The sequence below is a fragment of the Pezoporus flaviventris genome, unplaced genomic scaffold (genome assembly GCF_033815535.1).
Source record: "Pezoporus flaviventris isolate CSIRO_AGI_PZ_B2104156 unplaced genomic scaffold, CSIRO_AGI_Pfla_v1 ptg000002l, whole genome shotgun sequence".
NCBI classification, from domain to species: Eukaryota; Metazoa; Chordata; class Aves; order Psittaciformes; family Psittacidae; genus Pezoporus; species Pezoporus flaviventris.
The window spans coordinates 74,549,449-74,692,540 of NW_026892550.1; the positions used below are offsets into that span (position 1 = coordinate 74,549,449).

General features: G+C 44.9%; 2 protein-coding genes and 2 long non-coding RNA genes across 10 annotated transcripts; 2 read left to right on the forward strand and 2 right to left on the reverse strand.

Annotated features, from left to right (window-relative positions):
- Positions 1-1,452: 1,452 nt before the first annotated feature.
- LOC133264041 (uncharacterized) lies at positions 1,453-28,009 on the reverse strand. The gene is made up of 3 exons (XR_009741599.1): positions 27,707-28,009; positions 3,812-3,926; positions 1,453-1,560 (listed from the first exon to the last, which is right to left on the reverse strand). It is a non-coding gene; the product is annotated as an uncharacterized LOC133264041 (long non-coding RNA).
- A 10,519-nt stretch (positions 28,010-38,528) lies between these two features.
- On the reverse strand, positions 38,529-64,703 carry G3BP2 (G3BP stress granule assembly factor 2). 2 transcript variants are annotated; one of them, XM_061463494.1, is made up of 12 exons: positions 64,502-64,703; positions 58,196-58,314; positions 54,410-54,491; positions 53,065-53,238; positions 52,103-52,193; positions 51,018-51,120; positions 49,614-49,794; positions 48,573-48,671; positions 44,536-44,638; positions 42,395-42,523; positions 42,086-42,204; positions 38,529-41,369 (listed from the first exon to the last, which is right to left on the reverse strand). In XM_061463494.1, exons 2-12 carry the CDS (start codon positions 58,288-58,290, stop codon positions 41,100-41,102), a joined length of 1,446 nt encoding a protein of 481 aa, XP_061319478.1. In that variant the 5' UTR covers positions 58,291-58,314; positions 64,502-64,703; the 3' UTR covers positions 38,529-41,099. The 2 variants fall into 2 exon arrangements, with proteins under 2 accessions (XP_061319478.1, XP_061319486.1); XM_061463502.1 differs by lacking the exon at positions 48,573-48,671.
- Positions 64,704-67,267: 2,564 nt separating this feature from the next.
- On the forward strand, positions 67,268-97,605 carry USO1 (USO1 vesicle transport factor). Of its 6 annotated transcripts, XM_061463314.1 has the most exons (26): positions 67,268-67,421; positions 67,666-67,752; positions 67,872-67,936; positions 73,410-73,489; positions 74,366-74,377; positions 76,849-76,946; positions 77,604-77,706; positions 77,809-77,864; positions 78,406-78,526; positions 80,018-80,196; positions 80,949-81,089; positions 83,122-83,210; positions 83,924-84,078; positions 84,628-84,839; positions 85,742-85,762; positions 88,115-88,225; positions 88,684-88,802; positions 89,175-89,356; positions 90,250-90,371; positions 91,370-91,508; positions 92,311-92,474; positions 93,045-93,134; positions 93,872-93,958; positions 95,493-95,591; positions 96,056-96,271; positions 96,700-97,605. In XM_061463314.1, exons 1-26 carry the CDS (start codon positions 67,356-67,358, stop codon positions 96,775-96,777), a joined length of 2,892 nt encoding a protein of 963 aa, XP_061319298.1. In that variant the 5' UTR covers positions 67,268-67,355; the 3' UTR covers positions 96,778-97,605. The 6 variants fall into 6 exon arrangements, with proteins under 6 accessions (XP_061319298.1, XP_061319338.1, XP_061319320.1 ...); XM_061463354.1 differs by lacking the exon at positions 93,872-93,958; XM_061463336.1 differs by lacking the exon at positions 85,742-85,762.
- Positions 97,606-112,216: 14,611 nt separating this feature from the next.
- LOC133275792 (uncharacterized) lies at positions 112,217-124,040 on the forward strand. Its single transcript, XR_009745688.1, has 3 exons — positions 112,217-112,408; positions 120,259-120,444; positions 123,605-124,040. It is a non-coding gene; the product is annotated as an uncharacterized LOC133275792 (long non-coding RNA).
- Positions 124,041-143,092: the final 19,052 nt, after the last annotated feature.

The following is a 143,092-nucleotide window of genomic DNA, read 5'->3' on the forward strand; positions in this document are numbered from 1 at the left end:
TTCTTACTACACAAGTTATAACAAGCATACTCCTTCTTACTGCTCCATGGGCATGGGTAGAGGGTAAAAAGCCTAACTCCTTCCCCACACAGCCACCCTAAATAGACAGGCTCTTGCCTTAGTTATACTGCTCTCTGTGATAAATGATCTGTACAAAGCAGTGGGTTTCTTATGGCAGCAACATGTTCCCTTTTCTTACCCAGAGCCACTCCAGTGACAAAGCAGACTGGTGCAGGGCTCCACTTTGCCAGGCACATAAGGTCTTCTCCTCACTAACAGACTCCTGGGAGAGAGAAACTGGCTTCCAGAGGAGCCTGAGACACTGGCTCAGAAAAGCTCCAAGGATTCTGTGAAATGCTGAACCCATTACTCAGCAACCACAAAAAACCGGTCTCAGAACCAACTGCAAAGTAACGTCTTCTCATTTACTTTGGGCAGTCACACAGTGGTTTTGTTTTAAGCTTAGGAGAAATAATAATACCAGTATCACAGTACAGCAAAAAGTGCCAGAACATGTATTAACTCACATCTCTAGGGAAGGAAGAGCAGGCTGGCCTGGTACACTGCATAATAGCATATCCATCTTTAAAGAACACCTCTCACTTTGATCGCACAACAGCATTTCCGATTAGTTGTTAGGGTATGTGTCCTGTGGCCCAAGAAGTGCTTTTCCGTAGCCTCCCAAAAATTGCCATCAGGTTTAGCTGGGCTATGAAGAGTTGAGGCAGCCACAGCTCCCCAAACAACTGTTTTCCTGTTCTTGCACCTCAGGAAAATCCTGACAGGTTAAAGTCCTGAGGGTCAGTCAGCACAGCCCTGCCTGGAGAGCAGCAGCTGCCATGAATCATATCCTGGGAACTCCATAAAGAGGTTACAGATATGTGAGGACAGGGCAGCATTTCCCTTCCAACCCGGGCTCTGGCTGTCTCATGTTCTAAACGAGCAAATGAAACAGTACATGGGAAAACATTTTAGTGGGAATGCAAAAACTGCTGCTAGAAAACTAGTTATTGATAATCTACTGTCCAGCTAGAAAAATGTTTTTGTTTTTGTTTTGGTTTGTTTTTTTCCAGAGGGGTGTTTTCCTACCCAGTGCTGTTAAATATTTCCACAGAAAATCTGGGTGATACTTTTAGTGAAAAAAGACATCAAGCCTTTAAAACCTGACACTGAGCCAGGAAGAATAGAATGAGGTTTAAGTGTGACTTGAAGCAGAAGAGTGCAGCTAGGTACAGACAAGAGTGAAGTATTCACTGCCCTGGAGCAAGGTAAGGGACCAGTCACTCCATCAGTCTGCAGAAAAGACTTAAGTGGTTATGGCAGATCACAGACAGGACCTGAGTCAGCTGTATCTGTGGTTCTGACAAGGGGCAGGCGCTAAGGGCTGTGTTAAACAAGACTAGAGGATGCCAGAAGTATGAAGTAACCCTTCCTGTCTATTCCACAGGAGCTCTATGTCCAAGTAGCAGCTGTGCTTTAAAACAATGGGTGGACAGACAGGATCAACTCCAGAGGATGTCAGTCAGAGCCATCAGAAGTCTGGAGACCACATGCCTATAACTAAATATTAAGTGTAAGGACTGGCTTAGCACAGAAAAGTACATAGCCCAGGAAAGAGTCAATACATAGCCTATTAGTTACAAAAACAGCAAATGGAAGAGAACAGTCTGTGCAGCCATGATCCCTTCAATCAGGGCAGACAAAGATATACCTAAATTATACCAAATGAAATATAGGTTAAACAGCATGGACAAATTTTATAGCTGCAGGGGTAATTAGTATTGAATGAATTGCCTGGGGAGATAGTGATGTTTCCATCGAAGGGAGGTTTTCATAAAAGGTGAGACAAACAGGTGTAGTTAATCCTCCTCTAGGGTGGGTGAAGAAACAAGATGAGCTTGTGAGATCCCTTTGAGACTTAGCTTGTAGTCCAGAGGAAGCACTGAGAATGGTGAGCAGCTTCAATTCCTCCTTTTTTCTGCAAGTGAAAATAAGAGCGCAAGTGTGTTTTTAGAATACAGTCCTTGACCAGCCCCACCGTCCTCATTTACCCAACCTTTCCCTTCCTCATCCTTTCCCCTAGCTCAAGAGAAAGCCTATTAGTTTTAGGTAATTCCACATTCTCAGGCAGTCCTTTTTCCCAGTGATTCCTCCTGGAGGATTTAACTATCTCATCACCACCACCACCCCCCCCCTTGCCCAACGACAGCTTCCTCTTTGCTAAGTGATTATCATTGAGGCTCAGTCGGTGGTTTTCAGTGTTTCTGCTCCTGCTCTGGTAGTTGCCCCTCTCCAGCATTCTGCAGTGGGGCTGTGGGGCTGGCTCACAGCCTTAGGGACAGCTGCTACAAAGACAGTGGGAAGCACATGGGAACAAAATAGGTGCATATTTTCACCAGCTGTTTTCCAAAAGAGCCTTCTGGAGCTTAACGTATAGGAAGCACTTTGCACCCAGCTAGAGACAGTCCTTCCTCAGGCTAACAAAACAAAAATCATCCAATCTCCACGTAGATCAATTATTGCATAACAGATGATGCTGCATCAAGAAAAACCTCTTTCCCATGGGGAATGGACCACCTCAGAGTGACGCAAGGCATAGGCCTGCTGCTGACTCCCGGGGCCTGTTTGATAGAAGCCTTCCCGCCCATTTCAAGATGGGTGGCAAACCAGTTGCAGTCATCTCCTCCGTCCACCAAGACAGTAGCTGACATCTACGTTAGCCATGATTCCTTTTCAACATGGCATTTCTGTTCACACCTTGATTTACACGCCAAGGATGATAACTTCTTCTAGCTAAAGCATGTGCCAGTTCTGTCTGGTTCTGCCCCCACAAGATTTGGGAGTTTATCTTGAAGCTAGCTTTAGTGATGGATTACCAATGACAAATCATTCAAAAGGTACACTCCCACAGGAGAGTTCTGCCTCCTGCAGCTTCTTGTCCATCACTCTGTTTCTCCAGAAGGTCCCATGTCTAGGAGTCCTAATCCTGCAGGAAAATTTATCTAAGTTGTCCCTATAATCAGGTGTATAAAAGTGTATAACTTTAAGGCAGACACCACATTCCGCAGGCAAAGAGAGCACTTCATTTACAGTGTGAAGCCTGCAAGACAAATTTTCCTTTAACCTACCACCTGATAAGTAAAGAACTTTAGCACTGCTGTCAGAGTTCCCTGAAACAAAGGCTATAAAGAAGTAGGATTTGGCAAGAGCTGCTGTCATCTGCTAGACTGCCTCTTTGATCCTCCTTACACTTCTGTAATCATGCCAACATCTCTGCAAAACAGAACAGAGCTGCTGCATAAAGGCAATCTCCTTCTCACTTCCTTTTTAACTCTGATGGAATTTTTGCTTGGTGACATTTCTTTTTACTCACTAAGAAAACTCCCGCACCTCCCTCTCCACAGTCTCTACCTCTTTATTGCAGCCCTGCTGTTTAAAGCACATGGAAACCATGACTCAGAGAAGTAGTGATGACTAGGAGATGTGACACTGGTCTGCAAGTGAGGAGATCCACACACTGAAACTGATTGAACATTTCCGTTGTGCTGCTTTGGACTGGGAGCTCTCCAGAGTCACAATTGGTTAATATGTATTTCCCTAGCACATTCCCTGTAAATGGTCCCCTGAAGCAAAGGGTATTGAGGCACTTGAGAGGGTGGTGAGGCACTGGAGCAGGTTGTGTCCTGTGAGGTGTCCCTGACCATGGCAGGGGGTTGGAACTGAATGATCTTAAAGTCCTTTCCAACCGTAACCATTCTGATTCTATGAAACCAGGGTTCAGTAATCCAGACTGTTCTCTGTCTTTAGGGACTGCTCAGACCATATCCTGGGCACCATAAAAATGAAGAAGAGTGCAGATAAACTGATCTCCAGTGTATGCACACCAGTCCAGACCATGGTTACTCCATGCTGTGTTACAGGTATTTCTTCTGATTTCTCATTGTATTTTCAGCACCATATTATGTTGCACAACAGCTGAAGAGTAATTAACAAAGTCAAGTAGGCAACCTTGTCCTGAAGAGTCAGGCCTTGCCAAGACCTGACTCTTCTATGCCAAAAGCTGTGACAAAATTCCAAGCAGCCTCTTCCAGGGGCTCACATTCATGTACTGCCAGTATCAACCTTTCAGAATGTAGTTATTGAAGACATCTATCAAACAATATTAATAAAAATTCAGGGAGTTTTCCCCTCTAGTACTCATCTGATTTCTCAGCCCTGAAGGTAAGCATCACCTTTTCAGTTCTGTCATTTCCAGAGCAGGTTCTTCATTTTGAGCATTTCAGCATTACTAACTGTGTGCCTCTTTGTCAACCCGTTATGGAAGGAAAATGAACATGAACTGTGCATTCAACATATTTAACATTTTAATGATCTAATAGACATCATTTCCAATGTAGTGTTTCTTGTTTCAAGACCTTTAATCTTGACAATCTGAAGCATGTCTTTAGTAGCCCAGAAATAGTCTTAATTGTGAGGGGATCTATGCAGTAGCTTAATACTAAGCAGGCATTAATGAGGGAAGTGAACCTGGGAAATGGAAGCCTTTCCTAGCTCACCACCACCCGAGCAGGCTTTGAGCTGCCTGACAGAGAGGGCTTAATTTCAGACAGGTGGCAAAGCTGGGAAGCCAGGAATCTCCTAGGCATAACTCCCATTAACTTTTGTACCTGTTTCCAAAGGGAACTGTCATTTCATCTGCATTGTTGCTGACATCAAAGTGTCCAGCCAATCCAGCTCACACAGCCAGTTATACGGTCAGCGGGGAGAGAACAGGAACTAGATCTTTGAAGGCTTTGGGCCTCCTGCTGTGCTTAGATTATGATTTAATGCTGAAAAGTTGGCATGGCAACCAAATGTCACAGCCAAGAAATGGGTCCAGAAGAGGGCCAAGCAAAAGCGCTGCCCAACTCCTCTGCAGGCAGATCTGTGCCCTACATACACTTGTTGTCCACACTGCCGTAGCAGCAAGGATTGCATCACAAGGAAGTGTTAATAATAAACTAGGCAGGTCTGCAATAAGAGAATAGCAAATTTCTCCAGACCTCTTGAAATGGACCCTGGCATCTCATTCAGGCTCCTTTTGCTCCATCCACCGATTGCCACACGTTGCCAGGAGACAGTCTTGCTCCTCATTAGGACTCACCAGTAACTGCCATTGTGCTCTCTCTCCATGTCCCCCTCCTACCCTGTCCTGCTCTTGATCCCCTCAATGACAGGAGCCTGGCAATGCCCCATCTCAGTTCTGACACAATGGCCTCTTTTGATTTGGAGGTTTTCAAAAGCTTTTTACTTTTTTACAGTGATCAGCCGAACAAAATCCCCAAGCTGCACAACTCCAGACCTGCAACACACAGGCTGGAAAAGGGATGTGAGTGCCTTAAAGAATGGGGCTGACCTATGGGGGAATTAGTGAAGTACAGTGTGAAGGACCTATGTCAGATGGATCACAGACTAATCACTTGCTGCGTGAGCACTGTGGCTGCATCACCCAAGGTCTAAGATACTAAGCTTGGGCTTGAGGCTGGTGCACACAAGGTATGTCAGCCTTATTTGTGCTGGGATCACTTTACAGCATTAAAGTGTACTTGTGGCTATTTAAATGCTCTCAGGCTTTTCTTTCATCATATAGGGCTTCAGAAACTTCACTTGCCTTTGGATATTGGCAAGCTTAGTCCCATGCACATCAGAAAATAAGCCATTCATTCTTCAGCTTCTTCAAGTGCTTTCATTATACCCCTAAAGGAAACCTTTTGGATATAGACTCAGTATAAGCCAATACAGTGTCACCTTCCCGAGCCTGCTGGTACTAGTGCCAATCTCTTACTTCAGAGAGCTGGGCTGTTAAGCAGATAAGTGAAGTTAAAGCCTAATCAGTTCCAGGGTTTGTTTGCCAAGTACTGTTAGCCAGGGATCAGTTTATGCTGCCATTTGGCATCATCTTCCATGGTCACAGCAAACTGAAAAGTGGCAATTGAGGAGCAGACTGCCGTTGTAGCAGAGACCTCAGCACCAAAAGGCTCTAAGAGAACAGAGTAGCTAAGGTATAACTGGAGAATGCAGTGCTTCAGCTTCCTCGGGAATCTTGGAAAGCAAACAGAAAATGAGCAAGGATTTGAATGCTCTGTTTGCAGGGACTTAATCACACAGCCTGTCCCTGCACCCCTGGAGAGGGCAGTTCCTTTACATGTCATTCTCAGTGCTGCATCCAGAAGGAAACCTCAAGTCATCTTTCCCTGGATTAGAAATCCTTCACTGTCTGCAACTAAAATAAACTGAGTATCCAAACTCCATCATTCCCAATGCTTCTTTTTTTCACTCCAGCATTCCTGTTCCCTGTCCTTAACTCCCTGACCACTGCTTTTCCCTCAATAATGTCACAGTTTTCCAGATGCTCCTAGACACATATCAGCTCTTTCACCTCTCATGTCATGTAACCAGGACAAAATAACTAAAATAACTTTAATTAAGTGGACAGGCTAATTAGACTAATTTATTTAATTTCACCAAAACTTCACTCTTCTGTTTCCAATTCACTGTGGCACCATGGGACACATTCCTCTCATTCTTCCCTCCCATCCCTAGGAGCAGTGATAAACAACTTGCATGTTGTTACAGTTTCCAGGCTTCACAATTGAGAATGACATTGGAAAATAAGGCATCAACCTCAATTTACCACTTTCACAATCAGAACAGAGTAACTGTGTTGTGAGCCAAGACCAATGAAGCAGAGGAGCAGATACTCTATCAGTAACCCCAGCTCTGTGCCTTACTAGCTGTAAGGCTAGTACAAAATCAAAGGGGAATTTCAGACTACTCAGACAGCAAAGTAACTCCCCAGCCTGGTAGGTGGTATAGTAGGTACCTGAACAGTGCTGCAGTGCTCACAGAATAAAGGTGCACTGGCAGCACCAAGCTGCTAATCGCACCCTCTCTCACCTTGCAGTCCTAATGACCATGTTAGGAACCAAATTAGCCACATTTATAAGCCACACTGGAAGAGCTGCTTTATTTACATTGCTCCATGAGATAATTGTTCTACTTCATCTGAACTTACTTGCCAACTCTGCTTTTACTAACCTGTGGAACTACATACAGGAATCTTTTGGGCACACCAAAGGCTTACCATAGGCCTAGCACAGACAAACTGCAGGTCTCCATGCACAGGAAGGGTTATGTTTGTCTGTTGCTGCCTGCCCATCCCCCTTCTTTTGACTCTGATTAAAGATACTAACCACACACTGACCAGCACGTGGACAGCCAGTAAAGTAAGTGCAAGGACGTTCACAAGCACACACACACACACACATACAGGCCAGGCTTTGTTCCAGTCATGTTTACTCACAAGGCAAACAGTTACACATTGTTTCTGCTTGATAAATTGTAGCTGTCCAGCTAGGAAAGATCCAGTTCCTGCTGGTTAGAGCCATTTTTATTTCTTACCTCCTCACCCTCCTTCTGCAGTAACTTACTTACAAATCCAGCTTTCCCAGGCACAAAAAGAGCAAGTACAAGCTGCCCCTTGGCTTTCTTCCCACTTTGAATTGACACTGACTTAACCAAAGTCCCCACCTCGAGTGCCAGAGAGGTAAAATCCTTAGGAAGTATGGCTTCAAAAGTGAACTCACGCTTGACAGCTGTCTCAAAGACGTTAAGGTCCTGGACCTTTGTTGTTACTATTAGGAGCAAGAGAAGAGAGAGATCCTTTCATAGTCCCCACTCAAGTGCTCTCAGCTTGTCAGACACTAGAGAGCAATGGTGATTTGATAGTGTGGGAGCATAGTCATAGGAACCTCTCAGCTATTTCCTACCTAATTACTCATTTGCCTTGCATAGCACCTAGTGTAGCAGGTACTGAGCATCCACTGTACAACACCAAATGTCATGTATAACTCTTTAACACCAAGCTCAGAAAATGAGTATGAGGGTGCTCTACCATCAGAACAAAGCCACTCCTTTTCTGTTAGACAGACATAGGAAAGCAATACCAAAATGCCACTGTTTGATTTATACTATCTTTCCATCAAGTAAATTCATTACCTTTTGTAAGACAATTTACTGCTTTAGAAGGATGTTAAGGCTCTACCACAGCAGAAGAAACACAAGTCTTAAGGAGCTGATAGTGTTCACATAGAAGAAATGGCAGAATCAGACTGGTGTTAAGTGAGATAAGTTCTGTTACAGATCTGCAAAGAGAACACAATAGTCCCGGGAATACAAAACCAAACTGAAATTCCTGAGTCACTGGCACCTACAGTCTTGTTCCTAAAGACACAGTGGATGGATGATGGCAGAGCGGTGGATGTGGTCTACCTTGACCTCAGCAAAGCATTTGACACAGTCTCCCACAGCATCCTCACGGCTAAAATGAGGAAGTGTGGACTGGATGATCAGGTAGTGAGGTGGACTGCGAACTGGCTGAAGGAGAGAAGCCAGAGAGTTGTAGTCTATGGGGCTGAGTCTAGTTGGAGGCCTGTGACTAGTGGAGTGCCTCAAGGGTCAGTACTGGGACCGGTATTATTTAATATATTCATCAATGATTTAGATGAGGGAATTGAGTGTACCATCAGCAAGTTTGCTGATGACACTAAGCTGGGAGGAGTGGCTGACACGCCAGAAGGCTGTGCTGCCATCCAGCGAGACCTGGATAGGCTGGAGAGTTGGGCAGGGAGTAACTTGATGAAATATAACAAGGGAAAGTGTAGAGTCCTGCATCTGGGCAGGAACAACCCCAGGTTCCAGTATAGGTTGGGGAACGACCTGTTAGAAAGCAGTGTAGGGGAGAGGGACCTGGGGGTCCTAGTGGACAACAGGATGACCATGAGCCAACACTGTGCCCTTGTGGCTAAGAAGGCCAATGGCATCCTGGGGTGTATTAGAAGGGGGGTGGTTAGTAGGTCGAGAGAGGTCCTCCTTCCCCTCTACTCTGCCCTGGTGAGACCACATCTGGAGTATTGTGTCCAGTTCTGGGCCCCTCAGTTCAAGAAGGACAGGGAGCTGCTGGAGAGAGTCCAGCGCAGGGCAACAAAGATGATTAAGGGAGTGGAACATCTCCCTTATGAGGAAAGACTGAGGGAGCTGGGTCTCTATAGTTTGGAGAAGAGGAGACTGAGGGGTGACCTTATCAGTGTCTATAAATATATAAAGGGGGAGTGTCACGAGGACGGAGCCAGGCTCTACTCAGTGGCAAACAATGATAGGACAAGGGGTAATGGGTACAAACTGGAACACAAGAGGTTCCACTTAAACTTGAGAAGAAACTTCTTCTCAGTGAGGGTGACGGAACACTGGAACAGGCTGCCCAGGGAGGTTGTGGAGTCTCCTTCCCTGGAGACATTCAAAACCCGCCTGGACGCATTCCTGTGTAAGATTATCTAGGTGTTCCTGCTCTGGCAGGGGGATTGGACTAGATGATCTTTCGAGGTCCCTTCCAATCTCTAACATACTGTGATACTGTGATACTGTGACACCATATCAGATAAGGTCCATCCTAACATGCTTGTTTGTTAGCTTCACTGTTCTGTCAGGAAGGCAGTTTCAGAACCTCTTCCCCATCTTGGGCACCTTTCCGATGAACCATAATGTGTTCTCCTTTGAGTACTGTGAATTCAACCATCAGTTCCATTAGCATTTGTAGAGAATATGACTGCAGCAAGGACAGAGTTAATCCAGGTAAACCACAACCGTGACCCAAAGTGCACTAAGCCGCATTATCTCTTCCCATTGCCCACCATGGGGCTTGGGCCCTGTAATTGCAGTGAAAAAAAATTATTGGGAAAAAACTGAGAACACAGAACATCCCTAGAGACAATAATTTCTTTCGGTGGGGGAGGGTTGGGAAAGGGTGGGGGGTGGAGGGGTGAAGACCTAAGAGCACAGGATTGGCAACTGGTTCCACCCCTCTGGGTCACCAAAGGCAGATCCAGAGTTCTGAGGATTTAGGCAGTCCATGCCACTACTAGAAAATCAACTCCAAATTTCCATTTTTTCCCCTTCTGTAATTAAAAGCTAATGTTCTTAACCTCCAAATAGCCACAAATGTACAGGGGAGTCCTTCGGATCATAATTTAGAGCTGAACTTGTACCGTCCTCCAGAACCCTGACCTTGGGACTCCTGACCAAACAGTAAGTGTTTAAAGCAGTGCAATTTAAGGACTATAAAGCACATCACAAAATGCAAATGTAATAAGCAGAACATGATCCCAAAGTTCTTCCATTATTAACCCCACCATCAGTATACAAACCAAACCTGAGACAACAGTGTTAACACTTCCACTGCATTGTAATTAACATGTTTTTTAAAACTTCTTTTGCATGACAAACTTGTGTGCAAGAACTCAGAGCTGGGTGACCCAGATGTCAATCTCCCCTTTAGAAGAGGAAATTGTGCTTGTGGGCACTGGTGAGGGAAGGCATGCTCGGCTTCAGTTGCGTGCAGCTAGCTCATGCTAGCAGATCTCATGACTGCCCCTCTTGCTTGTGCTTCCAGTTACTAAGAATTCTATAGATAAACTTCATTTTATCTGAAAGGAGGAAGTTACTGCCGGATGCAGAGTCAGGAAAGACAGCAGCCTATTGCACAGAGCAATAATGTTAGAGGAACACTCCTTTTCCCATGCAGATTGGAAAACAAGGCAATTAACTGCTCGAGTGCCATGCCATGCCACTACATCCTGGGCTCACTGCTTCAGGAAACTAGAAGGGAAAAACCTTTTCTCTTAGAACTAAACAGGAGAAAAGTAAACTATTGAAGCTCTTTGATAGCCTGCACTGACAGAAATTAGAAACCTTAAAATTAGAAGCTCTGAGGAAGTGATTCTGCACCTTGCACTGCAGCAAGTGTCAAGCCTTTCCCTCTGCTCTTGACTCTTGGACTTAGTGATTAGTCAAGAGCACAATGCCTAGAGAACTGATAGCTGCTGAGCCAGCTCAGCTGTCAAAGGTCAAGGCAGCTAGAGAAAGCCCTGTACACTAAAGAGTTGATCACACAATTGTTTCAAGAGTCACTTGGGCTGTCTTTGGAGGGCACTTGAAAAACTGAGCTGATTTGAAAGAATATAGATAACCAGGACGTTCTCTTCTCACAAGTGCCGTACTCAGTCATTCTTTTTCGCTCAAGTAGGAGGTTTGAGGGCAAGTGATATCCCGTATCAGGCTGCCAAAAATTATACTTCTGACAGATGGCTATGTTTCTGTGGCAATAAAACACACAATGTCCATCCCTGTGCTCAGAGTCACCTGCTCAGAAAGTAGCTTCAGATGGATGCATGTCGTCACTCTTCCCGGGAAATGTCTTAAGCTAGACGAGGTATTTCCAGACTCTTTGGTTGGAGCATTAATGCTGGGCAGGCTGTTTGAACTCTGCAAGCTGCTTTAGGATGAAAGTCCTCCGGGACTTGCTCACTTTAAGGAACCAAGGCCCATCGACTCAGTCTTTACACAATCAACGACTTGCCACTTAGCCAGCCTCTACAGGGGCCTTATATCTGCATATCCTGATAAGATAAGGGCACATCAAAGGTGTGACTAACTCCATGGTTGTCTCTCTGAGCTCCTTTAGCTTTGTCCCTACAGCGTTGTTACTTTGAAGTACAAGTAGTTTGCATAAGTCCTTCAGGGCAATCTCTACCTTCTGTTAAGCACAGTCTAGCTGTCCCTCTGCCAGAGATAAATTACAGCACAAGCCCTATGTGGAGCTTGGAGGAAGAATCCTGCCATAATGACTTATCGGCACTAACAGGCATCCTGCTCTAAGGCACTAGTCATCCCCGGGTTTAGGTGCCACCTCACTAATCTCTTGCAGTGCTTCACCGAGTGACTGTCTAATTCAGAGCCATAGTAAAGCCTGAGCCAACATCCCTGTTAGTACACATGTTCTCTACGGTTCATTATTTTCTGCTGAAGGCCACCTTCCTCATTCCTTCAGGAAAACAGGACACTATACACAAACATCTTGTAGCTGATTCAGTACCAAGTCCAGCAGTTCCCAAGCACTTAGTGCAGGTTAAAAATCTCTCCAGTTCAGGAATAAACTGATGCCTCCTGCAGGCTCTGCTTGAAAGGGTAGCAGGCACTAGCTACCAGCAGTAATGAAACCAGTAGCCCTTATTGGATTTGCCCCTAAAATGAATTTAGGATTATGACACTGATGTGCTTTTGCTTACACAATTTAAGGTTTCAATGGAGCATTTTTCAGTTACAAATATAACCAAAAGAAATACATGCCAGCAAAGTCACTGGTTCAGAACGAGCTGCAGTAAGCATCAGTGCTATGATGCACAGGCTGAAGGCATTGCACAAGCTTACATCCATATCCAACAAGAATTTACACAAATAGCTTACAGGAGAAGAGAATTAAGTCACAAATAGACTTTATTTCCCTTGAGCAGACTCCCCACAAACAAAATAAAGAGCAAGAAAGCAGCTCACTTTCCTTTGTCCCTTTCTATTGTTCATGGGTCAGACCCAGGCACCTGGCTGATCCTTGCTCTGGAGGAAGCCAGGCCTTTAAAAAGGCACTCACACAATCATGCTGGGAGTTACAGGGATAGCTGCTGCTTGTTTGGCATGCCGGGTGACGAGGAACAGAAACCCTAACACATCCCATTTGGACACTGAAAACAAATAGTTCCACTTCCATAACCTGTTCCTCACAAGTTCCCTCTCTGGTGGAAAGCATGTTTTTAATAATGTAAACCAGAACTGAATTGAATCACATCTCTGGGGCCTCCTAGTGCAGTACACCTATAAGTGGTATTCGCAGCTTCTCTCTTTCTTTGAAGCTCTTGGCTCTTAACACAAAATCTCTTTCTTCCATCCCTTCATACCAGCTTGTTGGACACCCACGTGCTATTTTATGCAGGTAACAAAGTCTTTGGCAGGGTGCTTGGGCTAAAGCACAGGTAGCTGTAGCCAGAAAGTGAAGTGATTCCTCCCCAGATTTGGGGTTCCATCCCAAAGGTAGCTTCTGTTCTTGAGCCACAGAGTCAATCAGACCAGCAGAGTCACTCTGTAAGTGTAACCTAATCTTCCATTCTAAGGTCTTGATACAATTTCTGGACAGGACATGGCTAAACAAAGTGATCTGCACAACCTCAGAGCTGGTGGCAGTCTGCTGGTCACATCGGTTAGCATGTTGTGTGTCATCCAGTGGTGTGTAAACTTTATTATTCTAAAATAATAAATTATTTTCATTTATTTTAAATAAATTATTATTCTATTTATTCTATTCTAGAATAAATTATAGCATTCTATTCTTAAATAAATTATTATTCTAAAATAATACATTATTATTCTAAAAGAAAAGTCATCCACTTAAGAACAAGGGTGAAGCGTGTTTCATGCTTTCTGACCTCAGAGTCTTTCTGTACACCTGAACCTAAGAGATGCCATCAGCTTGTCCCAGTGAGTCCTGTTTATAACAATACATTTCTCTTATCAAATCAAATACCTGGAAAAAATGGTTGGCAATGAAATGATAAAATCTACTGGAAGCTACAGAGAAGTTTATTTTCATCATTTGAAACCACCTTGGTCTTCTGCTGTGCAGAGAATTCAGTGTTCTGAGAGGGCTATTTTTGTGGGTGACAGAGGGGGAGTTGCATTTCTCTTCACACACTGAGCACATTGACACTAGATGCGCAGAAAGCAAGAACCATTCCAGACAGGGAAAAAGGGAAAGTAAGAGGAGGGCAGGGAAGAGGAGAAGGAAGGGGAAGGAAGAGGAGGGGAAGGAAGAGGAAGGGAGGGAGCTGGAGAGAGGAGAAAAAATCCAGCTTTCTGCTGATTCAGGGACCCAAAGCTCATGTTCTGCAGCATACAGACTGGTGCACCTTTCCCTGAAGAGAAGGCTGTAGCTTACAGCAGTTCATGTACGAGCAGCAGGATCAAGGAGCCAGCCTCCTAACACAAGCCCAAAGAACATGCATTTTAATTTCACATGCACAGCCTGCATGTGTCATTTCAGGTGGTTTCTAGAAGTAGATGGGGCATGGTCATAATCATTTGGTAGCATATGCTCTTCCTGTGTTTGGAAGCAGGTTGTCCAGTGATGCTGTTGGCATCATTTCCAGTCTGGCCGTCAGGATACTATACAGGGGATGCTGTTACAGCAACAGCCTCGAAAGCCTCAGCTGACACTTCACTAGCAGATTGATTTTCCCGGGATGCTCACAGTCTTTTGATGTAAAGGTACCAAGATAAAATGGAGTAACTGGATCACACAGAGCCATTGTGGACATTCCCATTCAGAAATGAAGTTCATTTATCTTCCCTTACTTTAGTGCACATGTAAGAAGAGAGAAAGCAGGGGACTTTTTAAGGGTTAGGAGACTGAAACTGAGAGCAATAAGGAAAAGCTTGAAGTGGCAAGTGTCTAGAGATAAGAGCAATCCTTGTATAATAGGCTTGCAAGTCAGATAAGTCACAGGTATCACAAATGCATTGGCATGGTTACAGCCACACAGCTCCTTCCTTCTGTGAATTAAGATCACTGCAGAAGTTTAGCCTTTCAGTCATAGCCTTTCTCCAAACATTTATGGGTACTTCCCATGGATGAATGACAGGGTGAGAATCAATAAGCACTGTTCTTCCTAACTCAGACATCTCAAGAAAGAACTGAAACTTCATGGACTTCAGTTGCAACTGTCCATTTAGTTTGTTAAATGCCAGATCTCTTGTGCAAAAGCAAGTCAGCTTCTTAAAGCCAATTTAGATAATCCCATGATCCCTGGAACAAACAGGCAGGATTTCCAAGTACAAAGATGGCCTGTAGTCAGCATCTCTGAAGTTGAAAGGCTCTTTATTTCAGGCAATCAGCATAATTTCCAAGTTTTCTCAGAAGCTGATGTAAAGAGAACCTCACTTCAACCTCCTTTTTGTAGAGGGTATACCTTTTTCACCTAACGTGCAGAGCTCCTCCAACACAGGGTAGTTGTTCTAAGACACACACACAAACACATCATCTACCCAACCTGCCTTTGAAGCTGTTATCCAAAGTCCATTATCCATTTTGCTGAGGAGTCTTTTTCTTTTTCTACCTATAGTGAAAGGCAGTTTGCAGTTCATCCCTGGTGATCTCAAACTGACAGGCCAGCAAAACATTACATAAAGCACAAAAGAGTTTGCTTTCCTTGGCAGCACACCCAATTCTGTCATATTAATGCTCTGCCAACAGCTATTGTCCTTGACAAGTGACTCTGCACTAGCAGAACAGGATCCACTGAAAAAAAAAAAGAATAAAAAGCTTTTCATATGCTACATTGCATCTTCTGAGCCTTTAGGAAGGTTACACTGGAAAGTTCACATCCCCTGGAAAACAGAACTATTTTACAAAGCTCAGGCTCAGCACTTTGGCATTGGAAGAAAGAAACACTGTCCAGGAGAAATCAGCCACAAGATGGCACAAAATGGAACCGAAGAGACCTAGGCAGACTCCACAGAGCCAAGCACGACACAGTAAGTTGGTGGAAGAGGCTGTATTGTATTTGTGCTCCTTGAGGTTCTGGTTTGCTTCTTTCCACAACAAAATCAATTGTGGAGAAGGGAAAGCAGCACATTCACATGTGGGGAATTGTCTCCTCCTTTATAGCAGTTAAGCATGCAGCCAAGTGACTGCACGCATCTTTACTTTTGTTTATCTTTGCTTGGAAGAGAGCACAGAGATAATGAGGAAAGCATATTTACACCATACAGGGATGGGCAGTCAGGTTAGCAGAGCAGTCAGTCTACAACTGGGTTCTTGAGAGGGGAGGAGGTAAAAAGCACTTTGGGGAGCACTAAAAAAACATTGAAATATCCTGTCCAGGCTCCACTTTGTTAATGTCCTCTCATTTGTGATAAAATAAAGTGCAGAAGTGTTCCCAAACCATAGAATCATAGAATAGTTCGGTTTGGAAAGGACCTTAAGATCATCTAGTTTTTTAAAAAAAGAAAATGAAAGAACATTATATGAGTCATAGAAAACTTCCCCCATGCATAAACAAAGCTGAAGGGGTATTTCTGAAAGCCAGTGAGACCAGAAAGTACAGAACTGGTATGTTTGGCACCAGTACAGGGCACTTAACCATAGGATAGCTATTAACTTCTGTAGAGGGACTGCATCTCAACAAGGCCTTGAGGAAGTCTGTAAGCACTAATTTTCACCAAGGAATAGAACTACCTGAGTGAGCCAAAGCTGTGCTTCAAAGAGATGTCATTCCACAGCACCATTTGCTCGTCAACATGCTATGAGCTGCTGTCTCCACAGGAGACATTTGTGTTCCCTACTAAGAAGTTAGAATGCGTTAAGCTGGAGGTCAGGATGTGTGTTAAAGGCAGATAAACCTAGAAGTTAAAAGGATACGCAGCCATGCTATGCCAGCTGCTTCTGAGAGGAGAGATCTTGGAGCATGAAAAATCAAATTGTTCAAATCTCCATTTGCTTTCAGCTAGACAAATGTCATATAATCACAGAATAGTTTGAGTTGGAAAGGAGCATTTACCACTTCTTTAGACAACCTGAGTCAGTGCCTTACCACCCTCAGTAAAGAACTTCCTTATACCTAACCTGAACTTCCCCTGTTTCAGTTTGAGCTCACCACCCATTGTTCTATCACTGCAGTTCCCAGTGAAGAGTCTCTCTGCAGCATCCCTGTAGGCCCCCTTCAGATATTGGAAGGCTGCTCTGAGATTTCCATGCAGCTTCTCTTCTTCAGGCTGAGCAGCCCCAATTTTCTCACCCTGTCTCATATGGGAGGTGTCCTGGCACTTTGTGTCATCTACAGAAGAATCTCTCCCCTCCATCACTTTCATTCTGCTTTTAAGACAGCAGAGAAAAGGACATGTTCCTTTCAAAGCACCTGTAAATCATGACATAGAATATCATGTGTCTGTCTTACTTTATTGCTGCTGTTCTTATCCCTTTCTTGCTTTGGTGTATTAGTCAAACCTTCCTTTTTCTGATGAAATAGCAAAAACATCCTCTGCATATTTAAAGAAAGTAGATGAAAGATAACCTCCATAAAATGGTTTTGCTCTGCTTTTGTGGGAGAATGTGTGTGCCCAAAGATGGACATTTGTGAACAAGATCTGACTTTTATGGAAACTCATTGTCCTTGTAGACTTTAAACAGAAATCCATAGTAACTGCGCTCTGACTTTTGTAGCTTCTACTAGTCTTTCCACCGCCCTTTTCTCTTTTCATACTTACACAAGACTGTGCTTCCTCTCCCACCCCAGGAGATTGACTATGAGTTTTGAATAAAGTCACTTCTTTTCATAAACTGAGAAAGTGTTCCCAGTTTTGCAGCTGAGAGTCACCTATGCATGTGCAGAGCTTTAAAGACATAATTCTTAAAGGTGTCTGGGGATTTGACTACTCAATTAAATCAAGAGAAATGAAGTGTTCCAATGCTCTGAAGTGCTTTGGAAAAATCTTCTGCTAAATACAGCGGCTTAATAAAGATCTAAAATTACACAAAGACATTTTCATTTTTATTTCTGAACAAAAAAAAAAAAAAGAAAAAATTAAGGGTTATTTTCACACAGTGGAAACTTGACAGCCATTAAAGAATGTCACTAATTTGCACAGAGGCAAAGCTTATTCCATGCTTCTGGACTACAATCCAGTTAGTAGCCCTGTTGTTGCTTTCCTGAATTATGGTCTTGTAAAGTTTAGGTTGGGGCTTGCTGTGGTTGCTTTTCTGAGACCTGTTGTGCTTCTGGTGTTTGAAGTAGTGTGGGACTGTGCCCTGTGTTGCTGAGGGAAAAGCCCTGCCTGCTGACAGCCAGAACTCCTGGCTTGCCTTCTTTTAAGTGCCCTGTACATCCTGCTTCTTCATACAGGCCTGCTGAGCTTCAATATATCACCCAACAAAACAACAAAAGGGCTTTAATAAAATGGCTGAGAAGCAGATTCCTGCTTTCTATGACGTGTAAGGTAGCTCTGTATTTCTAAATGTATTTAAAGTTTAAGTGTGGCTGTAAGTAAGGATTTGATTGCTCTGTAAATTGTCACCACAATTCTTAGCTGGTGTATCCAACAGGTGACTATAGTCCCTTTAGAGAGCTTTGCTACCCCATTACTGTTTATATGTTGAAAGCTTTTTAATTTACATGGGTTTTAGCTAGTCCCTTGGTTTCTTTCCTTTTAGAGCTGCACACATGAGCTTGATGAATCATGTGGTTGAGAAACGTGAGAATCAAGAGAAATGAGAGATGTGAGATGTGCTGGTGGGTCGTTCTGTTATTAATAAGCTATCTTTTTACTATGCAGAAGCTATAAACAACAGATTATTTACTGAAAGACAGCTACAGAAATATGTATCTATGTCAAGTTGACCATGATATTTAGATAAAAATTACTTGCATAAATTTGGAAGCTCAGAAAATAGCTGAGGATTGCAAAACACATCAGTCTTGTAACATCTTCATGTTTTTCTAGACACAACCTGTAAAGTGGTTTGGCTTAAGTAATAACTCAATCCAGATGTTGGCCTACAATGAGCGAAAGTACTTACTAGGCAGAGTAATCACCCGGTTTCCTCAGTGATAATTCATTAGATGCCCATCTTGTGAGAAGGGAATGCACTACTCCAAACATTAGCAACTTTGCAGGAAGCTCTACATCTTATCAAATGGCTTGCTTGAACAAGTTGCTGACACTCACCCAGTAATGACATCAAGCTTTTCCTTTGCCGAGTATTCATGGTGTGGGAAGGGGGCAATTAGGACTCATTTTACTTTGCAGACCAAAGTTTCCTGCAATCTGAAGTATTAACTAAGCAAGATGGAAGTCGGGGTGATTTACTACGAGAGGTTGTACATTCTGTCAGCAGGCAAGTACTAGGGAGAGGGGGGAGATTTGGGATTTCTTTACTTGGAGAGTATGGAATTGAATTATTAAGGAAACCTCCTCTCTCCCAGAAGCCGGCTAGCTGGCATGATTTTTCACCTGAGAGCTCCCTGCAGACATTTGCTTTTGCTCTAGGTCTAGGGACTCTTCATCAGGGACTGTGGTAATAGGATAAGGGGTAACAGGTTTAAACTGAAACAAGGGAAGTTCAGGTTAGATCTAAGGAAGAAGTTCTTTACTGTAAGGGTGGTGAGGCTCTGGAATGGGTTGCCCAAAAAAGTGGTGAATGCTCCATCCCTGGCAATGCTCAAGGCCAGGTTGGACAGACCCTTGGGTGACATGGTCTAGTGTGAGGCATCCCTGCCCATGGCAGGGGGTTGGAACTGGATGATCCTTTCAAGGATCCTTGGGTCCTTTCCAACCCAAACTATTCTGTGATTCTATGATTTCCTGGGTGCACTCTAATGATCTTTACACAGTCATTAAATTCTGCAATACTAAGTCAGGAATTAAACTGGGACCTGTGTCATGTAGCCCTGTGTCATGGTAATTCTGTGTCATGTCATATTACCCTGTGTCATCGTAATTCTGGTAACTGCTTCCTTGCCATTGCTTTCCAACTGGTGGAAAGTGGAGTATGCTGGAGAAAATATGCCAATAAAGCTACCTGTGTTGCTGGAAGAACACTTCTAAACCTGTTAATGGACATACAGAAGGACAGGACATGAAGAAGCTTGTGTGGAAGATTTTCAAAGCAGTCTGAAACATGCTGTTAGAGACTTGAAGTGACCTCTTGTTTTCTGTGCAGCTTAGTGCAAAGCTCCCCTTCTTGGCTCTCTTCTGAGCATCATTATCTTGTCTTCAGTTCTGTAAGCTGAAGTTAATTGACAATACTGATAGCCAAAGCTGTTTCCCCAAAAGGGAGTGCATGCAGGAAGACATACAAATCACACTTTGGATGGGGAGGATATTTCTACTGAGGGCCAACCCTTAAGTTGCAGCAGGAAAATGCTGGCAAAGAGTGTTAACTTCCCTTCCCACGTGCTGTCTGGAGACTCAGCTGTCTCTTTTAATCTGTTCCCTGCACAGAAGGATATTTGTTGTCAAGGTGGAAGCCAGACCCACAAAGAGAAACTTGTCACTGATTTTTCAAGGGTTTATTTTGTTCTATTGAATTTTGTGCTGAGTTAAATACAGCAGCCCCTGGTGCAAGCAAAGTTAATTGTTTTATAAGGCCAGTCTATAGGGAACATGGTGGAGATGGCTTTTATTAAAAAGAACCTGCAATGATTCCATTATTTAATTCACACTGAGCAAGGCACATGCTAAAACAGGAGGGTATGGATTAAGTCCTGGACCTTCAAGTATGGCCATGAACATGCCTTCCCTCTAATGCAGTTTCCTGGCAGCAAAGAAGTTTAGTGTTTCAACATGAGTACCTGCATCAGCAAGTCTTCCCATGTTCCTGCAGGGAATATTTTCTGGAATGCTCTGAGGGGCTTCCAGGCTGTGTGCCTGCTCACCTGAGCACTGCCTGATGCTTGCATGTGTCCCATACTAGGTCAGACACATGGCTGAGAAGTGCCTTGCTGTACTTCTCTACTAGGTTCAAGAGGTGCTTTTGGCAGTACCCCGTGGACATGTGAGGGGTGTGCAGCGGTGGGCTGAGTAACCTGGCTCTGCAGCCAAGCCATGGGAACCAGGGAGAGCTGTACTGCCTGTGTGAAACTGGGGAGAAGATGGAAGTCCTTAAGCAGTTTTTTCTCAAGACAGTTGCAGAAGCAGCACCTCCTGCCCTGGTCTCTAAGTAATTCCTTTGTTTTTATAACAGTTCAGGAACCACAGCAGTGCTCATGACTTTATTTCTCTGGTGTGACATGCGCGAGCTCTGTGATAAAGGAATGCTGTGATCAAGGATTTTGAGACCCCACTTGGAGCACTGTGTGCAGTTCTGGTGTCCCCAGCAGAAGAAGGACGTGGAACTATTGGAGCAAGTTGAGAGGAGGCCGTGAGGATGATCAGAGGCTGGAGGACCTTCCATATGAAGACAGGATGAGAAAATTGGGGCTCTGATTCTGTAATTCTATAGATGATTCTATATTCTATGATACTAAAAGGATGGGCACACGTTCTTGAGAGCAGCTCTCTTAGAAGAGAAGCTGGATCCTAGATCTAGTATTGCGGAACTAACTAGATCACTGTTTCTCCCAGTCTGATGCATTGACTTATGTTCCATTTCCAGCGTGCTTCTTCTAGTGAGGTGACACCACCTGCTGGCAGCCTGCAAAGCTGTCTCTTTCTCTGCCTGCTTGCAGCAGCCACCTGCCCAGAGTCGGTGCTCATAGTGCACTAAGGCTCAGGCAGGGAAATTCAGACAAGGCATCAATTAAGTTTTGTCCTAAATGTATTCCCCACATCTTGGTGGCAAGGTTACACACAGGGTATAGAACCGTAGGATCATAGAATATTTTAGGTTGGAAAGGACCGTAAGATAATCCAGTTCCAACCCCCTGCCATGAGCAGGAACCCTTTGCACTAGACCATGTCACCCAAGGCTCTGTACAGCCTGGCCTTGAGCACTGCCAGGGATGGAGCATTTACCAGTTCTTTGGGCAACCTGTGTCAGTGCCTCACCACCCTCACAGTCAAGAACTTCCATATATCTAACCTGAACTTCCCCTGTTTCAGTTTAAACCCATCACCCATTCATATGGGAGGTGCTCCAGCCCCCTTATTATCCTCATGACCCTCCTCTGGGTTTGCTTCAACAGCTCCATGTCCTTCTTACTCTGAGGACACCATAACTGCACAGAGTGCTCCAAGTGGGGTCTCTCCAAGTGCAGCAGAGCAGAGGGGCAGGATCACCTCCTTCAACTTTCTGGTCATGGCCAGGACACAGTTGCTTTTCTGGGCTATGAGCACACACTGACAGCTCGTATATGGATTTGAATAGATGTGATGAAGGTCTCCATGAAATCCTGACTGGATTTGGCAGTTGGGAGGTGAAAAGCAAGTACTCTCTTTGTCTGCTCCTACTCTAGGATTTTGTAGAAGGTCATAAGATCACCAGCAAATGGAAGATGACTCTTGTCTTCAAACCCTACTGCAGAGATAAAATAATGACAACCCAGGGAGAAAGTGCAAAGGTGTGAAAGCCTTCATGACTTTTTATTACAGCTGTGATAGCATGAAAAAATACCACAAACAAAGACCAGTATCACTTCTCCTGCCACAGTAACAGGCATTTCCCTTCTCTGGTAGCCTGTTAGATTTAGGGTTTTTTTAGAACGGCCTATTGAAAACAGCTCCTTTACAGACTACGTCCTTAATTGTGCAAGATGATGATTAGATTAGCAGCAACTAAAATGAGAGGCGTAAGATCAAAACCAGACACTCATGCAAAAGAGGGTTATTATTTCTGTGAACAGAAACACCCATGTGGAAGTAAATGTGCCCATGGAGAAACTGCAGCCATGAGGAGGCTGGTCTTGCAACTTGGTCCGCACGGGAGAAACAGAAAAGCGCCTCCACCATGAGCTGAGAAGCTGCTCTGTGTTGCAGTTACTTACTCTCCATATTCTTTGATTTATGCTGGCCAGAGTAATACATTGTTGCCACGTCCTTGAGAGTTTGTTGTCGCTTCCACCTTCGGTTTCAAAATTGCAGGCAAAGCCTCTGTATAAGCATCCCAATTTCTTTCTGCTGTGGTAAAAGATACTGGGACAATCCTGAACCTTGTCTATAAATCTTCTAACTGTGTCCTCCGGGGCTGGTGAAATCTGTGGCAGGCACTGCCCAGCTTGAAGGTGGTATCAAACACAGTGGATTTATTAAAAAAGAATGTGGGGTTTATGCAGTTAGCTGACAAGAACAGCTAGGAAATGGGGATTGGAGGAAGTTTGACTGTTCCCATTGCTCTGAAGTTACATCACGTTTCCTTAATGCTGCATAGTTGCTGAAGATGCTTTGAAAGTTAGTACTTTCAAAGATGCTTTTCCCTTGCAGACAGCCACAGTCTTTGTATTTGGCAGTATCAGCCTCTGATTTAAGCACAATTTACCCAGACCACAGCATGTGGCAAGATAGCTATCAGTGTGGAAAGAAGCATCTGTTTATCCTGGTGCTTAATGAGAAAGCAGTGAGTGTGTTGCAATTTAACACTTAAATATTTAAGAGCTTTGCCAAGTAAAGGTCACTGAACAGGTGAAATGTAACAGTATGTGTGAAAAGTGCTGTTTTTCTAAAGATCAGGCTCTGCTGTTGTTAGCGCATGTTCACCCCATCTTAGATATCATCCTAAATGCTGATGTGTGGAGGTATAGATATCTCATTCTCCTTTAAAAACCAGCTCCTATGCTCTCATTTGGGGGGGGGGGGGGGGGGGGGGGCAGGGATTGGGTAGAAGGTTGTGATTATTTCAATGGAATTCACAATTCAACAGTGAAAATTGGTGCTAGAAAGAAATAAAATGAGTCAGACTCACCTATTGGAAGTTTTCTTTTTGTTTTCCTTTTTTTTTCCTCTCTAATTTACCAAAGGAGTACGTTTTTTAGGAAGCCGGCTAGAATTAATGGCTTGTTAGAAAGGGAAGGTTGGTAGGTTGGTGGCCCCTGTTATGATTTTACTGGCAGTGGTTTAAACAGCTCCTGGGAAAATGAAGAAGTGCTTTCATTGTAGGTGATGCTTTTAAGTTTAGATGAAGATTTCACTTCCTAAATTCATTAAGATGCCCAAGTGCAATTTCTTCTCTAAGGAATTCAGGTCCAGGGATGTTTTAGATAAGCTTGAAAAGATTATTATTTCAACTACAGAAATGAAAACAAGTGTGTGCAGAAGGATTTGCCCCAGGTCACCTATATTTAGCTTCATTATTTTAGCAGAGCCAACTTCCTTAAGAAAATCTGAGGTTATGATGGAGGCTTCCATTGGAAAATACATATAGGTACATGTATAAGCTGTAAATAGATATAGATACATATATATATGTGGTATTTCCAAGTAAATCCTGTGCTGTGTGACAGCACAGCAGATGGATTAAATGCAATGATGGCCAACTCTTGAGGGGCAAAGTGGGCTTGGAATATCCCAAAGGGTACCTCATCAGTCTCTGAAGTGGGTCTGCAGCATCTGTGCATACTTGTTGTTCCTCAGGACCTGAGTCACTCTCAGTGCTTACACCAGTCAATGAGCCTAGACTAGGAACATGCACAGCTAGGCAAACGGTTCAGTTGTTTCAGTTTGCAGTCAAATTAAAGGTTTTCTTAAATTGATGTAGTGTGGTCCATGAATTTTAAAGGCTTAATGCTGAGGGGTTTGAAATCTTCAGAAGCTAAGTCAGTGATGACAGAACAGTGTTACTGCCTTTATCAGCTCATCTCTACTTTCAGCATGCCGCAAGGTGGTCAGCAGAAATCATCATCTCAATAAAGCCTCAAAAAGCAGTCTTAATCAAGTGGCAAGCTTCCTTTCAGTTGAGGTTTGCTCCTAAAGTGCAGCACTGTAACTGGCTTCTCATCAGTGTTGTGGGGAGTCTTTCAAAGCAAAAAGAAGGAACAAGTACGCTGTCACTGCATCATACCCTCTGTTCCCCCACTCCAAAGTCAGAGCTGGTCTACCACAAAGCAGCCTCCAGTTTCTCTCTCTTCTGAAAGCTAGCAGAAAGATCCCCTATAGGAGATTTCTCTAGCTGTGTGTTGTTACTGCATCGTAAATTTCAAGCTTTACTTTTTTTTCATCCTGATATGAGTCATTATAAAATAGAGAATTCATCTTCATTTGGGGGTTCAGTGACATCAAGACTATTGCAAAAAACAAGAGTAGCTGATTTATCAGGAGGAGAATTTTCCCATTACACAACTATGAACATAGTGTAAATACTGGTTTTATAAAAGATACAATTTTACATGTAAGGCAACTATTTGAATGAATCCCAATAGAACAGGTAGAAACTGTGGTTTTGGCACTAATACATCACTTGTTCAGGAAGGGCAATGGCTCTCAATGCTCCAGCCCATTCATTTCAGTGAGAAAGCCTTCAGGGTCCCTCTGCATCTTTGGATATGGAGTCCTCCTTCCAAAAGAGCCACACTGAAAGCTGATTGCAGCATCTTTAGGGGACTGCCAGTGCTACTGAAGAAGCAGCCTCAAATTTTGATGTTGAGAAGGCCTTAAGATGTATCACATTGATGATCTGTGTTAACTCAAAGGTCGCAAATCCAAACTTGAGTTTTCCTATGTGAATAGCATCACTGCGTTGTCTTGTTAAGGGAAGGGGCAGTGCAAGGACAACTTTCTTCTCCGCTTTTAGATTTGCAAAAGCACACAAGTCTTAATAGGTGGTGGAATGCATATAGTAAATTTATTCTGAGAAAGCAATAAATGAGCTTATAGTTTGGTGTGGTGTTTTGTTTTGGTTTTTTTTAGCATTTATTTGACTATCTTTTAGCAATAAAAAGACGGTTGGAACTAGATGATCTTAAGGTCCTTTCCAGCCCAAACCCTTCTAAGAGTCTATGATTCTAATAAGAAAGAAAATCCCCTGGTTCTATACTCTTGCTACATTTTAAAGCTGCGCAAATGTCACATTTTGTCCCATAAGGCCTGTTTCCAAAGATAAGTCTTTGTATCTCCCAGCAGAAGTTGTTCCTGCTCAGGGACTGTTTCATTTAACAGTAATTGTGCATCTTCCTATGGAGAAATGCACATGCTTTCAGACTTCCTTTTATTCTGCCATGCCACGTGGAGAAGAGGTGCTTAAGATTAGTAAAGCAGCAACTTAAAAAAAACAGGTGGGTTTTTTACAGGTACAAGCAGTACCTTTAGCCAGCATTTCACAGAGGCGCACACAAACACAGAGAAGATTAGTGAGCATGAAAGGCTGGGTACAAGCATATAAGACTGGATGTCCCCAGTTCCCCTGGCTTCAAATTTCTGTCTGGTTTCTGTGGAAACCTCAGCAAAAATGAATTCCCAAACCAACCTTAATTAACACAGTGAAGTTTATAATTTCCCACACCACTTTACACATGCTTGAGCTTTTCTGATTGAAGTATGATTACACAGGGGTTCTTATAATGCATTTTTGTAAGAAAATACTTGTATTATCACATGCATCAACAGGGGTGGTACAAAACTATCTCCTGGGTTGGGGGCAGGAGGTATTTACAGGCTTTGTAATTTTTTTCAATGCCCATCCAGTTCTAAATACAGGAAAATGGCCTTCACTTCCTTTTTATTAAGGTTTGTCTCAGTCTGTTATTTTCTGGTTAAGACTGAAGGAAAACTAGTTTGGCTGGTCCTGACATGGAGGGAAAGTATCACTGTAGAAGGCTGGTGATGTGGAAACTGAAATAAACCATGTTGAGTCTCATTTAGCTTTAATGAAAACTCTGTGTGTAGCTGGCAGAAAATGTCAAAGAACTGAAAGAGATCAGTTGAGGGTAATGGAGAATGGTTTCATCCTTGCTGTAACTGAACTGCTCTCCCCATAGGTCCGTGATCTGCAGGGGTTATCTGAAAGGAAGCACAGTTGGGTGCAGGGGGTAAAAAGGAAAAGCAAAGTGATATAAGTGGTTAGTGGCCACAGTCTGAGGCCATCTGAGGCTAATGCTGAATATCAAGGTTATAAGAAAAACATTTTTTCACCACTGAGTCAAGCTCAAACACTTCTTATAGAGTGAGGGAAGTAGAGTGAGTCACCTCACTAGACAAAGATCATGTGGGATATTATCAATAGGAAGATTTGTGGTACCAAGCATTAGCTCTTTCTGAAGGGTCTGTCCTTCTGGAGGCTCAAATGCTGCTGTTCCTGATGGGTATAGGTACAGATCTGAAGCCAAGAAAAGCCTTCATTAAATGGGAGTCAGATCCGAAGGTGCTTGAAAGCTAAAACTGCACATTTCTGTGCCTTTGTTGGGCACATCACAGGCATGGCTTGGTAGAGTCATGCTGTGGTATTACTTCATAAACACTGCTTCTGCTCACCCTCTGTGGTGTGTTTAACAGGAGCTAACATATTCCTTTTAGGAACATGCTGAGATGTGCTCACGAGGAAGCTGATATATGTAAGTTGCTGCCTGCAGCCAAAAATACCACCTAGCATAATTACGTCAACAAAAGCTATCAGTAAGAAATACACACTTAGAGATAATAATTGCAATGCCAAGTTTTCATTATTTTAAATACTCTCTCTCTTTCCCTCTGGAGCTCTTCTAGGCATGTCTTGCCAACCAAGACACGGAGATAATTACGTTTAATAGTAGCATAAGGATAACTGAAAGTCACTGTGCCCTCCTACATGATTCAGTACAGCAACACACTGAAATTGAGCTTGTAACATATATATTCACAGGGTAACTTTTATATTGCATTAATAAGCTTTGACACTAATGTTAATTCATCATTGGAAGAGACATGACAAGTAGGCTGATTTAATATTCATTCAGCACTGCAAGGTTTCTAGCATACGCAAGTGAGATTTTTGTTACTGTTTGACAGCTTGGGATATCTGAATGCTCCGCTTAGTCACACAGGAGGTGCAGGCACAGCACCACTCTTCCCTCCTTTGTCCTGGTCCTGATACAGAGAGTGTTTCTTTGAGCAAAGACACACATGTTCAACCTTCCTGCATGTTTTAGTTGAGGTCTCTTTGCAGGCATTGCAGAGAAGTGAAGCAGGCAGAAGCACAGAAGCGAGAGAACATGGATTTGTTGGGTTGAGAAATGGAGCAACTAAGTCACTGTTCCTGACAGACACAGAAAGGGTTGCAAAGAACTTGGAGGTTGTTGCTATCTAATAAGTGACAACCTAGCCTTAATCTACAAAACTGAACATCACAAAGTTGAAATGGCAACCAGACTTGTTTTAATAACGGGAAAACCCAACCAAGGAAGGGTGGATTTGCACAGGTCGGGAGAAAAGGAGATAACAGCTCTCAGAACCTATTAACTGCATCACAGAGGGCTGGTTTTCTCAGTCTGATACTTCACCGAAGCCGAGCCTTGAGCAGGAGCGGGGCAGTTTTCCGGGCGAGATGTTTGCTTGGGAGATTGCCTCAGCATTTGGGGAAGTTCCGGTCTCTGGCGTGGTTGTTCGGTCATGTGGACGCTAGATGGGGCACCGAGTCTGTCCATCCGGGAGCTGAAACCTGAGCAGAAGCTCATAGAAATAGTAGATATTTACCTGGCAAATCTCTCATATGAAGACGAGAAGTAGGAGGTGTGGGCGGCACCAGCGTTACTTTTCATTCACTCGCAATCTTCTTTCCTCCTTCTCTTACTCCTCCTCTTCCTCTTCTTCCTCCCAGCTCTCTGTCCCATACACTGGGGAAAGACTGCAGTTTTCCCACCGGAGCTCTGCTGTAAAGCCATGTTAGTGACAAGCAGGAGGAAAACCAGACATTTATTGAAAGCTGTACTTCTGGGGGTGGGAATAAATCCGTATGTATCATCTTACCTCATTTTCTCCTGCTAGCATTCAAACATTTCAAACAGAAAACCAGAGAGATGCCCACGGGTGGGGAAGCAAATCCCAGACTGCATGAGCTCAGTCTGTCGGGAGTGTTATGGAATCATAGAATGGTTTGGGTTGGAAAGGACCTTAAGATCATCCAGTTCCAACCTCCTGCCATGGGCATGGACACCTCACACTAGACCATGTCACCCAAGGCTCTGTCCAACCTGGCCTTGAACACTGCCAGGGATGAAGCATTCACCACTTCTTTGGGCAACCCATTCCAGTGCCTCACCACCCTCACAGTAAAGAACTTCTTCCTTATATCTAACCTGAACTTTTCCTGTGTAAGTTTAAAACCATCAGCCCTTATCCTATTGCTACAGTCCCTGATGAAGAGTCCCTCTCCAGCATCCCTATAGCCCCCCTTTAGGTACTGGAAGGCTGCTATGAGGTCTCCACGCAGCCTTCTCTTCTCCAGGCTGAACAGCCCCAACTTCCTCAGCCTGTCTTCATATGGGAGGTGCTCCAGTCCCCTGATCATCCTCGTGGCCCTCCTCTGGACTTGCTCCAACAGCTCCATGTCCTTTTTATGGACACCAGAACTGCACACAGTGCTCCAAGTGGAGTCCAGATATCCAGATGCTGATCATGCAGCACAATGCCCTCTGACACTTCCCTGTTGAGATGGTCTCTGTGCTCATCTTTGCTCACCATCAATAGCCTCCCACAGGGGTCGCTGCCCTGGACAGGTAGGTGTCCTGCCCCAGCCCCGGGGGGACTCATGTCCCCCCAAGGGACACATGAGTAACGGGCATCCCTGCAGGTGGAGCAAACAGCATGGGCACCTCCTTGCCCAGGACCAGGTGACATTTGCTTGCGGCACTGAGGCAGCTCTTCAGCCTCCTCATCTCCTGGAGGGACAGAATGCTCTGTTTCTATTTTTTTAAAAAACTTCTATTTTTTTTCATGGAAAACCTTTGCTTGTCTGGGAGGATGGAGTTGTCCAGCTCACAGCTTTGCCTGCTGGAGTCTTACCTCCCATGTCTCCTCTCTGCCAGGTGCTCTGCCTGCCCCTCTCTCCTGGTGACTGCTGCAGAAGTCCCTTGTTGGTGGCCCTGCCACTGTGCCCTTAACATGGAGGCAGCTGTGGGCTGCCCAGGAGGCTGGGGTAACCTAACTAGGAAAACTGACTTGTTTGTTTGGTCTGTGCCTGCCTGCGGAGACATGGGTTGTTTTTGTTTTTTTTTTTTCCTTTAACCTTTGTTTATTGTGGTTTGGGTCTGTCTGTTTGCTTGTATTTCTTCTTTTGTTAGTGTTAGCTTGATGATTGCTTTGATTTCTGTTGCAGTTTCTGCAGTCCCTGAAGAGTTATTCTCTGGCATCCTTGTAGGACCCCTTCAGATAATGGAAGGCTGCTATGAGGTCTCCACACAGCTTCTCTTCTCCAGGCTGAACAGTCCCAACTTTCTCAGCATGTTTTTTTTTGTACTGGAGGTGCTCCAGCCCCCGATCACCCTTGTGTCCTCCTCTGGACTTGCTGTTGGACAGCTCCATGTCCATTCCAGAAACGCACACAAGAGTTCCAAGTGGGGTCCCACAGAGAAGAGGGGAGGGGCAGGATCACCTCCTAAATGGGTCCGGGACCCATTTGGGGTCACCGCGGCGGGACCGGCCGCGGCACCCACACAATGCCCCAGTGGGGGTAACCTCGGCGGGGGTCGGTACCGGGCCGGGGCGCCTGCGTGGGGCGGTTAGAGCGGCGGCAGCCACTGTAGATCTGTGTGTGTTTAGCTCTAGGCCGGGCAGGAGAGAGGGACCGCAAGAACCGTAGTCCCGCTGGGGGTCCGAGCTCCGCTGTCTCCAGCCCCATGGGACAGAGGCGCTCCCGGGGCAGCTGGGCAGCTCCGGGGTCGCAGAAGCAGGGGCAGCCCCGTCCCGACCACGGTTGCTCGCCGCGGCAACGTGGGTCAGGCAGCGGCAGGCCGGGGCGGGGGGGGTGGGGGTGGGCTCCTGCGGTGCCGCTGCCGCTGGGGCTCCCCGGAAGAGGGTGGGGAGGAAGGTTCCCCCTGCGGGACGTTGGGGAGTCCCCTCGGAGGAGGCTGTGGTGGGGGTTTGGGGGAGCCCCTGTAGAAGGCTAGTACGTTCCCATGGAAGGGGCTGTACGCTTCCTTGCCCGGCCGGGCTGTGCTCCCGGGGTGCCCAGGCAAGGCTGCGGTGCCCCGTTGGGGCAGACGGGGGTTGTGAGGTGTGGGGCCGGTGGTGCTGGTGAAATAAAGCACAGTAAAGTGAACCCCTGCACCTGCTGATGCTGTCCCACAGAGACGCAGGATGGGACCCTCCCTGCAAGGAGGGTGCCTTCACCCCAGCTCCCGAGCACTCCCCAGAACTGCAGCTGGGGCCGGGCTACACTCCCTCCAACCTCCCATCACATCACACATGGGGTCAGAAAACAGCGTTTCAAACTCCTTCCAAAACAGAGACTGAATGCTGTGTTTTGGAGGCTTAGAAACATAGAGAGGGTTTTCGAGCTCAGAAAGGGGCTGATGTGTTTTCTGTAGTTGAGAATAGTGACCAAATCGTGAGTTTTCATCTTCTGAAACAAACTGCTGCATTTTTGGCCTTGAAAACAAGCTCTGGGGGCTGGTGTTGGGTCTCCACAGCAGAACTCCATGTTTCTGAAGTTCAGAAAAAAAGAGTCAGTCAGTCACGTGTTTTCAATACTTGAAAATGCTAGTGAGCTCCTGTTTCCACAGCCGAGGGAAAACCAAGCCCCACACTGCAGGCCTCTGCTTTTCAGGTTGGAAAGGGGAGACGAAGTGCTATATTCAGAAGTGCCTTTCTGAAACTCAGAAAAAGACTAGGTCATGTGTTTTCAGTGCCGAAAATTCAGGCCCACCCCTGTGCTTCAGGGACTTGGAAACCAAGACCAACCGAATGCTGTGTTTTGGGGATTTGGAAACAGAGCTGGTCAGCCTATTTCAGCCCCCAAAACAGAGGCTGGTGGGGAAGCTTTAGGTGGGTGGGAGACAGAGGGGCGTGGGGGTTGATGGGAGGCGGGGAGGCAGCTGCATGGATCCCTTTCATAGCAGGGTGTCTGGTCACATTGGTCCCTGAATGCCAGGAAGCCAACCTGCACCAGCTCGAATTCAACATTTGAGATAGCCTCTGGGGGAAAAGGGGCTTTTCACACTGTGTTTGGGCTCCAACTCTTTATTCAAGGCATGTATTCAAGGCATGTGTTGAGGTTTAAAACCAGTCAGGCAGCTCGTTCACTCACTCTCCCCCTTCTTTCCCTCCCCCTACTCCCAGAGGGACGAAGAGGAGAATCAAAAGAATGCAACTCCTACCGGCTGAGATAAGAACAGTTTAGTAACTAAGGTATAACACAAATCACCGCTGCTACCACCAATAATAATAATGATAAGGGAAATAACAAGGGAAGGGAATACAACACCTCAGCACCTGCTGACCGATAACTCGCCCCACCCCAGCCTGACCAAGCACTGACCCATACCTCCTCCAACCCCCCTGAGACCTAGCCCTTCCGGGTCACTCTTAGTTACCTCCTGAGCATGATGTGCTGTGGTATGGAATACCTCTTTGGTCAGTTTGGGTCAGGTGTCCTGTCTCTGCTTCCTCCTGGCCTCCCCTCCTCCCTGGCAGAGCATGAGGCTCAGAAAGTCCTTGGCCAGACTAAAACATTTGAGTGGTAACTAAAAACACCAGTGTTATCTGCTCTGTTCCTAGGCCAAAAGCCAAAACACAGCACTGCACCAGCTACTAAGAAGGAGAAAAATGACTGCTACTGCTGAACCCAGGACAGCATGTACAACCACTGGAATAGTTATTCAATATTACACAATGTACACATATGACAGTTCATAGTCATATACGAGTTATGACAGTGATTGATTTACAACCTGGCCAAGAGCCCAGATTGCAGCAATTAACTGGAGCTTTAATTGGCTTGTAACAAGAAGGAGTATTTATTAAGTCAAGGCTGTTAACAAGAAGCAGCTTAACTTCCTCAGCCAGAGCTGCATGAAGCAGAAGCCTCTTGTAGCCAAAATCAAAACCAACTGGAGTGTCCCGCAGCCAGAGCATCATGTGGCTGGAGCTGAAACCAAAGCTGGAGCTTCCACAAGCTGGACCTGAAATTACCTGAAACTGAAACAAGCATCAGGAATGGAAATTACCCAGGGCTTCAAATACCCTGAGCAGTAACACGCTGGAGAGCCCATCAGCAGGAACATCTCTTATCCAGAGGGCCAGTGGCTGGACCTGCCCTACAGCTAGAGTGTCCATTAGCTGGAGTTGTGACATCCGTCAGCAGGGCTGTGCAAACAGCATGGTTGAGCAGAACATCTGCTCTCCATGAGGGTCAACGGAGCTGACCTGCAGCTGTAACAGGAAGGAGTGACTATTAGTATCCTAGTATTAGTAGACTAGTATCCTGTAGCTAGAGCCAAAATTACCCTGAACTGTAGCAAGTCTGTCCACAGGACATGTACTCTGAGGCACGTGTACAGGTACATGGCTGTCCACAGCAAGCTGCTCCGAACAGCAGCAAACCCAGCCTCTTCTGTCAGGGACTAAATCCACGCTAAGTGCCTCTCTCTGCACAGAGGGTCTCTCCCAATTCTGATTCCAAGGGTAGAACTGAGAGACAAGGGGGAGCACAAAATTACAAAATGGAATATATAAACCTTCAGAATCAGTTTTAAGTAATGTTAAGTTTGATGCCTTTGTAACCATAGCAATGAAAAATTACTGGGGTGCATGATACATAGAAAAAAAAGTACAGTACAGCTAGAGAACATACTGAGAATTCTCACACGATAAATCGTTATAGTTGACATAGTTTTAAGAAAAACAGTCTAGAAGAACAGGACACAGGATAAGGAGTAGGGGGAATGGCGGGTGTCCAGGATGGGCTACAGTTAAACCAACTGATAATAATCCTCCTGTCCTCCTACTTACGTCTCTGGTGCTAACGAACCAATTAAACTGGCATGAGCATCTACTGTGCATGCTTCAAAGGCTGCCAGAAGTGATGAAGATTGTTGGAAGAAGTAAACGACCCTCAGAGACCACCACCACAATTCTGTACGCATGTGGGGAACTTTCTGGAAAATGAGGTAATCCATACGTAGCCTCATGAATATGTATGTCTGCCCAGTAGGCTATATAAGGACGGCTTGTGTAGCAATACAGGGACACACGTTAGGAGGAGCTATCCCGTGGCGCCGCAATAAAGAATACCTGCTTGTCAGCCTGAAAACTTTGTTGGCAAGTTTGTTCCTGGAGTTTCCTCCGAATCCACTGAGCGGGGTGCCCACAAGATCTTTTGCAGTGGGCAGGCACAGGCAAGGCAGTGTCAGTGTCTCCTCTGTACCTGAAAAAGGGGAGCAAAAGCAGTTGATCAGAGCTCCCAGGGTGCACAGCACGGCCCCACATAAACCATGGGAGATGCCTGCCCCCCTCCTGGGCTAAGGCAACCCTTCCCTTCCCTCTTGCCCACTGCTTTCAGCAGAGGCTGCCCAGCACAACACAGGTGATAGGGAGGGAGAAACAACAGCAGAGCTCAGGGCTCAGCCAGGAAAAACTCATTCATCTCCCAATGAGCAGTTAAGAAGTGCACCCCATTCAAAACACCCTCTGCTCAGTGAGAAGCATTTCAGGCACCCAGACACCCTGGCTGTCACAGCACTCGCTGGGAGCAGGATCGGGGCAGGTACAGGCTGCAATTCTCATCCTGCTTCACATCAACTAACACTGAATCAACCCAAGTGCTAGATGTCATGTACAGTTGAGCCAAGCCCGGTGCTACACATCAAATAAAGCTGAGCCCAGCCAAGCCGGTTTCAGGAGGGACCCAAAACAACCAGGAGGCCCACAGGGAAGCAACCATGGTAATGATTGCTGGGTGCAGGCTGATGGCATGGCGAGAAGCTACCCTGGGGCAGCTCTGTCATGGTAGCTTCCCTCAGCTGGTCCCACATGACAACCAGAAGCCACAAGCATCAACATTTTCCTCCCAAGCAACAATCAGGCACAACAGAGACACGAGGTTCAGCCACAGCCCTGACCTTTCTGCAGCCCAGGACCGGTACCAGCCCCAAACTGCCTGCAACAGAACGGCACATTTTCCTCCTTGGCCACAGCCAGGCACAGCTTCTTCAGCTCACGTGTGTCTGGGGTGACCCTGCCAGACACTCCAGGGCACGCCACAACCACCCACCCGCTGCAGAGCGCTCACCAGGCATCTTCTCCCGTGTCGGTGTCGCCCAGTGCTGCCATGTCAGGGCTGCGCTCCCTGCCTGGGCTCGTCCTCCTGTATCGGTGTTCCCCGGCGCTGCCCATTTCAAGCCGGGCAGCCCTTCTGCCGCTCAGCTGCTCCCCTGCACTGCAAAACCCACCGTGAGGAAGCGGCCGGAGTCACAGCCGGAAGCACGAAGCGCAGCTGGGAAGACGAACCCTTGCTCTCATGTGAGACCCCAGCCCACAGCCAGCCAAGGGGCTAGAGGCCTTATGCTGGGGGAGCTCAGTGCAAAATACCCCTCTCCAGCTCACCGCAGGGGCCGGACGGGCGAGGAGCCCTGCAGGGACATCTGTCCTCTGTCTCCCGCTGCACAGAGACTGCTGAAGGCAGCCGGGATTACTGCGCCCCTCCCTCGTTGCCCTCCCGCAGGCCGCAAAACCGTCAATGAATACAAACCCCGCTCCCAAGGGGCTGAACCTGAACCCTGCCTGCAGCTACCTGCCTCCTGCTCCCCCCCTTTTCTCCGCACCCAGAGGTACCAGGGACCAACTGCAGCCTCCCGCGTGAAACGAGAGCCTCGGGGACACCACGGGCGGGCTGAACCCAGCGCTAGGGCAGAGCCTTTGCCTCCTCCTCTCCCCTTTCTCACCTACCCGACTGCCCGCCCCCGCCAGCCTCCCCTGACCCGTCCCAGCTCGACTCAGCGTCCGCCCGCCCCCCTGGTCGTTCCGCAGCGGCTCTGCCCGCGCCCGTGAGCCTGGGACCAGGAACCAAGCGGGGCGAAGCGAAGCCCCAGTAATCAGGACGCCTTTCCCCAGGTTTGCCCGACGCTGCTGCTGCAGCTGCGGGGCTGCGGTGGGGGGGGGGGGGGGGCAGCCCCAGCGTAGCGCCAGACCGCGGCTTGTCCCCCAGACATCCCCCTCTCCCTGCTGGGGGCACATTCACCGCCTGCGGAAGCACCACCCCTGTTGCCCTGCTCCGGGAGCCGCAGGCTGAGACGCCCCGTGCAGGGAGCGCTCGCACGCGCCGGAGGGCTCGACTCCCGACAGGCCCTGTCCCTCCCCGGCCAGTGCCCGAAAGCCCGTCCGCACGCTGAGCACAGAGCGCAGCTGCCCGCGCCGCAAGGAGCGGCCCACGCTGGCATCGGACTCGCTGGAGAGCGTTCCCACCCCCTCGGCCTCCCAATTCCGGCCCTCGAGAAGCCGCAGCCGAGCCCCGCAGCGCGCGTTCCTGGTCCGGGGACACCGACAACCCCATCGCTCCCGCGGCGGACGCCTCGCCACGCGCACGGCTGCCCCTGGAGCCCCCTCTGGCGGTCATTGCGCAGCACTTCAGCGCCTTCCGGCGCGGCGCCCCCTGGCGGTTGTTCTCGGAGTTGACAGCAGAGAGCCGACCACACACCCGTCGCGATAGCGCCGTCTGTCGGCGGCGCTGCAGCACATCGCGCCCCCTGGCGGCCATTGCACAGGACTCCTCACCGCAGCGCTCCCCTTGCGGTTGTTCTAGGGATTGGCAGCAGTAGCACTGTACTGATGGCGCCTCCTGGCGGAGGCACAGCCGCATAACGCAGGAGCCCCCTCGCGGTCTTCATGCGGTACTGCAGGTGGCTGCTCCGCGAGCGCTTTCTCCGCCGTGCCCTCTTTGCGGCGCCCTGTGGCTGTCACAGCTCGGTAACTCAATTGCTTATCGAGCTCCTGCTGGCTCCTGCGCTACACTGTTCCGAGCACACCCTTCGGCCCTGCCCCGTTCCCTCCCGCAGCCCCGGCGTGCCCAGCATCCCCAGCAGCACCTCGGTTTGGTATTGACCACGCCGGGTGAGGAAAGACCCCACCATCCGTCGGGCACGGTAATGGCCCGGCTTGGAGCAGAAAAAGCGAGGTTCATTTCGTCGGAGCCCAGCGCTGATGTTCAGCTACCCCACATGTGCAGACAAGCTGTGATACACGGTTACAGTGTCCCCATACAGCAGCACCTCAACCTTCCCCCCACGCTAGGGGTGCCACTTTCTGCATCACATTTTATCACAGACGAACATTAAGCGGAGCCTTCACGTTTTACAGTCACAGGTTTATTTATTCCTTTTTTTTCACACGGGCCGGTGGCTGGGCTCGTGGTGCTGTTGCAGGCTTGAGTGGTAGAGGCTGCTGCCCGCACCACATCCTTCCTCCGACACACTCCCCACTCTGCTGTTTCTCTTCCCACAATATGGAAAGCTCTGTTTATACTCCATCCTACGGGCCATGTGCACATAGGTGCAGGGAGTAGGTTGGCAGAGGGGATGCGTCAGGGAAAACCCAATCGGTCTCTCCTCACTTCCCAGGGAACCCTCAGCCACACATTACCGGCCGTGGCCCCATGGTGCTGCAGGAGAGATCCAACACTCCCTGGTGTCTCCTCTTGGCTAGGAGAAGCTGAGCCAGAGGGGACAGGATCCCTCCCACCCAAAGAGTCCCCTACTTTGTATCCCAAAGCGATGCCCCAATACCCCTCCTGCCCTCACCTGCACTCCCAGCAGAGCACACCAGCTCCATGCCTGCTGCTGGCAGGTCACATCAACCAAGGGCTGACACAACACCTCCTGCTGTGGTGCCAACATGCTGCCCTCAGGGCCCAGCCATACTGTGAAGGTCATGAAACCCATCAGCACCTGATGTCTTGTTCTGCTGACCCTGGGTCTAACTCCCGCACCTTACCTCTGACGGGGACACTCATGAGTTTCATGGATATGGGAAACTGCCTTTCAAACAGCACAGAAATAAGACTGCCTGGAGGAGCCTTGTGTTGACACCTGCAAAAGCTGTTCTCAATTCGTACCCATGCATGGTGCACACACACAGAGACACATGCACTCGTCAGAGGGAGCAGCACGTGCTGCAGAGACAGCGCCAGAAGCTGATCATTATGCACCGTCACTCACAAAGCCCAAACACAGCTCACGTGCTGATAAAATATGCTCTTGAACAATTCTGCTCACCAAGACTTGATGGCACAAGTTGAGCCAGGTCCCAGAAGACCCTGGCTTGTTCCAGACACCATTACCTGCCTCCTCAGCCCCAGGGAAGTCTGAGCCTGTGGCCTTCACAATTCACCTCCTCAAGCAATACGATGGCCTGTATGTCGCAGGCCCTTGGGAGACACCACGGAGGGAATTGCGCTTCTTTGGGGCTCTGGCATCAGAAGATCCACAGCTGCTGATGCTGCTCCTCAGGGGAATTCTGGGTACTTGGGTTTATGGCTCTTCTACAGAATCTTGTTTTTCCTTTCAGTGTTTCAACATGCAACTATGCAACCTCTCAGACACCTCCCCACAGTCATTCAGCAGAGAGTTACAGCCAAGACAGGCACTCAGCAGAGGACTTCAGCTACCAGAACTTTACCCAGAGCAGTACAGCCCCACACAGATCCCATGACTCAGACACAATTTATCTACAAGCCGTGCAAGAGCAGGCCTTTTAACAGCCTTTCTGGGTAAACAATGGCACTGGCAATGCCCCCAGACACAAGGAGCTAAACCCAGGGATTACACTGGAGTAAACTGAACCAAGAGTAAGCAACACTCAAGTAGAGAGCAGGCAACTCCAGGAGTAGATTTCCTAAGGCAGCTTGGCTCATGCTCCTCCCAGCACCACTACAGCATCTGTTCAAGCTGTGTCCCTGCTGACAGGCAGGAATACTACCAGGGGGAGTACTACCCAGGACATGTCCGAGAGGAGCTCATGTTCCTCCCTGGAGCGGGCACCCTGCTGTGAGCCAAACCACTGGCAGGGTTCTGACCTCTGTGTTTCCCTCAGCCAGCACCCCAGGCAAGGAGTTCCTGCAGCCACAGCAAAGCAGAGCTTATCAGCTTGACCAAGCTAACACTTCAAATGCAGGATGTGACACAACCACCATCTGACAAGTCAGCAATCAGGTTCTTAAAAAAAGCAGTCTAGCAAGAGAGGCACTGTGCTCTAAAGCCACTTCAAGAGAATTAGGAACATGGATAAATGCTGCAGACATCAGTAGTTTATTGGTATGTTTAGTCAAAACACATTCAGAATGTAAACTTAAAGTAAAAATACTTTCCACCTGCAACAATTAAACTAGAATCTACTAGCATATACTGCTTGACACGCTACAGCAATGAAGATGGTAATCCACTGTCTTGTATGCCTAGTAAAGCCAAGATGGTCAGCCGGGTTGGTTGAAATAGAACCGTAAAGACAAAATACTCCCACCATCCACGAATCAGCAACTAACAGTAAAGGTCAGTGAGTCCCTTCCTTTGCTCTAAGAGGTACACTGACTACCAAGAGGGTCGAGAACACCAAGAGTCCACAGTACAGCAGGTGAGCTATCACCATGTAAACTTCACTTGACGACGTTCCAACACTTGCCCATGTCATTTACTCACAAGGAGTAAGCCAGAAAGTAGGATGGCTCAGTAGCTCTTTTTAATACTCCAGTTTTTGTTGTCAAGATTATTCCCAATTGCCATCCAAATGAATGAGGTGGCAGCAAAACACCACAGCACTACAAAAGGGGAAAAAGCAAAAGCTACATGAAAGACACCGGTAGCAAACCGGTGCAGCAGTTTGTCCAAAGGCTTCAAACCTATAGGGTGGCGGGTGGTGCGTGGTGAGTGGTTCAAGTACCACAGACCTCCAGGTAACAACTAAAAATGTGAGACCTTCAACAGAAAACTGTAATACGGACATGGAAACTGTTAGAAATGTGCCCAGGGGAAAAAAGTGTATGAAAACAGTGCAAGACTTACCACTGAACACAGAAGACCTTGTGTCTGGGAGAAAACACAGATGCTGCTTCACTTGGTCTAATGCCTCAGAGAAGTATGTGCAACATCTTCCAACTTAAGTGAAACCAGCAGCTGATTGCATAATAACAAAACCAGGCTGCTGTGCTGCCCTACATTCCTGCTTAACATGGCAGTTGGCTGATGGGAGGGAGGTCTTCCATGCCCAGCAGCAGCAGCTTTACACTTTTGCACCCCCCCTCGAAACGCGCTCCAGAATGTCATCTGGAAGCAGACCTCTGCACTGGAAACCCACCAGTAAGCTGCACGAGAGGGTGTCCCCTTCCAAGCCTTCTGTCCAGAGTCACGAGTGCCAACTTCATCTGAGAGTTATGTGCAAAATGAGTTAAGAGTTTTTAAGAAAGTGCAACTGGAAAATGCAAAAGCTTAAGAGCTGCTGTTTGGTTCTTGGGAAATTGCAGTATCCTCATTTGATAAGCTCACCCTCAACAAAGATGCTCAGTTCTACCCATTCTGAGCTGGCCAAAAGCATCCGCCATTCCTGACTGACTTTTGAAATGTATGTCCAAGGGAGATGTCAACTCCATTTTCTGTAACTGTTTAAGAGGCAACCTGGACACTGCTTGATGCCTTCTTCCTCCCTTCCCCCCTCTGCAAAAAAACAGGCGAACTTGTGAAGTGACAAGCAAGGTGGATGATCATTTCATCAACGTTTACTGATTGAAAGATACTGCAATTGGTTTTTTTTTAATACAATTTTTCCACAACTTCCTTTAAATGCTTTGAAGCCGATTGGCTTTGTAGCACAGTAATTCATACACTATACTGTACAAAATCACCAGCAAGACTGGAATGATGTATTCAGAGAAGGCACCATCATGCTTATTACATTACCAGAGAACTCAAATACAGTCAAGACAAATTTCACTGTACAATGCGTATCGAAGGGGCGAGGGGAAGGAGTGTGTTGAGCAGCCATCCCGGTACTGAAGAGGGGCAGGTAGAAAAATCGGACATGAGCTATCAAACCTGCTGTGTACTCAGGGCTATGACTTTGAAACTCAGGGTTCTGCTTAGTTTACAGCTAAATGGATTCCTTCTGGAATAAACTCATAGTCTTATTAAGGTTTGTGTGTGTACATATGTTGGTCACAGCAAACAGATCAGATGCCCACATTGTTTCCCAAGCTATTCTGTCTGAGAAAGAGGATGAAGGTCTTTCCCTCCGATGCCTCCTGCAGCTGTCAGTATAAATGAGTCCAGAGTACCCATTAGTGCATTTGGATGAGTGTGTAAACACAAGTTTGTTTGGAGCCAAGTGTTCTAAGAAAGACAAAAAAAAAAAAAAAAGAAAAAAAGGCAAGCTTCTCCAATTGCACAGATTGTACTACTTGTGTTTCCAACAGTAATAGGCAGAAACAGGAACACTTACACAAAATGTGCAGTAGAGGGTTTTGGACTGAAAGGACCTGGATTCTAGTGGGCATGTCCTTTAGTTCACTTTTGTTGCAGATAGTTAACCAGTCTTTTTTTTTTTCTTTTTTTTTTTTTCTTTCTTTTTTCCAGTCCTCAATTCTCCAAGTCTACATTTATAAATTAACAGCATGACTCCTGTTGTGAAACTGGGGAAAGAACGTCCACCTCAATTTAAACTGGAAACCAAAGGATGCTTTCACATCAAAGAAATGACCAGACGGGCTGTGTCACATTCCAAAGCCAAAAAAAAAAAAAAAAAAATTAACAAGAATGCAAACACGATGGATAATGTACCACTTCCAAGACAGACTGCCCACAGTGGAGGGCTCAGCGACGCTGTCCAGTGAAGCGGCCTTCCATTTGCCCGGTGCCTCGTCCAGAGCCGAGCTTCTGCGCCATGCCGCCTCTCGGAGGGGGTCCTCTTCCATCACGGTCTCGCATCATGCCACCACCCACTATTCCACGGGGGCCCCCAGGACCTCTATCATTGCGCCGAATATCCCTACGGTCATCGCCTCCTCGGGTCTCTCGCTCACGAGCAGCTCTTGTTTTTTTCTCTTCTACGTTCAAGCGCACCTCACCCCGGAACATAATAGGCTTATAGGGAAAAGTGGTCAAGGCACACCATTAGTTAGCCTCCATTCCACAGAGGCTGCTTACACAAGGCATATGAAAACACTGTGTTCTCAGCCTACCTTCATTTACATGCAAAAGAAACCAATTTGTTCCCTGCACCACACAACCTTAGCCCCAGTGGTCTACAGTAAAGGGGACGGCATTTCTAAATTCATTTGACATGCAAAGAATTAACTGTCTTCCTCCAGTAAGGGCAGGGACATCTTTAGCCTCTTCACTGCCCACTTCAGCCTATTCACCTCAGGGCTAAAGCTCCTGAAGAATTATTCAGCCAAGCCTTGGTTCCACATTCTAGAAATGCACACCGCTGCTTTCTCCTCTCCAGTTCCTCAAGTCACAACCACAAATCACTCTGCTCCTCTTCCTCAGCCCCAGGATGCAGAATTCAGAGCTCCATGGGCTGCCCTTCAAAAGGTTACATACTCAGCTTTCAGCTTAAAAAGATCTCTGAGAGTGCGGAGCTCCACGTGGTGTCTCTGTGCGAGGTCTGATGTGGTTTGAAGAACGCTATTGTAAGCTCCAGACTGCTCCTGACAGAATGACTATGCCAGAACTATGTTTGTCTTACAACTGTCTGAATGCCACAAACAACAGCAAGGCAAACTGGACAGCCCACACCATTTGGGGTTCAGGACACTCAGTCCATCCTTTGGAGGTTACTCAATGCCAATACTTACTTTTGCAACTAAAATTCGCTGGACCGGCTCAGAATCATCAAATACCACAAAACCAAAATTGGGCAGTTTTCCTCCCACTCCTTTAGTATTGATGCGAAGTTCTACCACATTTCCAAAGCCTGGGAAGACACAAGGAAAAGTCACAATATCAAAACCCACAGTGCCAGCTCTACCACCCCTGCATTTGTTCTAAACAACACTTGCAGTGTCACAGCATGTAGAAGTTCTCCATCTGGCCCTAAGTGAACATTACGTGGCTTCTCAACACAGTTTTTCTGCTTAGTCTCTGCAGCTGAAATTGCTACTTACTCATGAAGAACTCCTTCAGTTCACTCTCATCGATATCATGTGGCAAGTTCCCAACAAAGAGCTGGTGACTGTCTGGATAGCGAATGATCCGACGATTATCCGACTCGCTCTGTTCCATGTCCCCTCTCCCTAAAGTCAACAGGAAGAAGAAGGTAGAGCCACCAGGGTTGTAAGTTGTGCATAGATTCAGACAAGCACATCTATGAACAGCACCAAGCACGTTTGCTCAAACAGTTCTGTACCTTCAGCTCTTGAGCTTATCCTCCTCTTTACAGAGTTTGTAATAATACCACAAGGTATTTGTTTCCTTTCATCTGGTTTCCCTGGTTAGGTTCAATAAAATTCACGTTAACTAAAACACTGGGCACACTGGGCAAGTTTGTGTAAGAGGTTCTTGTTACATCTTAAATTGTTATACTGTAGAGGAGCTCACTACCTATTGGAATGTACTTTGTAAAAGATCTGGATTTAAGTCACCTCTTCATCAATTCCTCAGCACAGTAAGTTTCCTTACTTTGTCACTCATGTTAAAAACAGTGTTTGCCAGTCACCTCTTCTGCTTTCATCTTCCACCATGTGTGTTGTCCCACACACAAGTGAGAGTCCCTCATGTTCTCTCAAGTTCAACCGAAGTACGAGTCTTTTTTCCAACATGCAAGATAAAACCTTTCCCAGTATCTCCCTACTAAATTATGACCTGCCTTGCAGTGTGAGAGCAGAACACTGTTACTCCTTTTGCACCTGTAGCGGTACAACATAGGTATATACCCCTTTCTCTCCTCATTTTCCCCTACAGGCCCATTTACAGCATTCCTTTCAGCAGATAAAACAGCTCCCTGACTGTGTTTGAAAACAAGGTTGTAGGACCGAAGTTCTACCACTTGGTGTCCTGAGATTTCAGCTTTATCTCCCCTGCTTCTGCTATTCCCCAGACCAGAATTAAAAGACTCAGGCTCTGCGACACATTTTCTGTATGACTTGTATCACATCCAAGAGTAGTAGAAATCCAGACTTGTAACTTGATTTAGTCCGAAGTTGCAGCTTTTGCTCCCTGCTGCAGATGACATGTCAAAAAACCATGAAACATTGATCTGTAACAGATGCCATGGTTCTTTCTTGGTGCCTTTAATCTTTTCAGTTTCAGTGCGGTCCCCGAGTGAAGATACACTTGGCACTGACTCAAGCGAAAAGCACTCGTAACCCCAATCTGTACCACAGTCTGGTATGCACTTACTGAACACCTTCACTAGAATCAGTTTTAGCAAGACCTGGAAGAGACACTTACAGTCACTGAGACTTAAGCACTTCAAGCTGGCAGAGCCACATCAGGATAACTGCAGATGCTATCCCTTCCCTTAGAACTTGGGATGGATTTTCATACTTAGAGAAAACTATGAACTCATCAACGTCCTGCAACTCTGGGCCTTTGGCTGGACAGCTTTTGCCCAGTTTGTCAAGTGACCGGGCTGCACTGACAAACACAACCCAGAAGGCTTCCAGAACTCTCAACACCACTGCTGATGACTGTCAAGGAACCTGCATGTTTTCTAGCCAGAACCTCCTACAAATATGGATACTCCATATGAGTAAGAAAACACAGAGAGCTGGCTGCTCACAAACAAGGACAAACACAAGGCAGCCAAGCTGAGAATGGCATTTTAGACAACTAAAAAAAGATGGAAAAATACGTATAAAATTACTAACTGACTGAGGCTGACACAGTGGGAAGATTTGCTTCCAAAACAAAGAACAACAGGAGATGTTTAAGAGCTCTCACTTGCAAGGTTCAGCAAAACTAGAAGACATGGAAAAAAAATCGTATTTCCATTCCAGCTTTTCAGAACTACACCAAGCTGCACAAAAAAATGCTTAAGCAGAGAAGCAAATGGCCTGACTAACAAAAAAAAAAGCAGAAGATTGGAAATTATGTCTGATCTTTGCAACAGGTCATCACCAGCCAGGACTCCAAATCATACTGCCCCATTTCTAGTTGAAGGCAGAAGGAACAGACAGTTATCAGCCAAATATGACACAGGTATATACAAGACCCATCAAGGAGGCACCTCTCCTTGTAAGTAACTAGTCCACCTCTCCTTGTAAGTAACTAGTCCCAAGCAGACACAGAAGCTGGTCTACATTACCTGGTCGAGGTCCTCGGGGTGGAAAACCAGGTCTTTCCCTGGGACGCTGTTCACGGGCACGAGGAGGCTGAGACTGAGCTTCAGGTTTAGTTTCAACTCTTGGCTAAAACAGGACAAAACCAGGCACTATTAAACACCAGCCCAATAAAAACCTTCAAAACTCACCAAAACAAGCTCCCTCTTCCCCCCCCCAAGATACATAAGTGGCATGCACAAAATTAACTCCAGAAGATATACACGCATGTCAATGTGTTTGGGAATACATTTTTTTCCACCTCTATAAATTCCTCTGTACCAATCCAGGACTGCAGTGTTGAGTTATCGCTGCTAAAAGGTGCAAAACAAACATCTCTTCATCAGAGTGGCTGCCCAGAACATGGCTAAGGTGAACTGTCCATGTTTGACCAGGCACTGAGACTGCAACACTTTGTTATTCAGACTAAAAATCCCACATAGATGAAATAAAATTCCTCATGCCAAGCTCAAACTTCATAGATTAGAAGGTAGTCTGAGATGAACACAAAGAGATGGGCAAATGACATTTTGAGTGAGTCTGAGTCCCTGGGGGATTCTTTTCCTCGAGTGCAGAACAACTGTAAGGAAAACACCAAAAAAAGAGAACAAACCAAAAGCCCTCAGAGCGTAGTAAGTATTTCTGATACAATAAAGCCATCTGAAACAGCAATTTCTTCAGGCTACCTGCTGAGGATATTCCTCAACTTCCCTGATGTCAAGGACATGATGCTCAAAGTACACCCTTCATGTTCTTAGGAACTAGAACACCTATTCCATTTTCTGCAAGCAAAAGAATGCTTTTAAAGATAATTTGAGAAAAAGGGACAGAACAGTGTAGCCTGTTGGTTACCAAAGCAACTTCCAACATTTTTTGAATTCCATTTTCAGTACAGCGGTCCAGCAGCTGCTGCTGTGCTGGGTTCTTATTTTAGAAAAATAAAATGATCCTTAGGAACACAAAGAAGAATACTAGCCTCCAAGGAAGATTAAACACAAGGATAATGGCTATAGGCCCAGACTGCTGTGGAGAAGCAGCTGATGTTAAACATCTCCCTTATTTTCGTTTAAGAGCTCAAGACAACTGATGGTTCCTGCCAGAGTACCTCACAGGGGTAAAAGACTGTATTTTACATGAAAAATGAAGGTATTATGCACACAACAAATGTTTCAGCCCTTCTATCACTTATACTCTACTCTGCTTGTCCTTCGACCCTTTCTAGGATCATTTCTTCAACTCCAAGAATAAGGCTGAAAATATCAGCCTTGCTGTTAAATCCCTTTTACTGTGCCTCATCACAGGTCACTGGAGCTCCCCTGCCATCTTCTACTCACCGATCTTTTCTCTAGTTGCAACTCTCATTTCACAGGGAGCACACAAAGTGGACTGAGAGGCACAGAATAAGGATTTCAACAGACACTAAAGGAGCCAAGTATGTCACAAACATCAGCATAACAGGGCTTTGGGAACAATTAAACAAAAGGTGACATTGTCTCTCCTCTTCAGGAGCTCACATGGGGTAGGAAAAGGACCTTTTTCTGCTATTGCAATGCTACTGGCAATGGCAGCAAAACTAGCCACAAGTCAGCCTTTACTCCACCAACTTTGGAACTGAATGCCCCCCCACAAAACAGAGGATGGGACAGAAAAAGAAAGAGAAGAGGTGCCTTCAAGGGCTGGTACAATTCCACTTTTGAAATCTCACAAGGCTTAAAATCTTCTCTAGAGATGCCTGCCACAATCAAAACACATGCCAAGAAACAACTAGCCAAGCAAACAGCAAGAAACCCCACTTCAAATGAAAACACAAGAGAAAACCCCACATCATCTTGCCATAATTCCAGTAGCTAGGTCAGATGCATAACTCAGATAGCCCCCACACTGTTTCTGAGGTAAATGTAGATCACACAACTTACTAAAGACACTCGTCAATCACTTCCACAAAAGCACTACATGGTATGGAAGAGTGTATCCAGAGTCCAAGCAGATCTAAGGTGGTAAGAGAATGCTATAAATAGCTCTTTTTTTTTTCCTGAATGCACCACTTCTGAGAGAGCAGACCAGAGTCGGGGCTGCCTACCTCTGTCCCTACGGCACCCCTAGACAGCTGAAGTGTTCATGCAGATGGCAGGTCAGAAGATCTGAAGATGCTATAAAGAGAGGGCCTGACTTATCAGTGTAGGCAGGGTGACTTCTCATCACCCACAAGAAGAAAAATGGCAAGAAATGCTAACCTGTTTAACTCCACAGCTGTCCATCAACAGGAACTGACCTGGTTTATATCCAAAACAGTATGTGTGCAGCCCTTGGAGGGGTTCTGAGTTAACACTACAGAAGCTATATTTTTAACTTGCTAAAAGATGGGGGAAAAGCTGGAGTGATGCAGAGAAGGACAGTTAACTGCTGCATCACTAGTTACAGCTGCAACATCGCTAGATGATGCTAGAACAACATTCCAAAGGAGCCACCCACCCACCAATGCAATCTAGTCCTCATTTACCTGCAGAGTATCTGGCATTAAGGGATTCAAGACAACAGAAAAAAGCTGCTACTGATCTCTAACTCCTGGCAGAAATTGTTCCGGTGCCTTTTTTACCTGCTTTCTATGTACTATGTCTGAAAAGCATGCAAGAAAAAGAACCAAGAACTAACTGGTTCTGTATCCAGAAGAGCTGCGAGTTGAAATTCGTGCCATTTCAGTATTGTTCAGAAACTTTCCCACACAATTATTTAATTCATAAAGTCACAACACAAGTAATCTAAAAGGCAGAAAGCATCACTAGCTGCAGAGGCAATGCAAAAGAGGTTAAAGGGAAATTTAAAAGCTATATTCTGCTCTCTTGTACAGACAATATGAAACGACTTTTGCAAAAAATCCACCATCCCTACAGCAAATAAGTCAAAACTAATCTGGGGTTTGCATAAGGAAAATCTATTCTGTTCTAGAAAAAACACATTTTTTTTTTTATGGCTCAAATACTACCTAAAATGCTCAAAGCCCTGGTGAAGCTGCTGAAGACAGACAGGCTTCCCAACTCGTTACGCAGCCATTATCTCATTCCCATGACAGCCCCTCAGACCAGAAGCAACACCATACAAGGTGTTGTTTTTCTGTGTTTTCTTTTTCAACATGCATTTGGCTGAAGGACAATCCTAGACAGGTTCCTCTCTGTCAGTAAGTCAGTTGAGAAGAAACCAATGCAATATCAACAGCTGCAATAATCCAGCTGCTCTACTGAAAACTGCAGTCCTTTAAGAAGGCTGAACATGAGCTACTACATCATAGAGTACTTTGGTACACAGCACCAATAGAAGAGCTTAAAGCACATATTTTCAGGGGGGTTATATAGAGGGAGAAAGCTGAATTGAGAGTCTCAGACTGTCTCACACTGGCTTGGCATGTGCAGGACATGAGCTATAACCCAGTCTAACTTTCCTTCCTCTTTCCCCTTCTCACCCAGTCAACCCAGGAATGGGAAGATGGCATTGTCCTGGCAAGGAAATGTGAATCCTTCCATTCCTCACACAGTCATAAGTTGGTACAGGGTTCTGTGACAAGTTAATTACGGATGGATAATGAAATCCAGTATATTTCCATAGACGTCAGCCTTACAAGGCAATCTTGCGCCTTACCAGAAACAGTGCTATCCCTTTTAATGCAGGGGCACCTCAGCCAATGAAATACCCCTTTCAAGCACGTATTAGAAAACAGCCATTTTGTGGCGAGTTTTTTGTTTAGTTTTGTTTTCCCCTGTAAACAAAACCATATCCCATTAAGATAGGTCACAAAAATGTCAGTAGCGATTTCCTGGCTCCATATGAACAGATTTTAAGGTCACCATCACCCAAAGTTACACCTGTTATATGTATGTGCCTTTGCTTGTGACAAGAAGGTGAGTGCATTAACATTAAAGACACAATTAATTTGTGCAATTTAAGTCAAACAAATTGGTCTGTTAATTTACACAACTGAAGCAGTCTGCAGAAGTAATGAGACAATCCAAGGTGTTCACAGATGGATTACCTGCGAGACTGGTGCTTTAACATGGGGTGGAATTCCAGAGGAAGAAACAGTACCACTAGGAGGCAGGTTTTTACTGGTCACTGAAGCCCAAGAGAAAGCCTGCAGGAAATGCAACAAACCTAGGCTACTAATCATGGCAAACCACTGACATTCCTACAGGGAAACTCGTCTGCTGAAAACACACTTTCGGTTCATATCTGACTGTTAAATAATTTTTGTGCAAGCAGTACAACAAAGAACAGAGAAGGATTTGCAGTTCTAGTTGTCTGTGGACTCCAGTGGCGTGGAGCAAGTGTGTACCATGCCCACTATTGATATGTGGGCGAGCCCAGTTCCCTCAGCATCCCCAGATCACTGCTTTCAATGATATAACCAAACCTAGGACTGAAAACCCTGCAGTGTTCAGTGTCTTCTGCACAGAGAAAGAAAGTGGATACCAGAACTTTAAAAACAGAAAAGAGAAAAAGGATTGGGAAAAAAATAAACATGGGAGCTACAAAGGGACCTCTGTCCAGCTTTCACTGGTTCCTCCCATCTCTTTCAAACAACCGTAGGTGTCACCATATCAGGTGACGCACACAGTGGTTTTTAAGATTAGGCATCGTATCTGAAGGAGACAGTCGATGCCCCCATCCTGATTGTGGACCATACTGCCAGCAGTTTGGCAAGTGTCAATGCATTACTTTTTTTTTTCAAGGAAGAGCAGTGGTTCCCATTGTAAGCGACTTTTCTTGATGGCAGCTTGAGGTGTTTTCGTAGCATATATTAACTCCACATTTAAAAAGGTTTACATGTGCATAAACCACAACACATACACTTTACAAGCAGAGCATTAAATTTAAAATAGCTGACTTAAGCAGAACTCAAAACCATTTTTAGTGAAACCTGGCATCTTTACAAGTTCAAGGTTCAAGTCTAGCTGTTCATACAGCATAACACTGAACAAGGCAGTGGTTTGGCCACTCAAAAAGGCTAAGGTCAAACCCAAATCTTTTGGTTTACCATCTGCACCTAGAAGCACAGCTACAACTTTGAACTAACCTTTGGTGGCTCTTGTGGGAGTGAAACAGGTTCTACGGGAGGTGGAGATGGAGACTTCTCTTCTAGCTCCTCAAGGGTCTTTTCTTCTGCTTCACCTTTCAGCTCCTCAGTTTTCGTTTCAGACTCCAATTCTGGCTCAGGCTCATGAGAGGATTCTTCTAGCGCCTCCTCTATCCCATTGCTACAATAATCAAGTGCATGTTATGCAGCTTATCACTTGCTTTGTACTTTATGACCTCTTATAAGCTATGCTATGGGTAATGATTGGTATCAGAAAGATCACTCCATTTCCAGTTGCTATCATATGTACCTACATGTACGATACTACGATAAGTTAAGCTGTACTCATGCAGTTGCATACAAAGCCAGTTTTTACTCCTGATGAAGCAAAGACATGGTTTACAATTCTCTGCAGAGAATCTGAAAAATCACACAGACATGTAAAACACATAAGCAACAGGAAAGGAACAGGAATAAAGGAATGCTCCTAAAGGAACAGGAGCACAGTAAGAGACCAATGGAAAATTAAGCTACATGCATAAATGAAGTCAATTTTTGAACGAAACACACAAGTTATTTACAAAACTGCTATACAAGTTCCTTGCCAAAGAAGTTGTGAGTCTTGTTTACCAAAACTCACACAGAACTTCTCTACTCTGAGTGAAATGTAAGGGAACTGATGTTCTTCAGTCCTCTCTTCAGACACCCCAAAAGCTTACAAAATTTCAGACACTTCTGCCTATGTAGCTCCTGCCACAGGTGACTATCTAATCAATGTTGCCTTTACGACTTCATTCTGATTGGCACAGTAACCCAAAACCAAGACTTGACTTTATGTTTTTATCTAAAACTTCCTTCATTATCTTGAACAAGTCACTGACAGAATTCCTGCAGACACCCCTCATCCATAAGATTTCTCATCAGAAGCATTGTGTGAACAGCATTTAGGGTTGTCAGTGATGCACTTAACAGACATCATCTAGTTATGTAATAAATATATTTTTATTTCTCAAAAAGTAGACCCTCCTCTCAGTTCCAAGTGGTACCCAAATTTGAGAAGGTATAATTAACCACTCTTTTATTAACCCATCTGTTCACATAAATTACATTGTATAACCTAACTGATGTAAGTTTATGTGACAAATTAACGAAGAATTCATTAAGGGTTGCTACCTTTTTGCCTCACATTTGAAACTAGAAGTGAAAATAGCAAGAGCATAAGAGCATCCCTCACTTCCTCTCTCCATTCAAGAAGCAATGTTTCAAAATAATATAACATAGACCAGTATCAAGTGTAGTAGTTTCCAAAACTACCTGTTATATCACATCCAGAATCCAAAACCAAAGCAATTCTGCTGCTTTCATTAAAGAAAGCAACTTCATACAATAAAAGGGACTTCTTACGTTACAGCATGGTTTTCATAGTAAGTACTGCTTGTATTCTCTTGCACAGGTTCAGGTGATGGCTGTCTTTCCTCCTGCTCCTCTTCCACCTCTTCCTCAGACTCTGATACAAAACCAAAAACTTCTTTAAAAATGTCTGCAAGTTCACACAAACTGCACTAAAAATAAAAGCATATTAAAGTAGTAGGGATCAAAATAAAGCTTCACAAACAAAAATAAGGCAAAATTAGCTGCAAGGAAAGCTAAAAGACACTTCCACTCATTCAACAAGCTTTGTTTCTTACTATTTTCCAAAAAAAAAAAAAAAGAGAAACTAGAAACATACTGCTGATAGGAAAGTCTGGGAGGAATGCTCATGGGTCAGATACTTTTCATATCATAGCAGTAAACAGGAAAGATTGCACTTTTAGCTCATAAAAATCTCAGTACCTCAGACTAAGAAAATTAACTTCAAATACAGGTGCCTAGACGCTCTGTTCCACAGAACCATGATGAAAAAAAAACCATAAATTATCCAGTGAACACATGTATGTACATACTCGAATTTGCTTTGCCTCATAAAAAACCCTAGAAATTATCCAGTGAACACATGTACATACATACTTAGATTTGCTTTGTCCCAGTCAACAGAGGGGAAAAGACACCCAGGTCAAGTTCAGCCCCCCCCCCAAAGAAATGAATTACTGAATGTGATGATGATATGAAAGTAAACTACAAGTCATATTTGAAAAGCCAATTTGACTTCTTCTTCAAATTACTTCATCTAAAAATTAAACTGATCCAAGAAATCAAGTCTGCCTGACAAAACCAGTGGCAGCAGAAGTAATATTGCTCATTATTTCCATTTTTTGCCAAGCACCATCCACCCTGAGCCAGTTCAGCCCTTCAGGAATAAGGTACTACTGCACAACCTTCCTTTCAAAGAACATTTGGACCACCAAGTAGTTTCAGCACCACAACCTATACTCTACCTCCCAAATTATTCCCACACATCAGAAAGACACACAGCTCACATCTTTCTACCTCTAGACATTTCTGAAAGCACTGCTAGAAGAACAAGAATGAGCTACACATACAGTTCTCACCTTCGTCAAGTTCTCCTTCTGAATCCCCAAATACTTCATCTTCATATCTGAAGATATCATTATGGACATAGAACTTGTTTGGAACAGAGCCCTGTAAAAGAGCACCATGTTTTTTTTTTTTCTTTTTTTGCATATACAGTATATTGGCCATCAACAACAAAGATGGCTTAGAGAGAGAAGCTCTGTGTGGTACACACCAACAATCTGACCTAGGATTATTTCACTAAAGCTATTTTCCAAAGAGTACCACTTCTCTACAATTGAGCAGTAACTTCTGCCCAATTGAAAGAGGAAGTTTCAAGCAGCAAGAACTTCCCAATTTTTCTAAGTCACAGTAATCATAGATTCTAAATAAACATAAAGTCCCTCAGTTTCAGTAAGAAATTTGAATTTTTCCTATTACAAAAACAGACAATCTTCAGCAGGTGACTGTACACTTACAGCACTGCACAGGGTAACAACAAAGAAACTGAACAAAACTGAAATATTAATCACCAACAACACCATAGTTTGTGAGGCAGTGCAGGAAAAGAGTAGAAAGAATACAAAACGCCCTTTACCCTTACTCTGCTCTCACTAAGAGCTCAATCCCAGCAGTAGCTTGTGCAGCACCAACCCACACTCACATCTGCCAACAGACTTGAACGAAGTACAGAACTACACTAGAGACTTGATCTGCAGAGATGAACAATACATTTTATTGATCTGTGCCAAAGCAGCTCCCAGATGCAAGCTCCACTTTGCTTTGTATTACTGCTCCAACACTTCAAGTCTAAGAAAATAAAAAAGCTCAGGATGGATCCAACAAATTTGTTCCTCTGCACTGTGACACATTTAATGATAGCCTCCAGGCCAAGCTCTAAGAGCCAGATATTCTTTTGCCCCACTATGACAAACTGTAGCTACAGGTCAGGTTTCCATCATCACTATTTGAAAGGAAACACAATCTTACAAATACTTACTTCTGGAGCAAGCACAAAAGTCTGCATGAACTTCCTCATGGGCTGCCCATTGTTCGACAGCTCTCCCATGACTTGCACAACCACTCCATCACTCAGAGTAGCATGAGCATCCACATGACGGATCTTGGTGTGGCATTCACTGAACTGTAATGACATCACCTTCTTGTGGATCTCCTAGAAATAAAGAGCTACAGTTTAGCCACACTTGGTTTTGTACAGAACTTTAGATCTTTTCAATACCCAAGTCTGAACTAACATAAAAAAGCACCCCACCGGGAAGTATAGGAAACCAAGAACTGTCTTGGTTCCTGAGAACAGTCTACCTGAGCTCATCTAACTTTTAGTCTGAAGTTGAGGCACTGGCACAGGTTGCTCAAGAAGTGGTGAATGCTCCATCCCTGGCAATGTTCAAGGCTAGGTTGGACCTTGGGTGACATGGTCTAGAGTGTGAGATGTCCCTGCCCATGGCAGGAGGTTGGAACTACATCATCTTAAGGCTCTTTCCAATGCAAATTATTCTATGATTCAAGCACTTCACAATAGCGTACAACCTGCTATCCCATTTTTCCAGCCATGTTAGAACATGCGACCTATTTTAAGGCTTTCATTTTTTTAAAGGGCCTGTGAGAGGACAGCATTTACACTGTGGTTAAAAAAGCTTCCACACTACCCTCCAAACAAAAGAACCCAACTCTCTACACATCCACAAAGCATCCAAATGTCACAGGAGGGGGTAACATCCGTACCACCAAGATTTTTGTGGTGCCAAATCAGGCTCTGCCGATGAAAGGAGAAGAAACCAAATGTGCCCTGAGCTAAGAGCCACATTGCTCAAAGGTGTGGCTACCATGTGAGCAGCTGCTTTGAGGTGACAGCATTATTCTGATAAAGAGCTATAACCAAAGTGAAAACTTGTGTTTCCTTACTTACTTCCTCATTTCTTCAAAAGTTACCTTCCACTGTAAGAAAACTCCGCTTAAGGAAGAATTTGGTAACATACAGAATTCCATTTAACTCACAAAGTCCCCTTCCCGAGTCTAACTGAAATAAGATGCATCAACAGGACAAGTCTAACAGGTCCTCTTGATTTTGCTTCCTATGCTACTTTCTGCAGTCCAGATGCAAAGCTGATGAATCAAACACAACCCACAGGAAAAGCAGCAACAATCAAACAGAAAAAAAAAATCATTCAAGCCAACAAATTCCTATCTGCCTCTGCATAGGGGGCAGTGTCACAATACAGTATTTACCAGATAAGAAAGTCAAAGTAATTGGTAAAGAATAAGACTGATTTATACAAGTTCTGAACATGGATGAGGACTACAGGACTGATTTTGATACGCACAGCTTGACCATACACTGCTTCTTGCGGTTTCCCACTGGCATCCAGTCCTCCATGGACATAAGAAGAATTCCTGCCATAAAATCTGCAAACGAAGAGATGCAAAGGTCATAGCAGTGAGCAGTGAAAAAATATAACCAAGATCCAAAAATATTTTAGACAAAAGCTATGGAGCTCAATGCATCAGGAGTTTTAGCACAAACAGGAATCCAAGGTACAATAGGTTGCCCAGGGAGGTTGTGAATGCTCCATCCCTGGCAGTGTTCAAGACCAGGTTGGACGAGGCCTTGGGTGATATGATTTAGCATAAGGTGTCCCTGTCCACGGCAAGGGGGTTGGAACTAGGTGATCTTAAGGTCCTTTTCAACCCTAATTATTCTATGACTCTATGATTCTATGATTTTCTGCTTCCAAGGCTCCAAGGAAAGAGGAACAAACAAGCTTAATATTCAGTATTCCAGTTTGCCCAAGATACACATTAAGCTCTTAAATTAACCTCAACCTTTCACTTGGTCAGTACTAAGATACAAACTTTAACACGAACACTTCCTCTTTTGCCATTTCATTGTTTATCCTACTAAACCTACAAATTATTTCCAGTTCTACTTTCCTGAAAATACCAACCACAGATTTTAACTCCTGTGGCTAAGTCCAGAAAAAAGTCCAAGAAATATTAGATTGTTACACCAACTGCATAACCATGGTTTTGAGCAGGGTTCAGCACTTTCTAACAGCAAGGAAAAGCAGAAGTTAGCTGAGAGTCCATAAGCAGATAGGAAAACCTCTTTTCAGTCTCTAATTACCAAAGCAAGCTCCCTCAAAGTCAGCATAGCTCATTAATTGCTTTCACAGGGGGACCAAGAATTTTAACTTGCTTTTAAAAACTGTTCAAACTCTTTGGTAGACAGAGAACCTCGTGAGTGGGAACTGCAGATCAGGAAAGGAGTAAATGTGAAGTCCCCAGTTATATGTAATTATAGATTTTCAGTTAAGGAGCCAGTAAAGCCATCTAAATTCACCTAAAGTGCAAAAGGCATGCAAACTACGCTGCGTAACACCAATTTGAGAGCAAACTGACCTCTGCTTACCCATAACCTCTGCATAAGCTTTAGATAATGACCAATATTGGATAGGCCATTATAATAATAATATAAATGAAATAAACAAATAAATACATAAAATAAAAAAAAATAATGGATAGCCAGTGCTCTTTCTCAAGCTTTTAATAAGATAAACCAGTAACTTTAACACTTGCTGTCCAAACCTTCAAGCAGGAGTGCCATCAAGCACCAGGAAGCCATGTGTCCTGGTTTCGCTGGGACAGAGTTAAAATTCCATGAAAAGCAAATCTTTCTGTGGCAGCAAGCAAGCTGCTGTAGAGACTAACATCAAGAGAAAGAGGGAAGACTAGATGTCCTCTCAGAGTACACAACTCAAACAAGGTGGGGCCAAAGAACCAAAAGGCAAATGTCCTCTGTATTCGAGCCTGACTATTAAAAAATAGCTATCGCTGCAGCCCCAAAGAAGGACAGCAGTGATATAGGCTGAAATTGGCTAGAAGACATTTCACACAAGCAGTTCAAGAATCAGCTCTGATTAAATCAAACCAGATCAGAACCTCTAGGACACTTCTGTGCAGACGTATTTAAGAGAAATTTGTAAAAAAGTCTGTAACATTTTTGGAGCCCTTAATGAAAACAGAATTCCTGCAAGAAGGTAACTTCTATGAAAAATTCCCCATTCCCAGTCAATGTACCACACACAGAGCATAATATGGAATGCTGTATTTCAGAGTTGTTGAAGTAAAGCTTGAGATTTAAAAGGGTAGGAGTAATACCCAGTACCTCCCATAAAGCACCAAAGTTGTCTTCAACAGGCCAAATGTCCCCCAGACACCAATTTTCCTCACACGTACACTTCTGCCAATCTCCTATCATCCCTATCTGGAAAAACCAGTTCACATCCCAAATATGCCAGGAACACCAGCTCCATAATATTCCCACTGCATGTGTCAGCTAGCTCGTCTTCTTTGATTGAAGCAGTTAGGGAGGAAACACACATACCGACAGTGTTTTGCTTCCTAAATCAAATCAACCACCCCCCCCACCAAATTCTGTCAAGCTTACAGTTACTATCACTACAGGTAAATGCACTTACGAGCACAATCAAAGACTATTTTCAACACTGAGTTTGAGGCATGGGTGACTTACTATAATATACAGTGTAACTGCGACTGAAAATAACCGTTACAGAAGGAAAAGACAATCTCACTGTAGAACTGACATAATTTTCCCCCGCCTTTAGTATTAAGCTGTGAAGCACGGCCTTATCATCTCATATCAACTCTTCTTTGCCTCTTTGCTTATGCACAAAATTGCTGGGTCTCAGAGCAAAATGATAGCACACTCCACAAGAAACTTATCTTACTAACTTGGGCTTTTATATCATTCAAAAATGATCCTGATGTTCTGGTATCAGGATTTCCAGCACATCATTTACTCCCATCATAATTCCTGCCTTGAAAATCTGGTACAGTCAAGCCCTTTCTAAGTCTCTTCAAGGAATTTCAGCTGCTTGAGCTTTACAGGTAGTGGACAGTTACGCATGTCAACAAGATGGTGACTTACTGACAGACCTGCCTCAGCACTGCCTCAGAAGCTAACTCCAAGGCAAAATACCCAGAGCATGTGATGTCCCTAAGGAACACAGTTCTTGGGTAAGAGTAAGCTGCTAGTTTGTGTATCCGGTATCGATGTGCTACATGGACATACTTGTCCATGTTCTGCCCATGCTAATCTCATCTGACTCGTGGAAGTTTTGAGGGCAGGGAAAAATTCTACAATTGCTCAAGATCCTGCTTTTACCTTCTGTTAGATTACTAAACATAGATTAGGAAAGCACGGAATACACTCTCAGACACCTTAAAAATAGATTTAAACACAGAAAAGAACATGGTTCCATGGCAGTCCAGTGATTTAAGTAAAAATACCATTCGTTTTCCCTACCTCAGAGCTATAGATGAGAAGAGGCATTAGTCTGAAGACTGAATTCTTAAGTAAGCCACCTCCTGCTCAAACAGTCCAATTTTTCACCATCAACCTTAGCTCAAGTTCTGAGACAAGACAACCCAAGCAGTGAGTTTTGTCCTTATTCATTACATCCATGCTGCTCTAAGACCAAATGCAGAAACGCAAAATCTTAACTGACAAGCTGTGTGCAGCCAATCAAAACCAGAAAAAGAAGGAAATAAAAAAAAAAAAAGAGGGGAGAAAAAAGGAACTAAGAAGTACATTCAGAGTACCAGTTAAATAGTGGACATGGGTAAAAAAAGCCTACTGTATTACTGTACTACCTTGTGTCTAGGCCATGACATTTATACTTAAATCTCCAATCACAATCTGCATAAAAACTTCTCAGAGGCAACGCACAATTTGGTACCCTGAAATAATGAGCAGGTTTATCTCATGCCCATGCTTCCTCTGCCATTTTCTTTTCCTTTTCCATCTTTTTAGACAAGTATTTCTGGAATATGTCCACATTACCATTTTATCATCTGAGAAGCAGCTCACTTTTCCACACAGGAAATACCTTGATACCATGCCATGTGATCAGACTTGGTTGTAGAGTCTAAGGAGTTTTCAGTAAAATTGAATGGTTTTCCAAAAGTTAGCCTGGTCCATTTCTTCCCATACTCGGAATTTAATGTTTATCTGATTTACAATCAACAGTACATGTACAAAGTACACTTTTGTTCAAAAACATTAGTCACTTTGTGAGTGAAAGTATCACCTGTGCAAGAAGTCAGGAGCTTTATTTAGCAGAGTGTAGTACTGTCTCACGAACTCCCGCCCTACGAGCAGGGGACTTGGCTTCTCCATCACCATTTCTTTGGTACACAGTGTCAAATGCTGCAATTAAAAAATATTCATGTTAGTTTGGAGACAGCCCTATATATCACAACTTCCCTGTAAAAGGATGAGCATGATGATAGTAGAATTGAAACAGTCTGAACAGGACCTTAATTCACACAGAACTACTCCACAAATTCAGAACACGTTCCCCAACCTCTTTTGAGTAAATAAAAAGATTCTTGGTCTATTTACGCATTACTCTGACAAAGAAGGAACAGTAGATACAAAGTCCCTTACAAACAGGTACTTAAAATGCCCAAATAAACAAACAAAAAGCCTGTTGAAAACCTCTAGCATCATTTATTTAAGCCTTTGGCAATAAACTGATGCACACAATTAAAAATCCAAGTTGAAGAGCACTGCAAAACAAGCAGGAGTACACTTTCTTGGGTCAGCCAGTAACACTCTTATCTCAAGCACATCTGCTTGTGACATCTGTAACAAAGATGGTAGTGTCAATATTCTGAAGTAATTGTGTGGGCTGGATTCACATTTCCTGAAGACTGGGAAGGGAAACTTTGATTCCTCAGAGATGACCAGTTCAGGGATCTTCCCAACATGACTCATACTACAGCAATGGCATGCATGTGAGAATTTTAGTCAGAAAAACTTAACAAAAGAAGGACCTGCTTCTCCCAGTGAGATATTCTTTTTTTTTTCTTTTCTCCCCTGCCCCAAAAGCACAATACAAAATACGATCTTCACAACAAGCACTTGTAAGAACACAAGGATGGAGCTTCATCACATTTGGTTTTTGAAGAACCGATTAAAAAGCAGATCAGAGCCAGTACACATTCTTTTGACTACAGCAATAAGCAAAGTACATATGGTAACAAATTGCTGGCATGCCATAAGAAACACTGAAAATGCCTCTGCGTACAAAACAATAATTTGTGACAAGTCATTACACTACATCGGATCTGTATCACTCTAATCTTTTCCTCATTGGAAGCTGTCCTATTCCAGAAAAGGTTGCTGAAACCTTTCGGAAACCTTTCAGAAAAATCAGAGAAAGGCAAGCACACACAGCCAATTCTTCCCTAAGCATCTCAAACAGCAGCTGGCTATTTCAAGCAGTTGGCTGCTCTAAGAGATAAGCACCATCTACCTCTGCCCATATTTCAAGTGACAGCTCTATTGATTTACATCACAGAATGAGTGTTTTACAGGATGATGTCTCAGTACAATTCTTCACCTGTCTCAGTATTATTTCCTTTCATTATCTCTTCAGAGATCTCAGTAGGGGTAGCAGAAGCTTAATGAACTGTTCAGGTCTCCGAGTCATTAAAAGGCAGTAAAATAAAAATGTGGGTACTCCTTGCTATCAACATGAGTGCCATGAAACCAGGTTTCAGGAAGATGAAAACTTCCACGTGTCCCAGTTAGTATAGCACCTCCTTAAAGTCAAGGACCCAAATCTTAGCAAGCCCAAGGGGTGTTTAGAGATAAAGGAACCAGTGAAATTTACGCCATTTTACTCCATAAAAGCCATTTTTCCAATTTTCATTGGTATATGCTCACGAGTCCAGGAATAACAGCTAAAAAGAATCTGAGTGCTCTTCTCATTTGAATGAAATGAGCTACATTCTCAGATCAGCCTGAGCAGCCCTTGGGAAAGTGTCTTCATTAGAACTTACTGCTCAAGGTATACGTGTACATACAAGCCAGAAACACCAAAACTGAGGTGGCAAGCATCAGAAATTCAACAAATAAATAAGCTAGTTTCTCTATGGTGCGACTGCACTGCTCAAGAACCTCACTCCTTCATGCACCCTGATAGGGCCGTAAACTACACAGACAGGGGAACACGAGCACCCATGCGACTCCGCTCATCCACCGGTAATCCTGCCTACATCCAACTGACCTAACGATTAATTGACAAGATGCAATTCCCACCCTATTCAGTAATTCTAATTCTTGTGCTACCATGAAGGCATATGGGGTTTGCAGTGCATTCTTGAACCAAGAAGAACCAGCAGCCACACCACCTGTTCTGTAATAGACTCGCAAGCTGGAAGACTAAACAAAACATGGAATCTCTTTCTCCTCTGGACCAGATTAAGAGGTAAGGGACCTAAAGGCACCCACCCCAAGGACCAGACTCTACCGCTAAGGGAACATGCACACGCACCAGTGCTATGCTTCTGATAACTTTGATTGGCATGACTCAAATTCATAACATAAAGCACACAGATGGGACTGAGTAAGTTTGTAACTGTTATCTCAAACAACCAAGTTCAAATTTTGATTTATTTCCATCTTTCCAGAAAAGAAAAACAATGGGAGAGTTAGGAGAGAAAGAAATTTTTTATTTGCATGCAAAGATAAGCAAATGAATAAAAGACGGAAGGGTATTTTACTTATTATTTATTAAACTGTGTTTGTCACTTTTTCAACTAAATTAAAAAAAGCCCAACCAAACAACAAAAAAACCTCACAACAAACCAAGGTAAAACTGCCACCTATCAGATTACACGGGGAGGCCACAGCTATTGCTTCTGAAAAAGTACTGAAGGCCACTACACACTGAGTAGTTGCAATGTTCACTGGTATGCATCTTGTTCAAGCAGCAGCTCTCGCATTAGAGAAGCTTTTTTTGCATAAAATATATGCAAGATTTCTTGTTATTATTCCCCTTATTCTGCAGAAAATACAAGTGTGACTAGTCATCTGTGGCAAGGTCACAGAATGGCACGTGTGCTCAAATTCGGTACCCAGAGAACAAACTGGCACCAAGTCTCTGATGCCAAAAGAGGCAGTTCAAAACCATCTCCATCCTGCTTCAAGACAGACCAGCAACAGTGACACTGCCTGGATGCTTCATCAATTCTACTTCATAAATAATCAAAACATGAACTAATTTCTGTCAGGAGTTCACGTTCAGGAAGGTGTCATCTGAACATGAAGAAACCTCAAACAAGACAAACTTCTAAGCTTTGGGAGGGAGATGCAGACCTCATCATTTGTCTACTAAAAACCTGTAAGCAACTGTTTTTGGTTTAAACAACTCTTCCATAGAACAATTTGGTCATGACTGAAGGCACACAGATATCGAGCTACAGTTTTACACAAATGTGCAACAGTGTGGCTTGTTCTTAAATCCACAAGTCTGCAACTCGCGTCCCAGTCGCTGATTAGATTTGAATATACCATCCAAACAGAACAGAAAATTAGGCAAAATGCTCTTGCAAATCAGAAGGATGCTCCCCATGCAGTGAGCACACAAAGCAAAGCCACAAGGAATACTGTGCTACTTCCCACAACACAGGAGCAGAGGGAAAACAGAAGGGAAGGGGAGAGGAGATCTCACAATCTCGGATGGGTTTCTCCTAGATCAGATTATCACTTTGAAACTGCGATTCCTACTGCAGACAAGCAAATAATGCCCTAAAGACCGTGCCTGCTACCAGGGTCCATAGCATAGCTCTGAGCCCCCACCACTGCAATACATGGTGTGAGCAGCCACTCTTCGAGTAAAGCTAGAAGTCCAAATGGCAACTGACACTCCAGCCCTGTAAAGGCTGTGGGTACTCCATGGTAAAGTAAAATTAGCATTGACTGAAATGAAAAAATACTGAAACGGCAATCAAAAGTTTTAAACAACCTGGCTCAGTACTGAAACCACCTTCTCTCTTTCATGCTCTGCAAGATGAGCATTCGCATTCTTCCTCCATCAGCAGTAAGGGCCACTGAGCCTGTATAACCTACTACAATCCCTTTACTTTAAGATCTTTCCCTAATCTGCTACAGTCTGAACTGACCGCACCTCAAGGCAGCGGCATGCAGTTATTTCAAATCAAGCTGTCCTTCAGGGTATGTTGTTTGTTTGTTTTTGATAGGAGCTCAAAAGCCCTCTGTATTATTTTAGGGGCATGACTACTACAGGGGACCATCTTTCGGGCAGTTAAACTGTGCCATCTAAAGAGCTAACACCACCCGAACAGCAGTAACAGCAGCAACAGATGCTGGGATAGGCACTGCACCTCTCTCTCTCTCTCTCATCCAATGCCAGCCTCAGCACCTTTCTCCTGGTAGCTCACGAGAGATATCTATTAATCTGACATATTAATCTTCTCACATGTTCTTTGAGTTGCAATGCAGTTCTTCATTTGTCAAATACTCTTAAAAGAGATGACATCCAGTGTTACAACTGCTACAGTAAGAAGGAATGCTCAAATTCAACACTCTGTTAAGATACTGTGTTTCCTCAGCATCTTTTCCATGATGTAAAGCAGTCTTTAAGTGTAAGAACAAATGAATAATTTGAAACCTCAGTTCCAGAAAGGACAACATTTTTATTCAACAGGAAAACCATCAGATAAGTAAACTGGACGGTTGGTTCATTCTGTTGTCTCTTCAGTTTGAGTTAGCTACCTCAGAAAATATCTTCTTCACCAATGAAAAAAAAACATATGATACAGATTATCATTCCACAAGGCAAAGCCCACATCTGCCATTACAACAGTATTTCAGATGGTCGATCAATATTGTTCCAGTACACCCTAGCTATCAGAGTCCACAATCAGAAGGAACCCTTAAGAAGGAAAACACTTTCCTAGGGTAGGTACTTACAATCACAATGAACACAGAATGCCTCATTCATGGTAAGTTATCTGCAGAAGCTAAATCACCTTCTCTGCTCCAAATACAAATAGACAAACTCTGTACCCATTGGCAGGGCTTTGACAAGACAGCTGCGCTACCTTCAGGAGCTCAGGCATGCACAGCAGCTCCACATTACTTCAGGGGAAACCACACAACACTGAGCAGGACACAGCCTGTGCTGCAAGGGCCAACAGAGTAAGTTGATCACCGATCTTCATTCTGCTACTACTCCCTAATTACAAGTGTCCATGAGAGAAACTGGGGAGGGGAACCCCACAAACAAACAGAGAAAAATCTGAAACAGCAGAGTCCTTTATGTAACAAATAAATGCCTAGCAAGAGAAGATATCTTTCCCCTCTTACTCCTCCATCCCATCGCAGACCAAAGAATAACATGCTGGCATTAAACATCCAGGTTGTGTATAAGTAATCTACCTGCTCAGGAACAGAGCAAGGAACAAAATAACTCAATTTCTCAACAGTTCAAAAATACCTTTGGTATCTTTACACGTCTTTCTATAACAAAGCAGAATACTTGCACACTGAGCTTGAAAGGTCTAGAACATACATGTAGGGCCAGGAAACTGCCAACCAACATGGAAGGCCACAACAAAAGCTACACAACGAAGTCAATCTGGTTGGAAACAAACAATCTCACTCTTCTGCATTGGTTCTTCCAATGGTGATGCTTGGCACAAAGTTCAAGATCCAACGCCACCCAATGAACCACAGGATTTAACAGCTTTATAGTGGGGATGCTCCTGTGCGCCCACAATGACCTCTACTTGAGCCCTCTGAGGTTAAGAGGAGCAAAAGCCTCAGAACATGCTAAGCTCAGCTCAGAAAACAAACAAGGGAAGCTCAAGACATCCAGATCTGCATAATAAAAGGTGCTTGCAGCAACTTTAGCCATGTTACCTATGAAAAGGGAGAAGCTCAGGTTGTGACTAGGGGAGAGGAAGCAGAAAGAGGCGAGGTCTGCAGAACTGGAGACCTCCGAGCCAGTGATGCCACCGCAGTACCGATTCGGGAGAGAAAAGGAGGGCGAGCTGAGCCGAGGGTGGGCAGCTACGGTCGCTTCTGCAGTGCCGGCGAGACAGAGGAAGAGGCATCCTGCACATGCCCAACGCAGACACCTCTAGAGGCCCCTGGAAGGCCAGGCGTGATGCGAGCTGGGGGAGGCGAGCGCGGACCAGAACGCCGCATTTGTGGCCAAGTAACGCAGGGCTCGGGGGGCTGCGCCGGAAGAGGCTTCCAAGGGCCGCTTCTCCCGCGGCCTCCTCCCGAGAGCGAGGCGGAACCGCGACCGCGGACAGGCGGCACGGCGCCGCCAAGGTGACGGCGAACAAAAGCAGCCGTCAGCCCCGCACTCCCCGCGCCCCTCCGGCCGGGGAGCCGGGCCGGGAGCCAGCAGCCGAGACGGGAAGGGCAGCCAGCGAAGGGCAAAAGCCAGGCCCCGGGGCGCTGCCTCCCGGCGCTCGCCGCTCCCCTCAGAGCCGCGACCGTTAAACTGTCCTTCTCCCCCCACACGCTTCCTCCCGCAACTGGCGGGGCCTAGCCCCGATTCCACATCGCTCACCTAAGGGAAAGAGAAAAGCCTCGGTGCGCGGGGCTGTGCACGTGTGTCTCCCCGCAGGACCTGCTCGGTATCGGGCGCGGCGACCCTGTCCCTCAACTCGTCCCGCGGCGGCGGCGGCAGGACGGGGCGAGCGGGGTGCGGCGGTGTCACGGCCGGGCGGGGGAGGGGCGGCGGGGGGTTACCGCGCGCGCGTGCCTGTGCGTGCGTGCACGCGCGCGCCTGCGTCGAAGTGAGAGAGCGGGGCGGGGCTCCTCAGGGCTCTCTCCTCCAATCTCCGCCGCCCTGGCGTGGTGATGTCTGCGGGAGCGTTGCGTTCCCCTTGCCTTGCGGCGTGTCGCCGAGGAGGGTAGTGACGCCAGCAACAACGAGCGGAGGATACCTGTTGTCTTGTCCCGTACCTGGGGGTCATGGGACTCCCGAGGTCTTTGTTTTCCCCCTCCTGCTGTGGGAAGAGCTGTTGTGTGGACGGCTGTCCTCGGACAAGAGTGGGGCAGGGCGCTGGGGTCCTTTGCTGAGGAGGGATGTCAGCGAGCTGGGGGGGGGCGGGGGTGGGGGGATGGATGTTACAGGGGTTCTGGCTCCTTCCGCTGCTGCAGCGCGGCTTCTGCTCACCCGGGATGGTGTCTTGCTTCGGAGTGTTCTCCAGCAACCTAAAAAGCAAGGATGGTCAGTGTTGGTGTAATGCAGGTGTCATAGTGCGGAGTTTCCCGCACGTGTAACTAGGAGCTTCAGAGCTCACTGAACCAGAGCGGTCTTTGGAGTTACGCTGAGACCTGAAGTAATCAATAGTTGTTGGTCAAAAATCAAACAATCCCTCTGCATAGTGGCAGGAGCTGGACTTTGGAGTGTATCATGTTTCCAAACTCCATGTTTGAGCAGACGCTGGCATCCCCACCTCAGATGTCTTTAGCAGTTGTGCCTCAAATGTCTTTTCTCAGAAGCAAATCACTTTCTGTCCCTGAGGCTGTACAGGTCAGGATGGATATACAAAGTACTTTGGAGTAAAGAACTCTGTGGAAAAGAACCTGGTTTTCCTCCTCATGCCTCACTTGAGCATTGCCGATGAGTTCTGCTATGTGCCTGTACTTGCCCAGTGCTCCCTGCTGGGAAGCGGAAGCCTTCCTTAACCCTTATGGTGTCCAAGGCTTGTTGGATTAGGAGGAGATCTTTTCGTCAATGAAAAACCCGTGCCTCTTTTACTGGGCCAGTCCAGGTTCTGTGCTGTGGGGTAGCTGGCACAGTCAGCATTAGGTGTGTGTACTGCAACTGAGGCTGGCTTGCCCCTGCTGGTGCTCACCAAGCGGGACTTGGCTGTGATTGCATCTAGTTGGCCAGTAAACCTCAATGAAGGCTGTGCAGTGAGGTAGGAACCCTTCTAGGCTGTTTGGTAGGTGGTGTCTGTGGGGAAAACCAGGGTCAGGGGAGAGGGAGAATCCCAGCAGGCTCCTGGTGGCACTCTGTGCTTTGCAGATGGGGGTTCAAACTCTGGGTCTTCTGGCCTGTTATGGGAGAAGGCAGCTGCCTAGCAAAGGTGCTTTCCTCAAAGGGGGAAAGCAAGGCAGCAGAGAGCTGAGTTTGCAGGGGTTGAGGTATTGCAGAGAGGAGATGTCGTAGCTCTGCATCTTCATGTAATTAGGTTGAAGGGTTTGCTGCAGCTGCTGAAGGATGAAGTGCTCAGGGCTGTGTTGTTGATGTGACAAGTAGTTAGAAATGAACAATGGTCTGACAAAAGCCTGTTCTGCAATGACTGCTGTGATTGCCCATCTTTTTAGAGATTTTTTTTTTATTTTTTTGATGTCTGTTGTTATATGGGAGAGGAAATGAATAGTTTTTGAACATGGAAAGAGAAAATTATTACTTTTCAATTATGTATTTTAATTTAAAATATTGATTTCATTGTTTAGTTACTAGGGAAAATAAAAGTCCCAAAGCTCCTAGTTTAAATCACAGTGCGAGAAGGGTTTTCTACCTGGAATGGAACAAACTGGTTTTAGTCCTGAGTCAGGTGAGTGACTTTGTGTCACAATTTCTGGCTTATTTTGCTACTGTTGCTATAAAAATGGCTCTAATTTGATATGTACGGGGGGGGGGGGGGGGGAGGAACGTAAGAAAGGAAAACTGTACCAAACTGAAAATCCTGTGGGTCTCCGTGAGGAGGGCTGGGCCAGCTAGGAGTGCTGGGAGTGCTGATTCGTGGCTGTAGTTCTTGAGCAGGGAGAGTGAGTGCTGCAGCAGTTCAGCCTCTGAAAAAAAACCATACCTGCTTAGTCCTCTGCTCTAGGACTGTTTCTGATTTCCAAGCCTTAGGGTTTGTCTTGGGGTTGTTCTGGACAGACAGACCCCAAGATGCCGTGGGTAATGGGTTACAGGGGTAGTTTTGAGGCAGGTTCCTGCCTCTGGCCCCTGCGGATCTGTTGCTTGGTCTGAAAGAAATACAGAACTCTGTGCGAGGTGCCCTGGTCGTCACACTATTGCTTAGTTTTCCCTCTACTGAGAAAGCAAGCAGTGACGGCAGAGCGCGCTGTCAGCTGGGGTGACTCGGGGAGTGAAGGCTGAGCTTCCTCCTCTTCTACTTCAAAGGCCTAATAAAGCTAGTAATTACGGGGGGACGGGCTTGGTCCGCGGCGGCTGGCAGGGCGAACTCCCGAGACCGTACCGACACGCGCGGGGGCGGGCCCGGGCGGTGCCTAGTGGCAGCGGCCCGCCGGCCACGTCGCCGCCACGTCTCGACGCAGGCGCGGTGGCTGCTTCCGCCGCGGGGGCAGCGGCGGCGGGTTGTGCAGGAGCGGTGGGCCTGGGGCAGGAGGGGAGCGGGCCGGGCTCCGCGGGCCCAGCCGAGCCGCGCCGCGCCGCCATGAGCTTCTTGTGGGGCGTCATGGGCGGCCCTAGCGCTGGGCCACAGCCCTCCGGTGCCGAGACGGTGAGCGGGGCGCGCGCGGCCCGACGGGGCCTGGCCGGGAGGGAGGATCGGGGTCGCGCAGGGAGCCTCCCGGCTGCTTGTGGCGACGGTTTGGGACGGGGCCGGGTCGGGCCGTGACACCTGTCTACGCGGGGAGCGGGACTCGTGGATCCGTGTGGAGTTCGGCAGCTCTCCCGGGCGGTGACAAGCCGGGCTGTGGTAGTGGGACCTTGTCTGTGTTCACCTGCGCCCGGTGCGTTTCCAGATCCAGAAGCTGTGTGACCGTGTAGCTTCTTCCACGTTACTGGATGACCGAAGGGATGCCGTCCGTGCTCTTAAATCTTTATCCAAGGTAAGCTCCCAGGGCCCTGAAGAGCCAAGGGGGTTTGTAGTAATGTTGTGATGAGTTTTTTCAAAGCCACGTTTGGGCTTTAGACTAGACCACTAACTACTCAGTTTTTTTCCAAACAGAAGTACCGGTTGGAGGTGGGCACGCAGGCGATGGAACATCTCATCCACGTTCTCCAGACAGACCGGTAAGCATGTCACTGCGTTTGCCGGCAGCCCCTCCCCAGCCCATAACCCACAAATACTGCTTTTCTTGGCTGTACTAATGAAGCTGGGGTTCCAACAACTCATCCATCCGGGAGGCTTCTTTTATGATGGTAATTAGAGCCTGTTTCGAGGTGAAAAGAACTGAATTCCAGGAACTCAGATGAGGGACTGAAAGACCAGTTCCAGAGTAAAGGTAATACCTTTAGCGTATCTCACTATTCCTTAGTTCTTTTTCCACTGTTGTGAAAAAGGAAACTCAAAATGACAATGTTCATTAAACACAGGATTTGACATAACATGAATCAGCCTGCTGCTGGGCACAAGGTGAACTAGCCAGGATTAAGAGCAGAAGAGTGAAGGCAGCAAATGTGTGTTTTCTCTAACGTGTGTCATCTAGTGAACTGGTAGAATAGTCCTGTCATAGGAAGTAATGCAGGCATTCAATTTGAAGTACTCAAGTAAATACAAAAGCTAGTTACTGGTAAGCCAGATGACACTAGTTTAAATCCTTCATGTGGACCACAGTGTAGTTTTATGCAATCCAGTGTCTGAAAAAAACCCAACTTTGCTATCTAGCTTTTCCTGCAATTGACTGCATTGGTGTACTTGTTGGTAACCCCATGTTGTAATTTGGAACTTGTTTGTGGTGATGGAAGGTTCAAATAGTGCATGTTCCTGGTGTTTTGGTAGGTGAGTGTTGTGTGAAGGTCTTTTAGCCTGTATTTGAGCATGAAGGTGGTAAATAGGTACATAGAAGGCCAGTCATAAGGGCATGTGCGGCATAGTTACATGTGTGCACATGGAAAGTAGGAGGGTGTCTCCTAGTGCTGAGACAAAGGAGAACTGGGAAAGCAGCAGTTTACTATCTGGAAGGAGGCATCTTGGTTTTTCTTATGTGAGTAAGTTCTGCTGTGCTCAGCCAAAGGCTGCTGGTGATGGCCTTCCTTGCCTGTCCAGTTATGCCAGATGTGAAGAAGTGTAGGGCTGGTGTCTAGGTGAGTTCTGTCACTTCCTTTCCATTGGTTGGGCAGTTAAAAATGAATGTCTGGTTTGTAGGATGTGGGTGATGAAAGGGAAGGTTACATGTCTGATCAGTTCAGCTATGTGTTACAGGTGGTGTGAGTGCACTGTGTGGTGTCACTGGTTGTAGAGGTAAGTCTTTGGAGACTTTTAGTTTCAGTAATACAAACCACAGCCAGCTCATCAGAATAAGTGGTTGGTAAATGAGTGGCAGGCTCAGCTGTAGGGCTTGCAGAACTGTGAGGACGGAGGTCTGACAGAGGAGAGTGCTGCTGTGCCATCCCTGCTGTTCCATGTGTGCCCACAGGTGTGATCTTTGCACCTTTCAGTGTCCACCTGGGGTGCCCTGAAGCTTTCTGTAGAAGTGGCAAATGCTCATTTCCTCCTCCTGTCCTCCTCTTTTTTCTTTTTGCATTGCAGCTGCGTAAGATTATGTCTAAGAAGCAGCAATGCAACCAGAGAAAACAGAATTCAATCACAGACTCAAGTTGTCTTCTCACATGTCACTGTATTCATGTGAGTGACTCGTATGCTAGTTCTCTACACTGATTGTTGCTGTTTTAAGATTAGAGAAGGTTTAATTTGATTATACATGTGAGGGGACCAGGAAAATGGAAAGCTGAAGTCCAGATAGTGACTCCTGTTTTCCTGTGCAGCTTTGCTTTAGGGAGGTGGGAAGTGTGTATTTTCAGTGATGTTAGGTTGGCCTGAAGAGGGGTGACTGAGCACCTGAGGCGACTCTGGCCATGAGGCTTCTGATGGTTGTTATCTTATGGTGGTTGAGATGTTACACACCTGTCTGCCTGTTGTTTGGGATGCATGCCTGTAGTTGCTGTGTCTTGTGTGCAACCAGAATGTGAACCTCATCCACTGGGATTCCTTTCTTAGTTCCTGGTTGAGTAGAAGCAAGGCTTGGTTGGGCTATACCAGGGGAGCCTTTATCTGGTCTCCAGCCTTATTTGCAGGCATTTGGTTGGAAAGAATTATGGGGAGGAGCCAGAAGCAGGCATGGGTCTCTGAATTCCTTGGTTCTGAGCGCGTGTGTGGAAAGGAGAGCTGGTGTACAAAGTACTGTAACATGAGACTAGAACAAGTGCTTTCCTATTATGTAGTTACCCCAGATTAATGGAATAGTTCAAGATGTACAACTGCCTGATCTTCAGCAGCATTTGTCTTGCTGGAATATGTGTTAATAATATGCAAAATAGAAGCAACTTTGCTGGTAAGAATTGATTATTACCTAATGTAAAGCAGCTAATTGTGAAATCAATACCTAATCAAAAAGCCATTTGGTTTTAAGACCTTCTGAGTCAAGTAGGATAGCACAGCTCTTTTCTGAGAATTATGTCAACTTTTTTTACATAGTCCTTGAGTGAAAAAGCTGTCTGAGAAGGCCTGGCTGTGCTGAAATGGTGAGCACCGCTTGTAGCCTGTCTTATTTCTGTCTCAGATTTTAGACTGTTGCTTTGAATTATTTATCCTGGAACAGAAATACAGCACTTCTAAATTAACATGTCATTCCACTTGTTTACACGCAGTTTACTTGTACATTGTCTTAAGCTCCCTTTCCTGACTGAATGCTTAGAACTTGTTCTGTATGTAGGAGGCGGACTTCTTGCACTAGTTTCTCAGCTATGAGCATCAACTATCCTGGAGCCAGACGAAGCTCCTAAGTCAGCCTTTAAATGCTCCAGACTCTTATACACACCAGTGTTCATAGGCTATATGTTTATTTTGTAATATGAAGTATGAACTGTGATCTGCAGGAGGACTTTTCCTGACTTGCTGCCTAGATGTTGCCACATCCCACCAGGGATTATTTGGGCACTGGCTTCAGAAGAGGCCAGTACCAATTAACTGTTGGTGTGAGAGAGGTACCAGAGTGGGAAGCCTGCTGGATCTTTAACTGCTTTGTTTTTACTGATGGAGCAAGGTTTTTGCATTTCACTATAGCGGTTCTAATAGTTTGAAACCTAACGTGAGCCTGGGAGAAAGAATTATTTTCATAAGGCACAAACCTCATTTATTTTTGTGCTATTAGTTCCAAATTTTTGTATTGTAATATGCTTCTCATTACAACTTGTGTAAGAGGTAATACAGATGTCACTACCCCTTTCATAGCTGTAGCATGACTTGAGTTTTTAGAGTGAACAAAATGCCCTCCTCTCTAGGCATGCCATGATAGAAACACTCTGCTGTTCTATGTGTGTCTTTCCAGTATAGATGATGCTTCTTTCTACTGGGAGAGTGAAATGCTGTAGTGTTAGGAGAATAGGTAAAAGCATCTTGGAAGCATCCTACCTGGGCAAGACAATACATGGTGCCTTTGCTTCCCTAGGTCTCTTCTATTGTGTGTGAGCTCAGGGAGTGTGGCACTGATACTTTGGCCAAGCGCCACAGGAAAGCACCAGGATGCAAGATATCTGAAGTGGTTTCTGCTGGATTGTTGTGTTGGATAAAGGCTGTATCATTTATGGATGTGTGAGAGGCTGGTAGTGTATTCCTTGACTGCTTTTCACTACAGAGCCAAAGCTGCACAGCTTCAGTCTGAACAGAATATTCACTAAAAATGTTGTATGTGGTGAACAGCAGATGGTAGCAAGGCAGTGAAGAGCAAAGATGCTGCTGTCCTCCTCTGATGTGCTCCTTTTGTAACAAGAGAAACAAGGCCTGCTTTTATCATGTGTGTGTAAAATTTGCTTATCCTTTTGTAGCTGCTGTGATGTCCCTAAAAAGGGCAAAAGAAAGGAAGGCTGAAGCTTGCATTTTAAGTCTCCAGGAAATAATTTCTATGTGTTTTACAGATGTGAAATTCTTTCACTGACATGAAAAAGAAATCACAGGCCTTGTGTTACTGTGTTGAAGAACTAAAATGTCAATAAAGGGAAAACATAAGCAGGCTGGAAGTCCAAGCATACCTTCTGGATATGACAGTGTTCATGGAGTAAAAGCTTGCTTTACCTGCTTTGGCTAACAGTTTGGCAGAGGAGATAATTTCCCCCCCTTTTGTTTCCATTAAAGCCCATCTTAAAAGCAGGTGGTATGAGTTGAGTGACACATTGAGGAAAAATGCCAGTGTCCTGGGAGGACATCAGCAGGACAAGGATTCAATTCAAAACCCAAGGTCAAAGAACAGACTACACTGATGCCTGATTTCTAGCTTTTGATTTAGTGTCACTCATAGAAAGGGAGGTTAGATGTCACTTTGACAGCTTGCTAAAACCCTTCCTTTAGTGGCAGAAGTGCAGGTATCAGTTGCTCCACCATGTCTTCTCACAGCTGGTGGATCACCTTGAGGCATCTCCAGTTTTCTTGGTTACAACAACTACTCTAGGTCTGTCATCTTTAGTGATCTAGCAGAGATACCTGGCCTCAATTAAGGCTTGTTTTTTAAGATTGCTGGTTAGGTTGGTTTGTAGGCCTCTACTCCAAACCTGCCTAGGAGCTTCTTGCCATGCAAGCTGATCTTTGGCCCTTGCTTTGAGTGCCTTATTGCTCAGTGAAAGTTAACACTTAGAAGTTTGACTGAGAGGTCTTGTTCTGACAGTGTGCTATTCTGGTGCTTGGGCAAGACATGTAAAGAGCTGTGAGGAGAGTTCTTCTGCACTCTGAGATGCCTTCCTTTGTGATGTTAGGTTTTATTCTCCTTTCGTTTTTTGGCCAGCTGTGCTTTCACACTTTCTTGGTTGATGAGCAATAAAGCAAGGAACAAAACCAGTTACATCCCCGTTCAACTCTTGAACTGTGTTGTAACATAGGGTTTACAGATTGCTTGGTCTTCATAGTGCAGAAGAAACGGGTCTGTCTTAAAACAGGGCTTATTAAGAGAAAAGTCTTGGTGTAAGCAGGTATACTAATAATGCTTAGACTGGCTGCACAGCAGCTTCCTGGGGCTGCCTGAAGTTCAAAACCCCTTAATAACTGGATATAGTCCAAGTTGGTGTCACAGAGGCCAGCCTGTTTGGGAGAATCCCAAACTTACTGCAGTCACGTGGAGCACAAGCTTTCAGCCCCTGGTTCCCACTGATGGAGTGGCAGGGAGGGTCCTTCCTGGGTTGGTGCTGAAGCTCATCTGCTGCTCCCTTGGGTGGCTTTCTGTGATGTGGTCCGAATCCCTCCCAGACATTTCTCCTGGTATACTTGAGGAGCAGGTTGGAAGGAATGACTCAGAAAGTGGGAGAAATGCTGACAGTGAAGCTTTCTGCAGTCATCTTAAGTCACCAGACTTTCTGGATGTGGCCACCTGAGGGAATGGAACTGGGAAAGGGAGTTTGACTCTATTCAGGGACCAGACAGCTTATGGCTACATGGTATTATGAAATGTCTGTCAACATCAGTCCTTTTCACTTGATCTCATGCTGCCAAGGGAACTACCTGTGTTGTAAGAGTGGTTGGAAATAAGTCATTAAAGAAAAGTGGTTCTTTTATTTGCAGTTCAGATTCTGAAATAATTGGCTATGCCTTGGATACTCTCTACAATGTAATATCGAATGACCTAGAAGAGGAGGAGCAAGGTAAGTGCTTGGTAGCAATAGCTGTATTAACTGTGGAGGTGCTTCCCTTGGTGGTTTTGTTCAAATCATAAATTGTAATGCCCTGTGATTTACTGAGACTTGCTTTGTTATTATGTAGCTGTTAAGACAGTGCTAAAAATCATGTTGTACACAGCTTGCTTTAAAGTAGTATTTGATCTCTTGCTTATTAATATAAAAAACTATGTTCTATGAAGAGCAGCTAGGTTGGAATAGAATAATGAATTGTTTTTTTTCTAGTTTGTAAATAAAGAATAAAGCAATTCTTTGTATAGGGAAAGGGCAATTCTGACTTACTGTCAGATGGGACACTACTATGTGATACTGAGAGAGATCTCAGGAGCCTATGAAAGGTGGCTATGTATAAGGGTGAAAACCTTCTTTTCTAGCCCCACTGTGGCATTGTAGAAAGAGACTATGCCTGTCCTTCCCAAGACAGTTAGATGTAGAAGTAGACACTATACAGGTAGCCTGGGAAACTGTTTCTAAACCAAATGGCTGTAGACCTGCTTTCCAAGTTTTTAAGAGTAAAACATCAACAACAAATAAAAAGGCTTGTTCCATTATGCTTTTGGGTAGATGAACATGAAAATCCACATTATTAGCAGTCTTTTAGAATGAGCAAAGAATTGACAAACTTGAGTTATGTATGTGAGATTGCCAGTGTTGAAAGAGTTATGGGGTGGTTTAGTTTGGCTACCTTCATAAGAACTACCAGAAGGAGTAATTGCTGGTGTACAAAGCTAGGGTGGCCACTTTGAAAATCTGAGCTTATGCTGCTATTGGTTGTTGTGTTTGGAAAGCTATTCAACTTGTAAACCTTTCTCTTGTTTCTTTTTCTTTTATCTGCATTGACAGATGATTCTGAAGGTAAAAACACCTTTATAAGTATGGCACTTTTAGACACGGTTGCTGCTCACACGTGTAACACTGTTGTTTAAAAAGGACACTGTAAGGACTTGTGTTAGAGCTTGGTGAAAACTTCTGCATGTCCTTTAGAGCTGAAGTGTCTACCCAGTTTTATTTCTTGGGTGATTTGGGAATGTTGGAATGCCATCTGATCTCCAGAGATTGTGATACTGATAAATTCCTGTTTAGGATGTCATGAAAGCATGCAGCCTCACAACTGGTAAGATTTTAATGGGCAAAAGTTTTGTGACTAGAGCTTCTGTTTTCAAGAAGCCCTGAAGTTGGAACATAGGCATGAACTGCATATCACATCCTTCACAGTGTCTCTTTTAAGCAGTGCATGTTAAAATACAGTGTTCCCTTCTACCATAAGTTCCCACTAACACTGTGTATGTTCTCCTTTTGTAAACTGGTTTTATCACAAAGCATGTAATCTGTTAATTTTAAGATTAAATTCCAGTTTGCAGTGCTGCTTCGTAGTGAATCATTCAGAGCTAATCTTAGTAGATAGAAGTTGTTCTCTTTATTTAAGCCCTGTCAATGTGTAGATGAAAAGAGTAATTATGGGGAAAAATCTGGTTGCAAGATCTGTGGTGTATCCACGTAAATAGAAGATGCAGTTTGCCAGTTTCTTTCTGCGTGGCTCGTCTCTTTTTTTAAATGAAAAAATCAGTACAAGAAATACTGATTAAAATAAAGCTAGAATTGAGAGGAAAGTAAAAAGATAACTTTAATTTGGTTCTTTTCTAGGTTAATCCTAATTATTGTGACGTAGAGTCGAGCTTTTGGCATAAATAAAAACTACAGCAAACTAGCAAGAGGCTGAGTTGTGGGTACTGCTCAGGCTTTGCCTTAGCATCTGAAACTTGGGCAAGGACAAGAGTTGGGATTAGGTGGAATCCATAATTCAAACACTTGCAGTTTGTAGCTGAGTTAAAGGACTTGGGTAAGATCCTGGGTAAAGGACAAGATATTCAGTTACAGCTCACAGGGAAATTCCGAGTGAAATGTTTTGACTTGAGCATCTATTTAAAAGAAAAAAAGTGCAGGTCTATGGGCTTTCCTTGGTTTGCAGCAAGCTTCAGTGCCTGTAGTCTGGGTATGATTCTCAGCTGAGTTTCCCCTTAGTCTGTAGTAGCAAGTGCAGCAGCCAAATTTCTGTGGCAGTGGCTTACCTGAGGTTTTAATTTACTCCTGTAAACCAGGAGTGAGCCAGACTCAATGAGCTCCTCAGCCTCAGATTGCTCACTGTGGGACTCATGTGCTTCTAGATGATTTGTGCCAGAGCTAGTTTTGCACACAGCCTGTCCTCCCTTTTGTCATCTTTTAATAGTATTTCCTAGTTTCTGCAGCTAAAAAAAAAGGCAGCAGGTAGGTGCTGCTTCTGTCTCCCTCTTGTAAGCTACCTACTGATAAGCCTGTTTCAAGAACAAAATATAGAATCATAGAATAGTTAGGGTTGGAAAGGACTGTAAGATCATCTAGTTCCAACCCCTCTGCCATAGGCAGGGACACCATACAAATATGTATGTATACATATATATACACACACACACATTGTGTTAGAGCAATGATCATTTACTCTCTGACAAACCATTCTATGATGTCTGAAAGGCCAAACAAATATCTCTTTCCTGTGCTGGAAATACTTAAAACATGAGATACTATAAAGTGATACCTTGCAGCAAAACACCATTGACAACAGTCTGAATTGGGTTGTTTGAATTAAAATTGTTTTCTTAGCACCAGATTTTTATAGCAGAGTCCTTTGATTTCTCTGTTTTGCCATGCCCTTAACAAGGTACACTTGGAAGATTATGTGTGGTCTTTGACACTTTATACGTCTGCTCAGTTATTAATGGTTTGTTAGGGTCTGCTTGGTAAGGCTGTAAATCCTGCAGTTTAATCAGGAGGAGAAGCCTTGTTTTGCCTTCACTTCAGTAATCCAGACCTTCAGATTTGGTCAGAAATTTAGAGGCTTTACCATATATTTTCTGTGATGTATTCTTCAGGCTGTTCTTGAGCCTGCTAGCCATTAGCTAGCATGGGATGAATGTACATGTGCATGGTCTGTAGGGCAACCGGATGTAAAAAATGAGCAGCAGTGCCTTTGCTATGGCCCTGCAGTGAAGTGTGATCAATGGGAAGAACCTTTTTTCCTTTTGACACTGAAAGGAGTTTGTTTAGTAGATTTTTGGTTCCCTCCTGTTTTTAAAACAAAATACCTTTCAATGAAAGTCATGTTTAGAGTAATGTGTTTTTTTTTCTCTTTTGTGTAAAGCTTGTGTCAGTGTTTGTTTTGAGAGTAATGAACATTATAGCAGTGACTCTAGACGTTTCTGTCTCTGGTGGCCCTACTTTAAGAATAAAAGTTACAATGACCTGAAGTTCTTCCAATCATGTGTTGTAATACATTGTTTTTACTATTATAGAAGAAAACTTAACAAAAGTTGATGATTTGGGGAGTCAGTTCACAGAGATATTCATTAAACAGCACGAAAATGTCACACTCTTGCTGACTCTGGTGGAGGTGAGTAGTAATATCATACTTGGAATACTGAGAGGCATATCATGCTGTATCAGGAGATGACCATAATGGATATAGCTTTTCTCTTGGCTTTCTAGTGGAGCCTATGTCAAATGTGACATGGTGAATTTGGGGTTGGAGATGACCTAGATGAACAGGTCAGTTGAATGAGTTTGAGATGACCTGGGAACCCAGAGGTTTGTTGTGGTTGGTCAAGTCTGTTCATGATTTGTCAGCAAGAGAATGCTCAAGAACTGACAAGACCCAGTTTTAAGAGAAGCTGCTACTACTTTTTGGTAATAGGAAGAAGATGCAGAAGAGTTTGCTATTCTATCTCTCTTGGATTTCTGGTTAATACAGGCTGATCCCTGCAGGATCAGACTGGCTGGTTTTTAGAAAGAAGATACAGCTTGGAAAGCTACCCTGGAGGAGAGGGAGGAAGGGAAGCTGCTGGGTGTTCAAGTTGCTGACGATAAAATACAAAGAACAGGATAGTGTTTTGACTTGCTGGCTGAGTGCTGAGATAGGATGGATGGAAAAGAAAGTAGACAGCAGGTGAAATTTCTTATCTGTTTGGTGTGTGTTCATAACTGGGATCTAGAAGAGGAAGATGAATACTGAGGAGTTTACTACTTGATGTCCTCTTCTCCATCTTTGCAGGAATTTGATTTCCATGTTCGCTGGCCTGGAGTGAAACTCCTTACATCTCTTTTAAAGCAGCAAGGACCTCAAGTGCAGCAGATAATTCTTGTCAGCCCTATGGGTGAGTGGTTGAGTTTCTTGCTGATAAACTTGAAGCTCTAGCCCTGCAAAGGGCTAGAGGGGCTGCACCTCTTTATGCTTGCTCTGTATGTGTTTCTTACAGGTGTTTCCAGACTCATGGATTTACTAGCAGACTCTAGGGAGGTTATACGAAATGATGTAAGTACAGAACAAAGGTGGTTTATTCTCTTCATAAAAAGTAACTATTACCTGAATTGCATATACTTGTGCAGAATTTGAATTCAGTTAAATACGTGTGAAGAAATGATTGTGGTCGCTAATTGGGAATATTTCACTCCACAGCTGAGCTGTGTGGCCTTTGGATGTCAGGCTACCATCCTCATAACAATGGCAAACCATTACTGGATATTTAATGCAAACCCTTGTGCAGGGTTTTCGTAGTATGTTAGCTAATATTTCTCTTCACCTTCTGTCAGGTTAATTGCAGTCCTTCCTCTTTCCTGATTAGCTGTCAAAACGCTCAGATTATTACAGAAGAGATGGGTGCTTTACAAATTCCTTCTTTCTTCTTTATAGCTGCTTAGTGTCTTTAACAGTACTGCACTTCTGTTTTGAAGTACAGAAATTCTGGACAGGATTATGTTGCTGATTTAGTTTCCTTCTAAGAGCTGTGACTTGTGAAAAGCAATATAGTTCTAGTGAAATTAAACTTAATTTATTCTTTGCCCTACCTGTCAAGGGAGTCCTGTTGTTACAGCAGTTAACAAAAAGTAATGCAGCCATACAGAAGATTGTTGCCTTCGAGAATGCCTTTGAGAGACTTCTGGATATCATAACAGAAGAAGGAAACAGTGATGGAGGTACAGAAAAATCCAAGACTTAGTTATGTGCTTCTGCACAAACCATTGGGTGATGATGTTTACAGGCTGATGTTAGTATGTGGTTGTAGCTATGTCAGTGGCTAGAAGGATCAAAACATACAGCCTGGTAGTACCAAAACTGGACTGAACAAGTAGGCAGGGTTTGAGCATCTTTTGAAACCTAGTCTTGAGATACGTAGTTAAGACATCAGCTAATGTCTCTGAGCACTTGTGCATGAGTTTGTGTGGTCTTGTTTGGCTGATGTCTGTGAATGTGTACACTTGGAATGGCAGTGTCAGATACATGTGTGCTGCATTTGTCACTTACTGAGTTAAGCATCTGCATTCCTCTTGTGAGATCCTTGGATGCTTGGAGTGGCTGGAAATAACAGCTTGGTGAGTTTCTTCAGCCTCACTAATAACTTCAGTTTCCTGATCAAATTTCCTTGCCAAATCATTTACCAGCTGGGGGGGAAAGGGTATTAAAAAGACTGAACAAAAATGATGCAGCATTTAGGTATTTTTTTAGTAGCAACACAAGTTTACCACCAGTTGTAGTTTGCTACAGGATCTATGTTAGTAACAAGGCATTTTGCTGTTCCATGACTTTTCTGTGGGATGCAGGAGCAGTTAATGCTTCTCTCCCAGATGAATTATGCCAGGTGTGTTGGCATGGAAGAATTAAGCAAGCCTCTGATTCAGAGCTGCTATTTTGAGGTAGTTAATAATTTTAGGTGAGTTGGTATGTGAAGTCTTAAATGCTCAGAATTCTCTGCTCTCTCCCCTGCCCTGCCCCCCCCCCCACGTGTCTGTTTCTCCCATCTGCAGCTCTACCTAGTGGGAGAACTAAACTGGTCTTGCTTTTTTTCTCCCACTCCCAAGTCCAGAACTGCTTGTGTGTGTTCAGGAGTGCAAGGAGTAAGTCCTTATGCTTCACACTGAGTAAGATTTGGAGGCATCCCAGCAGTACCAGTGCCTTTACTAGTGTTGTTTTATGGACGAAGTTGTCTGAGGATTTCCTTTCACAGAGCACATACTTGATAAGCACCTATAGTGCTTTTTCAGCACAGATTAAAACCCGAGAGTAAAAAAACTGTTGGAACTCCAAGGAGTTGAGTTTTAACTGGCTCATTGTAAGGGCTATTTCTAAGAATTGCTTCTCTACCTAAAGAACTGAGAAAGCAGCTTTGAAATGAGTTGAAGATGTAGCCAGTGATTGAAGAGAATGAATGTCTAATTCACAAAGAATTGCTGCATTTGAATCATGACGTAGTTCCAGAGGAACTTAAGTTTAGTGCTTACAATAGAGAGAGTTGTGTAGCCTTACTCTGAAGTAGGTATACTTTGAGACAGGAAGTGGTTGTGAGGCTTTCTTTGAAGTTCTCCCCATCCCTACCCAATGAACTCATACAAATTATGTATTCTTTGGAAGCCAGTTAGTTTTCTGTGTGTAATATTCCAATTATTTCTTTGCGTTTTCTGTCTCTTCAGGAATAGTAGTGGAAGACTGTCTCCTCCTATTGCAAAACTTGTTGAAGAATAATAATTCCAATCAGAATTTTTTCAAGGAAGGTTCATACATTCAGCGTATGAAGCCTTGGTTTGAGGTTGGAGATGACAACTGTGGGTGGTCTGCACAGAAAGTAACTAATCTCCACCTAATGCTGCAGGTAAAACACTTCATCTTCTAAGTACTGTTTTCAGCACTTTCAGCTCTGCAGTGAAGAGTAAGTATAACGTAATAGTCAACTATTAGTTCCATGTGTTTGTAGATAGAATAAGATACCAACATTCATGAGATGTGCCTTCAGCACAAACACTAGTGCCAAGTTGTGGATTTGGAGTGGCTGGCATATTGGGGAACTGAAGATTTAACAGTGATTTCAGTAGATCACTGGGGATGTTCTATATGAGGAGTCCCCATGCATGAGTTCATGTATGGTTGCAATACATTAACCTGGTTCTAGCAGCTGCCTTCACTGTGGATTCATAATTACTGATTTTGGGGCATATTTCCTTCTGCTTACTCCTTCAAAAACGGAAATAAGGTTTTCCTGTTCTGTGGCACTTCATGCGGAAGCTGAATGTTAATGATGAAGGTAGTTTGTCAGCTTCTGAAAAGTAGTTCTGACAAATAGTGAGCCAAGTAGGAGGACAGTTAGAGCTTGAATTCTCATCACATAGTTGCAAGGTTTGCAGCGGAGTCAGAAATTTGAAGGTTTTAGACGGTTCAACTGAACTCAAAATCAAATGGCCCAGCGTAGCAATGAGATGAACATGGTGTTTAGTTGTTATTTCTTATCTCCATTTTGAGGAGCAATTCTGTTTCGTGGCCAAACTTAAAATGGGTAAATTGGTTTTGTTTGGTGTTCCAGGTGGTCTCACGCTCTCTTCACATAAAGATGTTCTTCGTTTTTTCTAGCTTGTGCGGGTGCTTGTGTCTCCCACAAATCCTCCTGGTGCTACCAGCAGCTGTCAGAAAGCAATGTTTCACTGTGGGCTCTTACAGCAGCTCTGTACAATCCTGATGGCAACAGGAGTTCCTGCTGATATCCTGACAGAAGTAAGAGGGAACAGATTGATGTGATGACGGGGGGCAACTAAATGGGTGAAAGCAGTCGTCTACAGGGATAATGGATTGCTGCAGAGACAAACTGGAATTAGGCTATTTGCTAAGAGTTTCAGATGCCACAGATGTCAGTTTCTTGTGTGGGTGTCAGGGTCCGACTGGAGAAAACGCGAGCATCAGACCTGTTTTGTTTGTGATTCCAAGAGTGAAATTAAGACAAAAATGAGTTCAAGTACCATAATCTATCAGTTGGTTTATTACAGAAAGACAGTTATAAAAAAGGAAATTATTAAAAAGGGGGTAGCAGTAGGACAGATTGGAAAAAAGATAGAAATGAAGCAAGAATTCAGGGTGCAGAGATATAGTTACCACCATGGATCCAGCGGTGTCCCAGGGTCTTTAGTTGTCATTGTCAGTGGTGGGAGTCCTTCAGGGTTCGTAGTTGGTATCAGAGCAGTGTCCCCAAGAGTCTGTAGTAGTAGTCAGATGTGGGTGTCCTCGTGGAGGTGTCCTTGGAGTTGTCCTCATGGAGGGTGCTCTCACAGAGGTGTCCTACCTGGTGATTATCTTTTCCCCCTTTTATTATGAGTTGGGCGGAGTACCTCTGTTCATGTCAAATATTACACATTCCTGGTAGACCAGTTGGTCTTGCAGCAAACTGCATGTCTGTAGCGATTCTTGGGATAATGGGCAGCAATTCCTCACACTAGTCCTGGAGGTAATGGGTGGAAGAGTCTTATCTCAGCTCCTCCCACCCATCTCTCAGGCAATGGACCATGGAGTCCCATTTCAATTCCTCACAGCCTTCTCTCAGGCAATGGATGTTGGAGTCTTAATCTCAACTTCTCCCACCCATCTCTGAGACAGTGGAAGGTGGAATCCCATCTCAGCTTCTCATACATATCAACCTTTGAGACAATGGACAGTGGAGTCTGATTTCAGTTCAGTCTCTCACAGGGGGCAGCATCAATGTAAAATAATCTTTTAGATTATATTCTGTAACCAGAAGTTACTGCTATTTGCTAATTTTCTCTGTTAGATTTCAGCATATCTCAGAGTGGCTGTATTGATTCGTGTTTTGCCCTGTTCTGGTGGTGGGGTTTTTGTTTTTCTCTCTTGAGAGAGTCTAGAAGTATTCTGACTTGGCACATTCCCAGTGATGAGGTATTTCTAGCTTCTAGGAAGCCCTCCCTGCAGTAGAATGAGGTGCTTTTTCCTTTGATAAAACGACATGCTTAGAGCATCTCCCATACAAAGACAGACTGAGAAAATTGGGGCTGTTTAGGCTGGAGAAGAGAACCTGCGTGGAGACCTCATAGCAGCCTTCCAGTATCTGAAGGGGGCCTACAAGGATGCTGGAGAGGGACTCTTCATCAGGGACTGTAGTGACAGGACAAGTGATGGGTTTAAACTGAAACAGGGGAAGTTCAGGTGAGATATAAGGAGAAGTTCTTTATTGTGAGGGTGTTGAGGCACTGGCACAGGTTGTCCAAATAAGTGGTGAATGCTCCATCCCTTGGCAGTGTTCAAGGCCAGGTTGGACAGAGCCTTGGGTGACATGGTCTAGGGTGAGGCATCCCTGGCCAAGGCAGGGAGTTTGAACTAGATGATCTTAAGGTTCTTTCCGACCTTAGCCATTCCATGATTGAGGGTAGACTGATTCCTTTGGTGTGGCCTCCATTCCAGTTCTTTTCACCTTTTAGAAGGTTTCATCTTTCAACTTCTTTAAAATGTCTACTTTAACTGGCTGTCATAGCAAACCTGGTCTGAGGTAGCAAATAAAGTTGGAGGTAACTGGGTGTGACAGATCTGTCAGAGCTTTCTGTCCCTTGATCTTTCCCTCAGCATGCTTCACAGCTGTTAGTTGTTTGGATTTGATTTGAAATGGTTTCAGTGAATATGCTGAATATGTGTACTGTGATACTGAGCTGTCAGGGTAACCTTGAATAATTTTGAGTGAGTGACCTAGGTAGTAGATTATGGCTCACATTTAACTGTCTTATTTTTTTCTCTGCCCTTTCTGTAGACCATAAACACTGTATCAGAGGTCATTCGAGGATGCCAGATGAATCAAGACTACTTTGCCTCTGTAAATGCACCTTCTAATCCACCAAGGTAGAGGAAGGAAAGTGTTTAACTGTGTTAGGTAATGCTGTGTTGGTATGGGCCATGGCAGCCTGATCTGAAGGACTGTTTAAGTTGTGATACAGAGCAGTAGAATTGAGTTCATGTTGATGTGTTAGAGCATGAAGGTGTCAGGTGTGTTTTACAGAGATAAGACCTAGAACTGATTTTGTTATGTGACACCTGAAAAATGAGTGAGCAGTAGCTGAGAAAATTCCTAGATAGGAATGAACTGTTGGTCAGAGGACAGCCTACAAAAGGAGTTAGAGGCCAGGAAAACAGGGAGGTAATTGCTATTTACTCAGACTGGGGAACAGCAAATGTTAGCTTAAGGAGATCTTAATCTCAACACTGAATAGGAGGGTGAAGGTAGAGGGGCAGCATTCTGTATTACAAGCTGCTAGTGGCCTCATGAGGCATCTTCTGTGTTATTATTGAAGCTTGCAGGGAGCAGCAGGGGACTTGATGGGCAATGGAGACACTGTGGAGGAATGATAGCTCTTGGCAGTCATGTGTAAAGAATACTGTTGTGTGTTTTAATGACCTGAAAAACCTGGGTATTAAAATCAAGGGGTTTACTCCAGTTGTAATATATGAAATGGGCAAAAGTCTCTTTCCTTACCTGTAGAATACACTACAGATTGTCTGCCTGTGGTTTTCTCCATTTGCAGCTGTACCCTAATGTTTTTTATCTTTCCCAACAGGCCCGCGATTGTAGTACTTCTGATGTCCATGGTGAATGAACGTCAGCCTTTTGTGCTACGTTGTGCTGTTCTCTATTGTTTCCAGTGCTTTCTCTACAAAAACCAAAAAGGCCAAGGAGAAATCGTGTCAACACTTCTGCCATCTACTATTGATGGTATGCAGAGTTAGCATCTCTGCAACAAGTTAACTGCCACCAATGTTTAATGCATCAGCTGATGTCTTGTGCAAAATAATTTACTTGCCATCGAGTGTCTGATCTGGGCAAGATCACAGAATGGTTTGGGTTGGAAAGGACCTTAAGATGATCCAGTTCCAACTCCTTGCCTTGGCCAGGGATGCCTTACACTAGGTGATGTCACCCAAGGCTCTGTCCAACCTGGCCTTGAACACTGCCAGGGATGGAGCATTTATCACTTCTCTGGGCATCCTGTTCCAGTGCCTCACAGCCCTCACAGTGAAGAACTTCTTCCTTAGATCTAATCTGAACTTCCCCTGTTCAAGTTTAAATCCTTTACTCCTTGTCCTGTTGCTTCAGTCCCTGATGAAGAGTCCATCTTTGGCATTCATTCTTGGCTTATGTTTTCTCTCAAACTTGACTAGTTCAATTTTTTCTGCATTTTAACTGTATGCTGATGTCTTAAATATTTTGCCTATTTTTGTGGCTTGTTTTAATCTCACTTGTACTTCTTGATCATTCTGGTAGCTACAGGTAACTCAGTCTCAGCTGGTCAGCTGCTTTGTGGGGGCCTCTTTTCCACGGACTCCCTCTCTAACTGGTGTGCTGCTGTGGCCTTGGCCCATGCGTTGCAGGAGAATGCCACTCTGAAAGAACAGCTCCTTAGGGTTCAGCTTGCCACCAGCATCGGCAATCCACCTGTGTCGCTGCTGCAGCAATGCACCAACATCCTCTCACAGGTACAGCACCGGGTTAAGGCTCCAGGTATCCAGGAAGAATGCTGCACTTGTGCAGGAGCATCACAGGAAGGCATAGAATCATAGAAGAGTATGGGTTGGAAGGGACTTTCAAAGGTCACCTAGTCTTAGACTAGTCACCTAGACAGCCTTCTAGTCATCTAGCTTAAGGAGAAGGAGGGTTCTCTGTCTTTTCCAGATCATTTTAAGCTTTGCTTAAACACCCCTGTGCTCTAGGGGGAAGAGAAAAGAAGCACATCTTGCTTTTTCATCAGCGATCGATCCTTGGTGTTGCTTACTCTTAAGTAGAGGGTTCTGAAGTATTTAGTGTTAAACTTGGTTTAAAAGAAGAGGCAAACTGGCAGGATCCCCAGTGGCATTGTGTTGCTGAAAGGGTTCCTGCTTAGTATTTAACCTGTAACTGTTAACTGGGAATGTCTTGAAAATACCAGGCTCTCACATGTTAGTTGGGGTTGGTTTTGCTGTTAAAAACGTGAAAGCTTTTTTGTTAGCTTTGCCAGTGTTGAACAAGTGAAGCTCACCTGTGAGCCCATGCTTCCCTGGGGCATCTGCTTCTATTCTGGATACTTTCCTCTGAATGATTGCAGTAATGAGGAGCTGGATAACTCTGGCAGCTATTAGACTTCCCTGCAATTGATAATTCCAGCACAATGCTGGAATTCTGAATTTGTTTGTGTGACTTTTTCATCTGCTTGACCTGAAAACTGACAGTGCTCCTTTTTATACTGTTCCTGGCTTTTTTTGTGTGAGGTAAATTTGAGTCAGCAAAACTGCCTGTGGCTCTTTAGCCTTACATGATGGAAGGGACTGAAACTTTGGGGGGAGGATGTTTCTGAACTGTATTGTACTTGAAGCTTCTCAAGTAATGTGTGTGTAACTTGCAGGGTGATAAGATCGACAGACGGGTATGTATATTTTGGCCCAGCTTAGGCATTTTCTTGCCAAAAGCAGGCCTTTTTCTCTTGCCTTTGGTTTTGCTGGGGAGGTTTTCTTTAACTGCTTTTTGATGTGTTTCCACTTACAGCTTTGTGTTGCAGTTGGGTTTGGGTTTTTCCCTAGCGTAACAGACTCTTTCTGTGTCTCCAGGGAATTCTCTTCACAAAACTATGGGATAAGGATCTGGGGTAGCACTGGTGCTTTCTTTCCAGTGGGGCAGACTCATTCACTATCTCATCACCTAACAGATGAGCTTTCTTGCAAGGAAAAGTAAAACTGTTAGAAATGGTGTTTTTTTAGACTGGCCTGTAGCTAACAGCTGGTACAACCTGCAGCGGTAATGTGCTGCTGATTTCCTGACTGCTAAAAGAAAAACCACATTTAACCTGCCTCCTGGGCATTTTGTAGGTTGTACTTGCCAGCAGATATTATAACCTTTGAGCTATTAGTTGTGAATAGCAAGGATCTCATTACTAGCAAATGATGCCTGACATGAGTTGTTTGACTTTCAGGCTGTGTTACTTAACTCACTGCTGAGTTGGTTATCAGTTGTCCTGCAGGGTGGGGTTATATCATTACCAGCCCTGAACTGCAGAACAACAGCCATGGAGAGCTGTAATCTGTCACAGTAGGTGCTATCATAGTATATCATAATATACCACTGTGTAGTGGTGTTTTCCAGAGGAAAGGAGAGGGCCAGAGGAGCATATAGTTTGGTGGGGACTACACAGCTCACAGTGAGGTCTAGATCAGTGGAAACCAGTCATGACCTTCAGGTAGAGGGGCAGCAGCAACAAGATAATCTCTGTGTTAATACAACAGCATGACAGGGTCACAGCAAAGCTGCAGACAAACCTGTAACAAAAACTAAACAAGAATTGCTGGTAGGGCATGAAGTACTCACCATGAAACACAACAGTCAGGTGCTGTGCAGTTGGTGGTGATGGCTGTGATCTCTACTGCTCTGATGTTGTTCACTTGGGTCTCAGGAAGTAATGATGGTGATAATCATGAAAAATGACCAGATGCTGACTTTCCTATGCGTGCAGCATTAGGGGTGACTGCCACAGTCTTGGTATCTGTAATATCCGTTCTCCTCCTTTCAGGAGATCATTTCATCTTAATGATGGAGATGTACTACACCAAATCACAGTACCTCAGAAGGAAGTCCTTGAAGGCAGTCTCTTCAGAGCTCTGTAGCTTGGTATCTTCTGTCAGAGCTGCTGGATTCAATTCCAGTCTGTCTTGCAGTCAGCAGCTGGGAGCTGCAGAAGAGCTTCTTGCCAGACTGCTGCTTACCAGCTGTTTCAATGGGCAGACTGGCCCATTGACTGGCCCAAAGACCTTGGGGGCTTTTATTTTGTTTTAAATGCTTAGCTGAAGTTAAAACCAACACTGCCTTCAGCCCTAAAGCATAGAGTATATCAGAGGCAAGGATGGAAATTCAGTGTTTCAAGCACAGGCTCTTTGTTTTTGATGGCCATCTCTTTTCCTTGATCCCTGTGCCTGCTCTACTTGCCCCCACTGAAGCCATCCCACAGCTGTGTGAATCATCGTCCCTTTGAGCCTTGACTTCAGCTTCTAGTTACTTTGCCCAATTTATTAGGTGTGTGTGTGAAGTTCTATTTTCCATGCAGGGAACATGTTTCTTGGTTGCCTTCTGAATGCTGACTGTTGGAAGAGAGGTATGTCTGCCTCAACGCTGCTATGTCCACAGTACCTGCAGCAAAGACAAGGGGGACAAAAGCGAGAAAACAGGGAATTGGCAGATGAAAACTAAAAAAGCCAAATAGTACAGTTAGCATTCCTCTTGCTGGCTTAATGTGCATACTGTCTGGACCAAAAGCCACTACAGCAGTATCTTTCTTGACTTACAAAATAACATTAGGAACATGTAGCAATTTGTAGTCAGCAGGGGAAGTCTTAGTGATGCATGCCTTCTTATCGGGAATCCTTACCTGACTTAATTTACACCTTGCTCCTTTACAGGGTGGTGTCTCTGTATTTCTCCATGTTACCTTGGTGTGGATTATAAATGCAGAACTAATTTGTTATGACTTTTATACTGGTGCTAATTTGCACTGAGCCATATTTCACATCTGTGTTGCTTGCTGATTTGCTCTGAAAACAGATACAAATGGTTTAATATTTGTTTCACCAAAGCACTAAAGCTGTGTTCAGTCTAACTAACAAATGGGTATTTTGAAGGACATGGTTTTTACAATGGTGAATGGGTGAGTTCTGAAGCAGTACAGGCTTTTTTTGGTATTTCAATCCTCCACTGTGGAAAGTTAATGATGGGGGGGGGTTTATTCTTTCAGGGCAGCAAAGTCCAGACCAGGGTTGGACTTCTGATGTTACTTTGCACTTGGCTCAGCAACTGCTCCATTGCTGTCACCCACTTCCTTCACAATCCAGCCAATATACCTTTTGTATCCTTGACCTGCTTGCTTTGTGTTTTGCCAGGCAAATGTAGCTTTTAGATTGCAACAAGCCCACTGCTATTTTCAGGGTGACTTAAGCCAGGAGGTAGGAAGAATGCTTCCTATTTCTGGTGAAGCGTATTTCTCTGCTTGCTTTTCAGGAAGAAATCTGGCTAAAGTACATCAGGCTGAAGTTGTCACCTTATCTAAACAGCAAGCCTGTTTTGGAACAACTTGATCTCTTTGAGCAGACAGTTAGAGAAGAAATGTCAGGAAAACCACTGACTGCCCAAGTCCTCCATGACAGGAGCTAGCTTTGCAAGGCTTTCTTCAGCTTTTTTGCCTGCTTCCTAATCAAGCTTGGGTTTATCTCTGGAAAGAATTTTAACTGGGAATCTATACACAGAATATTAAGTTACATGTATGGTGCTTATGAAGTATCTCCAATATCCTTAACAAGAGTCCAGCTCACAGGGCAGATAGCTGAAAACCTGGGAGAAGAGGAGCAACTCGTCCAAGGCCTTTGTGCACTTTTGCTTGGCATTTCCATCTACTACAATGACAATTCCCTTGAAAATTATAGGAAGTAAGTATGCTGTAAAGAGAAGAGGACTGTAGGGAAAGATTCAGTGAATGGCAGGTGGTGGATTAACTGAGCGGTGCAGCGTAGATTTGATTGCATGTTTTCTGTGTATGTTCCTTATGGGAAGCACAACAACTGACCCACCTCTAGCTAAGCAAAGCAGGTAGCTGTTTTGTATAGGTCCTCTGAACCTGTGTGTGCCTGTTCTGGGAACAGATGCTAGTGGTCATTGAAAAATGGCATTATGAATGCAGCATCTGCTGTGGCTCAGACTTGAGGCAGATACTCAAGAGCTGTAACTGTAAAAACCACCAAGGGAAGGATGGATTCACTTTTCAGTTGTTGCACTGTGATTGATTTCTCTTTTCCTTTCAGAGAGAAGCTGAAGCAACTGATTGAGAAGAGGATTGGCAGGGAGAACTTCATTGAGAAGCTTGGCTTCATTAGCAAACATGAACTTTATTCCAGAGCTGCTCAGAAACCCCAGCCTGGTTTTTCCAGCCCAGAGCACATGATGTTTGATCATGAATTTACCAAGCTTGTGAAGGAATTGGAAGGTGAGATGATGTGCTTGCTTCTGTTGTTTTTGTGACAAGCTGATGCCTGAACTACCAAATGTGCTGAATGTAAGTCTTAAAAGTAGTGTGATAATACTAAAATGGAGTATTCTGAAAAAAATGTTACTGTAATAGCTGTAAGTAATTTCACAGTTTAAGTATTAACTCCTGGTACAAGCCCATAATCGGGGCTTGTACAAATTGGTTAAGTTTTAATTTTTAGGTGAAAGGATTATTATTACATCCTTTGAGTTCTCATACTGTGGCCAGGACATGTATTTACCTGTGCTCATACAGAGACCAAGCATTGAACACGTGATGGTCATAGGTGCTCCTTTTGTAGAAGTAAGCAATCTAGATACTGGCTGTTCTTATCTGATTCATGAAGAAAAATGATGAATGCTGTATTTCCTGGCCTGTTCAAAAATGATAAGCACTTTGTTTAGTGTTTTCTGTCCTTCGCTAAAGAGGCTGGTTGTCATCATTCTTAAAGTGTAACTGATGTCCTGGTTTTTAATACTGCCCAACTCAAATCAGTCTACAGTAGGAAAAAAAGAAGCAGAAACAGTGAAGATGGTTTTGCCCAATTGCATTTCATCTGCATGTTGCCCTGGCAGCCCCAGGTCTTTCACTTAACTGTGTAAGCACTTGGGCAGGAGCTGTGGTGGAGCCGGAACAATTAAACCCCACCTTTTGTGATAAGGAGGACTCCAAACACCCATTTGCTTTTCTGAATCTCTGTAAAGCAGTGAGCCAGCAAACCTCGCTATAAAAGATGGCTGTTTCCCTAAACCTCTTTGTATTTAAAGTGCAGGTTTAGTTTCTAACGCCCTGAACTCAGCTAAACTGGGTTGGACTGTGAGGACAAAAAAGATGTGAATTGTTTTTAACAGGTGTCATAAGTAAAGCTATTTACAAGTCCAGTGAAGAAGATAAAAAGGAGGAGGAGGTCAAGAAGACATTGGAACAGCATGACAACATTGTGACTCAATACAAAAAAGTCATCAGAGAGCAGGTGAGAGGGAGTTATGCTGTACATGTCCCTCCAGGGATTGGTTGGTTTGGCTTTCAGAGGCGCCAGTGCAGTTTGATACCCACTGTTCCAAATGAAGTAACCAGTAAACTAGCACTGCAGAAACACTTCTACAAATGCTTAAACCAAGTTCTGGTTCAAATGAAATACCAATGTTTAGAATACTGGGTAAGATAAAGCATTTTCCTGGGATATATCTGCTCTTTCCTGTGTTTAAGTCTTCTCAAATGAGTAATTTGAGAACTTGCAGCCCATCACAGAGAGATGCAACTCTTAGTTCTGGGCTCTCACTTTTGAGAAGAGGACAGATGAAGTGTGGCTGAATGAAGAATAAGAGTTAGTGAAGTTTTGTGTATACCTGCTGTGGTTGCACTCCTAATTGTTTTTTCCAATGGGAGTTTGCTTGTTTAGTTGCAACAACTTAGAGGGAGAAGTAAAAGAGCAAAGCTAATTAATGTAATAGTTAATGGGGACTGAAGCAGTTGTGTTGAGTTCGGGGATCTGGAATGGGCAGAGGGCACAGTGGAACATGTGGATTTAAGGGGCACTTTTGAACTGCTGGTGAGGTTTTCCTGAACTTGCTGTGACAGCAGTTCCCGCAACTTCCTGGAAGACTCTTGCAGGCCCCAAATGCATGCAGGCTTTGGTGTGGTGAACAACTACAGTCACCAGACTTCATAGATTTCTTTCTTATTCTTGTGCTGTCTCTGGTATGGGTCTGCTGGAGGTTTCCTCCAGAAGACTTGGAATGCATTGGTCTGGTGTGGTTGGCTTCTCCTGTCTTTGCCAGGCTTTTTTCCTTGGAATAGCTGTCTAGGTTTGCATGAGGCTTTCCTGCTCACCAGATACAGGTAGCATGGACAGCATCACTAGCAGTAGTGTGTCATGCTGTAGTTGAGGTTTTTCTGTCTTGACTTCCTGACAGTATCGTCTTCAGAAGTGTTACTGTTCTTCAGTGCTTTGTTTTTTGTCTTTCACAGGACCAGGAGCTTGAAGAACTAAAACAACGGATTACTACTTTAATGTCTCAAAATGAACAGCTCCAAGCAACAGTTACCCAGCAAGTGTCACAGATCCAACAGCATAAGGACCAATATAATCTCCTTAAAGTGCAGCTAGGTAGGCTCAGAGTAATAAAAAATACCGTTTATCACTTCAGACATGCTGTTGTATGTTCTGCAGCATATGAAAAACTTCCCACAGAGATTAAATACAGGTTTCAGACTGATGTTGGGCATTTCAAGCAATTTTATTGAAGTATTAGATTTGCTTTGTTATCTAAAAATACTAGGTTTTGCTTTAAGTGCCTTTAAAGTTAGAAGAATTAAAGCAGTGAAATCAGACAGGACAGCTTGAAAATGTGCATGAGGTAAAATTTGTTCTTGCTTTGTGCTTAAGTCTTGGAACTCAGGTCTGTGGATGAAAATAATGACTTGAGGAAGAACTGTACGGTAGATGTGCAAGATGAGGCTTATCACCGTCACTGGAGAGATTGCTAACCAAGTGTCTGAATCAGGACAGTATATTCAAGTTATTCCAAGGTCAAGATGCCTGATAAACTGGATGTGATGATTTCCAAAACTTAATTCCGCCTTCACAATTATTTACTATTAAAAATATATAAGGACACAGTCATCCTTCCTCTGTGGGATGATTTGTCTATGATGTTACTTTGGATGAACTGAACAACTGAAGCAGCATGCTGGTGCAGCCACAGATACATGCTTGAAGGAATGACAAATTAGAGCTCTTTATTTGTTTTTGATAGAGAATTCCTAAGTACTGTGCTCTGGTTCTTGAGTTGGAATCGCTTGTGTTGCCTTGTGTGATGGGCAATAAATACTTGAATTGGTGTGTTTGAAGCTAACTTCAAAATGGCATTGGTGTTTGTGACCTTGGTTTAATAAATACTGTCTTTCAGGAAAGGACACTCAACATCACAATTCCCATGGGGATACATTTCAGATGAATGGCATTCAGATGGAAGAAGTGAGTAAACTAAAAGAGGAGTTGGAAGAATGGAAAAATAAGCATGAGCTGCTGCAAGGGCAGATAACGGAAAAGGATTTTCTGATCGAAAAATTGGTAAGTGCTGTCTGCAGAACTTGCTGCAGCTTCCAAATGATGTTTTCAAATGTCATCTGCCTTAAGCTAAGTCCTCATTATGATGGCAGTCAAAGTATCATAACTGACTGCATGCTGATAATAGGAAATGGGATGGGGGATGGCTTGAGCAAACCCTTTCCTGCTTCCCATTGTTTCCAAAAGTAATTTGTGTGGGTGACCTGCTATACTGTAGAATCAGGAGTTTTAGGGTGTTTTGGGTGGGGAAAAAATGGTAGGTGCCTCTTAGGCGTTACCCCCACTAAGCATCTAAATTGTATTTATGGTGGCCTGCTTGCCAAAATGCAGATGATGGATGCTGCTTTTATTTTGTACTTGTCTTCTGCATTTGGGTTGGTGAAAGATGATTTTGTATCCACCTTAGAGAGGACTGCTCAGCTGCTCTTATGTAATCAGAGAGCTTTGTGCATTTCTTAACCTTTTATGTTGGAAACTTGGATCATACAAGCACAGAATTTGCTCTGGGTTCTAGCAAATTGACTGTATTTATGCTGTCTACTTCTATGGCTGATGTTCCTTTTGCTATTACAGAAGTCTTCGCAGTTGGAAGTAGGAACAACAGAGCTGTCTTCACAGAACTGCAGATCTGGTGGCTTGGAGCACAATAACGAACTACAAAAGGTGAAGTTCGGGTATTTCAGCAAAGCTGTCATCAGCAGTGGCAGCTCGGGACGGGCAGGGAGCTTTGTCACACTGCAGGGAAGAGCACTGATCCCTGAGCGTGTTGAAGTTTTTGATGGTGTATCTTCATGTGATGATGCTATACATTTTGGAGCATCAAGATTATGTATCTAAAGTGAAACTTTTTTTCTGCTAAGCAAGCTTGAGGCAGCAGAAGACAAACTGTTGCTTCAGAGTTGCAAAATCAGTTTATTCATTGCAAAAGTGTATCTTTGAATACCAATATGAAAGATTCCAGGTATTAAATGTACAACATGGAGTAAGTGTTGTACAAGTGCACATTGAGTAATTTATGGGAGCTGTTGCTCATAAATACCTAGCAGAGTTTCTCTGATTAGAGAACTAGTTAATGTGACTGGATTAATCAGTCATAATGGGTTTCTGCACAAAGAACAGTAATGAGTGGAGGAGGTTAATGGGAGTGCTAGTGGTGTGAAACATGACTGAGGCTCACACAGGTGCCTTGGTTGGGCATGCCATAGAAAAGAGTTCCTAAGAGTGGGATGGAAAATGGTGGGACTGGTTTGGTCTTCCAGAGAAATGGTTGCAGCTTTTCTCTCGCATATGCCAGTGTGAAACAGTTTGGTAACATTTAACTGAACAAGAATGTATTGTGAATAATTATCTTGTTTTATCGGATTAACTTAAAAGTATGGCTTTGTCTTTGTTTCCCAAAGGAGTTAGAAATGCTCAGGAGTCAGCTACAACTACAGTCTGCAGAAATCTCTCAGCTTCTGATAGAGAATCAAAAGCTACAACTAATGGTACCAGCGACCAAGTTACTTATTTTCTCTTTTGGGGACTAAATTTGGAGACTTTGCTTTCCTGCATGCTGTCTGTAGTCCTTGTCCTAACCCGACCTTGTTTTAAGAATACACATCAGCAAGTGATTCCCAGAGTGTTGTAAATGAAGTAACATGTTCCCTAGACAGGTCCTTCATGAGGGAAGAGGGGACCTGCAGTCCAGTTAGTGCTCCATGAGGCCACTGGTCCTTGGTATTTTTTAAACAAAGGAATGGCAACTATTCAGCACTTTATTTAAGCTCTCACCCTAATCAAAGGAAATAGTTTCTTGAGGCACAACTCAAGATGCATGATACCATGGATGTTAGAGGGATCATTACTCTTGCAAACAATTGAGGATACGAATTTTGAAGTTGATGGTATGGTTGAATAGCAATTGGTAAGTGCATCTGTGCAGCCTCCAAATGCCTCAAGAGTTTGGTTTTTTTTCTTTTTTTTAGCTGTGCATTGAAAAGATGAGACCATAAAACCGTACAGAATAGCCAAATAATCTGATCTAGAACAAGGGTAGCTGTGGTGTGCCCTGCTTGACAGCTCTGCTGTAATGAGAACAGGGTATCTGCTCAGTGGAAGATGCACTCACTTCAACTCGTGCTGCTTCTCTGTCTCTGATGGTGTTCAAGACCAGGTTGTACAGAGCCTTGGGCGTCATGGTCTGGTGTGAGGTGTCCCTGCCCATGGCAAGGGTTTGGAACTAGATGATCTTAAGGTCCTTTCCAACCCAAACCAGTCTGTGATTCTATTACTCTGGCTGGTTTGTTCTGTGCACCAAATATGAAATTTGAGCACTTGTGTGGGGAAAATATTGAGTGTTTAATTTAATAGATCAGCTGAGAGGAAGGCTTTTAAAACCTGCATTGCCACAAGGCTCAGCAGCTGTGATCTAAAATGCACGTGTTGGCCATGTGTGCCTGTGAGACAGGGGCCTCTTGGGTGCTCCCTGCTGCCTGAGCAGCTCACTGTCACCCTACAGACCTTGCCTAGAGCTTTGGCTTAAACAGGGCATCACTGGAGAAGTTGTCTGGAATTCCTGCCATAGGGTAGTTGTAGCTCAAAGACAGCTGCCACTTTTTGGAATTTGGGTAGAGCTGGCTGAGACTGAACTATTGCTATTTTTAGTAGACACATACAAAGCTGTGGCTATTTAGCCTAATAAAATCTTTGGCACTTAGAAAGCATCTGAGTGAAGGCCTGTAATAAATAGGGTCTGCCCAGAAAAAAAACTGTCTCTTTAGAGAGCAACTTATATGAAATAAGGCTTGCTCCTTATTTTCTTCTTTGTATGCATGTGAGTATGTGTTTACTGGGACTCCAGGAGGCACAGACCTCTTTTCTGATGCCTTGCAGCACAGGATGTTTGTAACTACCACACCTTGGCTACACTGTAAGAAGAAAATATGCCTGTAAATTCTCTAGCTGACTGTGTAACTTCTTGGCTTGCTGTCTTTCTCTGTGAGGCATTCAGTGCTCTTCTGTTGAATTTTGTGTCCACAGAACACAACTGCAGACCCTGTGTTAGGAGACAGTGGTGCAATAGTAGCAAAGAGTTCTGAATTGGAGGGACAACTTGAGCAACAAATCAAAGAATTGAAGGTTGGTAGCAGGCGAACACTAAACCAAGTCATTTGATACTCAGCCTTCATTTGGAAGACTTCTATCATAGGAGAGTCTTTGAGTGGAAGGGTTTGTTTCGTGAACATCTTACGTGTTTCAGGCCATGGGGAGCTGGTTGCATCTCCTTTCTTTTTCACTTGGGAAATGCAGGCTTTGTCTGCCTTGAAAGAGCTGGCAGTGGCAGTCTAGGAGATAGCTTTATTCTGACAAGGACAGCCCAGTGTAGCTGGGGGAAGGTGACCACTGCTAAGACTTCCACCTACCCTTATTCCTAGTTGGTAATAAGGGGAGTTTGGGTAAGGATGTGTTTGGGAGCAAGGCCACAGGCACTTGCTGGAGTTGGAGCTGTTATAAATAACATATGGAATATGTTTGTAGGAAGCAAGGCTTCAGCTGTTCCTATGCTTATGGTGTAACTTGGTGGGGGATTTTTCCTCTTCTAGAGTGAAGTCAAAGCCCTTTCTGAGGAAAAAGAATCACTAAAACAGCACCTGGATTCATCCAGCAGTACAGTTGCTATTTTGCAAGATGAGAAAATCAAACTGCAGCAAGAAGTTGCAGAATCAAAGAAAGAACAAGATGATCTTCTCGTCCTTTTGGCTGACCAGGACCAGAAACTATCTGCACTGAAGATCAAATTGAAAGATCTTGGTGTACCGGTAAGCAAAACAACAGGTCCACTGGGTTCTCAGGTTAGGGATCTTGAGAGGTACCTGCCAAACTCCCGTGAGGAAAACTACTTTTCACATGTATGTCTGGAATGATGCCTTGCTGCAGCTCATCCTGTCTGCTAACTCAAAAGCAGATGATGGCTGGTGATACAATCCTAAGGAGCGTTCCACAGATAATGCAAGTGATAACTAGATAACTTCAGTCTGATTTTTAAGCAGCACTATGAACTGTCAGGGCAGTTTTGGGGAGCCTTATGGGCAGTTGATTTGACAAGATGACAGTTGTTTTTATTAAGCAGTAATTGATACTCCATGGGAACTTTACATTAGCTTGAAGCTTGTTTTTGCTCCCTTAGCATTTGCTGTGCTTGGGGCAAGGGATGTTCCTGCTCACAACAGGTCTTCCTTAATTTCAGGTTGAAGATGAAGACGATATTGAGTCTGGAGATCAAGGGGATGAAGATGAGGATGTGGAGGAAGAGGAACAAGACTAGAATGATTTTGTGTGTTACCATGAAAACTAGGTTGCATTGTTAATGGGGGGGGGAATCTATTATTGGTATACAACGCAGAACATCTGCTTATGAGCAGCAGATGGGAAAATGACAACTGTGGGACTAGTTATAAGTTACTAAAGTGTTTGAAAACCCTTCCTACTAGGTAAAGCAAACAGAAATCACTGCTTAAGTTCTACAAGAGTATCCCAAATTATACTTGCTTAGAAGTTGCTTTAGATGCTGTTTAAAGCATGGGGATGACAATGTTACTGCCTCAGTTCATTGTCATTGACAGAAGTTCTGTGTGTTCATCTACAGTTTTAACCTTCTGGAACTGTTAATTAAATACAAAAGTATTTGGTTTAATACCTGTCAAATGGAATCATTGCCCCTACCTTCAGCAGGGAGCTCCAGTGCAATCTGTGACTTCCTTCCAAGAGCAGTGGCAAGGTGGAAGGGTTTGGGTGGCTGTGGTGTGTGATCGCCACTCTGCTGGCCTTGGGGCTGGTTCTCCAGGTGGGAATGGACCTGCACAAGGCCAAGTGACTCGACACCTGGGGTGGCTGTATTGGAACCTCCTGGGGAACTGCAGTGCTGTGCTAGCAATTAAAAAGAGGTTTCATGGAAACTCATGCAGAGAGGTAGTGTTTTTAAGAAGAACCTCTGGAAAACCAAACCCCAACACACTCTTTCTAAAGATCTAATGTGCTGCCGACTCAGCATAAATTAAGTAAAGATCTTGTTGACTACTTCAGTAAGGAAATGAAAACTGCTATGATTTATATAACTTATTGACTCTTGAGGAGTGAATAAAAATTTTAAAAGACTGAATACAGTACATGCATCAATTGTTCTTTTTCTTTAAATAAAAATAGGTATGTCCCCTTAGTACTCATTCAGTGACTTATCCCATTTAAATAAAATATATTTTATTATACAGGTAAAATGGTCTAACACAAGTCTAGGACGGTGGATGCTAGTAGTAATATGTACCCTGTACTGGGGCTCTCATCACATCAGTGCATAGGGATGCTGGCTCAGTTTTTGCATTTTTAGCTGTACAGACTTCAATAGCTGCTTAACTTCCTCAGAGCTATTTTAAACTAGAAAATCACCATCGCTTCAGGAATACTAGAAAAGATTCTTATGAAGTTACCTCATGCCCTCGGTGTGTGTTTAATGTGTAATTCTTGGAGTGTTTTAAATAGGCTCCATCCTTGGGCAGATTTCTTTGGCATGGGGAAAGAAGAGCAAGCATGAGAAGGAGCAACAGAACAGGAGCTGAAGCATGACGTGGCTGTGGGGTCTTCCATCCAACAGGGCCTGGTTCTTTCCTTAAATGTGACTTGTGTTCTACTGAACACTGCGCACCTGCATGATCAGAGCAAGCGGCTTGGAGGCACTGCCTGTCAAGCTTTGCTTTTTTCTATGCAAAATTCAATGAGGGCAGAAGCATGGAGGCCCCAGAAAGCCCTTGTAGATGCCTTTGCCACATTTGTTTGTGCTGAGAGATATACTGATAACACTTGATTCTGAGGCAGTTCTTGCATTTTTCTTACCTTTTTTTGTTTTTAATACCAGGGGCTGCACAGAAAAAGCTAAGCAGAAAAGCCAGGGCAGAAGGCCTGAAGTGCTCTTGCTGCTTGTCCAGTGATGGGGACAAGTTTTACAGGAATTGACAGCTTTGTTGCCTGCAAACTCTCAGTGCGAGCGCACTGCATGAATTCAGCCCAATTTAGCGACTTAAACTCTCTTAGCATGACTGTTTTTTCTTCTTGACATGAAGGAGAAGAAAGAAGATACCTTGTGGCCACTGTTCAAGTGGGAGGTGGTACAATAACAGTGTAACAGCTAACAGGACTTGATTTATGTTTTTTTTCTTCAGTGCAAAGGTGTTAAGGGTGTTTGCTTTGCCAGGAGTATTCTGGAGCTCTTGTGTTAAGCTGAATTGAGTGATACATGGCTTTAGAAGTTAGGGGGAATAATAATAAACCACAGTGTAACTTAATGCCCAAGCATTCTGTGCTGGGACTTAGTTATGAAGTAGGTGCAGTGATGTGCTGTCATCCTCATTCACAGATACTACTGTCACAAGATGGGATTATTACAAATAGCTGAAGAATTTAAGTACCCAGCTCTCACTGTGTATATGGTTATAAACTAGTATTTCTTAGCCCTTGAAAATTCTGTGACTAGGGTTCTCCTTCAGGAACAATGCAGTGGGAGACTTTAAGCATGGCGTTAATGACAAAACAATGACTTTAAATCTGGACTTCATGATGTGGATTGTATATAATGATCTAGATCATTTTAGTTGTCAGGTCCTCTGACACTCGGGTTAGGCTAGACTTGCCTAAATTCAATTTCATAATCACAATGTCTTCTGCAAGCTTTAAATTATTTCTGAGTGTTGGAAGCCATGTGTGGCTTTCAGTTTCTCCTATCAGTGTGTTTAATCATGAGATAGTTCTGTTCTTGCTTACTGCTGTATTTACTTGCTACCACGTGGATGCAAGACCTATTATCTGTTCTCCCTGATTGTTATCCCAGTGTGACTGAAGCACACAATTAGCATCAGACTGAGGCTGGAGCTGTCTTGCTAATTCCAATGTCTTTTACATAAATGCTGTTGATAAGAATTGCAGTGAGAGTTTTATTCTAACCCAGAGCCTAACTTGCGGGTTCCTAGAGGTCAGTGAGAGGTGCTTTGATGTAACCAGGGCTACAGCTGGGCTTGCTAGGCAGGTGATTCTACCCACACACCAGTCTGAATAGCACCGCGAAGGGCATGGTCACTTGTTAAGGAGTTCAAATGTGCACTGAGTGATTCAGTCAGCAATGTTATCACCTGAAGAAATGGGAGCTCCTTTCTGCATGTCTTGGGAAGTCAATTTTAAAAATGCCTTTTTTTATGTATGCTAGTAGAGGGTGACAGCTTCAACGCAGGTATCCTGTGAGCGTTGGTGTTGCTGTTTGCTGCTGCAGCTACCATCCCCAGGGAGTTGGTGACAGTTTGTCCTACCATACTTGGACAGGACAGACCTACTTATATCTGCTTGAACCTCTTCCGCATCACTGTCAGCTGTCCTGTGAAGCAGCGTTTTCTTTGGAAGTTTTGGCTCCTTCAGTTAGAGAGCCAAGGTGGCAATGGTGATGTTAGGAAGCCTCGTGGCTTTGTCATGGATGGAGAGCCTGGCAAGCTGATGTGGCCTGTAGAACTGGATGAGCAGGGAGATTTGTTCCTCCCTCCCTGTGTCCCGCTAGGTGAGCTGGGACCTTGCAGGCTCTTTGTTCTACTCACCTTTTATATTGACCCAGATGTTTTGATTCTATTGTCTTCTGGGTGCCTTTCTGAGAGGTCTCTAAAAATGCTGTGGGCAGAAATAAACAGGTATTTCTGGAAGTTGTTGGTCAGTATGTGATCAGGCCCTGGGAGGCGAGCATGCCTCTCCAGAGCAGAGGGAAGTGGAATAAGAGAAAGGAAGATGGGGAAAAGAAACTAACCTTTTCCTTACACTGATGGGACAGAATCACTTGAAAAACAAACATAAACATGGACTCAGGATGTGAAAGCACAAGGCATGTGATTGCTAGCTTGGCGTGATCTAGACTGGGAGCTGTTTATCTGCCAACCTCACCTGGATGTCAGTGGCACTCCCAAAGGATGGTATGCTACAACATTTTTTTGTGGCCCTTCTCTACAGTGTTATACTTGGGAAGTTCTTCCTTTTGGATACAACTTCAGAATGTTTGAAATTGCAAAAAAGTGAACGAAGAGATAAGTAGGTGGGGTAGGAATTTCAGGAGACAGCCAAACTGGTTACAAACAGGTTTTAAAGCAGCCTATTCAAAGTGCTTTTCCCAATTAGAAAACCTGTTTTGTTGCTTACTTTATTGCACCATCTTAGTGGCATATCTTCCTGCTGGTAGTAGATGTGTCTAGATTATAACTGTACTGTTGTCAAATGGGTGGCTTTTGCCCAGAAGGTGTTCACTTGACTGAATTCTTGGCTGTGTCATGAAAATTAGATTTATTCTGAATTCTTTGGAATCTTTTCTTGTCCCATCATGACTGGGACATAATGAATCCAGGGTGGTTTTCCTCACTCTGCACAGTGTCTGGATCCTTTCCACATAGCTTCTTTGTCAAAGCAAGCAGCTGATGACACTGAAGAGGTAAATACATCAGTAGATTTCTACCTTGCCTATTGCACAAACTGATACAGGTAAACAGGCCAAGAGGTGCTGAGCTGCAGAAAGTACCAGGAGTGAACATCAGAACTAGTTCTGATTATTGTATCTTAACAGTAGAACATTATTACCTACCTGGAGTCCAGAGCTGGTGCTTAGGGTCCATGTCCAGACCAGGCAGTGTCGGTCCCTTCATATGGGAAAGGCTCCCAGGAGAAGTCCAGGCTTGCTTGGTCTGAACACAGAAAGTCTTCGTAATTTCTTTGATACAGCTGCTACACCTTTTTCTGGACCAGCTGTTCGCAAAGTATGGGCTTCAGTGAAGCAAAAGCAGCCTTACCTGTGTTACGCAGCCTCTGCCTGCTGCTAGTCTTTTGCAAGCTCAAAAACTGCCAAACCCTCTTCATTTGTGTGAAGTTTTTCCGAGAAAATAAATCAAACAAAGTGTTCAGCAGTACATATGCACTTAACAGATTTTTTTCTTTTGTTGAAAATACTAGAAAGAATGTTCTTTATAGTGTTCAAGCACAGAGCCTTGGGCAACATGATGCAGCATGAAGTGTCCCTGCCCATGGCCGTGAGTTGGAACTGGATGATCTTAAGGTCCTTTCCAATCCAAACCATTCTGTGATTCCATGACTCTTTAAACTACAGGAATAAGGTGTAGTTCCTCCCTCAGCCCCAAGAGACACTGGAGGAGAATCAGGACCTTTTCTCCTGCTCCTCCTGAATGCCCAAGTGTTCACCAAACAGCATCTCCACTTTAAATAAATAGCTGACTGGGTTATGCCAGCCTTGTGCATTCATGAGCAAAAGGACAGCAGCTGCAAAAAAGACAACTGCCATAAAACCAGAGCCAGGTCCCTTTGGCTGAGTTGGGTGCTTTCTCCTGCAGCACAGCTCCGCTGTGAAAGGAGAAGGGAAACACTTTTTCTATTTGCTATTTAAGGTGGGACTCTGTCACACTTCTGATTTCAATCTGTTCCACCATTTGGCATGTTTCTAAATCTCACCTCCTACCTGCACGTCACCGCTCTGTGTGCGTGTGTGTGTGTGTGATATGTGAAACAGCCTTGTCAGTGACCCTTTGAAGAAATGGGTGTTCGGAAGTGCCACCTACAGCTCGAGTCCCCATAGGATGAGATGCTGCACCCCACCTAGCATGCAGATCCCACTAAACTGATCTTTGAGAAACCACAGGCCCTCTCTGTAAGTGGTGAATCTGTGTCACTAGATGGGTAGTTGTGGCATTTACAAACTGCTGTCTGCCATGAGCGTCACCTTTATTTGATGCTTCAGAAGCAAGAAATGGGTCTGGACAAGCCTGTGATCACTTCCTACCACTTACATAAGAAACCAATAACCTTATGACACTGTTCTTGATAAAAGGACATCCTAGTGGGAGCAAGCTGATGCAACAGACTTTGATCCTGAGGGTAATGTGAAGGTAAGGCCAAGGCTGAAAATACCATTGGTGCACAGTGTTGCACCTTGAAGCTGAAAATCTCACTGCTGGGCAAAGTGGGAACAGCCAGTGGCCATCAGCAGGCAGAACATGTTTCACTAGAAGCAGGATAATAAATCACAGGACAGACAGCCTGCTTGATTGGAGGGAGATATTCAAGAAGAGCCCTTGCTCTTCAGGCTGATGAAGAAAACTAAGGTCACTGGTTTTCACACAGGATGATCCCTGAGAAAGCCTGTCAGTGCTACAGAGGGGCCTCAGACAAAGCCCTGTGACAGAGAGTGACAGACGAGTTCAGCCCTGATGTCTGGTGAGACCTGAGGCACAGGACAGGAGTCTTCCCCAGCCATTGCAGCCAGATCATTATCTCCTCACTGACCCTGGTGTCAAGCCTACATGCCGCACTGGGTGGGAGAAATGCTCCCCAGATCACAGAGGTGGTACCCAGCACCCAGGTCACAAAATCAGTCCCACACTACAGGAATGGACCATTTCTGAGCCTTCTGCTGCTGTGCCTCCATTGAGGCAAGGGAAGAACTTTCATGCAAGTCCCTGGCACTGTGCCTGGACGTGTCACCAAGGAAACCATCTGGGCAGTATGGATATGTGACCAGCTCTGCATTCTCTGCCCTCATGTAAGACAGCACAGGAAGACTGTGCCCCACATCCAGAAAGTGAAAAGGCTCTCATCCAAGTATCACTACCAGTGAGTGGTTCCTAGAGCTTCCCTGATGGTTCTTGAGTTGTTTGGTATAGCCAAGGCTCTGGGCAGATTGCTATACATCCTGTCTTACACCAGGAGCTGTGTTGTGAGCCCAAGGAAGGCAAGTTCTGCACTCACAGCAGGAAGCCAGCTTGCTCTTCAGCTTCTTGACTCTTCATTTGGGCCAAAGGCAGAGCTGGTGCTTACGCACTTCCAAATAGTGAGCTCTGATGGAGCACGAGCCAACCTGTGGAAGTGCACAAGTCTAAGGAGAAGCTTTGCTGGCACTTGCATGACGCTACATTTGCTCCCTGAACTCCCAATCCCCTGCTCCTGGCCCTGTAGACAGATTTGTTGCCTGTATCTTAACACATGTAAAGCAATGTTACCTGAAAGACCTTTCTTATTCAACCTATATCTGATTCACCCCCAGTTTTAGCCAGTCCTGTCTCTCCATACCTCCTCTGTCAGACTAAAGTGCAGAGTGGAATGAAGGGGCTGCAGAGCTGCTATTTGCAGCTTAAAACAAAAAATAGGTGCAAACTGGTAGGATCTCTGCTGCCTCAGAGGAGGAAGGACCAGGCTGCTGCATCCTCACATCTCTGACTGTACCGGCTCCCCCCTAGGGTTTGTACTCACACCAGTACATCCATCACTAATTTGGACGTTTCCACTGGGTAAAGAGCTCAGCTCCTGGATACACATACAGTTCAAAGGCAAAGGAGAAATCATAGAATCACAGAACAGCTTGGGTTGGAAGGGACCTTCAAAGGTCATCTAGTTCTAACCCCACTGCAATGAGCAGGGACATCTTCAGATCAGTTTCCCCACTTATTAAATTTAACCCACTTATTTAAGTTAAACCACTGGTTTAAGCAGTCAGTATACACTGCACCTCAGCTGGTTGAAATACTTGCTGCTGAACACCCACAGCAAAACTCAGGCTAAACTGAGAGCAAAGTACAACCAAATGTTGTCTTCATGTCATCTCCCTCATGACTCAAACACGGTGGGAAATGAAAGCACGGAGTCCCAAGCTGTCCCCTCGTCACGGATCCCCGACTCTCCTCTGCATGCCTTCAGCTTCCAAAACGATGTTGCAAGGGACGGTGGGTTTGCTGCAGGCTGCATTCTTCTCCCTGTGGCTCAGGAGGGAGAAAGCTCTTAACGCAATTAGTTAGACCTTCTTTATCCTTAGGGACATCTTTGTAGCCATCTGAACCTACCACAGTGATTCCGGGGAACGGCAAGAGCTGTTCTAATGCTCGCCGAGCTCCAGCGTGGCCACCAGAGGTCACGGTGTTCCCATGCACTACACAGAACCAGAGCAGCCCTGAGATCCACACTGGAAACACGGGGGTTACACGACTGGAAGGGTTTAGGGTTTCCAAGCTAAGCACACGGTTAGTTTTGCTTTTAAACAGAGCTGTAGGACTAAGGGCTATAATATAACTCACAGAGGGAAGAGCTGTGCCGTTTCCTAGGATGCACACGCAGGAGGGCACAGCCAGCACAGGCTCTGCGCTCCATCCAGGGCACTCTCTTCGTATGCCCACAGCGGTTCCCAGTTAGTGTGCTCCTGCCCAGTAACTCAAATCCTGGGGCTTCTGTGGTGCACATGTTAAGCAGCAACCAAGGCTCTTCTGCTGAATTCCTTAGTGCGGATTGATGAGGTGGTCTGTCCCCTTGTCCCTAATCCTTAGTTGGAACAGGAAGAAACCTATTTCTGCTCCAGCCGTCAGGCTGTGTCAGCTTGGGTTCAGACCTGCCCACATGGAAACCTGAAGGCCTGTCCTTCCACTCTTCAATGGAGAATTAACAGAGGATAAGAGGCAGAGTGCTGGATCAAGTTAAAAGGCCTGTTTTGTTAGTGATACACTGAGCAACCCCTGCAGATGAAGGGCTTGATTTGCCTCAACCTCCACACAACCTTCTTGCTTGGGCTTTTGCAAACTTCAGTGATGCATGTTGTGCTGTCTGTGTACATAGAGCCAACATCTCAGGCTGTGGGACTCCTGCAGACCGGAGGTGAAAAGGCAGCCCAGCTGGAGTGCAAGGGCGAGGACAAGCTTGGATACTGGTGCTGCCTTCCCAGCCTCATCCTCCCCTCACTGGCTCCTTTGTGTCAAATTGCTGCTCCTGAGTTCACTGCAAGGTCACTGGAGGGCTGCTGTCCACTTATGTCTCAGGAAATCAGGGACTTGTTAGTAAAAAATCACCCAGATTGAATGAAAAGCTTTATCTGACCAGAAATGTTGACATGCTTGAGCTCACACAGGGTGTGAGTGGCAGGGAAAGTGCTGGAGAGATCTTGTTAAAGGTTTCTGAGCTGATTTAAAGCACAAAATGGAAAACAAATAAAAATCAAAACAAACCAACCTGGAAATAACCCCACTGCTAATGCTTCCACATTTTTCAGTGCAAAATGTGTCAATGTTTATGCTCACATGAACACCAGTAACCAGAACAGGCTGCCTGAAAGGTCTAAATACAGAAAGCTGTTTATTTGTTGGGAGCATTTCTTTTTCGTTTTGTTTTCTTAAACACCTGTTGGTGGACAAAACCCTTTCCTGGGTGGCTAGAGAAGACAGCATGTGTTAGGACACCTGGTGAACGAGCAAAGGGCTTCTCCTGTCTTCCACGGCCACAAGTGAGTACAGGTCAGTTCTCTCATGCTCCCTCCAGCGCAGCCACCCTGAAGGTGTACAAAGGCTGGTGCTGGGGCTGATGCAGCAGAGGCCAGGCCAGAGTAGGCTCTAATAGAGTATTTGGAAAGGTAACTGCTCCCTTCTCAGAAAAATGGAGGTGGTGTCAGCCCACCCAGATGTACAAATGTAGAGTAGGAACATGCCAGACTCACTCATCACTCCAGGAAATCCACTTCGATAAGAACAAACTTTCTCTGTTCTTTCTTTCCAACCTCCCAGACACCTATACTCCACTTTTTGTCATAAGCTGTCTGGAGATGATTTTATCTTGCACGCTATGCACTTCAGTGGGAAGGCTGGAGGGGACGGTTGGGCAACTGACACCCAGCTTCCACCCTGAGCAACCTCCCTGCAGGTATCGGGTGAGTCAAGCCTCTTCCTGGCAGGGCCCACATACCTGCTTTGCAAAGGATTTCTAACCACATGCAGGCCACAGCACCATTGAGGAGCTGAGGGGATGGATCCCTGGGAGTTTTGCCACCTTCCAGGCAGCCCAAGCACATCTGCAACTGCTATGGAGCAGGAGCGACTGCTGCTTCTGACCTCCACTTTCTGCTCTGTTGAACAAGGATAACAAGTAATAGTAATTTCAACACATTATCATAGAATCATAGAATGGTTTGGGTTGGAAAAGACCTTAAGATCATCCAGTTCCAACACCCTGCCGTGGGCAGGGACACCTCACACTAGACCATGTTGCCCAAGGCTCTGTCCATTCTGGCCCTGAACACTGCCAGGGATGGAGCATTTACCACTTCTTTGGGCAACCTGTGTCAGTGCATCATCACCCTCACAAAATTATTCCTAATCCAAGACCACATGTAGAGGCATCTTTTCTCTGGGATCTCCAGCCCATATGGCTGCTTATTTCCCACGTGTCCTAAGAGGAATGGGGGTAAATGAAGCCCCTCAGGCCTCTCTTTCCAGCTCTTGGCAGATCATGCTTTGCCTTTATCACCTGTGTGCTGTGTTGGTGGCGTTTCCACCACAGCCACTGTGTGTGTATACGTATCTGTTTTGTAAGGACTTTAAAGTAAGGCATCACTGTTGTGGCAGTGATGCCCAAACGCACAGGTTGTCTTAACTGCAACAGCAGAGCAAGCCCTTTATCCCAAGCTATGCTCTAGATAAGCACTCTCAGGCTGGGTGCACCACCCCTACCTTTTGCTGACTTGGCTATCTAAAGACAAGAGCTCCTCCTGTGCACACAGACAGCGTGCGAGCATCTGAATGGGGCGGCGCAGTGCTGTGGATGAAGTGCTCTGATGTGATTCCTGTGGGACTTGAGACAATTTCCTGGTGAAGTTTCATATACACTTGAGTCATGTCTGCCCTTTGCTCTGGAAGCCTCCTGCTCTGACCTCAGCAGGCAGAAAAAAAGACAAAGAGAAATTCCCCCCCACTTCTGCTTTTACCCTTGAAATGCAGCTTTTACACTGTGGCTGGCTATACAGTATTTTTTGTTTTCAGCCTTCAACTCCTGTACAAATATTCCTGGTCATGCTCCCAGCTCCTCATCAGAGGTTTGTGCCAACTTCTGATCAATCAGATAACATGACTATCATTCTTTCTGCCCTGCTGCTTCATGGTATGTGATAGGAAATCAGTCAAAACAGTTGCCTCCAGGTACCTGCTGTTTCAGGAATGACCTACCTAAAAATATCTGTTACTTGCAGATATGCTGCTGTATTTTGCTGAAGAATCTCTCAAATGAAGTGTCAGGGCAATGAGACTGATGATGTAGTACATGTTTCCATCTGTGAAGAGATGACAGGACTGACAGCAGCTGTAAGTCAAGGTGATACCAGGAACTGCAAAAAAGATCCCTGCTTTCTCCCAGAGACACTCCTTATATCCAGCCCTTTTTGCCACAGGGGAAAGCACTACCCTTTTCCTTGGAGGATGCTGGTGAAGATGGGCTTCTAAGTGCCTTTTGCACCCGAAATTCAGCAACGTGCAGTAGCTGGCTGAAGCTCTGGGGGACTGCCTGAACTGTCTGCTCACACATGGTGCCAGTGACCCATACCTGCTGGAGGCTGTGGTGTTGCCTGGAGGGAAGGAGCAAGCTTGGAGGGAAGAGGACTCTTGCAGCATGAAGCCTGTGCTCTGTTTCTCCCTGCATCTCTCTCTGTGGTTTCCCAGGCAGAATTCCAGGTGTCTGTGTATGTCTTGCATCCGTCTAGGCCCCAGAGAAACACCTAAGCCTTAGACTCCTCAGGAAAGAACCAGGGGAAAGAAAACCCCTATTTCAGATGGCTTCTCTCTTGAAAGGTCTAAAATCACGCCTGTACCACACACGTGCTTTCTACAGCAGCCCCTTATGGCCAGTTCCCTCAGGCACAGGTGAGAGGAGAGCAGAACAGTTTCAACCCTGTGTCTTTCCATTCTTTGTCCAAAGAACAAGAGCATTCAAGAGAGAGAGGGTTCTGGTGCGAGGGAAAAGTCACCCTAATGGGGAGAGAAATGGGGGCCACCTTGCAGTTGTGGCCTAACAACATCATGCACATGGCCTGTTCATGGCCCCTTGCTGCCCAGCCGCTCCAGAACCTCAGCTGAACAGAAGAGGTCCTGCCTGTTCAGGGTGTTCTGGATGAAAGCAGAAGGCACATTAGGGAGGAAGGAGCTGGTCCCATGCAAGCTGGATCCTTGTAATACTTCAGAAGGCAATCAGCACGTCGGAGCAATGGGCAGCAGCCAGTGCCTGCGTGTGCCTGGCACAGGACCAAGTGGGCAAAGACAAGCTCTATCTACTGAGTAAACGGTGAGCAATCTCCTGTGAGATCTTGGCAGCTGGAGGTATTCTGTCAAATCACAGCTTCCGCTGTTTGTTTTGTGTGGAGCTGGGGTTTGTCCTGCTGCCATCGGTGGGGGGAAGCTGCTTGGTTTGTATGAACAAAGGCAGATGGGAAGCCTGGGATGCTTGGATAGATCCCAGCACTTCCACTGTTCTGTGAGCTAAGCATGCCCAGTCACCTGGCCACTCTCCCCATGCCACACAGACATCAGTAGCAGAGCTGTGATTTGACTCAGCTGTGTCCCAGCCTGAAAGGGTGAAGGATTCTTTCAGAAACTTCCAGACACTGCAGAAATGAAACAAGGGAAGTTCAGGTTAGATCTAAGGAAAAAGTTCTTCATCATGAAGGTGGTGAGGCACTGGCACAGGCTCCCCAAAGAAGTGGTGAATGCTCCATCCCTGGCAGTGTTCAGGGCCAGAATGGACAGAGCCTTGGGGACATGGTCTAGTGGGAGGCATCCCTGCCCATGGCAGGGGGTTGGAACTGGATGATCTTTAGGTCCTTTACAGTCCAAACCAGGCTGTGATTCTATTCAATGAATAAAGACTTCCAGGTAATACGGCTCCATGCTAACATCCTGCACACCTGACAGAATAGTATAGAGTAGTATAGAGTCTGGTATAATAAGCAGTTTTGCCTTTCCTATATCATGGCTTTTGTTTTCCTCAAAGCATTCAGACTCCTTGGAGGTGCAGACTTGGCAGCTCTAAATACCACAAGGGCACATAGGGCAAGTGCAGCTCTGGTGTGTTTCTTGCCTGTAGGATTTCTGCCTTCATCCTGAGTAGTTTTATTGTGTCTGGGTTGTGCTCTGTTGTGGGGAGGCCTGCAAACACCCAAACACCAGAACTTTGGAGTCATGCCTGGTAGCAGAGACGAAACTTGGGTGAACATATGTTTTCCCAAACCTGATTTCACAGTTTTCCAAAAAACAATTCCATATATATTATATTACAGTATTTATATATATGTATATACATACACACACACACACACACACTTGCTTACCCTGCTGAAAAGCCACACGTTCACCAAAGTGAGCCTGCTCTGGGTTTAGCAAGAGGAAATCAGACATGGCAGCTTTGACTTGCATATCGAGGATGCTGTCAGCTAATGCTTTCCAGTTCCAATCTGCCCTATCACAAAATTAATTACAAGAGGGGCCTCACAGAAGCATTTTGTTATCCTTATTCCGACAGGAAGCTTTGAATGGGGCTCAAGAAAAGGTGGTGCTTAAAAAGCACCTTGTTTGAATTCCTGCCATGTTTCCTGAAGACGGATTTATGCCATGTGATGGAAATGCTGCCCCTCAGAGATGGAGTTTGCATGACTACAGAGACACACATACATCCATGACTGTACCCTTAAACTGCCTGGGTGTCATGGTTTAAGCCATGGCACTGGGACTGTAATTAAAATTTATTGCAATGGCTGCAGGTCAAATTAAACACCTCCAAGTGCTCAAAGAGTCTTCCAAGCCAAGACCTTAGCTGGCATCAACAGAACAGGGACTCCCTCCCTGTTATGTCATAAACTCTGTACTGAGGGGGGGGCTGCTCTTCAGTGTCTAACTGGAAAGAGAGATACCCAGGACATTCCCAGCAAAATCCACATGTGATGCACACTTCCCACCATACTGAGAAGCCTATGGCTTCATATTTGTTGAAACCATCAAGACCTTCACTGTGGTGTGAAACTTGAAAAGAAACTGTGTTGAGTATATTCAAATACTACTGCTGGATGCACTGATATTATTTTAATCTGGTGAATTGTTTTATACACTCAAAAAATACACTTTCAGGAAACATAGATTGTAACTTGGATTTAGTAAATACATTTGGCTGAGTCAAGTCCTAGGACGGGCTGACGTTTTTTTATTTTTGTTTCATTTTTGTTTTTATATAATTTGATTTCTTTTTAAAGAAAGACTTTGGATTTTTTTCCTTTTTGAATGTGGTTGTGGTGAAAATAGCTAGGATTAGATGCTGAAAAAGGAAATGTTTTGTTTCAACACCAAAGTCTTTACGAGTCTTCCTTTCACCCTGTTGATGCACAAGACAGTATTTTCTTTGGGTTTATTTTTGTTCTTCCTAAGAAAAGTGCCCCTCTCAACCTAGCTTTTGAAATTTATCTTCTAAATATATCTATTCTGCTCAGCTGAAAGTGGACTGAGATGTAGGGCTAGTTCTGCTTGGTGAAGCAGTCAGCTGCATCTTAAGAGCCAGCAAGCTTCTGTGGCCTGCTTGCTTCAGAGAAAAGGCTACTGTAGCTGGTCTTGTTGATCTTGTGTGATTTGGAACTGGGTAAAAAGAGTGTTAAACTGGCTCCCTATTAATGCAGAATACACCCTGTCTTTGTATACTAACTACTGGCAGCTCCCTGGGGTTTAGCAAAAATGGAAGATTTTGGTTCCTTCATTGGCCTCAGGAAACAGTGCACCACTGATCCAGCTTCATGTACCAGCTTCATGTGTAGCCTGGAAAGATTTCCTGAGTTTTACTTTCTGTCTGGGAGGGTGAAGAGTGCTTTTTAGAACCTGCAGAAAGAATGCCAGGCTTTGCATAGCCTGCTGGCAAAAGAACAAAGCTAACTTGGAAGCTATGCATCTGCATTGCTCCCTTCCTATTTGGTTTCCCTTTCTTTACTATCAAGGTAATTTTGAGTGCAACAAAATGGAGCAAACCCTCTGGCTCAGAGCTGACAAAAGGCAGCCTCACAGAGCCTGCCAGGATGAATTCTGCCAGTTGCAGAAGTCAGGACTCACCTCCCCAGTGGTAAAATTAAACCTGAGTTACTACCTCCCGCAGGTGTTGATGGAAGGCACAAACCACCTGGCAAACCGCAAGCCTTGGAAGAGGTACAAACTAAACGCAGACAGGAAATCCCCCACCCAGCCAGGACCTGGAAGTTGTCTGCACCTGAAGGAGAAGTAACAGGGAATGGTTTACTTTAGGTTGATTATTTGCAAATGACTGGATGCGAGTGACGTTAGTTTCCTGAGCTTTGCAGTAATGCTATCAAATGAGTAAAACATCGGCCCTTGCTATCTCCTCTGACCAGCTTCCTCTAACTGGTAGGTTCTCTCCTCTCTGAAGACCTGATCCTGATCTCTTTGAATCATGATGTGGGTGTCAAAGAAGCAATTCTGGCAGCCAGTATCTCCCTGTGAAGCTGGGTCACAGTCAGGGCTGGCCGAAGGATAACGAAAGGTAATTATGTCCATGAGTGGCAAGGAAGTAAAATGTCTTTGTTCCCATCTTTACTATTCCTTCACAGAGACCCAAAAGCTGACAAAGATTATAGGGCAACAGAGAGAGGTGCATACTTTACAGCTGTAAACATAGCCACAAGGAGGAAGCTGGCTGGGACACAGTCCTATACTTTTCTCCCTGGCATCCCATTTCACCTGAATCTTTGCTGGAGTAACACATCTCTAAAATACAATCAAGTGACAGTTTTTCACTTCCTTACTCACACACCTCCCCTGACCCAGCATGCCCTTGTGAGTTCCGACTGGTCTCAGGTAGCTCTGTGTATATTTATCTTGCATGAGCAATCGATCACTTACGTCTTCTGTTTTATGGATGTTCTCCCATCCGACACCTGGCTCCATTACAGTTTGTTGTGTTCCATGATGACCATGATGTAGAGACTCTACTACAGCTCCCAGCTCCTGCATCAGCACTAACACCCATGAGGTAGGCACTGCAACAGAAAGGGAAGAACTGTGTAACTACAATGGCCAGTTACTCCTTTCACTCTCCAGGTATGCTTTTGTTGGAAGTGGAAACTAATTTTAACTGTCTGCTGTCAAAGATGGACTGGGATGGGTGAACCTCAGAGTCCTCTGGCTGGTGCTACAGATGGGTCAGAAAACTGATCAGAGAGGCACCAAGTATACACATTTCACATGTCATTTTTTCAGCACAGAAGCCACTCTCTATGAATTAAGGCAAAAGAATAATTCAAGGCCTCTGGAGACAAAGGCTGCAGTGGTGAGGAGCTATCTTCCTACAAGAGGTATGCTCTTGGTCTTGTTATCTAATCGTTAGTGTACTCAAGGAAGCATATTTACACTGTAAAGTGTTCCTTGTATATCAATGGGTCTATGTAAGGCAATTAGTAAGTATGTTTAAAGCTTTCCAAATAAACTCCAAAGCAGGAGGACTTCTTGTTGGTAGGGAAGGGCTGGCTGCAAGTGGGAGCTCTGAATGCCACCTGCTAATCCTTTCCTTCCTGCTATCAGGGCTCTCCCCGTGGTGGAGGAGGGGGTAGGGGGGCTTCTCCTGTCTTTGCTTCCCAGCAGAACATTCTCAGAAATCACACAAAAGCTACAGAAAAAAAAACAAATCCTGACAAAAGAGGCTGGAGCAGCAGGTCTCAAAGCAGAGCCTGAAGAGTTACCCAACCCACAAGAGCAGTGCTATGAGTAAACAGGGTTTCACAGAGTGGGTTGCTGTTTATTACCTCTCTCTCAGTTAGCAAGACTCCTTTCAGAAGCAGGACTACTCATATCTGATGAGGCCAGCACCTCAGGAGCACATCTGGCTGGATATGTGCTACATAGTCTGAGCAGAAGCAAGTGGGAAAGGACTCTAGAAGATGAGAGGCCTTTGGGAAATGATCCAGGCACGGAGCAGAAGCTCTCTCATAGCCTGAGCAAGCTGTGGGGCTTCTCAAGGCAGAGCAGCCACCAGATGGAATGCAAGACACTCAGTACATGAGGATGCCCATGAGTTATCCCATGGCCTACCTAACCCATTCCCACAGTATTTCCTATTGTCAAGTGTCAGGGTGCTGGGCACATCTTAGTTTAACTGGAGCCCCAGCACAATTACAGAAACATGTCTCTCTTGGAAACATAATTGGCCCTTTGTAACTGACACACCATGAAGGTGAAATTAAGAAAAGCAACTAGGCATTGCAAATAATTGAGCACTTCCCTCTTGGCATATGATTGCTTGTTTTGTGACCTACACCCCAGTATTCCTTACAGCCCTTCACAAGGGTACAGGTTACTTTAGTTATAGACACTTTGATCCTTTCTGCAGTGAAGGCAGTGCTACATGGATCAACCAAATGTGACCTAACTCTTGATGCTGCCACCTTTAGCTATGCCTCATGTGACCTACCAACTCCTTGTAGTTGCTGTGGGCACACTTTATCAGATCCATCTATTGCAGACTTTAAAGAGGTCCCTCCCTAGTGCAGGGGATGCTTGAGAAATGGAGGATACCAGGCATGCTGGGTTGTGTCATCAGCCCTTGATGAGGGGATGAGGGAAGGCTGCCTTGGCAGTACTTTTCCACTTGCTTTCCTACCAGGGAATAGGTAACCAGGCTGTTATGACCTGTTTGAACTTTGGTTAGCCTATCCTTGCAGAGCCAGAGGTCAGATTTGGCTTGGAATACCTCAGTGGTTTGGTGATGTTAATGCATAGTGTGTTATTTTCAGGTAACAAGAGTTCTCAGATGTTCCTTCCTTCCAGAAAGCACCCGCAGGTGAATTGGAATGGACCTAGATTCAATAATTTGTGTTAATAGTCACTGGAGATGTCTGGAAAACATGGAAGTTAAAGCCTGTGGAGCCTCTTTTCATTCAGCAGTGACTTTCAAACATTTCCCACGGTCAGATAGGAGCAAAACTCCAGAGCTGTCAATTTCCCACAGAAAGGGAATCCTAAAGAACATAAACTTTCTGTTTTGGCAATGCAATTGCTTTGTTGTCATAACAGTGTGTTTCATTTTGACAGTGGTGAAAATATTTGTCTGTCAAATGGTAGCAATGATACACTGCATTTAAGATCTGAGACAGTATTAAACATAACTGAAAAGCAAACTGTATGTAACACAAAGAAATTCATGGAAACGACAGTCTTTGGAGGTAGAATGAGGGAAGGGGAACAGTGCCCATGAACAGGAAACCTGAAGAGGAGGAAGAATACCCCGCACCAGAGAATGATGGGGAAACCAAGAGGCTGGCTGATGAGCAGATGACCAGTCTTGGTCATCACAGGGGCACACACACTCCATGACATGAAACACTCCTGGAACAAGTCCCCAGCCCAGCATATGTCCCAACTTCCTGCCCCAGGAAAGCATTTTGCCTTTAGGAAGTGTTTATGCATCTCAAGGGGTAAAGACTGGAGCAGAAAATGTCTTTTTTTTTTGCCTTTTCTATCCAGAAGGCAAGCTAGAGCTGGTGTACCAGGAGCAATGGCTTGACTCCTGTGTGTGGCAACAGATCTGGGGAGAGATAAGGGAGTGGTGCAAATGGAGAACTGCTCTGCTGGAAGGGCTGTCTCTGGAGAGAGCAGGCAGGATCCTTCTTGTCTTGTTACAGTGGGAAGAGGAAAACAGACAGAGGGGACTGAGGATGCCCTAAAAAAGGTGCAGATCTACAGAAGGAATTGGGAGAGGAGCAGGAAGCAGTGAAAGGCCAGTGCTACGCTGAGGCCTTCCCTCAGGACCTCACTCCTGAGATTTTCTACAGGAATAGTTTTGATTTCTAGTGGGCAGAGCTGCCTTAGGTGATGTGGGAGCAAAGTGGGACTTGGATTTCAAGCAGCTGGAACAGTGAATGGCATTGCTCAGTTGATATACCTGCAGATTGGCTTGTGACTGCTGACAGCTAACTTAGTTCCCCTGGTGTCCTCACTGGGGTGGATGGACTGCAACAGCAGAACAATTGAGGGAACCTCTACCCTCAAGCCATGGGTGGAAGTGGAGGAACTCCCATCCAGCTCGAGATCACAGATTGACCTGGCTTCATTGCCACATTTCATTGCCCAGGACATCAAGGATGTATTGAGGTTTTCTGGACCATGACTTACTGGAAAGAGCTACTCAGATTTTGAGCTGAGGCAAAACAAACTTCGAAAAGGCTCCTCTTTTTAGAGATTATAGGATTTCTGGTCTTTTAAAGCCTGTATTTCCATTTGAGCCTCTTCTCTAGTTTTATTATTAAAAACATACAGTTTATTCAACAGCGAAATTTCCCCCCTTCTCCTGCCTCAGAAATCAGGTAACATATAAGCAAAAGCACCTCCAAACAAAACACCTGAAACAAACTTCCCTAAGTGGCCTGCTTCTCCAGTATTGTACTTCCATCAATATTTTCTCCTCTCACTTTCCTGTGTGATACTTGCTACATTTTTTGTTCCAGTGAGATCCCTGTGTGGCAACTGCTAACGCACATAATCTGACTGTGACTGCCATAGGAGCCAGTGAGCCTGCATGGGCGAGAAGGGAAACCACTGATCTGGCAAAGTGCAAACTGATAAATCCAGTCAAAATCCTCTCCTTTCCTGACTGGCGATGCATTACACTGGCAAACTGGCCTTCACTGTGGGTGGCAGAAACCTGCTTTAGGAAGGTTTTAAAACACCAGAGGGCACAGCATTTGGGCTAATGTGGTAGAGTCACATTTGCTCATGACTCAGTGCCCCTGGTGTCACCTCTGCTGCTGGCACAGCAAGAAGGAAAAAGAAGTGAGTGCAGAGGCAATTTCTAACTCAAAATGGGTGGGCTGTCACACAACAAACTCTACGAAGGCAGCAGGGTCCTGTCTCCCTGACCACCTCCTCATTAAAACTCCTCCTCAGAAAACAACTGGGAACAAATCCTCTCTCCCACCCCGGGTACAAGTCTCTCTGCAGGGCTTCATCATGCTTAGGAGATGGTGGAAGACCTTTGTATTTAGACAGCTTGAGACAGAGAAGAATATTTTGTTGAAAGTATTTTAGCACTGAGGTGGTTACTAGAGGAAGGCTCCATGTGTGAGTGTGTGTTGTCTCTTCCCTGCTGAATGCAGAGATGTTTGCATCTTATTCTGTCCTGTGTCCAGAATGAGTGATGTTATGTTTATTTCAGGTGGCCTTTAGGGACACATGTGGCTGTGCCTCAGACTCTCCACAGATACAACTTGCCCCTCAGCAGTCCATGCCACCGTGCTTGTGTAGATGGTTTCTCCTACTGCTGGCTGTTTTCCAGGGCTGTGTTGGTGCCTATTCTACACCAGGCATACCTCAAGACAAAAAACTGACAATGCTGGTTCCTCTATCAGGGTGCTTTGAGTCTGCAACTGCTTTTATTTAAGACTAAACTCAGCCCCTGGAGTAATGGTTCGCAGAGTCACAGAATCACAGACCAGTTCCAATCTCCCTGCCATGAATAGGGACACCTCACAGTAGACCATGTCGCCCAAGGCTCTGTCCAACCTGGCCTTGAACACTGCCAGGGATGGGGCATTCACCACTTCTTTAGGCAACCTGTGCCAGTGCCTCACCACCCTCGTGATAAAGAACTTCTTCCTTAGATCTAACCTGAACTTCCCCTATTTAAGTTTGAACCCATCACCCCTTGTCCTATCACTACAGTCCCTGATGAAGAGTCCCTGATGACTGCATGCCAGTTCAAGGGAGACAGAACTTCTAAAGTACCTCCTTCTTCTCTTGTACCCCAGAGGTTAGAGACTTCTGTTGTAATCCTTACACCCAGTGATTTCCCTTCTCCCTTTTCCATGAAGCAGCCATTTCTTTCCTGCATTGGCATATCCTCTGCAGCCTGCAGGCAGCATCAAAGGAAACAGCAAGTTTTAGCAAAGAAAGCAGCAAGCTGTGGCCTGTCCTATAGGAATGCCATGGCAGGCAGAGGGAGCACGGGAGGCACAGGGCACTGACCTGTCTGGCTGTGATTTAGGGAGCTGCAGAAGCTAAAATGCACCTGTTTTATTGGAGGTGTGTTTGCATGGAGGATCAGATCCTGCCTTACTCTGCTAAAACCGTAAAGTGGAGCAGCTTCTCTGGAACAGCTCCTGGATGGGCTTGTCCAAACAGCAGCAGAGGAACATCAAAAGGTGCAGTGATCACCCACAGATAAACACCCCAACTGTCTGATCCTGAGCCACCCCCAGGCACAGCTGAATAGTTTGTCTCCCTGTGATGAGCTCTCTACAGCTCTCCCTTATACTGGAGCCTCCTTCCATGGCAATTCCTTAATGCATGTGGTGAAGGGCTAACTGACTTCTTGACTAGCCAGAGAAGAAGGCTTGGTATCTGAAGAATAGTTACTTGTTAGATAACCCTAGCATGAAGCCCTTTGAACAGAAGAAGGAATGGGAACACAGGCTTGGGTCAGTGCTACAGCGAGCAAGTCCCCACTCCAGTGACCCAGCTCCAGTGGGAAGTGTGTTTGCATCAACCATCTTTCAGTAATTATAGCAACAGATGACTCAAGATCAAAGTGCGTTTGTGAATGATGTGGTGAAGTCAATCTATGTAAATCTGAGCTTTTTTATCTCTGGATCTGTCTTTAATGCTGACTTCTGTCCGGCTTTAACCTGCCCTGGGAAAACATCTCAGCTCCCAGTGCTGTGGTGCTGGTCTGGACAGACCCTGATTGCTGCCTGGCTTCCCTTTGCTCCCCTCCTCACCCTGTGCACAGCATGGCTCCAGGGGGACAGCAGCCACTCATCTGTGGGGCCTGATCCCTGGAGATCTTCCCAATGCAGAAGGGCACATTTACTGTCACTGTGAGCCAACACAGCCAGGTGCCCACGCTGACATGCTGACATGCCACGGTGCTGCTGGTAGTTGGTACTTCCAGGGTCTGCTGCTCCCATGGTCAGCACCCAGCCGGCAGATGCTCCTGCCCAAGTGCTCCAGAGATGTTTTCTGATCCAACTTCTCCTAGCCATCAGGCTAGACTCCAAAGAGTGTTTGACAGGAAGGCCCCTTGCTTCAGGGTGACACAGGTGACAGCACGTGGAGAGCGTACCATTGGCCCAGCCCTTTGAATAAATCCCATGAACGCCCTTCACTGAGGCTGAATCTGTTTCATCTTCTTGCTGTCACGTATCCTCCTATCAGTTTCTATCATGTGTTTATCCTGTGTTTTCTAATTAGTTAATTACCTTACCCATGATGCTAAGCTTCAGCTGTTACCTACACCAGGTGATCTCCTTATGCGATCAATTTGTAAGCACTCCTTTGGGATATCTCCTTTCTGCAGAGCATACTCTGGACAGCACCACACATGTCTGGGGAGCTCCTTCCAAGCTCCTGAATCACTGCAACTCTCCTCTTCCTCAGTCTAGCTCGCAGCACTTTCACAAGCTTGCTGAGTTCCCTTTTATTTGCACTATTGCAATCAAATACTTCTTTTTTACTTCTTTGTCTTTGTAACATGGCTTTTGCTAGAACCCTCTGCATGTGAAGAGCAGGAGAATTCTTGGTGTTATCTTAGAACACAATACTGCCAGAGGAGTAGCTTGTTGGGTGAGAGTGCTAACAAGAACATCAACTGTCCTTGCCTCAGAAGCCAACCACCAGGAACTTGCTCTTAAATGTCACCTGCAGGGAAGAGGAGTAAATGCCTTCTGGGGCCACGGTGAGAAAGGATTGTGCTGATAAGTGGCTTGATCTGCTTTGTCACTTGTGTCATGGGTATTCTCCCACCTCACCTCATACTGCAGCATGTAGGGGATGGTTGGTTCTCCAACAGAGGTTAGAGGAAATGAGGCAGGGAGAGGTTTTCTAAATGTGAGAAACAAAGAGAGAGAAGTTACTCCACATATTGGTCTCTCGTGTGGTTGCATGCTGGCTCCAGACAGATTTCCTGCACAGTTCCTCGCTAAAGCTGTTTGAGGCACAAGCAGCAGAGTACAGAGGGAAGTCCGGGGTGGCTAGGGGTTAGGCGAAGAGAATGAATCTTGTCCTAGAAAGCCTTTCCCAGATGTCCCTGAGACAGTCTTGATCTTCCTTGAGAATCTCTGTTGCTTTCATTTGATGTTTCCAAAAGCACTCAGTGCCTTCTGCAGTTACCATGTGGCAAAGATGACCACATTGGGTAAAGTTGAGAGCTGTCACCTGGGTCCAGGGACTGATACCATCTATGCACAGGATTTCCTAAATCACATCCATCATCTAGAGTTTTCATTGCTTACGCTGAGATGCTGTGTTGCTCCTACATGCTTATTTCTCAATAGAGTGGAGAGGTTTAATTATTGGGTTGCAAAGCTCCCAAGGGTCTTATGGAAATTGAACTGTAAGAGCCAAGTATGATGACGTACTGGGACTCCTTAAACTGGGATAGGCTGTTATCTGCCCATTTGCTGCAATCCAGGGGAAGTCTGCCCCCAAAACCAGCTGCCCAACATGCATGTGTTTTGGTCGCTATCATCAAAGTCTACAAGATGAGCAGGCAATTCATTATGATATAGGGTAGTGCTTTGAATGTTATAATCTGAGCTTCTTAAAAGCTTAATCTTTCTGTCCCTGGGATCACATCTTCCTCATGAGAAACAATTAGAGTATCCTGTGATAAAACACTGGATTATTATTAATGAAACCTGCACTGTCTCAGAGTTTTCATTGACTCAAGTGTTCAAACAGATGCTTGACTTAAAATATGTGGGCACTCTCATTCCTGCCACAGGAGCTACCAATGCTTTTCACACAATGCCAATAAATACGACTTGTTAAAAGCATGTTTGATTATTTATTAACCTCAGTTATGTCCTACTCAAAATCACTCATCAGAAAGTGCTCAGCACTTGATGCAGCCCTGAAACTAAGTAGGGTGTTAGCTACATCTTTCTTTTCCTTAACTCTTTAAGGAAGAAATGTCTGGATTTTGTCAGTGCAACAGCAATCCATAGATTTTTGTTTGCCTCTGAGCCACATTCAGTTGGGGGCTGTAATATCTGGAACCATTTTTGCTAAAAATGTGAAGACAGGAGCCAAGCTTTGACATTTGCAGACTGAACTTAATTATCAGGATGCTTTCATGGTGGCCCTTGGTGGTAAGACACTTTTGTTGATCTGTATATAAGCTTATAGTTGAAATAAAATGCTCCAACAGTTTATGTGGTAGGGACACAACTTCCCGGCTCAAATTATAGAGACCACATAGCTGAGTCTTTTGCCCATACACAGAAGACAAAGGGAGGTTTGCTAATCATTTGGAGGAAACTGGGGTTTGACATTATGGGTCTGTTCTCTTATGCTACTCTTCCAATTCTCCTTTCCTAGTGCAAGCTGTGAGGTTTCAGGACCATGCCCTGTCTTTGCTACCTGTGCATACAAACAGGATGCAGCTGAATCTCAGTTCCTGCATGGAGACTCCCACCACTCTTGCAGTACTGGTCAAATTTTCCGGAATGCATGCTGGAGCTGGTGCAGGTGCTTGCACGAAAAGGAGCAGACATGCCTGGATTTGGTGCTCTGGGCCTTCCTTGCTGTACCTCATCTTCCTGGGAGAAGGACCAAGGGGATCAAAGGCGCCAATTGCTGCCAATGGCTATGAATGACTTTGTGTAAGTCACATCTACTGCCCTGCTAGATGTCATGATCCAGGAATGCAGCTACTGCTCAGGCATTTGCCAGGTGGCCAAAGCAACTGCAGGTGTGTATCTTTTTATGTGTTTATATATGTAAATGGAGTCAAAGTCTCAAGCGATTAAGTCATGCAATGTAAAGCATGTGACAGTGGTTAAGAAATAGCGAAGGGCAGACAAGGGTGACAGGAGGAAAGCATTTCATAGTGGCAGCTGTGAGCTAAATCATGCTGAAATTGGGTAACCTGGATTTTTTAGGAGAGAGGTTGGAAAGGAAGAGTGTAGCACTGGGAGAGGAGCTTATTTTTTTTTTTAATCTCTGGAAAGGGTCCTGAGCCTTTCTTTGTAAAGCGCTTGGGCCCTGACTTTTATTTATGTCTGCTACTCTTCTTCCTCTCCTTCTCATTCTCCCTTTCCCTCTTCCTCTTTCTTTCCCTCTCCCTCTCCCTTTCCCTCTGCCTCTCCTCATCCCCAGTAGTTTACTCTTGGCTTCTCAGTGGCACAGGAGGAAAGGCAGCGAGGTGAATGAAATGGACTTGTGGATGGGACTCTGTCTGCTAGACTCACATTGGATCACACGGAAAACTTTATGCTGAGTGGAAAATGCCCACTTTAATAGCAACTGGATTTGAGTCCATAATTACCACAGCCGTCACATGTCTGATTTGCAGCTATGAGCACAAACAAATGACTTGTCCATGCACTGACTGTGCTTCACATTAAATGCTCCTGGGTCCAGGGCTTTTTAAAAACCCACAGAAAACTGTATTTAGCAACATGGTCTGATCCTCATGGAGATGAGTAGGAGTTGCTGTACTAGGAGAGCTAGACTGTACCCTTCCACACAAACCAGCCCAGTGGCAGACATCAAATGATGTTGTTCCTCAGCAGTCTACTGATGTTATCATTGTTTCTTTGAGCAGTTAGAAAGAGCAAGATCCTACAATGACAAACCACAACATTTGTTGTGGTACATAAAGAAAAGATAAGTAAAAATGAAACCTTCCCAAATATATATATATATATATATATATATATATGTGTGCATTTCACATCCTTTTTGTTTTTCATGGACCAAGCACCTTACAGACAATTTGCTCATGACCTGCCAAAAAAAAGGTACTAGGGTCCAGCATGGAAGACAGACATAAAATAGCTAAAAACCAAGCCTAGAGAGGAGAAGTGCACTATTAAAAAAGAATCATTAACTTGCACATTAATTTCTAAGGCAGCATCACACTTACTGAGCTTTGAGGCATACAACTCCAGGGAACAATGAAAAGCTGTGTCTTGTTGCATTAGGAATTACTTTCCATTCCTGTATTCCTACCCAAAGCCTAAAATACATATTAAGTCTAAATAAAGGTAAATCTAAATAAAAGTGCTCCCTGACCTCACTGGATGTTGCACAGATGTGGCACAGAGGGAGGAAAGGTCATTCTGTGTATATTTCAAGTTTATTCATTAGATATTTACACTAACACCACAATTTACACACACAGCACTGATGGATGTAAATGTTGACCTAAATGTTGAGGTTTGATTGAAGGTATTTGCTTCAACAACCCATATCGATTTGTCATTTCCTTGCTAGAGACCCTTGGCAGGTCTCCCCTAGAAGAAGAGCCACCTTAGACAGAGAAAGAGGCTGTGAGGGTTGAGCAATTTGCCCTATAGACTTCTATGCCCTGTCATCACAAGGCCATATGATTCCATTCAATTACCAAGTGTGTCCCTTTGCACTGTTTGTTGGCTTTTGCAGAGTTGTTAGACAGAGGGGGAAAGTATTTTTTCCATAGGTGCTGTCTCTGTTATTCCACTGTGGATTCCCCCAGCTCCTTGGTGTCAAGCCTCCTGGCAGCACTGCCATGTGGGTCCTGCTTGTTTGTCCTGTTACCTTGAGTGCCGTGAGCCACATCAAATACCGGCACTCCAAGTGCCATGGGGATTGTGCTGCCTGTTTACTCCCTGCTGGGACTCAGCTCACTGGTGGAAGATGATCCCCTAAGAAGATGTTGCTGCACTGACTAACAATGGGAAGGTTCTCCATAAACCATATGGGGTTAACGTGGAGAGCATAGTGATTTTGGACTGACACCACCAGTGTAGAGGACACCACAGCCCCACTGGTACTGGCCACACATGAATTTGTAGAAATCAGCTTTAAGTCTGAGGCTAGAAACACTCATGTAACCATATAGAAGTGAAGTTCTACATTCACATTTGCGCCACCAGGTCTGGCTGCCCTCTTTTCATGGTTATCAGACCTACAATCTTAACCAGGTCAGTTTGCAGCCCCTGCCTACTGCACAGCCTCACATAAAGCAACTTCACCAGCACCTGAAAATCCAGTTCAGTCCCTGGAAAAATGTGAGTGGAACAGTGGTAGAGATCACACTTCAGGGTGGAGACTGCTCTCCTCAGACTAGCTCCAATTGTTGTGTAATGGTGCCAGTGAAGTTTGGTAACTTGCTCACGTACTGGGAGGATTCACTTGATCGCAACAGTTAATTTCACTTTCTGGCATCTACCATTCATCAGAAATTCCAGGCCAGAGCTTTAAAAAGCAGCCAGTGATTTAGGATCTCATGACTGCTGGACATTTAAGATTGAGGTATCTTGGCAGGCATGCTTGATGCGCCTCCCCAAACCTTCTCCTCATAACAGCCACCAGAACTGTGGGTCATTCCAGAAGCCCTAGGCTGTGATGTGGAGCCAACACTTGCCCAAGGTGAGTCACAAAAGCTCCTTCCACAGCACGTTTGCCAGCTGGCAACCAGTTGTGCAAGTGCAATAGGGGACATGAGCAAACTGGAGAGTCTGCCATAGTGTGGGGTCTCAAGAATCTCCTCCCCACCTTGCGGAGTGGTACACAGGGGGCTGCATCTCCAGCCTCAGCTGTAGCAGCCGCACATAGGGGTTTGCTGCTCAGCCCAAGGTGATCTGAGCACAGTAACCTGGAGGGCTTGTGCAGGACTGTTTGGCAGTTCAGTACTTCTGCACAGCTTGCTCCGAAGTAGCTAATAGAGCTGGCTCCTGTTTCGGACATGCTTTGAACAAGACTGGGCTTTCTTTGTGAGACCCTGCAGAGAGTTCCTGCAGAGGAAACCTGGGTAAGCAGCTCCAAGAGCTTTCCATCCAGCAAGAGTCTATCTAGCTGGGTGATGCTGCTAGAGGAGTGAATTCAGGGAAGTCTGGCAACTGTATCTTACAGCTAAAGGTCCTCAGTTAAGCTATAAAAAAGCATCCTACCTTCCCTGAACCCATCTTGAACTCTGCCCTACACCAATCCCTAGCAAAATGGTACCTGCATCCGTTCCACCCAGGCATACAATCAAATGGTGACTCAGTTCAGTTATTCATGCATTTATTACCCAGATAACTCTCTATTAAGCTAATGAGTCATTCTTTTACACCCACCAAACACATAGCTAGGATGCTGCTTATTTCTGCTATTCATAAACTAGGAGAAGTAGAGCAGAGCCTTGTACCAGAAAATTTATCTTCTCTAGAGAAGCTCTTCAAAGGACACACAGTTTGATCTGTGTGTGCTTTGATGAGCTTTGTGGATCTCCACAGAGTCCCATTCAGCACATTTAGTGAAAGCAGGGGTATGCTTTTCCTACACATATTCTTCTGTTGTTTAAAGGCAAGTGGACCCTGGCTGGAGGAGAGAGGAAACTGCTGGTGAGATAAGTAAGGCTGCTTCTCCAAGTTGACTGGACAACTCGGTTCCAGGCATCAGTGAATTTCAAGCAGGCCAGGAGATGAAAAGCTAGCTATATATACGCACAATCCATGCAAGCTTCTCTGACACAGCAGACTTAGAATTGCCATTTCTTTCTAATTCGGCAGTAATTTGACTATTCCCTAAGACCCCAGAATATGGGGATTTCTGAATGAGGCATAAGTCTCTTTTTCCTTCAAACAGGTTTTATTCCCTCAGGGCTGTGGACAAAAAAACTGAAAACACAACTTCGGTGCATCCAACAAGCAGAGGAATCAGTGGGCAAATAAGAAAGTGTCTGTAATACATATTTTTGTGAGAGTAACACATTTTCTCTGCAGTACCAAGGTTATGAGGCCCAGTCATTTATTTTTTACATGCTTGATGTGCTCTATAAAGTATGGCTGTATTTGAACACTCTTCTGACCACTTTCAGCTGTGCTTTGCTGCTGAGGTGATCTGCCTGAGCCTTACAAATAAAACAGCGTCTTGATGTCCGAAAGAAAGGTGATGAGAAAAGTTTGTCTGACTTTCTCTCTGGTTTGTGTTGCTGACACAGGTCAGGAGTGCTAAACCAGACCATAGTTCTACAGTAACCTTTCATCCTGCTGGACCAGTGGGTGCCCTTAGCCAGTGAGCTGACAACTGCGTAAGTGAAGAGACAACCAGTTCAGCTCCTTAGGCTGAAACCTCCTGATCAGAGCCAGAATGAAAGAAGGATGAGCTAGAGCTTTAGAAAGGATTTTTCATATAGTTTTCTTATTGCAACTCTTCTGTCTGTCCTTGTGCTGCTGTTTGAAAGACTTGCTCCTCAAGGAGTGATGATCGCAGACTTCCTCCAGACTGGAGTCTGGACCCTGCATGCTCTTTTGAGGAGCACTTGCACTGCCATTTTTTTAGCGGAGCTGTACACAAACATCATATACTTCAGCTCCCTGATGTGTTCTTGAATTTGACATGTTGTTAGAGGTGGACTAAGAGAGACGTGCTGCACAGTAGCTAGGACTCATTTCCTCAGAAAAATAAGCTAAAGGCACTGCACGGTGCTGCAGCATGCTGGCAGGCCTGCGGCTTCCCTGAGCAACAACAGGTTTCTGTACCACAAAGCACCTGGGCACACCAACTTTAGGCAGTTTCCTCTCCAAACAGGGGAGGGAGACGTGGAAGGGTGGTCTTCATGATCACATCCTCATGGCTCCTCTCTACCTCACCAAGTCCAGACTTTTCACTGAACTGCCATAGTTTTTGCAAATATTCTTTGTTTATTTTTCTAAATAACTATATGGCCTTAAGGTCCTTTCCAACCCTAACCATTGTATAGTTCTATTCCATCCCTGGCAGTGTTCAAGGCCAGGCTAGACAGGTCTTTGAACAGCCTGGTCTAGCGGAAGGTGTCCCTGCCCATGGCAGCGGGTTAGAACTAGATGATCTTAAGGTCCTTTCCAACCTGTTCTGTGATTCTGTTTTATGATTCTAACTAGGCACATTTTTATATGTTGAGCTTTTCAGGCTCAAAGCTTTTGCTAGTTCCCAGAACTTGCAGATGATCGCAAGCCTATCATCTCTGCTAAGAAAACAAGCTCTTCTCACAGCTGTTCAAAAATATTGACCAATATTAAAGAATATACTCTCCTCATTTCAGAGGCAGTTATTGGAATGTGCTTGGTATTCAGATGATAACTTCTGTCTGTAGGAACTTGCTGAGTGATGTCTTGAATCACGCTTTGATAAAGTGATCTGTTTGAAGTCTATCAGCCCCTTCTCAATGCTGTCACTCAGGGCTCCCCAGCCTTGACTCTGTCAGCAGGTATCAGAGTAGGGTCCCACTCAACTAAACCCAAAACCAGTCTCACCTTAGTCGATTATTGATTAAAAACACAGACCGGAAAAAAACAAGGAAAATGGTCTTTTCACAAACAAGTTCGCTTAATACAGACAGCAACAGTGGGTTTTCCTCTGGTGAATGTCAGCTGAGGAGCAAGACCCTTCCAGCCAGGCTTTGCACAGACCACACCATGTGATTTTAAGGGTGTTGCCTTCTCTTGTTTCGAGGCTATCTCCTACATAAATGGGGTTTAATTGCGCCTTCCATCAAGCCTGACAGAAGAGTGCTAACACACCCAATGGCTGTGAGCAGGCCTGTGACTGTCTGCAGATCAAAGCCGATCATACCTCACGGCAGCAACCATGAGCACATTCCAGGCTAACCTGGAGTCTCCTGAGAGGCCTGCGAAAGGCACAGAGCACCCTGTAGCCTTGCAGTGCTCCCCACCCACTGCTGCCTTCCATTAATTAATTAACTCTGCAGCTTTGTTCCCTTATCAACATCCTCCCAGCAACAGCACAATAAATTGTACTTGCAACAGATGATGCTTAAATGAGATGATCCCAGGTCTTTGCAACTTGAAACAAGGGTGGGAAACTCATAGCTTTGTGGTGTCTCCAATTCATTCATTATACAATCAGATCTTAATTGCTGTAAGAATATGATTCTAGTAAATCTGGCCTCTAGTACCACTCACGTTAAAGACTTCACTTGCTAAGTCTCCACTGCTATACACAGTCAGACTAGCCCTTGTGGGGTTTTTTACTTCAATGGGCTTTAAGGTATTGAATCCTCTGTAGAACTAACACTGTGTTCACCCACCCTGTATTTACCCACTGAGTGGACAGACATCGAACTTCAGTTAGCTGTTTGAGATAGTGAAAGAGAAGGCATTTCTACAGGGAAATTAATTTGAAATGAGGTAACAAAAATAATCCAGATGAATCACCAACTGAAGATGCTCCTGCTGGCTAAAAGAAAGGATAGGCATGAGATGCTTAACTTGACTACAATAAAGCCCACCTTATGTGCACAGAATCATAGAAACTTGAGCATGATAATAACCAGAAGGCTGCTTCAGGGTAACATTTGATGTGAGAAGTGTGAGGGGACTAATGCCTCATCCTAATAGTGGGGAAAGAGCCTCCAAGTGGGGAGATAAGTACCATCTGCCTGACTGGTATAAAGTGGTGTATATGTGGGACAGAAAGGGAAATCTGCACATTTCAGAACTTAATGATCTGCATGACCACATCAGGCAGCACACAGCTCTGAGAAGGCACTTCCAAGCAGAATGAATTCCTCAGAGTTAGAAACTCATTTGGAAGAGCTGGAGACACAGGAATTATTCTGTGTCTCTGTCTGTACTGATAGGGATCAATGAGAGTTCCCGGGGACCAAATGTTTTTATCTCAATTGAGAGGGGGGAAAAAATCCTCCTCTTTTCTGATCCTTTCAAATTGTCAAGCAACGCTTTAGCCAGATCATCAGCATTTGAGGCTCAGGAGTGTTCACCCGCCCTACTCTGCAGTTGGCTTCCTCATTGTTTCATCTGGGGCGTAACTCTCAGCAGCAGTGGGAGCCCTGTGTTATGAACAGGTACTACACAGTAACATCCTTGGGGTGGTTCTCAAGATGATTCCTCCTTCTGAGGAACGCAGCTTGGTTTGAACCATGATAAGAGGCAAGACTGCATCAAGCAAACTCATGCCAAAGTCCTTCCATCCAAATGAAATGTGTCCAAATATAAACACAGTGCAAGAGACGGATGCTGCTTGTGAAAAAGTCCAGTCCAGGTGTCCTGCAGAATCCTGCACTGACTGGAATTTTCCCCTGGAGCACTGTGCTGCCTGCTTGCCTGCTTAGGAACCTCAGAGGCATGATGGGGTGGGTGTCCATAGACGCAGCTCTGGTGACTCAGCAGGTGGCAGCCTTCACCTGGACTTTGCAAAGAGTTGTCACCTTGAAGAAGGTGAGGGGATGGCTGAAGAGGAAGGCACCCCTCTCCTGGCACAGCGTGCAGAGTCTGGACGTTGCTAGCTGTCAGACTTTACTTCAGGTGTGAAGAGACCCATGACAATGTGCTGGAAGAACTGACCTCCTGGACAACAAGTGGACTTTCTTTTGGTGCCAGGAGGTACTGCTAGCATCTCTGGCTCCAGTACACTCCAAAAGATCTTTACGCAGAGCCCATGCAATTGAAAAGACAAACTGAGCTTGGCACTTTGGAAGAGGTTTGGATCAACAGAATCACTGCTCCTTTGTATGGTAAGCAGGAATAGGGAGCAGTATAGTTCTTCCTAGTTTTTTTTTTTTTTGAGGGAAAATTTGCTGCAGGGGTGAAAATTGAGACTGTGAGAGCCATGTTTTGGGAGAGGGACAGTTTGGGGAGCAAACAGAACCTAGCAAAGGTTTATATGGGATGTAACTCACATGCTCATGAAGAAGGGAATGCTTTCATCACAAAAACCATCCAGTTCCTTTCAAAGCCGAGGTGTTCCTAAGAATTACAGTTTTGATTTGAGCTGTGATATTGGACCCCTTTCCCAAAGCTCTTAAAATTTCAGGCACTGCCAAGATGGGCATCTTTGAACTGTTCACCTGCAAATGAGAGGAGAAACCATTACTAACATGAGAAACCATCGTGGTTTCCTCAGTGGAGACTGGCAATGCCTGCCTTGCTACTCAGTGCTATGCCTGCCTACCTTTTTCTCTACCCCTGAGCAAGCTTAAACCAAATAGCAAGCATATTTTCTCCTCCTACTGAGAGGCAGATTTATACTCATGCTCATGTCATTCTCTCAAAATACCTTACACAATTCACCATTGTTTTTTGGAGAGACGCCAACAGAGTTTGAAGGGACGTGTGCAGGACCTACCAGAACAGGGTTTCCCCATGTTTGACTCTGTAATCCCCTTATTCAGAGCTAAACCAATAGGCTCACACCTCCTGCACAGAAAACCTTTTCCATCTCCATCCACTGCCTTCAAAAACAAACAAGGATACCCACAAACTCATGCCCAGCTATTACGATGAAAGAGAAAACAAGAGACACAAAGCAGAAGAATTTGCTGCATGCAGATAAATGCTACTAAGTCCATGAGTGAGGAGACTCATGGACTTTGTTCTGCATAGTCAAACATGTCCTAATCTTTCAAACACCTTCACTTTAGAACTACTGCTGACTGCTTAGTTACAGGGGATTTGCTGTTTATGCAAGGGCTTTCGTGAAGCCCCCAACATGGTGACACTGCTTGACTATAAATTGAGGCATGGATAATGCTTGGGTAAAAAGCTGTCTGAAGTAAGGGGGTTGGCAGGACTTTCCCGGGGCCACCTTATTGCCACCACAGATTGCAAAATTCAAAGTTGCAGCTGCAAAGAGACTCTGCAGGGTGAGTGCTAGGAATGGAGTTCACTAAATGCTTTGTAAGCAGTCCATTGACCGTCACGACGAAAGCACTGCCCAGAAAAGACCAGAAGTTGAGACTTTTACTCTACCCACTTTGTCTGCAGAGCGGTCAAATGGCCTACCCAGTTAAAGGGGTGATGTCAGATATAACAGTTCCCAAGCTTTCTCAATCAGCTCCTGCCAGCTTTACCTGCTGGCCCTTGCACTTTCTGGCAGTCTCCTCCTCCTTCAGTATCAGACTCCCGTTTGAAACAACCACACAGATAGCCTGCTTCAAGATGACAACCCCTGGGTGTGGGATGCTCCCAGTCCCGCCACCATTCTCCCATCTGAAGAGGGAGGGTCTTGCTAGTGCAGTTATTCCAAAGGGAGTCAGCTGTGGTGTGAGAATTACTAGGGGAGCTATGATAAAAGTGGGGACTTGCCTTCACTGCCATCTTTTGTCTTCCATGGCCTGCTCCATTCACAACATTGTCTTCATCTCTATCTGTTTGGGAGGAGCAGGTAACAGTTTAAATGCAAACATCACAGCTAATCCCTGTACCTTGTTTCTTTCTTCAGTGAGTACTGGTTCTGCAGAACCCACAGTCCTGCTCCTGCACACTTTCTCACAATCCAGATATTCCTTGATCACCCACTACCTGAGGAAACCTTCCAGCCCCAATGTGTTTGTCTTGGTTCAGCCACATTCAGATTGGCTGTTTTGATGCTATAGCACTGAGTGTGGGACGACAGGAGCAGATCTGGGTTGAAGGGGTTCAACCAGACAGCCCTTGCCTGCCCTTCATAGACAGCTGGATCCCTGGGCCACATGCATACCCCAAGGATTTCTGAAGAGAAGCTAACTGAAAAAAAAGAATCTTTGCTTTTCAGTGCCAAGCCCACCCAGAATGACCATGCCACACATTTGCCAGCCCTGTGGATAACACTGGTGTACATACCACCCACAAAAGGCCTCACACAAAAGGTCTTATTTCTTCCTTTCTCCATACTCTTCCCTGCAGCATGCCTGCCACCCAGCTGAAGGGAGGGCTAGCTTAATCCTGCAACATGGCTGACAAAAGGGACCGAGTTAGGCCCTAGTCCAGAGCAGGGACTCAGTGGCAGCTTTAGAGTGAGCTGGTTTAACTGGAAAGGTTCCTCCTGAAGGTTGTGGATGCTTGGGATGGTTTCCAGAGCCTGGTCAGCTCAGTGAGGTGTACTGACCCCCTGAATATCTGACTGCACCCACACAACAGGGCCTGGCTGCAGAACAGTGTAAGAAATCCTACATCATGTAGGAGCTTTTAAACACTGTACCCAAGCAAGGGGGATGCAGAGATCCACAGAGGCCTGTGGCAGAGGAACACAGGACTCCTCCTTCTGTTGTAGGCAAGTATTCACCCCAAGCACGGCACCCATACAAACTAAGCAACTTTCCAACACCCTGTCAGGTATTTGACAGGCTAAGAAAAATACCTCCTTTAAATTACTTAGTTATCCAAGGGCATGTGGGAATGAAATTTCCATTGTTAATTATTGGTAAGATTGTTGGTGTCTGGAGCTGTGCAAGGATTTCATACGGAATGCAAACAGGGCTCTCGGATGGCCAAGCTGCTGCTGGATTTAAAGCTTGTGCATGGCCTTCTAGAGTAAAAGAATGTAGCTTTACACCCTTCTTGTGCAGGCATAGCAGGAGTTGTTATCGATACTGACAATTCTACAAATGCAGGTCATACCCCATACTGGTCAAGGCACCAAAGAAGCTTGTTTGGTGTGCTGAGGTCAAGAAATGTAAGTATTTGGAGAAACTGTGTCTGAGAAAAGGCCCCTGCCTGTCACCAGTGCAGGGACAGCATAGCAGAGCAGAGGAATCATAAGCCAGTGTAGCCTGGCCACTTCTCTGACTCCCTCAGACCTGTAAGCTGATTTTTCCTGTAACCAGCTCCTGCAGGTAATCATGTTTCATTTGCAGCATCTTACTTGGCGGAGGGAGTTGCTTTTATATCCCACAAGCTCCACAAGAAGACAGAGGCGTGCAGGCAAACGTCTTCTGGACTGGAACACGGCAGCACAGCAGACACACATTTTTTGTGTGCACCTTTTGCATATGCAGGCTCTCGCCTCCGCCACGGAGTTGGAGTGGGCCGCATCAGAGAGCAGAGCAGCAAGAGTCAAACTACAGAAGGAACAAGAGAAAAGTAAGCCAGTGGCTTATCACCAGAGATCTGCAGAACCCAAGAGAAGTTTTCTGCTAAAGCCGTCTCCTCTGGGCTTAAACCACGACACCCTCCAAGTTTGGGGGTGGTTTTGTTTGGGTAGTCAGTCAGTTTTAAGCTTCATCTGTGCCTCTGAGAAAGAAAAATGAATAATTCCTTCCCAAGTTATTTTTAGGTTGCATCCAAGACTGTAAAATTAGCATAGAAAAGAATACATAGCATCAAGCTCTAATTGGGCATGAAGCAAGCATGTTAACATCAAACATCTGGACCTCAGGAGGACCATCCCCCCCATTCTGCTCTCAGTGCTTCCTTCATTTCTCTGCACATACAACACACACCACTGTAATGGATTTATCTGCTTTTGCTTGGATTGGGAAACACCATACTGCGTGCCTGCACTACACGAGAAGAGACCTGGTGGCTGGTGAAAACCATGTGAGGTAGCATCTTCTAGAATGTCATTTGTTCACAGCCCTGCAATTATGAGCTGCGCAACTTTAAGAAGTTTGGAAGTTGCCACCAATAAGCCATTATTTACTAGTACTTCCACAATTAATAGATCATGTTCTCCCAAAGTTAGAAAAGGAAACAGCGTATTTTCCCAGTCCTTTGAACAGTAGCTATAAGGGTGCATGAAATCATCTGAACGTGGAGGGTTTTTTGTGGGACCTACAGGTCAAACCCTTGGTTTTGTGGAAAGGTAGCTTACTTCAGACCAAAGACATGTGCCTCAGAGCACGTCTAATCCAAGACAACACTCAGCATATGTTCTTTTTGCTGACAATGGGAGCTGGGCATCTGCGTGTCATTCTGTATATGCTGACTGTGCACAAGTACACAGATCTGGGAATATTTCCCACAGCCATACCCAGAATGGAGGGCTGCAGATATTCCAAATGGGATCTGAAGGTACATGCCCAGCCCTACAGAAGACTTTCCCCCATTTTTACTGTCTTTTTTTTTCTCATTTTTCCCCCCTACAATATTCAAGTACAAGAGTATTTCCAAACTATAAATGCTTGAGAGCAATGAGGACCATGTGTGCTGCATATTTCAGGAAAACAGTACCTGTGGGAAGTCCACAGCCTCCTCTGGGAGCACAGCAATCTCTAGTTTGGGGAGATTCATCCTCTAGGAGCTATATCTGACACAGGGCAATGAACTGCCTTCTGGTGAACCAACCACCTTTCCACCAACAGCAGACAACCAGCGAAGACCCATGTCCCCTCTTCTGATGACTATTGCTAGGGTACCAAGTGTGCACTATAAAGCTATGGGGACCGCATTAATGTACAGCTAGATATCTACCTGAAGAAGGTTATAAACCCTGTGGGGCCTAAAGAAGGTAATTAGAGAAAGGCAGACCTGGGGTGATGTGTTTCAGGCATGGCTTTTTGAAAATATTTCCCCTAACCCAAAGGCAAGAGGCTAGAAACAGTGGATATACTCGGGGCAGGGAGGGGGTGTCTCCTCTAAGCACCACCTACTACAGCACCAATGTGGAAGACAACCCTTCACTAAGCAAGCCTGGAGTGCCTAACATGCTCTGATGCTTTCCCTTAGCCCTGAAATCCCTATAAACACCCTGAAGTAGCAGATGGGACATGGGCACTGCAGACCAAGTTAGGTGCAGACAGTTAAAAGTGCTTCTGCAGTCTGGCTACCAGAAAACAGGATTGCTCAGGCGTGCAAAACAGCGTGAGAAAGTGTGACTGAAGTCTGCAGACTTCTTCCTTGTTCCCAGTTTACTCTGGAATAATTGTTTACTTTCCCCAAGGTCATCCTGATCTATATCCCTAAATCAGCATTACATTCAGCATGGGAGCCTGTCATGCAGTATCATCAACATGAAAGCAGACAACAGAGATACAACAGGGTAAGTTTCTCCTCGACACCACTCCAATCAGCTCTGAGGATGTCGTGGCTTTCAGGCACGAGGCAGCACATTGGAGGCTGGTGCTGGCTTTGAGTCATTGCCTTTTAAGCCTGAACATCTGGCCAGCTGTTTGGTTCCACAAGCACAGTGCTGTTTTCCAGAGCAAGTGTGGCTGTTCTGTGGCTTCTATTGTTTATGTGCTCCAGAACCCCAACTTTTATTCTCCAGTTACCTGCCTGCCTCCCACCAGTCTTTCAGGTCTTGTGTTTGGCTGAGAGCGTCCTGGGAATCTCCAGTTGCATCTTGCTGGTCCCAGTCACGTGGTTGGTCTGGGCTCCTGCCTGTGCTTGTTTGATGTGTGATCCATGCACAGGCTGCTCTGCACCTGAGAGGCTTTCATGCAAACAAAGGAGTGACCTGTCTCTTGGTGCAATGCTGCACTCAGACACCCTGTCCTGATGAGAGGCTCTGAAGCTAATCACCTGCCTTTGATCCATTTGCCTTTCAACTACAATTACCATCTTCTCCCTTGTCTCCCTCTGGGCTCCAAGTGAAGACCTGCACAGCTACCACATAGGAAGTGCCACATCCAAGCAGATCAGACGTCTCAAGCCTTGGCAAGGATTTTCCACAGGTAATTGAGGGTGTTTGCATTTTGCACAAGCAAAATCAGTACCGGTTTGTGCAGCTAAGTACATGGCTGCACCATTGCCTAGTCTGGACATGCAAATAGTCCTTGGTGAGAGCAAGTGCAGCCTTTACAGAGACAATACAAATCTGACACCTCAGTTTCATGTCTGCCAGCCCCAGAAAGCTGGGCCTTACTTTGCTAGTCCAAAACCAAGTAAGAAGTTCAGTCACTAGAAACCAGTGGTGACTTCTTGACATCGGTGATCTATTAGAGGTGGATGAAGCTACACTCACGGCCCCTGCAGATCTTCTTTTAGGTCAAGAGGCTTTTTCTAAGAGGAATCTGTGTACACCAGTACTAGAAATGTTACCATTTACCAGTGATTTTCATCTCACTCAAACTAAGAATTAGATGAGATTTCCACAGCAAGTTATCTTCATGGTCTGGGGTTGAATTTTATTTAGCTCTTTAGTCAGTAGGTTTTAAATAGATGCTTTGAAATTTGACCACTAGATCCTCCATACCAGGCTGGATATCAAACTCATCAGCATTTGGGAGACAATATTCCTGACCAGAACCCAAATTTGACCCTGGACAGAAGCAGCTTTTTTTTTTTTTTTTTTTTTTTTTTTAATTTATTTCCTTGGAAATTCACAACTGCAGACCATACCCACATCTGGGTTTGGACACAGGTATCTCATAAAGCATGATATTTCACAGGTCCCCTCTGCTCCATCTAACTCTCCTCTCTGGTCCAAAAGAGGGCATTCTGGGCAGGCTGTTTCTAGGAACAGTATCAGTGTATTAGCCTTGTAAGTCATTAATGCTAATAGCAGTTGCATAATACACAGTTGAAATGTGGTTGTACAGTAAGCTAAGAACATACACCAGCTACATGACATATGACTGCCAGTCAACGTTTTTAATTCAGTACCTTCCCTTACCATTACAGCTGAATTTAGCTTGGATTATAAATGGTCTGAAAGGGTCCACAGTTCAAGGTGTCACAGTCATGCCACTAACTGTAGCACAGTCCTTTGCTTAAATGCTGCATGCTTGGCTGCAGTCTTGAAGAGGTGTAAGCTCACCTTAGCAATGCTTTTCCTGTGCAAAAGTTCAGGAGACCTCCAGGAAGGCCTTGGTCACTCATTGTGTCTGACAGGTAGCTCAAAGCATCAGAGATGACGTATTGTCTTTGAACCCTCAGAGAGCCCTGAGCACCCATATTTAAAGCGTGAGACAGTGAAGGCAGGTCCAAAGATGTGAATAGCTTTTCCTTTCCAAGGAAAACTGGAAGCCACACAAGCAGTGAGGCAGCCATTGAGGTGAGGCAGCAGCACAGTCACTCATCACAGCAAGTGTAAGCAGAGCCATGACAGCAAAATGGAAATCTCCACCTTTACAAGAATTGCTAAAGCCTGGTGTGTTGCACACAAGTGCAGAATGGATTTCTTTCACATCCTGCAGATTTGGTCAGTTCTGAGGCAGAGCAGCCACCTCATCCTGTTGGCTTGCTAAGGGAACATGAACTATGCCCTCTTCAAGGCCCTGTTTCTCCTTTTTTTCCTTGTTTTCTCTTCTTGTCTTTTGTCTTAGCCTCATTTAAATGTTCTTGATTGTCCTTAGATAAACAAGCTGTGGACCATATTTAAAATATAAGGCCAGCTGTATCCTAGGGCCATCAGATAACATTCTGATGGAGCTCTGAATGTACAAGCTAGACTGAGCCCTTAGTTTCTATGTTGTGATGAACAACAAACAGCCCTTGGCTGCCTGATCCTTGCCAGCAGAAGTGTGCAGGGCACTTCCCTCAGGAGACACTTATCTGTGCCCTGACCCCTGAACTGCCAGTGCTCATTTGTACTTTGATGACAGGCACCCAAAGAGTTCTGAGCTTTGCTCTTATCTTGGCTGCTTTGCCAGATCTCCAGGCTTCCCCTAAAGTATGAGCTAAAAAATGCTTAAAAAGGGAAGAAAAAGGGCAGAATTCTTCCTTATGTTTTTCTGAGCTACTCTCATGCACTTTCCGGGAGCTGCTCTCACTCTGAGCTTCACTGCTTCCCACAGCCGAGGACGGCCACACTGCCAGCGAGGGTTGAGCTTTTATGTGACCAGCTCTCACTCTGGGGAGTGAGTTTTTGTACCTGGAGAGTGAGCTGATTTGCTTCAGGTGAAGGCCAAAGTGCAGCCAGCTTGTAAACAGTACAGATGATGAGTGAGATACTCACTGATGTGGTGGAGGCAAAGCCCTCTTGTCTCTGCCTGAGAACCACCTCACATGTGTACTCAGGGAGATCAGTGCCCAGCCAGCAGCTCAGAACCACAGAAAGGAGAGTTTAACCATGTTGAAGGTTGCTCCCTCCTAGCATCTGTGCCTACTGCAGTGTCACTTCCATTTGGGAATGTGTCCTGCTTGTAGCTGAGTGAAATGAATGATAGGGCTGAAGTCATGGGGCTGTGGGAGGATGAAGAGTGCCACCACAATTCTGAACAAAAGATATTAAATAAACCCTAATTCCCTGATGGCACATATGCACATTATAACATGATAACCATGCAAACAGCACGGAGCTCCTAGGAGCTAGATCACCTACTGAAAGAGCAGGCAGAAGAGTCTCTACAAGAGAGCGACTGTGTTTGGCTACATCATGCGATTCATTTCAGTGCATGCTGTACAGTAACATCATTTTTGGAAACCATATTGTTTGGCCCTCTAGAGCGATTCCCAGAAGTAATTCCTGTGAGGAGCACACGCCCAAGCCAGTCAGAATTTCTGGAATGACATTGCAGTTGCTCAACACCTCGTTATGCATATAGAAGAGAAAACAGAGCGACGCCTTAGCCGGTATAATAGATAAGGGTGTGAGAATTCAGCTCCCTGGCTAGCACATGAAAGTGTGAATGACCTCGCCCCATGGCCAGGATTGCTCAAGCCATAGGAGATGTCAGTATCAATACACACATCTTCACTTCTACTCACAGGACAGTTCTCTCAGTGTTTGCTTCTCAGATCTTGGCCTGGAATGGAGAGAGCAAGCACGACACTTGTTGAACAACGCGCTTGCAAAGAGGTTTGCTTCTGCAAACTGACTGCAGGGAAAGATTGATGTAATTCTCTTTTCATTATCCAGTCTAGTGGAAGACCTTCCACCTCTTCAGATAAACATGCAATTAGAGAGATATCAAAGTAACGGGTTCTCCATTTTCTTCAAATGGAGACTAGTGGTTCCACTATGTTATCTCCTATTTAATGACTGGGTGATCCTCCCTGTATAAAATAGAAAGAAGCTCCTCTTGGTCAAAACCACTGAGTATATTCAACTTCTTTTTATAAAGCAATAAGCAGCTTGAAGCAAATGCCATTTCACACTGTCTTCAGTATGTCTCAGGAACAGGCCAAGATTTCTTATTATGTATTCATACCCAGACAAAAGATGTGTAGCAACAGCAGTCAGTTGACTCACTGACTAGCAGATTTGGGCAGTTGTAGCCCATACTCATGATTAGATAGGAGGGGTGAGGGTAGTTGCTGCTTGTGAATTCCTCCTTGTCCCACCTGAGGCAGAGAAACTATTCTGCAAGGGCAAAATGCAAGGAAACAGATGGTGGGAAGAAGTTTGGCACGGGTGCTGGGTGAAGGGGGCACCTAAACTCTCATGCCAGTGAGTCCTGGAAGGAGCAGGAGACCAAGCAGTCTGGTGCTAACACAGAAGGCCAGAGCATGTCCTGCGGAGCCCTGAGCTGACATAAAGACCATAGTTAAACGGCTGCAGGGTGAATTTTCACTTTTCAGTAGGTGTTTTCCCCTGAGCTACCGGAAGACCTTCAGCAGCAGCCAGTACAACTAGAGCACTACAACTAGGTTCCTAGCCTGGCTACAACATTGATTGAAGTGATTAATCTAAACCTGTAATGGCAGCTTTGGTAAACAAAGACCTGTATGTATGAGTAGACAATATTTGATGTGAGAAAAATGTGGCAAGTGGAGCCTCTCCCATAGGAAGAGAAGGTGCTTTTGACAGATGCCAGTCCCTGTCCGAAAAGCACTGAGGAGTCCCTCAAATGGTTTGCAACTCTGAGTTTTCTTTATTAGCAATGAATTAAACCATCAATTCCCAGTTCAGGGAATTCCTAAGGCATGTGTTTTTCTACTGACTTCTCTGTGCTCCAAGGAAAAGCCAGTAAATGTGATGAATTAGGAAAGCAGTCTTCTACTCCCCTTCCTCACTTGTCAGGCAGTAACTAATGCATACCAACTCTCTGGGTTTGTCACTGAATTCAGTGGGGCTCAGACTGGCTTGGTATAGACCAGCAAACATTCTCTGGCAACGCTTGACTGAAGCCCCAGTGAGAAGTCACGTGTTCCCTCTCCCGCTTGCCCTGCAGTATTATTGAGGTTGCCAAGCCAAGCACTGAAAATTCACAATGAACTTTCATCCTGCCTGCTCATTTATGGCCTTGAAGCAGTAAGGCCTTGAAGTATGTCCACACCAGACCATGTCCAGAATCTTTCATTACTTTGCTTTGATTGAAGCCGATGGCACAGACTGTTTCTTTGAATGAAGCCCTGTCTCTTCAGCAGGTAAACACTGGTGAAGTCCACAAAGCATTCAGTGAGAGGGCATTTGAGTATGCGAGAAGGTCTGTATTGGTGGATCCAAACATTACTAGATAAAATGGGAAAAAGGAGGTTCTGGATTCCTTTAAAGTGTCACCTATCAATTAGCTAACTTAGTGAGAGAGTAAAAGAATAATCTAAGATAACTCACATTATGACTATGATGGCTAAATGATGACAATCTGAAGGAAGGTGTTAGTGGTAAGTATGCTTATAGTATGGCCAAGGAGTACCAAGGTACTCAGAGAAATCCTTAAGCACAGCAGATCCAGCAAGCAAATTGGCCACCTACTCCAAGGACAGCAGCATCATTAATCATGGTATGCAGCAAAGGTGGGATTTGGACTTCACCTGAAATTATCCATCTTGTGTTTGAGAAGAAATGAGCCAGACTTACACAGATTTTACACAGATGCTGGAGCTCTGGCCAGAGAAAATCAGAGGTGCACAGAGGGGGATTTCCACCAGTTAATGATGTAGTCCAAAGGATGCTGGGCTGAGAACAGGCTCATGCCAGCCCATCTGCTGTGAAACTCTGACCTTCCCTTATAGATTGCAACTGCACTTGTCACATGCAGTATGATTATAGTGACAGCTTGTGCCAGTGACACCTGTCCTGCCTATCTCGGTCACCAGACTGAGCCCCTCTAATCAGCCCTTCTAACAGAGATCATTTCGTACCTCCTGGCAAAGGGGTTCAAAGAATTTCTCACACCTTCTGTAACACACAGGAAGTCAATGAAGTTGTCATCTATTTTCAGCTGACAGCTAATCTCTGGAGTATCCACTTCCAACCATCCCCTTCTTTTGAAGTCTCACCATTGCCACCAGCAAGCAGTATAGGGACAATCCCTTACTTTTCAAGTGTCACAGAAGCTGTTTCTAAAGCATAGCTCTGGGTAACAATGACTCAGGGGGTTGTTTCGAGACAAACACTACTCTTATTTCAAACAGATGCAGCCGGTGTCTGGTCATTTGGGCTGAGTGCTCAATGGCAGCTGGAGATCGCATGCTCATGTGTGCTCCTGGCGCCATGTGGTAAGACCATCCAGGCATGAAGCTGCTCAGGTATCTCTCTTGGTAAGAGGGTATGGACCACTGGAAACACGTTTTTCTGCTTTGTGCTACCCAAGGGAATTAAACTTGTTCCACTTCAGTTTAGCTGTGTTAGAAGAGCAGCAGCAGTCTTCACTGGAGGGGGCACTGAGGGCTGTGGGCTGCCTTCCCACCTGAGCTCAGATCTGCCTGGTCACGAGGGATCTGCCCAGTGACCTGGACTCCAGGCTGACCCTGGCTGCACTGTAACACACAGATGTGAGACACTGAACAGCAAAGGAACCCCCTCGGCCAGGACTAGAAAGCCCACCTGTAGCTTTTTAATGCTTGTTACCCAGCTCTCTACCCAGAAGGCATAGCATGGGACAACGTGACCAAAGGCATTTATTTTATCAGGCAAACATATTCCACTGAGAACAGAAATACTAAAGATTCCTTTGATTTAAAATTTAACAGAACATATGAAGTCAGTAAAAAGGCTGGGTTTACCTCCAAACATTGTTCTGCTTATTAACTGAATGACTGTGCAAGGAAAGCTTTACTTCAGTATCGCTTTGGTTATATATGCTTTCTGGGAACAGCAAATGGTTTCTAGACCATTAAATATTTGCCTGCATGACCAATGTGCTCTCCCTCCTGCTTACCTGCACTGCTAACGTACTTTCCCCTGGAGATGGAATGTTTGCCATACCAAAATAGCAACTAAATGAATGAAAGTTCAAGTGGAGCTATAAATAGAAAGGGCACCAGGTTTTACAGTGCTACTTCACACCCACTTCCTTTTGTCTGCCATTAACTCTGAGATCTGAAGTGAAATAACCTTTCTGCACTTTAGAATAACAAACAGCAAAACAATAAAGAGAACAAACTGTTACAAGGAAGTTACTGAAGTGCTGTGCAGAAAAGATGGACAGACTATTATGTGTATAGACATAGTGCTGTGCCCCAAGCAGAGTTGCCAAATAGTAATACTGGGTTTAAATTGTAGCAGTACTTACGTGGGAACCTGGGGATGGCTGAATGAAAAGGTCTTGGATATAATTTCCCTCTGCTCATTCCTCTTCAACAGTCTCTGTCATGCGTGATGTAGAGCAGAGCCAGCCCCTCATTCTATGAGCAACGCACAATCACACCTCCTGGTGGAAACCAGCTTCCAGGGCTGAAGGCAGAAAAATGGGGAGAAAACGAATGATGAGAAGAAAAATAAGTAAGTTAAAAAAAAACCACAAAAACAACCACAAGTTTTTTAAAGGCCAAAACCTGCTTGGTTTTCATACCAAGGACAGAGCACACCAGTACTATCCCAGTGCTGCTTTGCCATGTAAATAAATGCCTTTTCCTGCTGCTATAAGGTGTGTTTGGGACAGCTATGGGTGGAAGTGAGGGGGTTCTAAAGGCAGACAGGTTGGGAAGGTGCTCTGGGAGGCAATCTGCGCTGCTAGACTCAGGCCTCACTAACAAAGCTCACAACCCCTCACAAGCCACTGTATTTCCCGAGCTTCCCCTGGACTGGCACAGTCTAGCAGTTAATGTTGTGGAAGCCTGTTAATATTCAATAACTGAGACTGAGATAAATACCACGTAAACCTGGAAGAAAGTCACTAAGTCAGGCTAGATTAGATTAGGTAGTAATTTACTATTTTTAGTTCTAGCTGTTGGAAACCGATACTAAAAAAATCTCACTAAAAAGAAACTCCTGCCCAAAATGTAGGCTCATAAAAATGTAGTGAGTTCACAGGTTGTGTTTATTTTTGTTTCAGTGTGTGATGTGAGACCTGCAGGTACAAAGGGATGCCCTTTTCTCTGTTTATGGAGATTCTCTGCAGGTTGGCTGGTGTAATACTTGGCCTGCTGGAAGTTTCATGCTGTTTCGAGGTACAAATGCAATAATGAGTAAGAGAAGAAAGTATCACAACATGTTTCAGTGTGTCTCATCTTCTGGTGAGAAGTCCCGACCATTGCTGTCTGAACAGAGATCCTATCTGATCCTTATAGTTTCACTCCTAGCAATGGAGGTACCTGTACTTTGGTCTTGCACTTTAAAAATGGTGGGGAGACTAGATGGAATTGATGACAAACCAACTTCCCGACTTTTCTTCTGAGTGATTGGACATGACAGATATTTGCTTTATCATCTCATTTACTTCAGCCTGTATTGTGTTGGGACCTTGATGGAGAAGAGACTGAACAGGTCACTCCTGGAACTCCATGGTGAACACATTAACTAGATTTACTGACTCAGATGGGCACTGCCAGTCTGTTTTCCCTCTCATCCATCCCAAAGCACTCCAAAGGGACACAGTCTGGATGAGAAAGGAACTCTACTTGTATTTCTAAAAGTGCTGCAGTGAGAAGCTTCTTATCCCAGGACTTGCACAACCAAACACAATGTGAGCAAGGAAGATGCTGCCGTACATGAAAGCATCTGCCTGCAGCTCGATTCCATCAAAGAGTAGATCTGTGGATTGATTTTCCTAGTATGACATTTTCCATCTGCAGAGCATTCAAAGGTTCTTTATTAATCCTGCTGTTGTTCGAGAGTCAAGCAACATTATGAAACAGCTCATGAAAAGGCACCCAGCTCCACTAACACTGCTTCATAAGCCACAGAGAAAGTCCCAATATGGGTGGTGGCAGGAGCAAAGCCGAGGTGACAGGGGCAAGGGAAGAGCATGGCAGATGCTGTCAGTGCAGCCAATGTGAGCAGTGATGGCCAGTGTGGGCAAGGACATTCTTCAGTCTGTCTTTCAAGGGAAGCCCACCTCAT

Excerpts from the sequence above, each read along its gene's own strand:
- G3BP2 (XM_061463494.1), bottom strand. The coding sequence starts at position 58,290 with ATGGTGATGGAGAAGCCAAGTCCCCTGCTCGTAGGGCGGGAGTTCGTG. Across the intron at positions 53,239-54,409 it reads AAGCAGTGTATGGTCAAGCT|GAGATCCACAAGAAGGTGAT; the intron begins GTGCGTATCAAA and ends CTTTATTTCTAG. Across the intron at positions 48,672-49,613 it reads TCCCACAAGAGCCACCAAAG|GCTTTCTCTTGGGCTTCAGT; the intron begins GTTAGTTCAAAG and ends CATTTCCTGCAG.
- USO1 (XM_061463314.1), top strand. The coding sequence starts at position 67,356 with ATGAGCTTCTTGTGGGGCGTCATGGGCGGCCCTAGCGCTGGGCCACAG. Across the intron at positions 67,937-73,409 it reads CACGTTCTCCAGACAGACCG|TTCAGATTCTGAAATAATTG; the intron begins GTAAGCATGTCA and ends TTTTATTTGCAG. Across the intron at positions 93,959-95,492 it reads ATCAAAAGCTACAACTAATG|AACACAACTGCAGACCCTGT; the intron begins GTACCAGCGACC and ends TTGTGTCCACAG.